Genomic DNA, 111,963 nt, shown 5'->3' with positions numbered 1-111,963 from the left:
TCAGTAATTTCCAACTAATTAAAACAAAGAGAATTCTCAGAAAATCAGAACATAAACATTTACCATGTCACATGCATCCTGTACTATACTGCTTCCCACAGGATGACAGGACCATCTTGGTTGTATAAATGTTGGCTTTTTACCTTGCTCCAAGAGTCCTAGACCACAAGGTGTTTAAGAAAAAGAATCTATCAGCTGTATTTAGTGGTTGGATACTTTGGATGTGTTGGAGCAAGGAATTATATAGTCAAAGTTAGTATTTTTAGTAATTTACTGTAAGAAAGTGACTTTAAATCAGGCTTCTTATGGAAACAAATAAAAGTATAGATTAGCCGCTATCATTAAAGTGATATATTGGTTAAACGTCATGGTATTTGGTATCTTCGCAAGAGATTTTTCATTCAAAATTTTGTAGGTAAATATTATTACAATATTATTCAGGTAAATAATCGTAACTTTTCAGTATTACACCAAGAATTGACCAACAAGCTATGCTGTAGCCACACTGAAGCACCCATTGAGAAAGTCTAAGAAAACCATAGTTAGGTCGTATACATCTTAACCGAATACTTGTCCTCTCAAAATAATTTTTGAACGTGGAAAACTTGCTCCATTTACATGAAAGTAAATGATAGATTGTTGCAGGATAGTTATAAGAATGAGAATGAGATCAACTAGCTATCATGTAGTCTCAACCGGCGTCAACTCCCTTATTGAGTGACATGAAATCAATCAAAATCCTAATACTAAATATATGTCAGGAAAAGTAACCGTAATTCTGTCAAATTGTTCTTTAACTGGTCCTTTTTGTGTCTATTGACGTGATTATAGAAAAATTAGGACAATTAACAATACTTCTATTGTGACGCGCAACTGAAAAGACCATATGGCTTTATATGTTCCACATGATATTCAAAGGTTATCAAAAACAAAGCTACTTCAAGATTGGATCACTTGTACTAACATTCCAAAATTTCCAAATACCTGAAGCTACAACAGGCGAAAATAGATATAGAGAGCCCCCTCATAATATGATCGTCTCATACTCATTGTATCCTATAATCAAATCAATAATATAACTTATATATATATATATATATATATATAAGGGAAGTTTACTCCTGCAAGCCTGAGCTCCATGGATCCTGAAACTCGCTATATGAGAGCCGAATTAGTGAACCAATACCCGAAATAAGTATCCATGTTAGGCTACATGTGCTTACTTTATCGCTGCGATCCAGGACACCTTTCCATTTACTGCTTTTTCCTACTTTCACCAAAAGAACCATTTTTTAGTTGCTGGAGCTTTAACGCTCGCTGTAACGCTGTCCTCTTTTTTCCTATTTTCAAGTCCTTGCTTTAATGCCTCCATTCTTTTCCTGCATATTGTGTGAAAGCAAGAAAAAGTCTATAATGTAGTTGCAGCCATTTAAGAGAAGAAATACATAAAAACGACAACAATACCCAATCCCACCAAGGGTGGGGTATGGAGGAGGGTTAGACGGTAAAATTTTCAACAAAGTTAAAAGAAATGTACTTTCCAAAATTTAAAGAGAAGAAAAATACATGGAGGACAAGTTTTTAGTTTTTTACCCTCTGCTACTAAACCTGCAATGGTAGGTGAATAAAAATAGAGCTACTGCACTACCTAACTATTCAAAAAACATGTGATGCTGCGCTGAATTTAACATTTATTTAGAAACTGGATATAGAACGACTTAACTCTATTAAATTATTATAGGAAAGGACATAGGGCCGTTCCTTTTTGACTACTCAAAGCGTGCATCATTGATAAAGACAGTACTAAGCCTCAAAGCCCAGCCATCCTGTCATTTTGAAACCAACTGGCCCCTAAAATTTGGGACACCGAGAGAAAAAATAGGTCGGGTAAAATCAACAAGTTCACATTATTAGAAAGATCGGATAAAGAAATGTAAAATAAGGAGTATTTAATAGGACCTCAATTTCTAATTTTTGGAGTTTCTAGTAAAAAAAAGATAGTAAAATGTAAGAAGCTATGGTTTTGCGATTCTTGATAGCCAAGACCCAAGATATAAAATTTAGCTAAAAGGAGTATACCAGATGTGGGTCATAAGTTCAGTGTATTAGATTGTTGACCTGCAGTTAATGTCTTGTTGAGCCAATGGTTTGTGTTTAATCAACCAAAATGATTGTAAACACAAGGCTCCTCCATGAAGCTGACAAGAACCCATTTGCCTATGGACGGGTATTGTTTCTAACGGGTCAAACTAACACAATTAGCTAGAAGGAAAACAGATCAAATGGGTACACAACCTATTAAACCACTTAACCAAAAATATGTAATATGTTTTTGTAGTAATTAGTAACAAAAACTATTTAAGAGTATTTTAGAAATTGGTAAGTGTTACAAGTCGACCCGATCCAAAGTCTGTTTAGACATGAACCAAAAAAGTTATCCACAACCTTTAACCAAATCTGCACGACCGCCCTTCTTTCCAATCCTAATGAAATTGTAAGAAAGGGAGCTTAAATATTACTTGGTATCAGTAAGACGGCCATGCAAACTCCATCTTTGGCGAAACCCATCTGCACCCTCGATCCCACTTGCAAGAATCAAGCGCCTGCAGTGCATGTTAAAAGATGAGCATAAACGAGAGTTGATTAACGCAAAATGCATGGGTTATTGCCTATTCTTTGTGCCTACCAGATAAAGTATATTAAGAATGGAACTTGGAAATTAATGCCTTCTCAGGAAGTTCAAAATCATGTCCCAATAACTGATCATAAAGATATCATATACTGCTGCCCACATATTACTATGATTGCACTAGTTATAGATCATTTCAGATTTACTTTTTATTGGAAACTTCAGTGGTTCTATAAACATGATAGCAAGAAAAATTGTGAATAGTCTTCTTGTGCTGGTCTTAATTCAATTCGCATAACCAATTATCTCACAACAATCCATAAAGAATAAGTGGCATTACTAAACAACAGGAGATACTTTATGAGATCCAAAAATGAACGAGAATTAGAGCAAGTTCACTAATACATGTGTATGAGGGCATAATTGACATACCTCTCTAACGTTGTGGTTTCAGACTCGAGCTGAGAAGCTCGTTCTTTAGCTTGATCTAAAGGCATCGATAAACCTAACTTATACTCACTATCTTGAAGTCGTTGTCTAAGTTCCTTGTCCTAAAACATTCAAAATCGTATGTTGCATATCTAAATTACCATCTTTACAAATCAAAAGCACAGTCATAACTCATAAGCAACAATGCAGATTCGTCATAAAGATTACCCGCTTCTCTGCACACTCACGATACAATGCGATCTCTTCTTGACAAAACGGCTCAATATCATTGATTTGCAGGCCTACACCACTAAGTTGTCACAGAAACCACGTCCAAACGAAACGAATTCACTAAACAAGCAAAAATAACAACTTACAAAGAAAAAGGTTCCTCAATATTCCATCACACAAGTTAACGCCTTGGAGAACATGAGAAGCGATTTCTGGTGGAATAATGGGTGATGGAGGTCCCAACATCAAATCATCTCCAACCAGAATCGTTTCCTCCATCGTTGGCTGCGCGTCGACTAAACATTCGCAAATAGAAATAAAAATTAAATAAAATTACTACAAAAATGAAAAAAAAAAATTAGTAGATACAGTACAGCCAAAATGAAGAAAAATACCATCCATAATTGTTTCTTTTGTTTTGATTAATGTTGTCTGCAAATACAGAGTCAAAATAGAATCAGAAAATGCTTATAACTGAAATACACACACATATAGATAATATATATATATATATATTATAAGTGAATATTTTAGCCTCATAATATCATAAACCCTAAACCCTACAAGAAACAGAAGGAGGTACTTTACGGTATTAAATTGGTTGGGGAGCCGAAATGTTTGAAGGCGAATCGGAAACTTTTCGGGTTAATTATGCTCCAATTAATCGGAAATGTTTGAATATTCGTTTTCCGGAAATTTAATTTGTGTTTTGATTGGGGAGATTATGCCATTTCCAGTTCAGGCAAGCAAATTGTTTCTCTTTTTTTGAGTAAACGGCCGAAATCGTCCTTCTGGTTTACCCTAATAATCAAGTTTCGTCCTTAACTATTCGAAAGGACACTGGCAGTTCTTTTGGAGAGGATAAAGATCACATTCAGTCCTGTCTCATAACGTCTGTCATCTTCTATCCGTTAACTCCCCTCACGTGCTTCCTATGTGAGGGCACTTATAACATTTCCCAACTCTACAGGACCATTATCAATATTTTTTAAATCTCTTTTCTTCAACCTAAAGTTCTAAAATCAAACAAAATAAACATTATACTGACATATTACATAAAACACACACAAATAAACATATCTTTCTCCCTACCAATCTACCATAAATCAAAAACCACATGATGGAATAAAAAATCCACCAAACACTAAAACAAAACCTGGATATTCATTAAAGCAAAAGCTTTTTAAAATCAAAATTAACCAATTTTGAAAACCCCATCAACCCATATCTTTCTCACCAACACCACCACTACCTTCGGATCTCCGGCGAAACCCACCACCTCCTCTACAAGGTTATATCTCCCACGAAGTTGGTGCAGGTAGGGTAGAATTATGGCGGCGCAGTGTAACGGTGGTGTGGGGTGGTGGGATATCGAATCTTGGTGGTTGACCGAATGTTGGTTTGTGAGGGGTGGTGGTTCGGTAGATGACTGGAAATTTGTGGTGTGGGGTGGTGGCCAAAGCATATAATGTTGAGCTGCAAGATATTTGTATTTCATCTTGTTTTTTGTGGTTGACCGATTCTTGGTTTTTGTTGTATTTCTTTTTCACCTTTTTTTTTCTTTAGATCTACGTTTTACTTTTATAAAAATTGTATAATGTTGAGCCTTAATGGTTATGATGTTTAATCTTATTGGTTATTTAATCTTATTGGTTATCATGAATATGTGGATTTTTGAATATCTTCATTATCTAAAAATTGTTAATCTTCATATTCTTAAATGGGATTTTTGAATCTGTAGATTTTTTTGTTTAACTGGGTTTTATGAGTTTGGTTGGAAACAAAATTATCCTTTTTTTTAACATGGGGTTTTTGTTTTCAAATGTTTGGATCTTGAATTGGTGAATTTTGGATTTTTCTTTAGTAATAAAGGAAAGAATAATATCCTATATTAATTGCATAAATTTTGTAATTGATTTTGATTATGGGATGAAAGTTTTTTATTGTTGGTCAACATAGATATGTTTAAATTTAAAGTTGTGAGAAATTAGTGGTAGGTGGGTAGAAAACTAAAAATGTAGAACATAGAAGAAGAAGAAAAAGAATGGAAAGAAAATACAAAATCATGGTTCTTTATTGGTGGAAATGACTATACTACCCCCTTGTCGAAATCACGTGAGGAAGAAAACAGAAAAGAGATAACGTTCGTTTGCATAAAGGACGGAATGTGATCCTTATCTCTCCAAAAGGACTGCCAGTGTCATTTCGAATAGTTAAGAACAAAACTTGACTATTAGGGTAAACCACAAAGATGGTTTCGCCCGTTAACTCCTTTTGTTATTTTTTCTTTTTAGGTAGTTACACATTTGGTCCCTATTGTGGTCAAAATCAACAGTTTCATCCATAGTTTTTATAAATCATTTTATTAGTCTGATTGTTTTGCTCTGTCAATGTTTTTGGTCTAATAATGTAATTTATGAAAGCTTGAATTAAAAGCGATAATTTCCTGATCACTACAACCAATGGTAGAACTTACTCCAATGTTATTTAGCGATGAGACTAAAATACTCCGTAAATAGTAAAATACCACACAGTTATACTTTGACTAGCCTTTTATCCGCACGATGCGACGGTGGTGGTGTTGGTAGCGGCGGTGGTTGGTAGTGGTGGTGACGTAACGGGTGGTGGCAGTGTGATTATTATTGTAAATATAGTTAATATAAAAGGGGTAGTGTATTTATTTAAAGAGTTGATATGTCTATGTTGTAAGTTATTTCATTAAGTTATTATAAGCATTTTAAGTGGAGGTGTTTAAATTAATTAGTTTATTAAGGGTAAAATGGTCATTTCATAAGGGGACATTTTTATGAGAGATAATATCAAAATATGTTAGAAGAGAGAGTATAATAATTTTTATAAAGTAGTAGAGATAATCCTTTATACATCATCGTAAACGGAATTACAATGCATAATCCGTTGAAGATGGTATCACTTACTTTATTTATGACATTTTTCGGTGATAATGTATCCGTCTTAGCTAGCTTCCATATTGGGAGCACCAGACCAGCTTCTGTACTTTTACACTGCTGGGTGTTTCTTTTTTCATTCCTAAAAAACTAGGTGGTTCTTTTAGTATTTCTTGGTTACTTTCAAAACTAGTAGAAAGTCGTTTTTCTTTGGTTACTTTACAAGTCTATTTAAACCTAGCCACGCCACGTAGTTGTGGTTAATTCTTATGTAGGGTAAATCGAAAACCCGTTACGACGGTACCTAATACCAACATGCACATTACATGTTCTAGTTAAATAAAATAGTCTTAATATCCGTACGATGTACGATAGCTATATATATTATATCATAAAGAAATTCGAATATGCCTTATACAAGATTCGTGAGTATAAAATAAATTGTTGTTAAAGTAAATCGATGATCAAAACTAAATTATAATAAACAGTAATGATAAATAATATATGTTTAGTTAGAGTTTTGGATTTACCTTAAATTTTTAGAACCACGTCAAAATTGGAACTTGTAAGCATAATGGATGATGACAAATAGCCTTGTGATTTCGGATCGTAAACTCAAAATTTTTAAGCCTTCATATTAAAAACTTATTATAACTAATATAAGTAATAAGAGTTGAAGAATTTAGAAAGAAAAATATACATTCTATTAATGAGAAAACGATCAATCAAATAATGTTATAATGTCTTTTGTATCAATAAGTCAAGAGTTAAAGTTTAATTCTAGGTGACTAGGTCTACTAAGGAATTTGAATTTATATACAAGTAAAAAACCTAATTTAACAAAATAAATAAATTGGAAGAACACGTGTTGATCTAGAATTACGCCACACATTATTTGAAGAACATGTCAATCATATTTTAATTTATGGGAAATGATATCTGTACCATCTCTTGTAATTAATTTACCATACTGTATAATTTTTAAAACATATTGTACAAGTTTTTTAATACATGATATTGATAAATTAATTAAAAAAAAATACAATTATCATTTCCTTAATTTATTGGTGGATATGTAAGCGAATAGAATAATAATTGTTAAAATAAAGGAAATAAAGGTTGCGCAGGAGTGGAGATGGGCTGGGTTGAGTTGTTGGGATAGTGGGCCCCTTGCATGGAAAATTTTGGGCAAGTGATACTTTACAAAGTCAACGTTACTGTCTCAACGGTTCTGATGATTTCATACACATAATCTCTATCCATTAATTTAATATTCGATCATTATGCTATACTGTATGTAATACTGTCTTGCCTTTTTGCCAGCTCGTATACTAGTAAACGACGAAGGCCCCCACCCTATCCTGGCATACAATATACCACACTGACCAGTAGTGACCACACCACAAAATACAGAAGTTTATTTCAGACATAATAAAACCAGTTAAGTAATTAACGCTAAAAAAAGTTACCCACATATAACAATAGTAACGTTTGTTATGGCGTCAAAAATTTTGTGTGTATGTAAATGTGTGTACACACATAGATAATGTTCCTTGGATTCATAAATTAATAACGACGTGATTTTAACACTAAAATAATGATAATTATCCATACACACGTTGTTTTCATTTTAAAAGTGTTCTCATTGAAAATCACCCTAAATATGGTTATGAATAAGTAAAGTACATTAATAAAAATATGCTATTGGCTTAAGTATTTATCATGATATAAAAAATTCATATTTTTTAAAGATAATAAGATATTTATCTTGTACTTTATAAGGAAACATAGGCATATATGTTTTATTAAAACCGTGCATCACATATAAATATATTCAATCTATATATTGCATGGTTATTAAGAGTATTATAGCCAATAGGGTTGGTGACTCATTGGTAAAGTTTTAGATTTTTGAAGGATCCACCTGGATTTGAGTCTCACTTCCCACATATATAGGTGTGAATTAAGAGGGATTTTTCGAAAGTCATGAGTTTCATTCCAGACATGCGTGTAATTAGATTAGAATGCGGTTCTAAAATAAATGAGAGGTAAGTTCGAAACTTTGGTTTTTATATCTTCACACGTCTTTTTAAAGTGAATGAGTAATAATAAATTTAGAACAAATTTTCGTAATAAATATACATATTACATTGTATAGTATATTGTTGTAATAAAATCAACAAACCTTAACAAAAAAAATTTTAAAAACTAGTCTTGTTTATTAACCAAGTGATTTTTGGTTTACAATCAGATAATAAGGTTTCTTAAATCAACCTCACCTCTCCTCCTTTTACAGAGAAGGGAGAATATCTTATAACTAATCCTACTCTAACTATAAACTATTTTAGCTTGTCTTGTACTTCAAACCAAACAGTTTTCTAAGTCTAGTATAAAAACATTACCATATATTAATCTTAATTTACATAAATTATTAAATGTCTAATATTTTTATATACATAACTGTATAAAATATATATTGTTCTGATTAAAATTTGATGTAAAGTTATGACTTCCAAAAATGATTATACGCCCATGGTAGAACTGTAGAAGAGAATACGGGGTATGGGTAACAAATTTACTATTGTTATGTAGGAAAATGATTAATCCTTTTAACTAAATAGCTTAAAAATCTTCTTAATTATAAAATGATGACAAGTGACAAAATCATAGGATAAGATCATTCGAGCGAATGAATGAATTACACATGTCATATTTTAAAATTATTAAGAGTATCATGAAACTAAATTTTAAAAAAATATATCATTTTCTTTTTGTGTAATAGTGATCTGAGTTTGCTTAAATTAATAACAAGTAGATCCTGCCCTTTTTTCAACATATATACTTGGTACTTTGGAATACTGTACAATTATTGTACTTTGATTGTATCAAGTTTCATATTTGCACCGGCAGCCCATTGACTTCATTTATTAGTAACTTCGGGCATGAAGAGAAAATTCGATAGCATATCTACTTATTTTTTCCTTTTGGCAATCGCATTATTATATCCTTTGTATGGATATCAAGTTGAAGATAAGCTAATAATTAATTGTGAAGATAAATGATTAAACATAATAGCGCTAAATGGGAAGCAATTGGAATTACTAAAAGGAACTCAAAAATGATTGAAGATATATTCTCTAAGCTTTATATGTACATGTACTCTCTTAATGATCGAGCTCCCTTATATGCATACTACAAATTACCATTTAGTAGTGCCAAACTATCATATGAGTATTGTAAACAACCTCTTTTTTTATTTATATAATTTAAGCTTAAATATGTCCGTCTAATATTTATCTCTGTAACATCATTTAAATGACATTTGGCACGTCCCTTACACGACACATGTCTCTTTAATCTATATTAACAAAAATTATATTTAACTTTATTTAATTAATTCTATAGATATAGATATAGATTTTTGGTATGACTCAAACTCTTATATTAAACTATTATTATTAATACTATTTACTTATAAAAAGCTATAATAATGATACATCATACATACACATTACGTCCAAACGAAGTTGTATTGATATGATAACTTCGAAAGCTCGAATATTAAGCCGATATATTTATTTTTCAAGGTAGCATATAGTTGTTCTTTAAGAAACATAAAATACATATTTACCAAAAAATCTCTATATGTAAAATATATTTATAAAAACAGTGCATCACGCACCAGTATTGAAACTAGTATATATATATATTTATATATGATAACTCAATGAGATTATTTACAACATAAATTTTCCAATCCTTAAAATAATACACTATCCTAATTTATATCAATTATTTTTACATTATTAACCACGTTGCCACGACACCTCCGCCACCAACCGTCGCCTTCATCGCCGCCACCGGTCAGCACCGCAATTACCGCCGCTGCATTGCGCGAGTACACGTCACTAGAATAATAAATACAAAATATCTAAATCTAAACTACCTTTTAGTGCATCAGGTATGGTTGTGGAACACAGAACTATCCAGAATGTTACCTCAACGACACATCAGCTTTTATCATTTTATCAGTTTTTCACTGTTATGGATGCAAAATGACGCAGGACGCAGAACACTATTTTTTTTATTTTTTTTATATTTACTTCCATAAAATACATTAATTACTTTCTATTCTTCTTATGTCAACCTAAATTATTTTCTAAACTATGTATTACGAGTATTTAATAAGATATAGAAAAATACATTGATATATTCAGTAAATTAAATGGGACATCAAAAACCATCACAGAACATAGTTTTTTAACTAAATGATTAGTTTAATATATCAAATTGTGATGGCAGTTAGGTGCCTATGATTTATACACCTGTTCCACTAAACAGTAAACACAAGGCTATGATATATACGAGAAGGATAAGTATTTTTGTAAAAATCTACCTTTATATATATATAGTATATACACACTCCGGTTATTTTCTTTCTTTTACCTCTCTCTATATATATACACATTTATATATAAGTATCGTCATGGATATTTGGGAGCTAAGATCAAGCTATCACTATTGAAGCTATGCATGACAACAATCAATAACAGCAGGGGTTATACAATTTTATTCGAAGGTTGGAACAAGTTTAGTTTTAATTACCAACCATTATTTACTCTATGATTTTAAGTTGGATATGGAATTTGGTTTAAATGATTTATATGTTTCTTTTAACTTGGAACTTTATACAGCAACAAGACAAAAATATGTATTAAAAATCTAACACCAAAGATCGGCATTTGGATGGAGCACGCCGAACCAAAAACCAAGGAGACGGTATGACAAGAGACACGGCGCCGGTAGTCCATGTAGGATCCAGGGTCGGCATGAAAGCCCCATACCCCATGCTTTTATAACTTATTTAGCCCTCTTATTTTTTTAAAAAAAAACTTGATCTACCCAAACTAGTCATCTCATTTATTCACTAATTTAAATATCTCTACATAATATCCTTAGTATAATTATTTACAACATACATCTCTCAACCTTTAAAATAACTACAATACCTTCTTTTATATTAATTACTTTTATAATAATAACGACGTCACCATCATCCGTCGCCACCATACCGTTGCATCGCGCACACATATGAATATACAATAATAATGCATTCATGAGGAAAAACATAAAGTAAAAGGACCAAAGAGCAAAAAAAAAAAAAAGAGAGAAGGAAACAAGAACAGTATCTGTAAAATGTAAATCAGTTTCGCATAATACATATAGTTTCTCTCATAATTATATGGTTTTATTCGCATCACTCATTTCTCTCTCTCACACACAAATACGTCTGTCTGTTTGTGTAGTAGCGCGTAATCACAATCACTATCACAAATCCATTTACAAAATACAGACACAAATTTCAACCGGTGTGAACTCATCAAGCAAATCAATATCTACATTTTGCCACCGGAATATCCCAGATTCCGGTAACTCACTCACTCCCTCACTCATTTCATTTTATTCTTTTGATCTTATACACACACACACACAACTTTTTCTATTTTAAGATAATCTGATTATCTTTTTTAAGTGTAATACTGAACTGTTTTTAGTTTATCAAAAAAGTAGTATTGTTTAGCTTGAATCTAGACTACTATTTTGCAGAAAAATTACTCTAATATTTGGGCCGGTTAATTTTGATTTGGTATGAATCAAATATGTTTGTGTGAATGTTGATGAGTATGATATGATGGTTTTGATGTATTATCATTAATTATTCTCAGTTTGGTAGTTTATGGTATTAATTACTCGTACTATACTAATTAGCGATATATATGCTGGAATCTTGTTATTTATTCCTTTGATTATTATTCTTTCAGGTTTTTAATTAATTATTCTATATACTTTTGTGTTTCTTTCAATATATTCTAATTATTATTATTATACAATAATAATACATGAAATGAACATAATTATTGATTTATACGAGTATCTTTTAATAATAACTAATCATTTACAAGTTCTGAAATATTTTGGCATTGGCAGGTTGCTTTAAAATGAATAGGAATAATAGAAATATGGATAGACCGATTCCGGGATGCTTAGGAAGGATGGTCAACCTTTTCGATTTCGATGCAAGGCTAGGAGGAAACCTGATGCTTACAGACAAGCCACACTATGAAGGTAATTTTACTATTTTAGCCTTATGGGGATCATTTGAATTTGCTTATGTTTAAGCGCTTGGAAAATATACTGTAATTTGGTACTTACCTGCTTATTTACAAGTGCTTATTCCATATGAAGGTAATTTTTATTTGCTTATTTTCTTTAAAAATCTAACTACTTAGCCGATAAGCATGTGATAAGCAATCCCTTTATTATGCTCTTTGATTACCCATCTGGCCTTTTTTACTCGTGTACTTGTTTTGGACAAGGTTAGTACGAATTTATACATGTCAATAAGTTACATGGAACAGGTTCTCCGGTGTCTAGGAGTCAATCGGATGTGTCATGGACGCGTGTAGCCGATGATCAGATGAGCGATAAAATGGTAATTGTGTTGGCTTCTTGTACCTAAGTGCGTTCTCTGTATGGTTAGTATTGTAGGTTTTGGGGTTGTTATTGACACAACGTTATGATTTTTTGTTGTTGGCCAATGCAGATGATTTCTGAGTTAAGAAAATCTCCATCGAATAGGAAAGCAAATGGGACACCTATAAAGATGCTTATTGCACATGAAATGTCAAAGGAAGAAGGCCCTAAGCAAAGCCCGCCCAATTTGGTTGCTAAGTTAATGGGGCTTGATGATCTTCCACAACGTTCGGCTTCATGCAGGAGCAATATAAGGGGATCGAGGAGCTATTCGGGGTCGTTGGACTTTATGCCAAAAGTGCACGATGAAGTTAGTCAGTACAAAGATGTTTTTGAAATATGGCAGCAGTCCTGCAATACGTATGGTGATTCACCACAAAAGGTGAGATATAAAGATACCAAGATCGATAAAAACATGGCTCTAGTTCGTGAGAAGTTCATGGAAGCAAAACGTTTATCTACTGATGAAAAGCTTCGCCAGTCCAAGCAATTTCAAGATGCGTTGGAAGTTTTAAGTTCGAATAAAGACTTATTTCTCAAGTTTCTGCAAGAACCTAATTCGTTATTCTCTCAACACCACAACTTACAGTCTGTACCTCCAGCTCCAGACTCAAGACGGATAACAGTTCTTAGACCTTCGAAGTTGGTGGATGGTCATAAGTTAAGTGGTTCAGGTAAGAAAAGTGGAAAACAGATTAACAAGACTGCACAACTTGGAGACTGTAATATGTGGGATAAATTTAATGGCAACATTACTCAGCCAACTCGCATTGTTGTACTGAAACCAACCTCTGGAAAGCCTCACGATATGAATGCTGTTACTTCCCCTCCTTCATCGTTAATGGTATCAAATGATGATGGATTTTATGGAGATCTAGAAGATAATGAGGCACCAGAATCAAAAGAAGTACCCGAAGAGATGCCCCCAAGCCGCCACAGAAGAGACGAGACCCTGCCCTCTTCTGTTTTTTCCAATGGTTATATTGGAGATGAGAGTTCATTCAGTAAATCTGAAGTTTATTATGCAGCAGGGAATCTGAGTGATTCAGAAGTGATGTCACCGACCTCTCGACACTCGTGGGACTATGTTAACCGTTTTGGTACCCCTTATTCATCCTCCTCATTCAGCCGTGCATCTTATTCTCCAGAGTCATCTGTATGTAGGGAGGCCAAGAAACGTCTCTCTGAAAGATGGGCAATGATGGCATTAAATGGGACTGTTCAAGAACCAAGACATGTAAGAAGAAGTTCCAGTACATTGGGCGAGATGCTTGCTCTTTCTGACCTAAGTAAATCGCTAGAGTCAGAGGAACAATGTAAAAATTCTGGTGAATTTAATAAGAGTCAAGATGCTGATAGTACTCCTAAAAATCTTTTGAGGTCAAAATCGGTTCCGGTATCTTCTACAGCATCAAGTTCCAGACTTGGCGAAGTTTCAGAGATCTTGAAAGTTAAAAAAGATGATACCAAGGAGTTGACCAAGGAAAAAAGTCTTAAATCATCTTCATTCAAGGGGAAAGTTTCGAGTTTATTTTTCTCTAAGAGTAGAAAGTCTAGCAAGCAAAAATCTCAAAAGTCCAAGGGGGAACAGAAATCTGCAAGAAGCAGTGGTAATGATGAATCTCAATGCATTAATGACATAGTGGTTAAGGATGCAGCAGGACGACATGGTCCTGTTGATGTAGGGCTAGTAGGCGAACATTTACCCGAGGTATCTATTCTGCTCTAAATCAAACTGGAGTATTAGTTTGTATGTATGATTACTATTTTGGAACTTTAATTTCAAATTTTGTTGCAATCATCTGAAGGTGCTTATAATTGGTACTCGTATTCAACAGGGGGGATTTTCTGTCACAAAGATTGAAACTCTTGGAAATGCTGTCGAGAACCAGGACCAGCCAAGTCCTGTCTCGGTCTTGGACTTACAATTTGATGATGACGATCGTAAGTCAGGGTGTTCTCTAAATGCCAAGTTGAATGAGCATGGTAATATTCATTAACAAATGATCTTATCTTCAAGTTCTTTGATTTCCCTTTCTCTAACATTCACATATTTTTAATACTCAATGTTTAGATCCTATGAAGTACAATTTGATCGATAAATCTCCACCAATTGGATCTATTGCACGGACACTATCATGGGACGACTCTCAAGTGGGGTCTGTCACTCCCCTTTCAGTAAAAACCTTCACACCGGAGGAAGAAGAGCAAGAATGTTTCTTGCATGTTCAAACACTACTATCAGCAGCTGAAATCGATAGTAGTGTTCAATTAAATTCATTTTCAACCAGACGGCATTCACCTGAAAGCCCACTGGACCCGTCTTTGAGAGACAAGTATATGAGCCTAACAGATAAAGAGCCACCGGTGCTCGACTCCAAACAAAGACACCAAAGATCATTTCAAAAGCTCGTGTTTGACTGTGTCAATGAGGCCTTAATAAACGTTCCCCAGAAAGACATAATGTTGGTGGACCACGTATGGGGCCAGATGAAGGAATGGATATCTGGGGAACAACGGTGTGTCTGGGATGGTGATGACGAAGATGGCTGCACCACCACTCTGGTTGTGGAGATGGTGGCGAGGAAAGAGGTCGTAGGTGAGGTTTGGGCGGAGCACTTGAGATTTCATGTTGATAATATACGAAAAGAAATAGAAGAGATTTTGTTGAAAGAACTTGTGGAAGAATCTGTGCTTGAGTTAACAGATAGAGTGATTTTGGCTTACACTCCCTAATCTGTCTCACAATTATTCGTATATTATTAACACTATGATGATTTCTTGCAAGTTTCATGGCCTTTTCCTGATATCATCTGTTTAGTAATACAAAATAAGTATCACGTCAGGCCAAATTCAGGGTCCATTCTGTACAGTTTTTGTGATCTAGTTCAAAGTAATTACAATGAAAAACAAATGTTTGTGTATCAATGTTTTTCCCTGCTTTCTTCTTACCTAGCAAATTGATATATAGATATATGCATTTACCTGTCTTTATACACATCCCTTTGGTCGTCAAAATTTGAAAAGCACCAAATCAGAATGCTAGAAGATGGCATTGGAGGTTACTTACGCCCGCCAAACCAAAATGCCATTCAAAGAAGTCATAATTCCCCATACACATTGAAGACGGTATTGGAATCCAAAACTCATGAAGACGACATTAGGGTTACTTACTTTCAACAAATCAGAATGCCATTCAAAGAAGTCGTAATTCCCCATGCACCGTCGAAGATGGTGTTGGAACCCAAAACCCGTGGAAGACGGCATGGGGGGTTAATTACTTTCAATACGATTCAAAGAAGTCTTAATTTTTTTTATTGCAATATCTAAGCATCTTGCATATTTTCGGACGTTGATAATCAAACTAGAAATTGGACAATTTTTTGTTATTTTTATGTACAATGTATTAAGTATTTAATCATTGCTTTTCTGGGCTATCATTAGCGGTATCCAAAATTATAATGGAGTAGCTTTTCAAAGTAGTTGTCTAGTTGATCCAAATATGCACTAGCAAGTACTCAAAAACTCTCCCATGTGAACCATTATCATTGCTCACCTTTCTACTCATTGACAAGCAAATAGAAACTTGATGGAAAAGACAAAATGATAATTATTTTTAAATTTTCAGCTTCCGTTTGTATCATATGTTTCTACCAAATATTATTTAACAAACCCAACAAAGTTGATCAAAAAAAAAAATGACATGGACAGCCGTAATTGGTGGCATCTTGTATTTATAAATTGGCATTTGTTTTATCTCAAATGCAAAAAGAATCAATACATAAAGTGCCAAAATGGAAATTTAAAAGACAAGTTGAAGGTAACAATTGTTGAAAATAATAAGACACATGTGTCTTATTATTAAAACTATAACTGTCATAAGTTTCCAAAAATAAGGGTAATTTGGTATGTAGTGTGTATGTGTTCTTTATCCATTACCAGCTGCTAAATATTGAAAATAAATTACATTCAGAATCCGAAGCTAAAATGGTATGTGGTGATGGATGTGAATTGGGCTTTTCCATCATCATCATCATTAATAGTGTAAGACTGGTTATTGTAAAAAAGTATGGAAATAACAAATAGGATAAGATTTTAACTATTAGATTAAGATAACATATTTTCATGATTCATAACACTTTTTTAGATGATGAGAAATAATTGTTTTATTTGTTTACTCTAACATGTTGCGGCGGAATTTTATAACTACTTTTGTGGATGAACACGTCGGTTATATAATGTGTCAAAAATATAGATTATGAGATTCTTCTGTCTTAATTTAATTAAAATCAAAGAACGGCTTATTTTATATAGATATTTGTTTTACTTGAACTAGAACTTTGATAATGTAGTTCTATTGTAGATGGATTCATATATGTTAAAACAAAAAAAAATACAATAGAATAAACCGTTATGAAAATAATTCGGCGTTGTCACATGAACCACACTGAAGAACTTGTTACGATACCAGCGCAAAGATGGCCAAAGTAAAACACTCTTTACCCTTAAATTGAACCAACAACTAAAGCATTTTTAACCTTAAAAAGGACCACTACTCCACTAGTAGTTGATAGTTAAAAGAAAGGAGAAAAACACACACACGTAGCCAACGTTCCACACCATGATGAAGACCACGATAGCCTCCACCACGGCGTGAGAACTACATCATTGCAAATTCCCATTAACCTTGTTAGTGAACTAAACCCACCATTTCAAAATTCAAACTTGAACCACATTGAACTTTCAAAGTTTTGAACTTAAATTATTGACCCACCGAAGTTACTAAAAGTTGACATGGACAGGCCTAACGGCAGTATCTTCTACGAGTATTTATTTAGAGGTAGGGTCTTGACTCTTGAGAATGATTCTTCACAGATGCAAAAAGAATCAAGACAGAAAGTACCCAAATTTGAAAAGCACAAGTTGGAGGGAACATTAGTTTATGATGAAATGCACATGTGTGATCATGAGGCAGTTTAAAACTTCATAAAGTTAAAACCTTTTCGAGTTCCAAACAGTAAATGGTATTTAGTGATTGTGCTCTTTATTCATTAGCAGCCTGCAAAATTTGAAAAAATCAAGTATGAAGTCAAGATGGTTGTGTTAAAAGTGAATTGGGCTCAGTTAGTCCCTTTGTCAAATTTAAAAGTTAACTAAATATGGGTTCAGTACATTATCAAATAAGCAATTGTGATCCATGAATTTGGTACAAATGTACAATACAAAAAAGAAAAAGAAAAAAAGCTGCATATTAACAGAATAACAGATGAATGGAAATATGGAATAGATGGCAAGAAACACAAGGATCTATTTTACACCATACAAGTCCATGTCTGTAACTCTGTATATGGTACACCACAATATAGTTGTGTATGTAGATACAAATAGTAAAACAGCTTTCATTTCTATATGAAGCAAACACACAAATATGATATGAAAACACTGTACCGTAACACTTCTCAATCAAGTGGGTTAACGGGAACAAAGAATGAAGCTTGAATCTTGTCTATAGATATACACAAGAGCAGGATTTTGCTCTTATATTTTGCCGAGTCGATTGCTTAGTCTTTGCTGTCTAAACATTACTGCTACTCAATCCATACTGCAATGCACAGACCAAAAACAAGCAGCAAGTGAGATATAGCAGAAACAGGTTGCACCAATTTCTAAATACAAGCCATTACATGCCATCTGGTGGTAAAGTTAGGGTTGTTACAGTTTAGCCAAAGCCGGCTAAATTGAAGCAAGTCGGATGGTTTGGCCAAGCTGGATAAGTTTTTAATGGCCAAATGGCTAGAGACATTCGAGACTAATATTTGATACGGTGGACTGGCCAACCGTACTTCAATACCATATCCATACAAGATACTAGTTCAATTGGTAAATACTCAACTTTTTAAGACATAGCCTCAAGTTTCAACCGGGTTGTCATTCCTTTCTTTTTACTTTTATTTGCCTAAAAAAGTTAATCCACAATTCACTTGGTCTATTTATTGATTTTTTGAAGTATTGCTACTGCTCTCAAACGTGTGTTTCAACTAAAACTAGAGACTAGTGAGAATTGCTTCATAACCAAGTCTTCTAAGCCTCCTTATATTCAGGTGTAAGTCTCGTATGTCTCAACAAAAACAGCAGATTTAGATGGTATGCTAGTTAATTGTTATAGTGCTCTGTCATGACTTGTATAAGTGCAGTTTCCTTTATGACAATAAGTGCAACCGTTTCCAAGTCATAAGTCATAACTAATGCCTCTGTTTCTTGCTTGTGAACTGAACTGACCTTCGTGCAGAGTTAGCTCAAACATTCAAATAGGTCAAACCAAACCGTTTCCAATCAGTTTGGTAGGTTTGGGTTGAAAAGTTGTCAAACAAACATTACCACTGCAGGCACCTAATCTCCTCAAACTACATTCAAGATATAGAGGGTATAAGTATTGGTTTAATACCTTTTCTCTCATTCGCGAACCCCACAAATCAGAGCGGAAAGATTTACCATCACCACTTACTGACACTAATGTTTGGTTCGTACTTGGGTTCAGCAAAGGCTCCCAAGTTTTGCCTCTGACGTCACCATCCTTCTCAATGTGATTCTCATCATCCTTTGGACTCATCATTGCTAGCAACACTATCGCAAGCAGCAGACACAGGACCTGAAAATTAGCCATCGACCTTGTACGTTAAAATGTCTAAATACATTTGTATAAGATTATAACAGCAAAAATGCACTTAACCAATGCATTGAAAAAAGTTAACCTGAATTACAACAACCGTAATGCCAATCCAACTAAAAAAATCCATATTTGATTCAACAAACACTCGGAGTTTATCAATTTCTCCAGTTGGGTCTGAGGGCAGATCCTATGAATTGCTGAAACTATTAATTAACTAAATCTTGTCGTGACATATACATAAACTTGTATGCATAATGATCTGAGTATCATACTCTTTCCCAACGACGATCAAGTGCAATGAACAAAATTAAAGCCACTTCCAACAAGATGAATACAGTTTTCAGAAGAGTATACTGCAATGTTTAAGTTCAAGGAAAACACTCTTAGAATTAACTTACTAATTCGATCAAAATTCACAAATATTTTCCATAGGCTAGTTCCTCCATTGTGCATATAATGGCAGACATTTACCAAAATTTTCCAGATAATGAAAACGAGTATATATGACACGAAAAGGATACAAAAGAAAGGCAACACCCATTAATAGATTCCGCTGCAATATGACCGGTGCAAGAGACGCAACACAATGTAACACCAAGTCCCATAAATGCATATATGAACCTGCCATGAAAATCGCAACAGATGATCAGCATTTTAACATTTTTTTTTAGAGAGGATCCATGTTCAGGTTACTTGGGAAAGTTGTATACTACTTTTTCGAAGAGGATCCAAGTTTAGTTTATATCTTTATATAAACTAACCCCTTTTTTAAACAATATATTTCCGCGTCAACTAAAATTTTGTTTTAAGTAAAACAAAATTCCCACTATAAGTATTATCTTTTAAATAATTTGATCATAAAGCAAACTAATCAGGCTACTTAATGAGTCCATAATTTACTGTTGCTAACTTGGATAACAAAAATGCTACATTTATAATTTGAGTAAGTTTTTAAAATCAATTATCATAACTTAACTTCATACAGAACAATGAAATAAAGTATTACTTAAAACTAATAATAAAGGCATGTCATAAGTGCTAATAGATTATGTGAAAAAACAACAGCAGTTTTAACATATATGACATTATTTGGAAATAATGATATCTGACTTAATGATAAATACTCACTAGTCAAGTGATTATTTTTACCCCTCTTAAGGAAACAAAGAACATACAATCGTTATTAATGTAAATATAAGTGATACTAACAGTAAGAAGTAGTAGTAATTAAATAAGGTGAAAATGGAAGTTACCATGGTGAGTTATTACCACTGATTGTCCCATCAGTAAAACTGAGATGATGAATGATTAGTTGATCAGAAACAACAGAAGAATCTGGAAACAGGTGGTTGTTCCAGTGGTGTAGGATATAGACAGAGTAAAGAATGATGGAAAAACCAAGAAATAATTGGAATAAATTCAGGAATTTGAGAATGAATGCAACCCATGTTTGGCAACGAGAGTTACAAGTTTTCATTTATTTGATAAAATAATACTTTTCTAAAGATTTTTTATATTTGTTAGGCACAGTGGGAGCTGGGAAGTACTAAAGTGGGAGCCTGATGCTTTACTTTGTACCAGTCATCAACAATATTTGACTTTTGTTTTAGTCAAAATAAAGTCTTCTAATTTGCGGGTATAAGGAGTTTTCTATTTAGATGTATACAACTTTATCAAACTACTTAACTTGCATTATCTTGTAAAAGGTGTTTTTAATTTTTCGTTTTTAATTTTACAAAAATGGGAATGGGGTTTTTTATATCTTGAATACAAGTAAAAATTATGAAAACACATTCAAAAATAGAAATTTATTTTCATTTTTCATGTTAAAAAATTTAGAATATATGTTCAAATATACTAGTGGAAACTAGATGGCAGGGGAAGGCGCGAGGTGCGGGTCGGGCACAGATGAGGAGGCATAGGTGAGGGGTAACGGCCAAAGTTTTGGGGTCCTTGATATTTAAAATATGAAAAATATTACACTTGAAATATTATTTTTTAATTGAAAAAATGCTACATTGTATTGTATATATTATTATAATCATTAAAGGTGAGGCCAATGAATAGTGTCACGTATTGTTTTATTGGTCCATCTGTACTTCACATTTTTATTTGGTTTCTTGCACATTTTTTTTGCTTTTATGTTCTTTTTTATTGGTTCATTGTATATCCCGCATCACTATTTAGATTCTGTCATATCGTATCCCGTTTGGAGTTTTTCTTTCGGTATTTCTATAGTTTTTTTTGATTTTGTGTTATTAAACGTGAGGCTAATGAACAGTTCTACCGCCACGTGACACTGTTCTATTGGTCCACCTACACCCCGCATTTCTACTCGAGTTTTGTCATATCGGATTTCGTTCGGGTTTTTTTCCCTTTCGGTTTTTCTTGGTTTCCTGCACATTTTTGATAGTTTTTTTGCTTTTGTGTTCTTAACTAATATATGAAAACTTTTACTCGTTTTTCCTTTGTTTGTTTTTTTTTTGGTTTTATTTCATAAACTAATAGTAAGTATTAGATATTGTAAACTTTTTAATTCGGTTTTTTTTGTTTTCTCCACAAACATTACATGTTTTATTCAATTTATTTTTTGGTTTTTCACACTTTTATCTTATGAATTATTAATTAGTTGGTTCAACGCTAGTAAATTAGTATAATGAAACTGCATCAACATAACAACTGGATCATCGCAAAGTGGGGCCCAAATCTTACTAGTTTATTAACAAATGTTTACAAACATGATGTTTTCATTTTCTTTAAAAGATAAAAAAAAAATGATGTTTTTCATTTTCTTAAAAAGTTCTAGAGAACTTTAGTTTCATCACCTTTTTGGTTTTTCATATTTACCTGGAATTTTTTTTGAAAAACACAATAGTGTTCAAACAATTAAAAACGACCTGCAGTACGTATTCGTTTCTGAACATATTTTTGTTTTGGTACTAATAAAATGTTTACTTGATAATAATTTTTCATATATCTTTTCTGAAACACTATACAATATATATCATTTCATTCCAAGTCATTAAAACTTATAAATGTGTTTCACTTTTATCATTCAAAAACGATGGAACTGAAACAAAACTTGATGGACACTATACAATATTAATTTCATTTCAAGTCATTATATAATCTGTTGTTGTCATTCAAAAAAAAAAAAAAAATCCACAACTGACCGCTTGACCTAGACCACGTACGATGTCGAATCATTACCGGAATTGGAAACTACAATTACCACCCAAAAACTGAAACAACACAACTAGAACTTTGCTAACCAATTAAGCTTAAAACGACGCTAACTATATATGGTGTACGTGACTAATTAGTTGGAGAAGTATCTTGAGACAGAATAATATATAAAAGTAAATTAATGGTTGTCCTTACAATTAAATATCGTACGTCCTTCATATCATAGGAATTCGATATCTTGAAATCAAGATTTTTATTATAAGATCACAACCACGTACATTTATGAGATCTCAACTAACTAATTAAAAAGGACCTGCGTACGTACACCCATGCACCCCCATAAACGTCTATATAAAACACGGCTATGAACTACCATTTCTCCTCGCATTCACCCAAAAAAAAAATAATAAAAAAAAAAAAGGCTAATTAAACACTCTTCTTCTATCACCGCCTTTTTGGCAATGTACTTAGTCACGGTCTTAGCATTGTTGCTACTTGTAGCCGTGCCAAAAGCATATGGAGCTCGTGCTTTCTTCGTGTTTGGTGACTCGTTGGTTGACAATGGCAACAACAATTATCTTCTAACAAGTGCTCGAGCCGACGCCCCACCTTATGGCATCGATTACCCCACACATCGTCCCACTGGTCGCTTCTCAAATGGACTTAACCTTCCCGACCTTATTAGTAAGCTATTTTTCGATCTAGTTAATTGTACCTTAATTTTAACTATATATATATCACATTGTTCGTTCGTTTTCTGCATATATATATAATACATTTACTAACGTTAATTATATGATACCCCATATAATGATAAAAGATGCGGACCAATTAAATTTATATAGTTGTAAATATAATATCAGGTCCCATTTTTTAGTCGATCAGTAAAGTGCTTTCATACTACCGATCGATATAATAGATTCGAATTAAGTACATTCATGAGAATTTCTATTAAAAAAACATTGGTAGCTAGGCTGATCATCTTTATTTATATATATACGTACGTTATTCATATTCATAACATGAAACATTTTTGGTCAGGTTAATTAATTAAAAGTGTACGTACTAATTATAACACAATGTAACATGGTACAACCATTAATAATATATATAGGTGAAAAGCTCGGGTCGGAGGCCACATTGCCGTACTTGAGCCCGGAGTTGAACGGAAACAAGCTACTGAACGGAGCAAATTTTGCTTCTGCCGGAATCGGTATACTAAACGACACCGGACTTCAGTTTGTAAGTGGTGCATTATTTGTATATATATTGCATTTAATTTGGGTGTTACTAAATTGTGATATAGTACGTTCTTAGATCATGTGACCAGCAGGATTATTCAATAATTTATACGATTAAACAATATATGTATGCAATAAATTCTTGTAGACAAGATTGAACGTACGTACTAGTGAATATATTTCCAAAACACTACTATATAGTAAGCGAGCCAAATAAACATGATCGAATAATGATCCTATTCGCAAGTAAAGATAAATACAGCAATTTATTACAATTCTATTTTTTAATGAAATCATTATGCATCATGAAAATTTTCGTGCATTAATGTATATATTTCTGCTCTATGCATATTTATGAATCGGTTTCATTATGATTTAATAGTCAAAATTTTTATTCTATTTGTTTTACTTTAAATTCTTTTTTATAACGGACCCCTATCTATTCTATATATTTGGTTATAGTTAAGTAAAATAATCACCAGTAAAGCAGCTTAATAATTAAATGTCTTATGTTCTCGAAAATCAAAATTGTACCTTTTTTTCTTGTCTTTTAGTGATCTATATTGAGAACATGGTGTCCTTGCTTCGACATTGAAGGTTATTTTTCTTGTAACAACCTAGCTTTCTAGGTAAACATTTGGGTGGCCGAGGAAATGGTCAAAAGTTGTCACGTACTCAATATCTTAGTAAAGCAATGTACATTTGAGTCAAAAAGACTCTATCTCCGGAATGACATGACTCATTTATTTGCCGGCCATTTAATGTTTCAAGTAAAATCTACAGGGAGTTGCTCCATCATGCATAGTAAACTGTACATACAATGATACTGAATTGCAATTCAAAGTTTTAAATACTACTTGGGTTCAACTATTTGATACATTTACTTTGACCACTTCATTGGGTATGGCATGGCATGTGACCACAAAGGTTGGCTAGCGTCGTGCGAAAATTTCACAGTTTCATCACTATAGAAGGCCTCAAATAAATGAATAATTAAATGCTACCTAAAATAACATTTGACTCATTAATAAGTTGCACCTAAAGCATATATATTAAGCTATGCACCGAAAATGAAAGGGCCAATTTCTTACTTGTATTATGATAAAGTTTTATGGGGTAAGCCGTTCATACTTAATGATATGATGTCCTTTCTAACTGTTTTGGGCAGGCAACCATTATTAGGATATCTCAACAACTACAGAATTTTCGTGCGTACCAAGCTCGACTAAGCGCATTGATTGGTCCAGATCAGGCCACACGGCTCGTGAACCGGGCTCTTGTCTTAATCACACTAGGAGGAAATGACTATGTCAACAACTACTTTTTAGCACCAGTTACGGCCAGAAGGCTACAATACACCATTCCTCAATTCACCAAATACATTATTGCAGAGTACTACAAAATCCTTATGGTAAATCCCCTAGTTGTATATCGTATTGTATACGATAGTTATGTTGTTAGATAAATAATTAAAATGTACTAATTAATTAATGACATGATTTATGATAGGAATTATATAACTTGGGTGCTAGACGGATCCTAGTGACTGGATCCGGACCCTTAGGTTGTGTTCCATCCCAGTTAGCCTCATCCAGGGGTGCAAATGGTCAATGTGCACGCGAGCCTCAACAGGCGTCGGCTTTATTCAACCCCCAACTCGTGCAAATGATCCAAAGCCTCAACCAAGATCTCGGATCTGACCATTTTGTGGCCGTCAATGCAATGGAAATGCATAATGACTTTATCAATAATCCTCGAGCCTTTGGTGAGTTTCAAATATTGAGACATCTTATATATGTTACATTTTATTTATTTTAGTACTAATATCCTTTGATTAAATTTTGTTGATTTTTTAAATAGGTTTTATAACATCAAAAGTCGCATGTTGTGGACAAGGACCATACAATGGGGTTGGCATTTGCACTGCGGTATCAAATCTTTGCCCTAATCGAGATTTGTATGTATTTTGGGATCCCTTTCATCCAACCGAACGTGCTAACAAGCTCATCGTTGAAACCATCTACACCGGTTCTGAAAAGTACATGTACCCGATGAACTTAAGCACCATCATGGCATTGGATTCCATGACCTAAAATAACATCAAGCTTTATATCTAAAGATTGAGTGTCCTAATTACTATTGATTACATGTTTGGCATAACTTCGAGTTGTAACAAAATGAAATTATCAATTTTATTAGTAATTATATTGCAACTTCCTAGCCGGTGAGCAACATATCTTTCAATGAAAGGAACATCTATCAATCTAGAAAAAATGTTGGGCATGTTATAGTGTAGTCCTTGAATGCCAAATGAAAGGTATATAATTGTCCCCACAAAAAGGTACACACAACATTTCACTTTTCTTTTTTTGAACAAACACAACATATCACATGATTTTACTCTTGACATTGGATAAGGTAATTTTATTCAACTGCAAGGTGAAATGAAATAAAAGCAGATGATGATTAGCCTAAAAAGTTAGTTGAATGAAAGCAAGGGGCCAGAAAATCCAAGTAACATGGGATAGTAAATGCTTGTTATTCATAAATGAATTGTGAGGGATCCAATCAAAATCAAATCACATCAAATCAAATGATCGTATCCATGTTGCTTATACGGTTCTATTCGTTAATGTTGTGTTATCCTAGAGTATTCATATTTGTTACAAATTTAACGAGTATCATGGCAAGAGTGCAGTTGGTTTGTTTCAATCGTTCCCCATCAGCATTTTTTGGCAAATTGGTTTCCTTACATCTTTGGCATTATTGACAGCTATTGGCGTGGAGTCAATCGGCCTAGTGGAGCCGATTGTGGAGTCAAAAGGTGAGTGAAGTTAAAAAGGAGAATGGTTAAATGGTGTAAGTTAAAAAGGTAAATGATGAAAGAAAGGTGAATGCGTTCACCTATGGTAGTGGGATCCATCTCTATGTTTTATATTGTGTTGTTTAATTTGATTGGATATTGTGAGGCATTGTAGGGTATATAATGAGTTATTTAATTTGAAGGTGAATGATTAAGGAGAAAAAAAGAAAGTAATTATGATGCTTATAAGGTGAAACTGACATACCATACAAAATTGTAAGTGAATAGATGAACTATTAAGAATGTATAGGTCAGTCATAGTAAATTAGTAATCTAAGTTGGTAGTGACATAACGTTTAATTCATAGTAAAGACATGCCAACCTTTATGTTCTTTGCGCGTATGCAATCAACATTAATCATTTCCTAGTTTTGGTACGTAGATTAAGGTAAGCTACTGAGCGCTATTGTATGGATATTCGCTATTTAGCGTGCCATTAATTATCATCTCTGTCAAACATTTGTTTCATTTAGATGGATTGAATTGAAGTCTTGAACAAAATCAACATCACATAGCATGCTAAAGTGTAGAAGTGAAATAGCATGGTTCATTTTATACTTGTTTAATCAAGACGTTATCATGAATTCGCGATAACTCAAGATCATGACATATTCATGATTCCATTTTTATTTTCATTTTATAGCACTCCTAAGCGTCAAGGTGAATACATCCATTACACTGACCAACAGTCATATCAACAAAAACCCCTTATAATATATTTATTCTCTTATTCAGACCCAATACCCACACATCAAATACATACCAATACATGTTTAAGACCCACTATTTATGTACGAGTATATCAAACCATGTGAGAGAAGCTAGGGAAAAGAAATTTTAAACCAAACATCTCTCCGTATTCACCACCACGAAAATCCAATACATTTCTCTATAGTAAGGCTATCTCCAATGCTAAGGGCGTCCTTGAGCTGCCACATCATATCCTTACAAATCCTTACACATCCTTATAAATCCTTAAAATCCTATAATCTTATCTCCAACCATACAAACATCCTTACATATCCTTTAACTCCACTAAAAACAAAAAAAAAAATATAAGGGCATGCATCAAAAAATATCTAGTTTTGAACGAGCTTCAACCGCAAATGATATCTAAAGGCACCCAAGGGCGTCTAAAAACATCTCCATTGGAGATAGTCTAACTCAATACGGAACACTCTCAATTAATAATGATATTTACCGTATTGAGTTTCCAATACGTTCCTAATACACTCCCATTGGGAGTCTTTCTAGTAACTCTCTCTCTCTCTTTTACACCACCACTTTTGCCAACCATCTAGAAATCGTCATGTAACACATTTACAATACTATACTAGTAGTCTAGTACAGTGTATAGAAATGCATTATACATGATAAAAATTAATAAAACTATTTTCAAATATGAACATGTCAACATTCTCTTTCACACACAAGTCAATTCATTGACCGAAGCTAAGAAAAGGTTGGATCAAAAAAAGGGGGTGTAGTACTATAATTTGATATTAAAAATGTTGGTTGCTTGATTGATTGAGAAAGGTTGGTTGGATATTCAACACGTAGCAAAATATTTGGAAATACATAAAACAGTAACTGTTTATCAAAAATTGGGAACAGATATATGCTGCTAGCTAGCTAGATACAAATTTACATTTCTGGTCGTTTAGCTATTTTAAACATATTAACATAGTTTATTATAATTTAATATATCTATCTTTGAAAGATTTAGCGCCATTTTACTTTTAATCAACAACGACATCCACGAATTATCAATAATTGGATTGGTATTTGGTGAAACTTAAGATTGCAAGATGTTCATAACCGGGTGTGAGAGAAAAAATGCTTACTGTAGGAGGCATGAATTTTTCTAAACATTACCAGGTTTCTTTTTAAATTATAGATGAATATATGAAAAAATAACTTCACTTAACTCAAATTTATTGTTAGAAAAAGGAATAGAGAATAATTAACAACATCAGCTTACGTACAATATTGTCAACGCCAAATCCACTTATCTAAAAGCCGGTTTGGAGTTTGGACCATGAAGGCTAGATCAAGTGGCTGGAGTCATTCCTGGTTTACCCCAGGTCATAGGTTCGACTCTCTGGAGTGATATGTCATGGGGGTTTTTTCCTTTGAATGACCTGTAACGACTTATGGTTTATATCTCGTAATTTAGTGTACGTGCAAGACTTCACTATTATACAGTGAGGTGTCCCCTGATGTCGAATACCGGCCTGCTGTTAAAAAAAAAAAGCAGCTGGTTTGGGCTTCAAAACTGATAACTTAAATGGGCCTGGTGTTGGTTTCAAGTCATGGGCTTCAGAAACTAACGTTTCTTTTGGTCGGATATCAAAATCAAACCCAAACAAATTCACCTGAAGTCCTGATATTTTTGTTGTATACATTTCTGCAGTTTGTTGCTGCACTCACATGAATCGGAAACAATGTCCGAAGCTCCGTCGTTAATCTCTTTATGCATAAAATCAATCAAAGATGCAATTCTTGACGGTAATTACTTTTAATTTTACTTTTCTTTTTTGTAAAATCATTACACGTTAAAACTTTCATTTCATTGCCGCTTGATATTTTATAGGTTTAAAAGCAGTTAAAATTGATCATTTTTTTTTACTGTTTAATTGTGATTATATGTGTGCAGAAAATGAGAATTTATCATATTTGTATCAACTTCCACCAGAATTATTTGATCAGATTTTACCAAATTTACCTCCTCTCGCATTACAGTTTCTACAAGATGCAATGTATGTTACTTTTATATCTCTGTATCTATCTATATATACCTGTATCTATATCTCATATATGTGTTACAGTATTTGTGTAAATTGACATTATGTAGCTAATTTTTTTGATAATATATAATTGCAGGCCATCTAGTAGTTCTAATGATGATGATTCCGTAAACCCCTTAAAAAAACGTAAAAGGTTTCGTCTTTCTCAGTTTTTCGAAACTCCTTTTTTTAATTTTTGTATGGTTTGAACTGGGAAAATAGTATTTACTAAGTTATTGTATAAATCTTTGCAGATTTGAGGGATTTGATGAAGCTTGGAAAATATTGTATAAATCAAGATGGCCGGAAGATGTTCAACGGGACGATGAATCAAACATCGATTGGCAACAGCTTTACTGGGAAAAACATCTGCAGAAGTATGCAAACGCGCTCGACTTTATAGTTTTATTTTAATTTATGGAATATTTGTATGTTTGATCATTTAATTTGGTATTGGTAACAGTTGCCTTAATGCAACATTGGAATCGGTATCCATCACTTTATTTGGTAGATCTCTTGGTGAAGTCGATATCCCAGGTCATTTCTATTGCCTTTGTACGCATTTCCGGTTCATAATGGTGTGAAATTTATAAGAGGCGTGTGTTTGTTTTGTTTTTTTTAATGATTTTTGTTATGTTTTGCAGATACTTTGTTACAATATATTAGTCATGAAAGATGCGTTAACAGGTCAAGAAGTTACTCAAAGTTAACGTATCACTGTGAGCGTTTTGGTTTGTATGCCAGGTAAAACTCTTTGTTTCTTATGACATGCTCAGATATAAGTTTGTGTGTGCGGTTTTCATAGACATGTTTTTCTAAGCTTTTCTTATTTGGATGTTTAATTGCAGGTGTCTGAGACTTCAAAGTGTTCATTGTGCTGCTGAACTTGTTGTAAGCTGAACTAAAGAATTATATGAAAGTGTTTTATAGTATATGCTGATTGATGTTTACGTTTGTGTAACAGTATTTATTAAGGAATACTCGGTTGGAAAGTTTGGATGTGCATTGGCTCAAGTCAAAGCATCAGGTAATCATTGTTTCTCCATTTATTTGCGGCTACTATTTAATTATGTGAACCTATGACGTGCCTTTATTAATTACGTCATCTGGCTTACCCATGTATCGACTTCTGATATGGAAAGTAAGCTTTTGGGGAAATACCCTAGACATACTATTTCATGAATCAATCACGTGGAGTAAAGCATATACTTTTTCCAGGTAGATGGACTCTGCAAACTTTTGGAGCAAAACAATGAAACTCTGAAATCGATTGAGTTCGTCAGTTGCAAGCTTCTTGCAACTCTTGTGAGTGCGATCTGTGACTCACTTCATGTAAAGGGCTTCAAGCCAAATGTGATTGAAAGTTTCTCAATTAAAAGATCAAGCTTTCTTGACAGCCAATCTGTTCCTTTACCTCTTGGTTTGGAATCATTTTTAATGGCAGCAAGGTGTGAGCTAATTATCCTGTAATGTTATTTTTTTAACCCATAGTATGTGTACTTGCTTATGATGTGTCATACTTATTGACGCGTTAAAATTTCTTTTTGATAGCAGCAATTTGACATCATTGATACTCTCCGACAATCACATGTCGGGGAAAACTGCAAAAATGGTGTTCGATACCTTGCTTGATGCCAAATCTGGTTTACGAGTCCTGGATCTCTCTGAAAACAATGTGAGTGCTTCTATACAACTATGTGAAACCTGCTGGTGATTTCTTTCATTATATTTAAGTTTGGATTTCATTTTCAAAATTTCAGATTTCTGGTTGGCTTTCACATATTAAGTGGGTGTCTAAAGATCGACAAGCTAACAAATACATGAAATCATTACGTGTGCTCAATTTGAGGTACTACCTTCCCTTTTCTGGAGTGTTTTCGTTCTATTGGCTTCAGGCCATGCAGAATGATTATGTTTTGTTAGTATTATGTTCTATTAAGTACTTATATAGTTTCTATAGATTAAGTTAACGTATAGCGACAGTTGACTTTATAACGTGAACTAACCTTTTATTTATACTCCCTACTGTTTGTTGTTTTTGTTCATTTCAATCGCAATCTCATAGGCGGTACTATCAAATTTTGACACATTCTTGTTTGTAGAAGCAACAATTTGCGAAAAGATGATGTGGACTGCCTTAAGTATGCCGCTATGGTTTATATGCCAAACTTAGAAGTCTTGAATTTAAGTGATAATCCTCTACAGTATAACGGGGTTAGGTCAGTACTTTTTACCTTTCTAGTAGATATTGACTTATAGATACCACGTGAACTCTAATCTGACATGTCATCTTATAAATGTAGTATCCTTGTTTCATATTTAAAAGAAAAGTCAAACTCTGATACTCCCCTTGCTGAGTTACACTTGGAAAACTGCCAGCTATATTCGGGGGGTGGACTATTAGATGATCTTGCTGCATTAAATGTTCCACTAAAGGCCCTCTCAATTGGAGATAATCCCCTTTCCAGGTTTACTTCTCATAAATCATATGCTTCCTTCCGATATATCTGTGTTCTGGTGTTAGATGTTTCTGTCTTTGCACAGCTTTCCACACAACCATTTGGGGGCACATCTGGGAAGATTCTTATGTTCGGGTATTCAAGCCATTGATATTAAGAGGACCGGATTAGGTAAATCAGGCTTTTCAGATGCACAAAAAGAAATTACTAAAGAGCTGAATCTTGTCCATATCAATATAAGGTTCACTTTGTTACTAGGTCTTTCTAAAATTTCTTCCTTTAAGATAATATATTGATGCATGGAAAAGAACTCATGTCAATGAATCTTGCACAGTGGTAACGCAGGTTCAGTCAATGTCGTGGAGTTTTTGTCCAAGGTGATTTCACAGGCTCCAAATCTTATTTCAGTCGATGCAAGCTCAAACTGGATTCCCATGGAATCAGTACCTTCGATATGCTCCTTTCTTAATGCTGCAAAGGGTAAGCAATTGAATTTATCTTTCCCAAAAATATACAATACTATTTTCACTGCTTTTAGAAAGAATTTGGCTTATAAAGTGTTATGCACAAAGATCGTGCATAAAAAGGGTGAGTTCCAATAAGTGCTTTGACAAAGTATAGGAGCGAAATATAAACGTGAAATTTAATTCATCTGTAAAGATGGTACTAGCAACCGTTTTACTTATTAATGGATCATTTAGAGTTGTGTTTGATCTCAAATAAGTTAAATCAGGAAGAATTTTTCATGCTAAAAGGGAAACTAGTTGAAAGTTACGCAAAGTCTATTTTAAAGCCTGCAGCCTCCTAACTAGTTGCATTTTAAAGATAGGGAGGTGATATATAAACACACAAAATTTCTCAATCCACAAAAGTTGCAATATATTATGCATGATGCATTTGGGTACAAGTAGATGAGGCATGTACTTTTGCACATGGAGAATGTATTTTGTGCACATATCACCTCCCTTTTAGATATGCTGTAGATTTTTATTGTAACAATAATTATACTTGATGCATTGCTATGTTTATTAAAAAAGGGATAAAAGAGTGTCCACGGTCTAACCCCAGCCCTCACTGAAAATTAGATTCAGCCATAACCCATTTTGACACATTATCCAACTCCTACCTTGCCATCTCTAATCTCCAGTTTCAACTTTTTTTAATTTGTTTAGGGAAACTTGGGCATTTAGACTTGCAGAATAATCCCTTATGCAACAAACCCGGCATTGCTTCCCTGCTGGCTGAATTTCAACTCGATGGAAAACCAAACATCTTAATTTCATCTCCCCAGGCTACTCACCATTATGACAATGATCCATAAGAGCAGAAGAAGTCAAGAAGGATGTAAAGAAGAAGAATACAGCAACGTAGTTTATATATTATATGATGTTAGTAATCAATACTTTATAAAGTGTATGGTAATGTTATATGTAAGGAATAAGTTATTGCAACCAGTCTTAATAAGTACAGTTACATTCTTTTTGTGTGTGTGTGTTTTTGTTGTTGTTTCTAGAAGAATTGTTTGTAGTTGTCACATCAACCTAATTGAATTTAGAAATGAAGGCACACAAAGAAGATATGTAGTGCATCTCATCACAATATATACAGGCTTATATGTTTTACCAAATATAGTTTTTAAGTGTTTCGGTTTTGTGGGTTAGCTATTAATTCTCACATTAAGTAAACCTTACAATTTCATCATAAGGTCATGTCATATAGATACAATTTTCAAATCAAAATGTTCGACGGTAGCGAGTAGTTTGCATTTTGTAAGCTTACTAAATAAGAAGAGGCAATTTTGATGATGTGCAGGATATTCTAGGTTTTTTCATGCAGATAGGGAAATGATTTTACCTTTTATATTATTGTGCTCATCTAGCTTGGCATGGGTGTTTCTTTTGAGAAAAAGTGGTTTCTATAAGTTTGATTTACCTTCAACTAGCCATATTGTAAAGGAAGTAGTCGTCCTTATTAGTTAATCACATATACAATAAAGAATCAATGTGCATCCAAAAGTGAAAGTTTCCTTCTTGTTTACTGAAGAAAGAAGAAAGATTGCTTATGCTTGTCACATCAAACTAATTGCAATTTAGATATGGCAACACAAATGCATAATTGTTTGTAATTGCCTGGAGCTGGTCCATAAAGAATGATTGATCAGGTCTTAAGGATCCACACTTATTTCTTTTTCGGTAGACATATATATGTAATTGTTTGTGTAAATTGTGATTAAATTGTAGTTGTCGATTAAATAAAATTTATGTTAATTATTTTGTTTAGGTATGATTGATTTGTTGACAGTACATGACAAAACTAATCTCATAAAAGGAATGGGTTGGTGGGTTGGCTTGTCATTAAGTTATTCTTATCTCTATGTATATTTGTGTGTCATCTCTTCTATGCAACAATTATATTTCCTAAACACTTTATTTATGAGTTATTTGATGACAAAATCAATAAGGTTATATATAATTACTCCCGAGATTCAATTATGGATAAGAAAACACATTATGTGTTTCATTATAATAATAGGTGTGTCAATAATGTTTTTGTACTTACTCTTATTATCAATGTATATTTAAATAAATAATCATGTAATGATTGTCATTCTAAATAGGATGATATTGATCATGACTTGTTCATTATGTATTGAATAAGCTTAGGGTGTCATTTTCAATATATGTGAGTATGTAACTCGTTTATAATCTGAATCTGAATAGTTTGAGTTTCGGAGACATGCATAATTGAAAACGAGCATAATACCCGCACGTTGCGACGGATTTTGTTTTAGGAGTGACAATTTGTTATAAAGGTAGATACGGTAATTCAGTGTTGTAATGTACGGATGACCATTTTGAAAACCATATATATAGTGAAAGGGATTTTTTAAAAGAAAAAAAAAATATGCTTAATTTTTTATGACATACCATAAATAAAACTTCAAAATGCTTTATAAGGGAGTATAGATAACTAGCAATCTAGAACTAATTTGTATGCACGAGGAATGAAGCAGCTTTTAATCATAATCGATCATGCACAGGATAGAAGCGGTTTCTAATCATAATCATAATCAAGCAGTATATAACGAGGCAATAGAACTTAAATTTACTATTACAAAAAATAAAATAATTCACAATATATTCTTTTGCTCATTTAACTTCAACAAATGGGATCATGGCGATTGGTGGTAGTGATAGTGGTGGCGGTGTCGAATGATGTTGGTTGATTTAAATGTAATCGATGTAAAGGTGATAGTTTAAATATATTAGTAAAAAAAGGGTAAACAGGTAGGACCCCTCTGGCCCCATGTATCATTTTGGTACCAAGAGCGCACACCGCATATAACTCATGTCTGGTAAGTCATCATCATCACACATGGGATCACACGATATAGTTTATCCACTTGCATTTGACAATTTTGATCCTGTGACTTCTAGCTTTTACTTGTGGGTCCATGACGTCACATGATGACGGTACCACACTAGGATATCACCCCATTAGTAAATATATTAATGTAGTAGATTAAAGCTTATAGAATAAATTAGCAAGATAAAGTTTTACAGTGTAAATTACCCCGTAGTTTATTAGGGATAAATTGGGTCATTTCCAATAATTCTTTCCATAAAGAATATTCATTAAAGACAATTCGTATTTTCGCAACTCACTATTGTTTAACACTTTTCAAAATGAGGACCGGGAGAGAGAGAACAATTTTTACCAAGGAGTCGAGGTTTGTTGTATTATGCAACAGATATTTTCACTCATTTGTTTAAATTCCATAACGTTAAGACATATGTCATTTATTAAATATTTTTGATATTTTATTTAACGACAAATACACTACTATACAGCTATACTACTAAATTACACAAAATAATACTAAATTAATAACTTATTACAAAGATTGAACTTTGATATTTATCCAACAAAGATTGAACTTACATTGGCAAAATTTTCTCTTCATCTTATATTTATGTGTCATAATTTTTCTTTTGTAGTATACTAGTGTATGATAGATTTTTGTAAGTCAATATACAAAAATGAAAAACCAATCGAAGGGAAATGAACGGCAAATTACCGTTTTTCATGGGTTTTTTCTGTTAAGTTAATATACAAAAAGGAAAAACCAATATGAAAAATAATTACTACTCATGTTTTATGCTTCCTCTATGTATAAACGGGTCAAAATTAAATACTAGTTTAGTAAAATTTATATGTAGACTTCAAATAACTAAAACTGATATATTCATCACTAAGCTAATATATAATTTTTGAGGTGGATCATGCACGTATGGCAAACTGTTAATCAACAAAATATGAAGGCGACCTCGTACCCGACATGCATCTTAACAAACAATTTCTTTTAGTTTTGGTGAGACTCACTTGTCGACCATTTGTTAGCTTTCCATCAATCATACCATGACTTTTAGTACCATGACGACACTAGGAATTGAAGTTGAGCATTTTTATGAACACTATATAGCTAGATGATAATTTACCTTTTGACTTTTGTCCACTAACAAGCTATTAATTCTTGACACCGGCCATTCTTTTTCCTAACAAGGACCACATATTATAATTAACCAAAATACAAAAATATTGATATCTTACTATATTTTCGTGCTATTTGTTCGTACTATACGTACTTCGTTTAGTTTCATTCATCATTTTGTACATTCATACTTGCATCAATACTACGTAGTATTTAAATAACATGTCTTACGTGGGTAAGAATGTTTTAAAAAAAGTATATGGTTGGAAAAACCATATATATGCATGTTGGGATCGTTTCAAAAATTAATTATTATCCTACTTACAAATATTAGGCCGTTAGGTTTATTTGATTGTGAACCCTTCATCAAGTTATAATTTATAGCTTTTTTTATTAACATGATGGAAAACAACTTAAGAGAATAAACCGAAAAAAACTTTCTTTATGTCAAATTATGCTCGTGAAATTTGACTCGTATAAGATTATATATCAATTTCATTCCCCTCTTTTGTGGCAGATGATGTGATTACATTCAGATCGTTGTTATACTTACACGTGCAGAAAACAGTTATCGTTGTTATATATATGATATGTGAATTGTCAATATATTCCAATCTATACTTCTATATTACAGAGTATATGTTGAAAACACTTTTCATATGTCTAGCTACAATCAGAGGCGATACCAGGAAAAAATTTTAAATGGGGCAAACTTAGAAAACTTATAAAAAATAAATATAAAAAGGGGCAAAATGTTAAACACCTATAGAAAATTTTTAAAATTTTATGAAAAATTTAAAAATACATGACAAAAATTTAAATTTGGAGGGAGGCATTAGACCCCCTTACCCCCTTTAGTACCGCCCCTGGCTACAATGTTTGTTCTTCTCTCTTATATAGTTATATATGTAATGCCTATTTATTAAACAAGATGTATCTTTTAAGTTTTAACATCTTAATTTACCAAATGTGTACGTAAATCAATTTGTTACAAGAGGATGGTTTATGTTCAATGTAACTTCAATTGAGATAAAGTCCTAGCTATATGCATATGAGTGTGTCGGTTGTATATATAGAATAGATTGGAATTGTTCTATACTAATTAACAAGTTGAGTGATGGATCCTCTCTTAATTATATCCTTTCTTGAATAGGTTATTAAACGTTTAAGCTTTGGACCAGTTAGCCTATATGGATGAATAATGTCATTAAGTTTAAATTTGTTGTAAAAACTTTTTTAAAACAGTTTATAATTGCATTTATATATATATATATATATATATATATATTTATATTAAAACAGTAGTAATCATGATGATCCTAGAGATTCATCTATACAAAACTAACTTATAATATTGGCACGTAGGACTTAATCCTATGTGGCATCCTCATACTTATTTTACAATATTTTATCTTATATTTATGTAAATAAATTTATATAAAAAGACCAATATATATTTTTTATTTGTCATGAGATTTGCAAATCTAGGTTTCTTTGTTACTAATCCTTCTTCCATATTTATTCTTTAGCAACCCGATTTTTATTTATTCCTAAATATTCCTCTTAAATCTCATTTTATCTTTGCTATTAATTCATGATCATCATCGTTGGTTTCTTCTCCCCATATCTTTTATGATTTTATTTTTTGCTATACTTCCCATTGCAATATTCCACTAACTAATCTATTTTGGATATGGGTTTTAGCTTTTTGGATGTTATTTATTTAGTTATTTTTATTTCAGTATGAATTAATCAATGTCAACATCTTGATTTCTATTTATTTTGAATCACCGTTTTGTCTTTCAATTATGATGTATTTGATGATTGTTTAATTTAATTATGTTTTGTTCCCACTAATTAGCATTGTTAACTCCTTTTAGTATTTCAACATTAGGTGGTGTATCACATGCATTAGTATATATCATGACTTTGGATGTTGTACGTTGATATTTTTCATATATATGTTCTAATTCTATTATTATATGATGGCGTAGTGTTGAAATTATTGCATAAGATACACTATATTATTTTTTTATTTTTTCTGGTCGTCAATTATTATATCAACTTTTTTTTTTATTTACGTAATTTATTTTTAATTGTCGCCTATCGTGCAATTCAAAAAATTTAAATATAAACCGTAATGCTATAACTTTTAAATGAAATTTTATATTGGTTTTTTTATATAGTTTCATTATTCATCTCTGTTTTTCAAAGTGGGATTTTGATGCAGATGCCAAAGCTTCATTAATTCTACCATGATAGTAATTCTTTTAATTTCTAATTCAAAATATTTCTTTGTATTTATTAGGGGTAAGCAAAAACCGAACCGTAAAATCGAAAACCGAAAAAATCCAATAAAACCGAACCGAAAAAACCGAAAACCGAAGCAAACCGATTGGTTTGGTTTTGATTTTCCAAAAACCGAACGAATCGGTTCGGGTTTCGGTTTCATATATAAAACCGAACTGAACCGAAACTATATATATTTTATATATATATAAATTATTTTGCTTATGGTAGTAAAAGAATAAAATAAATATTGATTATTTTGAAAATCCAAAGTATAAGTTACTGCTTTCTTTTCACAGGAACAATTCGTTTTGTTTGAGGGTCAAAATTGAAACTTGTTTATATGTTGAGGTTATAATGAAACTTGTCTAAAATAAGGGTTGAATATGTAAAACAAAGTTATATTTAAGGGTTTAAGTTGTATAAACTCAAAAAGTTTAGATCTGGACATATGACCACGTCTTCTTCATTGTTGCTGCTAGCTGCAACTCCATATTTCTTCAAATACAAGCTTTCATATTTAGTGTCTTTTTACTTAACAAATTCGTAACTATAGTATTATTTATAAAATACCGAATCAAAACCGAAACCGAACCAAAACCGAGATAAAAACCGAAAAACCAAACCGATAAAAAACCGAACACATTGGTTTCGCGATGTGAAAAACCGAACTAATCGGTTTTGGTTTCGGTTTTGGGCCAAAACTGACCCAAACCGACCCATGCTCAGCCCTAGTATTTATGACTCACTAGAGAATATATCTTAAGCTACCTTTATTGTAGTGTATTTACCCTTTCACTATATGAAATTTTATGCATTCCTCAAACATTTTAACGTCCAAAAAATGTTGGATCTTTATTGTCCTATAAACTTATTATTTAAACTGCTTCAGTAAAAACAACAATCAACTTTTTTTTAAACAGACACGCATCACGTGGGTTAAAGATCTCGTATATATATATATGAGAACACTTTTAAAATAAAAACGATGAGAACACCTTAAAAACATCATTTTGATGCATTAAAAGTCCATAAAACTAACATAGTGCATAACTAATTATCATCATTTAAGTGTTTAACAACACATTCATCCGTCAAAATCGAAATAATCATATTTTTTGTTTTGTACATCCATCTTGGATGCATATTCATCAAAATGATGCATCCAACAAAAAACGTGATTTTTTCGATTTTAATGAATCAATGTGTTGTTAAACACTTAAATAATGATAGTTAGTTATGCACTATGTCAGTTTTATGGACTTTTAATGCATCAAAATGATGATTTTAAGGTGTTCTCACCGTTCTTATTTTAAATTTGTTCTTATTTGATTGTCCCCCTATATATATATATATATATATATATAGGGAAAGATAATTTGAAAGCAACTAAAAAAAGTCCAAAAAAGGACCATTGATTTTCGTAAGTTACACACCACCATCATGATGATGTGTAACTTAACTTACACATGATTTTCTAGTGGGCCCGTCGCCGGAAAGTCTTAGTGTTTTTACAAAAAAGTCTTGTATATCGTAGTAGATGATTATGGTGTACAAAAATCAATGGTCCTAGTTGGTCCTAAAATAAGAAGTGGTCTCAAAATATCTCACCCCTATATATATATATATATATATTCCAGGGTAAAGTTATTTTAAGAACCTTTTTTTTTGCAAGAACCTTTGAGAACTTTTCAAATCAAGCCCAACCGATAATTGTTCTTTACATGAAAATTATTTTTTGATTGTTTTCTGAATAACTTATGTGTAATTTTGAAGTTTATAATTGTGTGTAGGCATGGATTATCATCCGTTATACAATTATGTGAAGATTTGGATTCTTGATCACATGTGCACGAATATTGCTATGATCACATGTATAACTTTTCACATATATTCCATATTAAACCATTTCCTTCCATCCCATTTTTCAAAACATGATCTTTGCGTAACTATTATATACACTATCATTTTCTTTTTCAAGTGAAATAACTCATCACAACACCTCTCATGTCATTGCACAACCACTTATAAAGGAGGGGTAGTCGGAACTACGAGTCTGTTAAATTTTTGCATTATAATTATCTTAAAAAGATGTATTTTTTATTGGTGCTACATGTCAAATAAATATGGAATACCGGTCAACGTAAATAACTTTAAACTTTTAAAAGAGTTTCTTAAAATATAACTTATAAAGATGTATTTGTGCAAATAAGTATCTAAAGAATACGATCAAAAGTGTCAAAAACTCTTAAAATCTATCAAAAATAGACAAAAAAATCTTTTAAAAAAATGTTAAAGATCGTAACAATCTAGACGTTATCATTACTTTACGGCGATAAATTGTGTTGCGGGTCACATTCGATCTGGTTCCGCTACTGTCTCACATTATTTATTGTCATTATCGTATCTCGCATGCATCTATTTTTTAAAAATGTGTAAATTACAATTGTCTAATTATAATAAAATCATATTTTATTGTAATGAGATATGTATTATTTGAAATAAGAGACGACGGTGATTGGTGGAGGTGGTGGTGTTAGAGTTATGGTTATTAATGTAAAATTAATAGATATAAATGGAGTAATATAGTTATATTAAGCGTTGAATTATTAATGTGTTGTAGATAATTTTATTAAGATTACTATAGATATATATTGTGAAGATATTTAAATTAGTAAATAATAGAGATGAATATTTAGATATTTTAAAAACTAAAATCTATATAATTATTAAAACAGTATGAATCCGAATGATTCTAGAGCCTCTAAAAACTTAAACATATTTTATAATATTGCCACATGGGATTATATATTATGTGGCAGCCTTATACATTTTTTACAATATTTTAACTATAAAATATAAAACAAATTATAGAATAAAAAAAAAATATGGTTATTTAGTATAAAAATAAAATCTCTATAATAAATAAAAGACAATTGTCTTTTAAAAGTATTTTTAGAAAAAATGTGATGTGCCAAGTCTATAATTTTACTTAAAAGGTCTATATTTTAATTATGATGTCATAAATAATTTACACTTTTTTAAATTAAAAATAGGTCACTAAATGCTTATTTAAAGTTATTAATCTTTTATTTATAAAAAAAGAAAATTATTTTATATAGTATATAATATTCTTTTATGTTTTGTAAATGCAATATGTACTTTATCAATATATAAATATTGTGTTATTCAATTCACTATCTTCAAAAATTACTTGCATAGTTTTTAACTTTATAATTTTAATTAAAATGTCCGGGTTAAACCCGGATAAATTCGCTAATATATAAGTATTCTTTTATGTTTTGTTAATGCAATAGGTACTTTATCAATATATAAATATTGTGTTATTCAATTCACTATCTCCAAAAATTACTTGCATATTTTTTAGTTTTATAATTTTAATTAATATACCCGGGTTAAACCCGAGTAAATTCACTAGTATAGAAAGTATAGAAAGGTAAAAATGGTGAAACGAATTGTATGGACACAAAAATAAAAAAGTGAAAAAATTGTTAAACATTGTTGGAAATTATATTATTTTTTTTTTTTGGCAATTATCTTTTTTTTTTCTCTAACAATACTAATAATCATATTTTCCGTATATTAAATTAATTCCATAGGTTCCATAAATTTTACACATATATTTCAAATCCAATATAAGTAATACTTATCTTGACGATTATTTACACAATTTTATAATAAAATAATACTAACTATTAAAGTTATAAAGTCATAATTTAATGTGTTGATTGATTTTAGAATTTTTTTTTTATAGAATGTAAGCTCCTTTTATATCCCAAAAAAAGTGATTCATATTTAGTTGATTTCTTTTACATAAAGTTAAGCTAATAAGTCCTTTACTCCTTATAATTTTTTGTAACAACTCGCGTATCGCGCGGACAAAAACTCTATATATATAATATCTAATAAAACAGTAGGAATCCAAACGTTATTAAGTCATCCACCTTAACTTAAGGTCTTTTTTAAACATCATCTTATGTGGCATCTCCGTATTTTTTTCACAATATTTATTTTTTATGAAATAAAAATAAGTAAATATATTGGCACATAACAAAATAATAAAAAAAATTAATTTTCTTTCTTAAAAAACCAACACTAACTTTTGTAAATAGATTACATCTGTATGGACTTTTCAATTTCCTTCTTAATACTTTTTTACTTTCAATATGAAGTGCAATTGGACTGTTAACTTTTATGTGTTTTATGCATCTATCTTTTAAACTTTTCTTAATTGATTGGTTATGGTCAGCTAAACATTAGTTCGATCATGTTTATCTTTACATTTTTGTTTTGCGTAGGCTATTTAAAATAACCGTATATCGTGTGGGTAAAAGACCTAGTTGTTATATAAAAAAATAAAAATAAAAATAATTGTTAATATTGTATCACATGTTGGAGAAAAATACGGAGTAACAAATATTAAATTGATGGCACAGTTATGAATGCTTTAGAAATTGGTGTAATTACGTTATGAATTAACTCATTTATGTTCAAAAATACAAGATATAAATGACATTTTAATAGTTTTCTCCAGTTTGGAATTATATACATTCATTTGTATCCAATACCACAATATAAATTATAACTTGCAAAACCCCTTATATATTTATACCAGCTAATCAACCCGAGTTAACTTATAAACGCTTTGTAAATAAATCAAATAATATCCGGGTAATTTTAAAATATGTTGTCATATTAAAATGTATAATAATAGGTTAAATAAGTTGAAAAGTTGTGATAACTTATGTAAAAAACGAAAGTAAACAGAAACAAAAGTTGTGTAGTTGTGGACACACATATACGGTTTTAAGAGAAAAAAATAAAACCGTTATCCAAAAAGACATTATAGTTTTCGGCTTATATAACGAAAATCTTAAGTGATTAAAATCTTACATAAAAATGTGGGCATATAATAAAAAATTATATTAATGATATATAATTACAAAAGGAAGTATATTTTAAAATTTTAAATTAATAAAATATAATAATGATCTCATAATTAAATTCAATGGATGTGTGAGAGTACCACACAAGACTTTTTTAAAAAATTTAATGTCATCACAAATTTATTTTATTTATGTAATAATAATAGATATCTATATCTATCTATATGACATTATAAATAAAGTATTCTTTTCTTTGTTTTCAAAACACCAATTTATAATCACTAGGAAAGAGTTTTTAAAGTAATCATCTTAACAACAAATTAACTAAGTTTATTTGTACGTAATAACAAGTCAACCTCTGGTATATATTGATTGATATCATTTTATGGGTTATATACTTATATTATGTGCTTTTAGATACGTGATTAGTATGTTGATAATAAGAGGGTGTTTGAGATTGAGTTATAAAGTGATTATCTGATTATTGCGTTCGTAAAACGCAAAAAATATAGAAAAGTGTTTGTATGAAAAAATGATTATCGCCTATGAAAACACAGTTTTGGAGAAACATGTACCTATCTGCTTTTTCAAAACGCAGTTTTAAAAATGCATAATCTATTTTGAAAACGCGGATTCTTTTTTGTAATCGCAATACCAAACACCCTCTAATATGATTTTCAAAACTAATTGTTCTACTTATACGAAGATGCCAAATCAACATAATCTTTTACTTTTACTTAAAATAAAGTATAGCAATATTTTGAGCCATTAAGAGTTATTAAAAGATTATTATGAATTAAATTTTGATAAAATTCGTCTTTAAGAAAAGAATAAATATCGAATTCATTCAAATCAAGCTACATACAGTACATTTTGAATGCAATTTTATTTTATGTATCTAAAAAATAGTAGATAAATTACTATAACTTTTTATTTTTTATTTATATTATGGAGTCATGGATAATACACTAATTTTTTATAAGCACAAGACTCACTAAACTAAATTACTAATTAATTTTCAATTAAAAGCTACATGGAAATAAAAATGAACAATTTAAAAAACTTCATTCATACACAAACACACTCTCTTTCACATACAGTCAGTGACACACACTCTATCTCTCTGTTTTCCATATATTATCTCGTCCGTCGATCTAGCGTCACTTTTCACATTTCTCTCTCTCTCTCACACACACACACATCTGTCTCCACTTCGTCACTCCTAACCACCACCACCGTCGTCTCCGGCAACGGTTTCAACCAAAACCTCATCGTATCGGTCGTCGTGGATCTAACAATCTCAGATCCGCGACTGCAGTCCACGCGCCTTTCGAAAATGGAGGAAGCACTAGAAATGGCACGCTCCAAGGACACCAAGGAACGAATGGCCGGAGTAGAGAGACTTCATGAACTTCTAGAAGCATCTAGAAAGAGCTTGAGTTCATCGGAAGTGACGTCACTAGTGGATTGTTGTTTAGATCTTTTAAAAGATAATAATTTTAGGGTTTCGCAAGGGGGATTGCAAGCTCTGGATTCAGCAGCAGTGCTTTCTGGTGAACATTTGAAACTTCATTTCAATGCTTTGGTTCCTGCTACTGTTGAACGCTTAGGTGATGCTAAACAGCCTGTTCGTGATGCCGCTAGACGCCTTTTGATTACTCTCATGCAGGTAGGTACCTTTAAATTCATTATATTTGTTTATATATATATATATGATATGCAATAGTTGTTGGATTAGAGGTTATTAAAAGGATCTATTAGCTTAGGAGTTGGAAGTTTAAATATTTTGCACAAAATTTGGGGGTTGTAGATGGCTTATCTGTATTGATGTTTGCTGCTAGTGATATATTGAGGTTAACTAAGAATGTAGTTTTGTGATTACGATAGTCTGGTTGAGCGATATATCGATATACTGAACTTTGATGAGGCCTTGTGTCGAAGTGAAACCAATATCACTGCATTGCTCCCGAACAGTGTTGTTTACATTTACGAAGATCTGTTAACCGTAGAATTAGTTGTTTCGGATAGTAACATAGAAGTTGGGGTTTTTGCTTGGTTTGTGACTTGGTGTAGGTTTCGTATGCGTAGAGTGGTAGACATATTGGGGATAGTTAAAAATGTAGTATTGTGATTACCAAAGTTCGGTTGATTGATATACTGATTTCCACCAGGCAACATATTTTTGTTGAGTCAGCATCATTGCGTTGATTTGAATAGTTGAGAGGCCGGGATAGATTTTATATTGGTACCATGTTTTTTTGCTCTGTGTGTATTTTAATTGATTTATACATTTACATATGCTGTTTATAGGTGGATTATTGGTAATTAAAGATTTGTTAGATTTGATGTTTTTAGTTTCGAGGTTTGGCACAAAATCTGGGTGCTTTAATTGGTTGGGGGCTGTCTTCTATCGCTAGATTGTTTGATTTTCGGAGACGTCAGATCTTAGTATTGTGATAACAAGAGGTGGGTTGGTTGATATACCGGAAGGAGTACTTATGTTGGGGCTTTTTATGGTTTTACGGTTACAAAGTGAGGATTTTAAATGCAAGTCTTGAAGTACAGTGAGTTGGTTTGCTGAATAGCTGGAGATATGGGATGTCGTGTGCAATGAATGTAGTTATGATCTAATTCCTGATGATTCGAAGTTCATTGGACAGACATTGTGCATTTTATATTAAAGACTGAGGATTTGATCTTACAAGTTATAAAGGACTATTGGTGAAAAATCTGTTATTATAAAGTATAGAAGTTGTTGGTTTCAAATAGTAGCACAAATTATGGGGATTGTTTGGTGTGTTTGTTATTGATAGATATTTTTAGGTTAAGTGAGAATGTACTGTTGTGATAAGTTGATAACGAGAGCAGATCGAGCGATATACAGACCTTTGACGAGACATGCTATTTTTGAGTCGGAACCAATACCAATGTATTGTGCTCAAACTGTTGAGCTACTGCAAAGGGTTTTATATTGGTATTGTTTAATGTTTTTGTATTTTATAATGGGGGTTAAGTTTTGAAGTACATCGAGTTGATTTGGTGGATAGATGGAGTTTACCTGGTGTTGTGTTCAAAGATTGTACTTTCCATGTGTGTAAAGCTGCGGGTTCGTTTTGAGTTTCTTTTGAGATGTGATTTTTTGGTTTTAGGTGTAGAAATATATAATTTATTTAGACTTGATTGTTTCTTGTTTTTCTTTGTAGATGCATATTCATACTGTAACATTGTCTTACCCTTATGCAGTCACTTGGCCTGGCTTTATAGTATCTATATAGTTTTTGCTTTCTGTGACTCTGTTGTATCTAGACTGGCCGTACAAACACTTTTTATACAGTAAGTAACTGCAAATCAAGTAGTTGAAAAGTTTTCAAGCCTAACTCTTGGTGGTGGTGCAGGTTTCTTCCCCAACTCTTATTGTTGAAAGAGCTGGGTCTAATGCCTGGACGCATAAAAGCTGGAGAGTTCGAGAAGAGTTTGCAAAAACGGTCACATCCGCTATTGGCCTTTTTGCATCTACAGAGCTACCCCTGCAACGTGCTATTCTTCCTCCTGTATGTTGTTTGCCACTGATTCATAAGGCTTCCAATTGATTTTTAGAATGCATAAATTTACTAGTACTTACACACTTTCCCCTCATCTTCATGACATCAGATATTACAGATGTTATACGACCCTAATCCAGGTGTGAGAGAAGCTGCTATTTTATGTATCGAGGTTAGTTAAATGTTTATGTCATACTCTGCTTAAGGGTTATTATAACAGATTACAAAGTTAAACTTATTTGTAGTTTCTGCAATCTAATGTCCTGCTATCTTGGTAATTACTTTATAATATAAAATTTAACAACTTCAGTGATGCAACAGCACCATATTAGTCATGTGTCATCTTCCCTGTGATGCAGGAGATGTATACTCATATTGGGCCTCAATTCCGTGAAGAACTTCAGCGCCATCAGCTTCCATCATCATTGGTGAGTTTCTTTGGACTAGCATTTCAGTTCTTATGATATACTTTTATTATTTTTTCCACACACTGTAAATCTTGCTTTTGTACTCCTTTAAAACCGTAGGTGCATATAGCAGGGCTTATAGTGTTGTAGTCAGCGATCATTGTCTATTTGTATTTGACTTTATAATCATTTATGTTAAATCAATGCGCAATTTAATGAAAGATCTAGACATAGTACTGATAAAGATCGCAACATAGTTGTTTACCAATTTGCCAATCATTATGACACTTTCGATTTTTTTGAAATACTCTTCACACAATCATACTTTCTTGTTTAAGACGTAATAGGGTTGGTGCATATCATAGGCTACTAGGCTAGTGCCTGTGTTCACATATTAATGTACTAAGTAATAAGAAGGGTCAGTTTGGATGTTTTTCACCTACCTATGAGAGTATTAGATCTGCTTTCTCACACATATGTTCTTGCATATTTTGATAAGTCTTTATATTTCATGTGAGCCGATTCCAGGTAAAAGATATTAACGCCAGACTAGAAAGAATTGAACCAAAACAACGTACCACAGATATACGAGTTAATACCTATGCTCCTGCTGGTCCCAAGCTTACTAATCACAATCCTAAAAGAAGCAGTCCCAAGGCCAAGACTTCTTCTCGTGAAGTTTCTCTCTTTGGAGGTTTGATATCTTCCGGGAATTTAGCATATGTTTCCATTCCTGTCCACATTCTCCCACATACAATATTTTCTCCTTTCTCTTTATTCTTTAATCTATTAATTTGCTTGATCTTTGAGTTCATACACACTTGATTGAGCATATGTTATATTAATTTTGACCGAAGGGATCAAAATACTTTCAGTTTGAACGTATTTTTCAGCAACTCCAGGCTGGTGTCAGATTCTTTTCTTTCATCTTAAATTTTGAGCTTCCCATTCTTTGTGGATGGCTTTGCTGTTGTCATTTTGTATATTTGCTTGTAACTGATACATAGATTATTTCAGGGGAAACTGATGTAACTGAGAAGCCCGTAGACCCAATTAAAGTTTACTCAGAAAAGGAGCTGGTTCGTGAGTTTGAAAAGATTGCTTTGCTTCTTGTTCCTGAAAAGGATTGGTCCATTCGGATTGGAGCTATGCAACGAGTTGAGGGCCTTGTCATTGGAGGTGTGTAACACATTCTTTAGTTCTTATTTTCTTCAACTAAAAAATATGACATTTAATCATTATTGTTCTCATTTCTATCATTGTGTCACACCAGGTGCAACTGATTATCCATGTTTCCGTGGACTTTTGAAGCAACTTGTTGGTCCCCTAAGCACTCAGTTAGCTGATAGGAGATCTAGCATAGTTAAGCAGGTATCCTGTTCTTGTCATAATTAGAAAATCCGACTAGAAGAAAGGATTGAGTTGTTGGAATTGATAATGAAAGTTGTGACTTTATGACTGTATGTTAGGCTTGTCACTTACTGAACTTTCTATCCAAAGAGCTGCTGGGAGATTTTGAATCATTGGCCGAGATGTTTATACCTGTGAGTACGGACATTATCTTTGAGTTGAGAGATTTTAACATTCCATTAACACCCATCTGACACATTATTTGACATTCAGGCTCTTTTCAAACTTGTTGTGATAACGGTACTTGTAATTGCAGAGTCTGCAGATAACTGCATTAAAACGGTATATACTTTTATCTATTTTTCATATGACATCTTTTTTCTACTTGCTGTAAAACTCCTTATGCTTCTTTTTTTCCCCTTACAGATGTTGCGTAACTGCAAAGTTTCGCGGATCCTTCCTCGTGTGGCTGAAACTGCAAAGCATGATCGAAGCTCTATACTACGTGCCAGGTGTCAATTCCCTTTTCTAAGCGCAGTTCAGTGAGGATTATTGTCATAAGTTACTGGTGTTAATACCACGTTTTAATCTCACAGATGTTGCGAATATGCCTTGTTGATACTGGAATACTGGGCCGATGCACCTGAGATTCAACGGTCAGCTGACCTTTACGAAGACCTTATTAAGTGTTGTGTGGGAGATGCAATGAGCGAGGTCTATTTCTGTTGTGTTCTGCATGTAAACATTTCTTATTTCATGTAGTTAACATGTAATTCGATACTTCAGGTACGGTCTACTGCTAGAGCATGCTACAGAATGTTTTCCAAAACTTGGCCTGATCGTTCCCGTCGCTTGTTTTCATTGTTCGATCCTGTTATTCAAAGGGTATGTTTTTTCTTGGCAACAGGCTTACACTTATTCTTTCTTGTTTCCTTATCTGATATGATCTGTAAACAATTAAACGATAGAAAAGTCCATAGGAACTACTTAAACTACTTCTAACAGATTGCAATAGAAGCCAAAGGATACAAGCGATGTGGCATAAATGCATATGTCTGACATCACTGTTTTTTGCACAGATAATAAATGAAGAGGATGGGGGAATGCACAGGAGGCATGCATCACCCTCACTTCGCGAGAGAAATCCACAAACGCCACTTAATGCTCAAAGTTCTGCATCAGGTCTAGCTGGATATGGAACGTCAGCAATTGTTGCCATGGATAGAAATGCAAGCTTACCGTCCGCGTCTGCTGCATCTCTCTCATCTGGGCTGTTTTCATCTCAGTCAAAGCCCATAAACAAGACTACGGAACGTAGCCTAGAAAGTGTATTACATGCTAGCAAACAGAAGGTGACGGCCATTGAAAGCATGCTTAGAGGTTTAGATTCTGGGAGAGTTAGGTCATCAAGCCTGGATCTAGGTATAACTTTTGAAATCATCACTTAACAAAAATCTATTACCGCATAATTTTGAATGGCTAACTCCATTTATCATTGCCCCTAGTGCAGGAGTGGACCCACCTTCATCTCGTGATCCGCCATTCCCTCTTGCTGCTCCTGCTTCCAATAGTCTCACCAGCTCTTTATCATTAGATACAACTACCTCTGGCATCTCAAAAGGTAACAATCGTAATGGTGGCTTGGTCTTGTCTGACATCATCACTCAGATTCAGGCTTCTCGGGATTCTGCTAAGCACGCGTATCGTGGTAATGTTGCGAATGAGACTTTGTCATCACTTTCATCCTACTCGCAACGAAGAACTTCAGAAAAGCATCAAGAAAGAAGCTCGTTTGAGGACAACCATGACATCAGAGAGGCCAGGCGGTCAGTGAATTTGCACACAGATAGACAGTACTCGGAGACACCATACAGAGATTCACACTTCAGGGATTCTCATAATAGTCATGTACCCAATTTTCAGAGACCTTTATCAAGAAAAAACGCACCCGGGCGAATGGCTTCAAGCAGGCGTAGGAGTTTTGACGAGAGCCAGTTCTCTCCTGGAGAGATGTCAAGCTATACAGATGGTCCAGCTTCCTTGAATGATGCTCTGAGTGACGGTCTTAGTTCTGGTTCAGATTGGAATGCCAGGGTTTCTGCATTTAACTATCTTCGCTCATTACTCCAGCAAGGCCCTAAAGGAGTCCAAGAAGTTACACAAAGTTTTGAGAAAGTAATGAAGTTATTTTTCCAACACTTGGATGATCCCCATCATAAAGTGGCACAAGCAGCTCTTACAACACTAGCAGATGTCATTCCGGCTTGTAGAAAACTATTTGAAAGTTATATGGAGAGAATATTACCTCATGTGTTCTCTCGGTTAATTGATCCAAAAGAATTAGTAAGACAACCATGCTCGACAACTTTAGAAATTGTTGGTAAAACCTACGGTGTTGATTCACTGCTGCCAGCTTTGCTTCGGTCATTAGATGAACAACGATCCCCAAAGGCAAAATTGGCTGTCATAGAGTTTGCTATCATTTCGTTCAATAAACATGCTATGAACCCTGAGGGTGCTGGGAACATTGGCATCTTGAAATTATGGCTTGCTAAATTAGCACCATTGGTGCATGACAAAAATACAAAGCTAAGAGAAGCAGCGATAACATGCATTATATCTGTCTATTCTCATTTTGATTCAACATCCGTTTTGAATTATATTCTTAGTTTATCTGTCGAAGAGCAAAATTCTTTAAGACGAGCACTTAAGCAACATACACCTCGTATAGAAGTTGACTTGATGAATTATCTGCAACAGAAGAAAGACCGACAACGTTCGAAATCCTCCTATGATCCTTACGATAATGTTGGTACCTCTTCTGAAGAAGGATACATTGCAGTGTCAAAGAAGACTCCCTTATTCGGAAGGTATTCTGGTAGTTCCATCGACAGTGATGGTGGTAAGAAATGGGGATCAGGTTCTGCCCAAGATTCTACCCAAATCAGTAGCCGGGCAGCACCTGATGGAAGTGAGGATAATCTGTATATTGGATCCAATAACGGTGTACATAATATAAACGCTAAGGATGCAAAGTGGTCAGACTATTTAGAAAACAATGCTGACATGGAGGCTCCTTCAACACCTCGTCTCAATGGACTCGCTAGCTCTGATAGCCAGCATGTTGCAGTTAACCGTAATGTTGATATTGAGGGTGCACCTGATTTGGAACTTAGTCTTTCAAAACTTGCAGCTTTAAAGATTAATTCTTCTCCTGAAACTAGACCAAGCATCCCTCAAATTCTTCATCTAGTGAGTTCAAAATTTTAAAATAGACAGTTTACCTTTTTAATACCATCCTAAAACCGTTTATCTCATATTTGTTTATATAGATTTCTAATGGGACAGATGACTGTGATACGACAACCAAGCGTACTTCCCTTCAACAGTTGGTTGATGCTTCTGTTGCCAATGATTCTTCAATTTGGACAAAGGTTTTATATTTTATAGTTAATGCGTTAAATATACTAGCAGCAATTACACTGATCTACTTTTAATGTTTGATGTATTTGCAGTATTTTAACCAAATTTTAATGGTTGTACTCGAGGTGTTGGATGATCCCGATTCATCAATTCGGGAGCTTGCTCTTTCATTAATAGCTGAAATGCTGAAGAATCAGGTATGCTCTTTGTTTTTCATGCTGTGCTGCTATTTTTAAGATGGTTTTGTGGTGTTATTAAGTTTTACTCCACCGATTCCTCCAGAGAGATGCTATGGAAGATTCTGTTGAAATTGTAATTGAAAAGTTACTAAATCTTACGAAGGACACAATTCCAAAAGTAAGTTTAATCAGACTATAAATTTCTTTTAATAAAGATTGTTATTTTTACCGTTTGAATAAACTTCATCAACTATTTTTGGCATCTTATTTTTTTGGCGAAAATGCTTTCTCTTATGCTCGAGTTTTTGTGCAGGTATCAAATGAAGCAGAACATTGTGTAACTGTTGTTCTGTCTCAGTATGATCCTTTTAGATGTTTGAGTGTAAGTTATGCTTTAGTTAAAATTGCATATTGTTATTTTAGATTAAATTCACAGGTATCAGAATATAAATGCTGTCAATTTTATTTTTGTAGGTTATTGTCCCATTATTGGTTACTGAAGATGAGAAAACTCTTGTTACATGTATTAACTGTTTGACTAAGGTAGATTATCATGAAACCAGACATTCTTACTACATACGCTATTTAATCCTATGCAAGTTTTTATGATCTGAAATTTAATGAATACGTCTTTTTCCTTCAGCTTGTGGGCAGGCTTTCCCAAGAGGAACTAACTACCCAGTTACAGTCTTTTTTGCCTGCTCTTTTTGATGCTTTTGGTAACCAAAGTGCCGATGTTCGCAAGGTAAGTTGCTCATTAGGTTTAATGGTATTTACTGGACACTTCGACTTGTTTATGAAATAGTCCGATTGGGTTGTGTTTAATCTCAAAAAGGCTAAATATAAAAAGGTAGCTAAAAGGGTAGTGGTCGAAAAGATTGAAAGCCGTCACGAACTCAAATTATATCATGCAAAAGTTGCCAAATTTTTTTGTCGGCTTACCCATGTGTGGTCTCATCTATTTTACCCATACCGATATTGACCTGTTCCCCTATTCATCATGCAAGCTCAAATATTGATTGATCATTTTGTTTTGTAACTCATGGTATTTTTGTTGGTTGCTACTTGCAGACTGTTGTTTTCTGTCTGGTAGACATCTACATAATGCTTGGAAAAGCTTTCTTGCCACATTTGGAAGGCCTTAACAGTACACAGTTGCGGTTAGTAACGATATATGCGAACCGTATTTCACAAGCAAGAACGGGAACTCCTATCCAAGACTAGTGGTGGAATAGTGATAAAATAGTGGATGAGTACGTTTTGGTTCGTTAATTTGCTTGTGAATCTTGTATATTTGTATGGTGTGTGATGCGTGCATTCGATCAAAGGCCGGGGCTAGTTTTTTTTTTTTTTATTTGTATGGCTTCATTTTTGCCCCTTTTTATTGATTTTTTTAACACTTAGTTTGGTTGGAGTTGAGGGAAGTGTGGTTTTGTGGAAAATGATTTAAACACTAGTTAAATTGTATCTTCATGGTTTTTGTGTCCATAATATATATTTTGGTTCTTGCCAGTTGATACATTTTTAATGGCGTTTTTGAGCTATACTCAAAATGTCTTTTTGGCATATCTATGATTTACGACTTGAATCCCAATTTTGAAAGTTATACTTGATCAGTTTGTATAGGAATATATTATTATTATAAAGTACATAACAACTTTAATTAAAAATAAACATTTTTTCAAAAAAGGTTAGCTCAACATTGTTAACTTTTTTCTTCCTTTGAATAAGAAAATCAACGACATCCTTTTTTGAGAGAATTGCAAATATCCCCAAAAACACTAATCAAATTACAAAAATCCCCAAGCGAAATTTTAAATAATTAATATACCCAATATTATCTCTTAAACAACATATTTACCCATTTATATTAATTTCTTCAAGCATATTTTCTATCATGACCATTATACCCTTCTTCAATCTAAAACTTCAATTAAAAGTTTACTAGGCATTAGTCATTATACTACTGAAAGTTGGTAGATCCATACACTATTATAATATTGGGTAAATTTGTTATTTAGAATTTTAATTGGGGATTTTTGTAATTTTAGCAGTGTATTTGGGGATATTTGCAATTCTTCCTTATTTTTTCATATACTTAATTACAATTTAAAAGCCTATTATTTTATAGAAAACCTTAGGCATCTCCAATGGTAAAAAGTAAATGACTTATTTTGAGAAAAAAAGCTTCTGAAAAAGGTAAATATCATTGGGTACAAAGGGTTATTTAATCAATAGGTTAAGAAATCTCAATCTATTGACTAAAAGCTTTTTTCTACTTATATAGGAATAGATGTTAATTTAAAAAAAAAAAGCTTTACTAATTTATGGGTTAAAGTTAATGGATTTGTGAAGTGGCAAAATAAAAAAAGCTTTTAATGATTAATTGTCATTATAGATGCTCTTAAGTAAGGCACAATTGTTACAAGGAAACTAAAGGTGTGTTTGGCATGAGTTCATCTAAGAGTGCAATTTGGGTTTTGCTATGAAATACATTGTTTAATTGAGATGATTGACTTTTCAAATTGTGTCTTTTCCGACAAGTATTGTCACATCTAGATTTTCTTTTCTTCCTTTTTTTTTTTTGGTATAAGAGGATCTTTGATGACAAAGCTTAATAAAAAGTTCCATACTAGTGTACTATTGATATAATGTGACTATGGAATTGACATATCAAACACTTAGGTGCTCAGTTTGCTTCGGTGAAATTAAAACCATCTCATACACATTTGAATTTTGAACTATGTAATTTTGGTGGTAAGAATGGTGACTCATGAAAACTTTGTTAGAAGTCGACTTCCATGCAATATCCTTCTAACATGTTGGACCAAATTTCATCAATGCAAGAAGCAATTACAAAACATAGCTGGAGGCGACATGCTATGTGTGGCGGTGGTTATGAAAACATCGAAACAATGTGGTTTTTGAAAATGAGGCGGACACGGGGGAAGAATGTCTCTACTTTTTTTTGTCGTTTTATGATTATCATCTTATTGTAAGAAGATTAATTTGACGTGGTCCATATGACGTATAAGTCCGATGTATATGATGTAATCACTTTCTTCAAGATCTTGTAAAACTATATTAATAAAATTGCGTGTTAAAAAAAAAAAAAGAGAGAAACTAGTGCACTGTTAAAAAAAAAACAAAAAAACTAGTGCACTGTTACAAACTTCTAACAATTAGCTGCTTTTACCAATCATAATGTTTTTCCTTTCAATACTCTTAAAATAACAATCGAAATAAAAAAAAATTTAAAGCAAAAAAGATATGAGCGTTTTAAACGCTTCTTCCCCTTACCCGGTCTAGCCGAGCCGAGCCGAGCCGAGCCGAAAAACAAAGAGAATCAAGAGACCAGATAGGTAAGTCGCGAATCACATTTTTATCTTGTCTTTGGCTCCAAGAAAGAAAGAAAGGCGTAAAACCCCCCCACCCCTCAACCCTCTCCTAAAACCCTAAAATACGACATTTCTCTGACCACCCCCTTTCTCTCTCCATTGACCAATTCCCTCTCTCTGCAGTCTGCCCCAACCACCACCGCCGCCGCCATGTATCGCTTCGCCGTGAATCTTGCTTCCAAATCTCGGTCTCTTTTCATCTCTCTCTCCGTATCACATTTACATTTTTTATATTTTTTTTAATTTATATGATAGGTTTACACGGAGTAAAATGTTTAATGTATCAATTAACGTCATGTATTAGACACTTTACTAAACTCCTCCCAATTTATTTATGTTACTTTTTATTTTTCTTTCAGGGTCGTTAGAAACCATTCCCAACAGGTATATATATGTGTGTGTGTGTATAATGATTGTTCTTATTTAATGTGTTGGATGAATATTGGAATTTAATAAGTTGGGGTGTGTGTGTATTGTGGTGAATTTTTCAGTTAAGTAGCAGGATAGGTTGGAGCCGTAACTATGCTGCCAAAGACATTAAATTCGGTGTCGAAGCCAGAGGTTTGATGCTCAGGGGAGTCGAAGACCTCGCCAATGCTGTCCAAGTCACTATGGGTCCTAAAGTAAGCTCCTTTTTACGATTTTAGCCTTTAGTCGTTCCTGTTAGGTGCTTGGAAATGTATCCTGTTATATGTCGCACATAGTTAACTTTCAACTTTACTATTAGTATTATTATTGTGTGTATACAACTTTCAAACATTGTCTTAAGCTACGCGACAATAGAAATATTTTAAAGTTTTATATGAACGATAGAAGTTTGATAAGCTGGATTCATAGATTTGAATTTGGATTGAAGTTGAATACAATCGATAGAGCTTATAGGCTGATAGCTACTTGTTATCTACACACATGTTCATTGATAGTTAACAGTTGTAACTTAAATTTGGAAATTCTGTGCTTGATTGAAATTGAACTTTTGGTATGATCCTAGGCGAAATGTAGGTTACCTACATCAGTTTAATATTGGTTCATCTCGTTGGACTTTTAGCTAATTTGGTTCTATTTTATGAAGGGACGTAATGTGGTGATAGAACAGAGTTATGGAGCCCCTAAGGTGACAAAAGATGGTGTCACAGTAGCAAAGAGTATTGAATTCAAGGACAGGGTTAAGAATGTTGGTGCTAGTCTTGTCAAGCAGGTCGCCAATGCTACCAATGACGTTGCTGGTGATGGTAAGTTTACTGTATATTTTTATGGGAAAAGGTTTTGATATCGTTTCTGTGGAGCTTACATTTGTTATTGTGAACTTTTAGGGACCACTTGTGCAACTGTTCTCACCCGGGCGATATATTCTGAAGGCTGCAAGTCAGTTGCAGCCGGAATAAATGCTATGGATCTTAGACGTGGGATCAACATGGCTGTTGATTCAGTTGTCACGTATTTGAAGAGCAAAGCTAGGATGATTAGTACATCTGAAGAAATTGCACAGGTATGTTTCGTGTGTTGTGTACCCCTTTGGATTGTAGTTAAATGAGATTTGGTTGATGTTATCTATTTATTAACAATGTAGGTTGCACAGGTATTTATTTATGTTACTCATTATTTTTGGTATGCCCTGATGAAAACAGGTTGGGACAATATCAGCAAATGGAGAACGAGAGATAGGTGAGTTGATTGCTAAGGCCATGGAAAAAGTTGGCAAAGAGGGTGTCATTACTATAGCGGTAAGTGTATCTTTAAAGGCATTTGTATATAAATCAAACATCTACGTAATGCAGACTTCTGAAAGCTGTGCCTGATTTTTTTTCCTCATCAAGTTTAAATGGTTTTGTGTGCAATGTTGCTACATGACATCTTGCAGGATGGTAAAACACTTTACAATGAACTAGAAGTGGTTGAGGGAATGAAGTTGGAAAGAGGCTACATCTCACCTTACTTCATCACCAATCCCAAAAACCAAAAATGTGTAAGAATTAACACTCTATTGTTTAGTTCTTTGTCCAGCTCTTCAAATTGCTAAACAACTGACGTTTGATTTGTACAGGAATTAGACAATCCTTTGATCTTAATACACGAGAAGAAAATCTCCAGCTTGAATTCCATTGTCAAGGTTCTGGAGTTGGCCTTGAAAGTAAGTAAATTAAGGGATAATTGATAGTTATGTTTTTGCGTATTTTGAGAACATTGTGGTAATAGCTTCCTTTTTTTTGTTGCCTTTTTCAGAAACAAAGACCATTGCTGATCGTTGCTGAAGATATTGACAGCGAGGCGTTAGCCACCCTCATTCTCAACAAGCTCCGTGCTGGTATCAAGGTATGATCTTGTGCTAGCTATTTCTGTAATTTACTACTTGATGATTGCCAGTCTTTACTAACATCAAAAATTAACTATGTAGGTCTGTGCTATCAAAGCTCCTGGTTTTGGAGATCACCGGAAGTCAAATCTGCAGGACCTTGCAACCCTTACTGGAGGAGAGGTAGTTTTCTTTTTGTTACACATATGTATATTGTACTTTTTCCCAGTTGATGGCATTTTGGTTTGTTATATGATTGTAACACAGTTGTTGCAACGTGTAACCAGGTGATTACAGAAGAGCTTGGTATGAATCTTGAGAAATTGGGACCAGAAATGCTTGGAACTTGCAAAAAGGTTAATCTTGACTTATTACCTATGCATGTTACATACGGGCAAAGAAAATAAAAGCACTCGTTTATATTTATAAGCTTAAAAATGATGGCACCCTGCTAATTTGTGAAATGTTTACTTAGGTCACTGTATCAAAAGATGACACAGTTGTTCTTGACGGAGCTGGTGACAAGAAAGCCATCGAAGAGAGATGCGAGCAGGTTTGTTTTCCAATTGGTAGCTGGTTCATAGTTTTTCATACCTGTATCATAACTAACCTTTGTTATGTTTCAGTTGAGATCTTCGATTGAATTAAGCACCTCTGATTATGATAAAGAGAAGATTCAAGAGAGATTAGCAAAGCTTTCTGGTGGTGTAGCTGTCTTAAAGGTTTACTTTTTCTTTCTAGTTGAACTTGATGGTAGTTGTGTTTGTCATGAAAATAATGTATTGATTTTGTATTAATCAGATTGGAGGAGCCAGCGAAGCAGAGGTTGGCGAGAAGAAAGATAGAGTTGCTGATGCTTTAAATGCTACAAAGGCAGCAGTAGAAGAAGGCATTGTGCCAGGTAATTTCACTATATTTAGCTCTTTCATACGCCACACGGCTCCCTGCATTCTTCCTCAATTTATCTTATTATGTACTTATGCAGGAGGTGGTGTTGCTCTTCTATATGCATCTAAGGAGCTGTCAAATTTGACCACAGCCAATTTCGATCAGAAGATAGGTGTTCAAATTATCCAAAATGCTCTTAAGGTATGGTACCTTTTCAGCTAATGTCTTTATTAATTAGAATTTAGGTCGTTCATTCATTTAAAAGGGTTGTTCTGATGGGCTGCATATTTGTTCTGTTTTGTATGTCAAGTCTCCGGTGCACACAATTGCCTGCAATGCTGGAGTTGAGGGTGCTGTTGTTGTAGGGAAACTGTTGGAGCAGGACAACCATGATCTTGGATATGATGCTGCCAAAGGTTCTCTCTCTCTCTCCCTCTCTCTCTCTTTTTTTTTTTTTTTCTTTTTTCTTTTACATGACACACAACATATATGAGTACATTATGAAGATGACCCAAGAACTAGATTGCTAGGTTGTGTGTGCTATTCGTTTGTGGCTAAATCTAAATCTTGTTTTCATTGAAATTAGGTTTATATGTGGATATGGTGAAGGAAGGAATTATCGACCCTGTCAAGGTTATCAGAACGGCATTAGTGGATGCAGCTAGGTAAATACACAACCTTAACAATTCCCAGGATATCTTGACCGTATGTGCATAGTTATTGACATATTTTTCTTGGTCTTTGTTAGTGTATCATCATTATTGACTACAACGGAAGCTGTGGTCGTTGAACTTCCTAAGGATGAAAATGAAGCACCAGCAATGGCTCCTCCTGGCATGGGTGGCATGGGTGGCTATTGAAGATAGCAGTGACCCAACATTCTCTCCATAACTTAGTTTATTTTTTGGTGAAGAGTATATTAAGGGTTTCCATTGTGAGCTAGAACATAAGTTATCATCGAGAGAATTGGAGTGGAGAAAGGACAAATTTTGATTGGAAATAATTGTTACACACATTGACTGCTTGCATATAGAGAGATTCAACAAGTCTTGATTTAACAAATTTCAATCTAATTATGGTCCTTCCGTGAATCACATTAGTGATTAGTCTATACAAAGTGTTTGTCCATTGCTGAATTAGGCAAATGCTATAAATGCCAATCTCTTCCACTGATTTTTTTTAAAATTATTTTTTACCTGCAAATTGGAATTTTTTTTTATGTAATATTTGCAAAATCAACCGACTAAATAATATACATCGATTTCATTTCCATGTATCATAAGATCATCGGTAGTCGTAACTGTAAAGCTAATGTTGTCATCTATTAAACCCAAAGGGCATGTGGTATGAGGGAAGCCTGGTTCCGACTTGATTGGTGTAAAACCGGCTCTGGCTTGTTACCATAAGGGAGCCTGCGCCAACAAGAAGGCCAATATAGAAACCTTTGGTTGAAGGCTATAACCCCCCTTGTATTAAAGCATATTCACATATACGTTTTAACAACCACAATACTCGATTTCACCATAGACATTGGGTGACAAACGTGGTCTTTGAAGAGAAAAAACCCAAGTACATGCTAAATCATGCTATACATTCTTGATTTGTTTAATACCGTTTCTTATAATTGTGTCCAAAAACTAGGGTAGTGATTTCTCAAAGTTTCGGATATCTACCGGGATCGATATCATATTTCCTTTGTCAGTGGGGTTGGTGGTTTACAGATATCATATTTTCTTTGTCGGTGGGGTTGGTGGTTTACAGGTAAGGTTTTTGACCTTTAACGTATTTCACCAAAGTTCTAGGCTCATTTCGTACATTTTTAGTGAGTTTTGGATTACATCTCACCATTCGTGTACTTTAACTATATAAGTAGAATAGTTTGCGGTTAAATAAAATATTTCTCCAACCATGTTTAAAATAATATGGTTATTTGTACTTGCAGGTATAATGTATATAATATTTAGAGAAAATATAAAATTGTCTATTTATCGGTTTAGCCATTAGGTATGTTTGGGAGGAAGTTTTTTGGAGCTTCAAACTTTAAGCTTTTAAGAAAAAGCTTTTTTCGTTTGGTTATGAATTTACAAAAAGGGCTACAAGCTTTTGAATTGGATGAAAAGCTTCAAGCTTAACGCTTCCACAACAAGCGTTTGAAAGGGCTGTGGCATTTTAATGAGTCAAATTATTTTAATAACGTTCACATCAAGCCTTTCGATTTTTATTTTATTATATTTTTAAGTAATGTAATTATAAAGTACTAGTCGATCATCTCTTTTTATAACTAACTAGCTAATGGGTGCTTTAATTAAAGTTTTGTAAAAAGATGTTTACATATATAATTATGTAAAAGTTTTGTAAATTAAACATGACTACAGGAGTGCAACATGAATATAGGAGCACATGACCCAAAATGCATCATCTTTTAGAAACAACCACAAAATATTATAATAAACATTACAAATGAAGTCATAGTCCCAAATCCAAAACATAAACTACCTGGTCTACTAAAAGTCAGTTTGCTGATAAAGATTTATGACAAGTAAAAGTAATGATAAGCTCCATATATCATTCGCACTTTCGAAATTCAGCATATACATGGGTGAAAGAATGAATACCTCTACAAGAAAAAAAGGGTTTGGTCACGACTAAAGTCGTCCCCAAAAGTTTTGGCCACGACATCGGCCATCACCATATGAACGAATCCCATTTTTCTTGTAGTGTACATTCATAGGAACGTGTCAAGATCCAACTTAAATACCATCATTGGTTTATCATTTACTTGTGTTTCCATACTCTGAAGTAATTCCAAGATGCTGAAATATAATTGCATGGGGAACTTTCAAGCTATTCCATATGAGACTCCGTCACTCATAAGTCAGCCCAGAACAGATCTACTCTCTGTCACTCATATGAACTTGAATATAATATTGTCATTTTACATAAGATTGAGCATATATGTTAGTAAAGTTACTGAATGCTATAAATGAATTCTATGTTTAGATAAAAAAAGAGACATGTTAGACAGTGGTGAAAATAAGATTATCTGCTAACTCAAGTTCCTTTTTATGAATATCCCCATTTCTAACTTTAATCTATATAATGTATTAGGCCCCAAAGTGGTCTCGCCTAAAGCCCCAAAATGGTTTAGACGCTCTGCTTCCTACATCGTCCTTTAGTATATCTATGCATGTTGCGACTTGCAGATGAAGCCACACACACACAAATACCAATTTTCCATGTTTCTGAAACGGCTATATTCATGTCCATTTTGCATTCAAAAAGGTACTTTTGCAGAAAACTTAGATCACTAAAATGTTTTGCATGCATCACAGGAGTTTATGTGGAGTGCATTTTGATACTATAGTACTAAATCATTGGCGTGCAAGATATTCCTTGTCTTTTTCTACAAACTTATTAGCAAGATATTAACATATAGTAAGTGCAGGGTTCACACCTACATCATACACACTCGAACATATCATTTAAGTTGAGCAATTTGGACATACATGCTTGGTTCACATCTATAAACTTACTTATGGGTCAGAAAAGTCTTGTTTGTAACATTTCATTGCTAGCGGAATAGGATAACGCAATGGAAGGTACGTTGAATTGCTGATGACATCTTTCAGTGAACATCTATATATATAGTCCCACCATGAACTATTAATTAACGAACAAAGACATGACAAATGGCACAAAAATATTTCATACTTTGATATTTTCATTCTAAAGTAAATACCAAAACCTGAACCAGTAGATGATATATAGCTAAATCTGCAATATCCCCATTTCTTTTATTTCATTTTAGTTCAGGCCGGTTAATGTAGTTGTGGTTTAAACACAACACCCTTAGGTGGCTTTCTATGTTCGTTAGCAACTGCAATAACACGATGGTTGGTTTCGAACAAACGGAACCCGATAATTTTAGCTTCAAATAGCACTAAGAAAGTTATAATCTAACGAGTTTCAAAGGTAACAAGTTCCGTGAAAGGGTTTCTTTAAGACGTTTCATCACATACGTAGTGTGCAAATACTTGATGGCTTATAAACTAGATTTTAAAGCAAGTTATGTATGAACCCATATACCAAAACCACTACATACATCTGAATTCTTGCAATAAAGTTGTTTAAAACTCTATGAAAACCATAAATATTGCATAACAAATTTCTTGAATTGAAGCCATTTAAATTTAACTATTTAAGGAGAACATAAAGAGAAAAAAAAAAAAAGACATCAGACATGAAAACCATACCTTTTGCTATTTCGTTTGATGCATTCGGTTCAATGTTTGTGTTCATACCCGACATTAGTCTTGGGCTCTACGATATACATGTATGTCACACTCTCTATTCATTGAAGCGAAGCCTTAAAATTTCATATTGAAAGGAACAGTATGCAGCAAATCTTACAAATAGATGGGAAATCAGATGTATGAGTAGATGAGGAAACAGGATGCAGTTATTTTTAGATACTCCTAAAATTTCAATTTCAAATACGTTCATGATATCAAAGATTGAATTAATTAAAAGAAAATATGAATGAGTAGATGAGGAAACAGGATGCAGTGATGATGCATATGGGAAAAAGCCAAAATTTACTTGAATCAAAATAATATAAGAAGAGAAAAGAAAAAATAAAATACATATGACGTCATGGTATTTTAGATACACCGTATGAAAAATTCCCGGCTTGACAAATCAGCTTTTTTATAAAAAGAAAACTTATAGAAACAATATTTTTTTTTATTATATATAAAGATAACGAGATATGTCACCCGGGCGTTGCTCCAGGAGACATTACATTTGTTAATGATTTAATAAAAAATATTATACAAAGAGATAATGTGTCATAAACTTTTTGAAGAAAAACATGTATTATTCAAATTATTAAAAACTGACATTTGTCAGTTAAAAAATTAACTGTAAAAGTTTTGTGTAAAAGTGAATGTCGTTCGCGTAAAAGTTTAGTACTAAAAGTGTAAGAGATTTAAATGTTGTGGTGAAAATAAAAGAAAATCAAAAAGTATAAAAATTTAGTGCTAAAAGTATAAGGGGTTAAAATGTTGTGGTGAAAATAAAATGAATAGAAAGTTTATTATTCTTTACAAGTTTCCCGTACATTTCTTTTTAATATATGTGTTAAAAAGTTTGTTGTTAAAGTGTAAGAGGTTAAAATGTTGTAGTTAAAATAAAAGATTGTCAAAAAGTAGAAAAATTTAGTGTTAAAAGTGTAAGGAGTTAAGATATTGTGGTGAAAATAAAAAGATTAAAAAGTTTACTAAGAATTATAAAAGTTTTGTTCTAAAAGTGTAAAGAGTAAAACTATTGTGGTGAAAATAAAAATAAAATAAAAAGTATATTATTCTATACACGTGTTCCCATACCTTAAAATAAAAGAAAATTAAAAACTATGAAAGTTTAGTGCTAAAACTGCAAAGAGTTAAAATATTGTGTTGAAAATAAAAAGAATACAAAGTTTACTAAAAAATATTATAGTTTAGTGCTAAAAGTGTAAAGATTGAAAGTTTTGTGTTGAAAATAAAAGTTTACTAAAAAGTATTATAGTTTAGTGCTAAAAGTGTAAAGATTAAAACTTCCGTGGTGAAAGTAAAAAGAATAAAAAGTATACTAAAAAGATATTATAATTTAGTGCTAAAAGTGTAAAGATTGGAAGTTTTGTGGTGAAAATAAATAGAACAAAAAGTTACTAAAAAATATTACAAGTATAGTTTAGTGTTAAAAATGTAAAGATTGAAACTTATGTGGTGAAAAATAAAAAAATAAAAAATATACTATTTTTTACATGATTTTCGAAACTTTGTTTTTAATATATATTATATAATATAATAACTTACGAGAGGACGGGGAGGGGCTGAAAGAACAAGTGAGTATATTGGGTAGTGATATCATCATCTCATTTCATTTTTAACTTTCAATTGTTTTTTATTTGGGACAAACATATCTTAGAATATATATATATATATATAACTCTTATAAAAAAGTAGTTAACTAAGCTTTTTAAAGTCTCTTTGCAATCTAAAACTATATTGAAAAAATGTCACATAGGATTTTATCCTATGTGTCAACTCCATATTTTTTTCAAAAATAAACTATATATTTAGAAAAAAAAATGAACTTATATATATATATATATATATATATATATATATATATATTAATTAATAAATAAATATATTGTAGAAATCTAAGATCTTCTCATTAGATAAAATGATATCTTCCCTTCAACTAAAAAATCACGTCTATACCTAATGATATTTCATTATCTTTTTTATTCAACATTACATAAAGTTCTTTTTTTTTTTCTTATGATGATTATATGGAAGTTTTCAAAACTATATGAATATACAAAAAATAAAATAAATAGTTAAAACAAATTAAGTGTAAAAATAGATTTAATTAGTTAAAAGATAACATCGAAACTCGTAAAATCTTAACATTATATTGACTACACCTTGAATATATGTTCCAAATTTAAACTTTTTGTTTTAATAAACAATATCCTCTTTTAAGTATAAAAACTACCTTTGTGTATACCTTTTTCTTTGCCAATAGCCGATAAATACAAATAAGATGAGTTTTATGGTAAACGTACAACTAATAATACACTTTAACAAAAACCCTTAGGGTTTCGTTTAGCAAAACCCAAAAAAAAAAATTGAGTCATATAAATTCAAGTAATTGTAAATCATCCGGAGTCTGAGACCTACCCCACCCTTAAACCAAATTCTACATCCTAATTTTCTTTTTCTTTCTCTTTTGGAACGGCACATTCTACCTCTTCTGGATTAGTCAATTAGATTAAACAAAAGTTAAAACCACCATGGTGTTGATAATCCATTTCTAAAAATCGCAGCAACACCTTCAAATAAATATAAATGTTTTACTTTTTGGATGTTAAGAAGAACATTCAACACATAAGGCATAGTCAAATTATCCTCTTTGAATTATATATCCAGCCAATTGTAATTTTTCATGTGACTTTTAACTTTTTTGGAGAGAAATGTAGTGGATTTGTCACTCTACATTAAGGATCAATCTGTATGTCTTTGAGTTCTGTTGTAACAAGACGACTACATGATAAATGTTCTAGATGTAGATCATTTAGTGCCAACAAAAGGCAAATTACTAGAATTATTAGAAGAAAAACATATAATAAATTCTTAATGATAATTTAAAGTATAACTTAATAGCTTAAGTCCTTCTATCTCTTTAAGCTCATATTTTGTCAAGCTTTTGGTTAATCTATTTCTGTTCAACCATATGTTTATATGTTACTAAACTATTTATATAGTTCACATCATGTAATTCTAATGAAATATGTTCGCTATCGTTTGTTCATATATAAAGTGTATTATATAGTTTTTTATACAGCTCGCGCATCGCGCGGGTCAAAAACCTAGTATATATATATATATAGGGTGCCCATCCAATAAGAACAAAACAAAAATAAGAACATGTAAAAACCAATAGGAGGCTTCCAAATCATCAAACTTTAAAAGGGCAATTAAGACAATTACAAAAAACAATTAATTTATATTTTTTTAAACAGTTATATATTGAATCAGTTAATTACATATTAAAATTCAATTTGATATTGAACGGCTTTTGAAAAACTCAATAAATCATTCTATATATCAATCCCAAATTTATCACATCAACAATTTCGGCAGGCTATATATATTATTATATATACTAAAAAACATGAATCGGTTGTCGTGCACCACATATTTTCAACACTTTTAGTCCTCGTCGTTAAATTTGTTGCAGCAATGGTCCTCATCAGCTAACGGCTGATAATTTTTTTCTGCAATTATAGTCTCTGTCGTTAAATTTGTTACAACAATGGTCCCTATCAGCTAACTCTAACCTTTTAACTTTAGGTTTCTTAATATTTGCCACATAACTTTAACCTTTTAACTTTTGTCACATAACTTTAATTTCTTTTACTTTTAGCACAAAAGTTTGCTTTTATTTAGTTTTTAAACATATGTTTTTCTAACTTTTGTCACGAAAGTTTCATTTGTTTACTTTGAATGACGGAAACTTTTAACTTTATTTCACTTAAATTTAATTTCTTTTATTTTTGGCACGAAAGCTTTGTTTTATTTAGTTTTTAAACTTTTATTTTTCTAATTTCTTCCACGAAAATTCATTCTTTTTACTTTTTATCACAAAAACTTTTAAATTTTTACTTTTTGTCACATAACTTTTATTTCTTTTATTTCTTGCACGAAAATTTTGTGTTATTTACTTTTTATACATGTGTTTTTCTAACTTTTGTCACGAAAGTTTTATTCTCTTTACTTATTATCACATAAATTTACGAAGTTTTCGTCATTTTACTTTTTGCCACATCACTTTTATTTTTTCTACTTTTCACACAAAGTTTTGTTCTATTTACTTTTTATACTTTTATTTTTTTAACTTCAGCCACCAACGTTTCATTTTTCTTTACTTTTTATCACATAACTTTTTACTTTTTAACTTTTGCCACGAAAATTTCATTTTATATAATTTTTCACATGTTTACATGTCACGTAATGTCTCCCGGGGCAACGCCCGGGAACAAAAAACTAGTTTTGTTCTAAGATAGAACTTTTGCAATATAGCGAACTACTTTGATATAGGGTTAAATTGCTGATGGAAAACAAAAGAAAAGTATGACCTATTTAGACATGGGATGATTTACTTAAATTTGAAGAATGGAAAGTTGTGATTGGTTTATAGCTAGGGCTGTCAATGGGTTTGGGTTGGCAGGTTCGGGTTGGTAGGTTGGTGGGTTGAAAAACTCCAACCCTAACCCAACCCACTAAAAGTTTCAGGTCAGAAATTTCAATCCTGACCCACAACCCGCCAACCCATGACCCAACCCATGTGACCTGAGAAGCAAATATATATAAATATAAAATGGAATAAATCAACCAATATAAAGCTTTATCATTGATGGTGTAAGCCAAAAACGAAGGGTACGAAAAAGAAAGAAATACGAGGGTATTGTTAATACTTGGCACAAAGTTAACAAACTTACCATCTCATCCTACATCACTTATCATCTCACAGAATTTTGAATCCCCCTTTTATTTCATATTTGAAGTTACTTTAGGTTAGAAATATAAAAAATGAGAATAAGACGTATGAATTAGTGTAATGTGGAGTATGGACTATTATATATAATTCAATTATTTTAAAGATTTTGGGTTGGCGGGTCGACCTGACAACCCAACAACCCAACCCGGAAAAAATCAGGTTGGTGGGTCGAAAATACTCAACCCTAACCTGATTTTTCGGGTTGGGTCGAAATTAACAGCCCTAGCTACTACATTAGTGTATATATATAGATTAAAATAAAATAAAATTAAGATTAATATAAAGATAACTGGAGTAAGTAGATCGGTTAAAATTCAAACAAACAAGAACAATATCCCTTTATTATAGCTATATATATATATATATATATATATATATTAATTTAATAAATAAACATACACTTATAATAATAACAAAGATTAAACCCAAGCTCCCCAAAAAACCCATGTTGGATCATCATATTGTTTCCACTCTTTTGACAAATAAAATCCATCTTTTTTGAAAGCCCAATATGCAATTGTGTCATTGTCTTCATTCGGGTTGCCACCAATAAAAGCACCAACATATTGGTCAAACAAATTAAAATGTGCCGATTTTGCTCCATAAGAAAAATCTCCCCCAAAAAGAGTGTCAACTAAGATACCACTACAAAAATGAAATTGATAACCAAGTTCATAAGTAATGTTATGAACCCCAAGATCATCATCTTTTGATCTTACGTGAGCTTGTATAGATGACCCTGGAATTGCATTGTATACTTTTACCATCCACTTTTCAGATAAATAACAGTTTGGAACAGGAGTAGATAAATAAGGGGTTATGAGAAAAGAAATAAAATAGATTAACAGGCCAGATACCCCGACCACGGAATGTTCGGTAACCCGACCACCCCTCTTTAGGAGCGACAGTCGCTCCTAAAGGGTCGACCCATTTATTGCTCACGGATACCTATGCATATACCCGTTGAAACCGTTGACCCGTCAACCACTCTTTAGGAGCGACAGTCGCTCCTAAAGGGGTGTCTCGAAAATATTAAAACCGATCCATCCCCTTATTCATTCCTTTCTCCCTTTCTCTTCTCCATTCCAACCGATCCAACCCCCCTCTCCCCCATATTTTCCGGCCAAGATATTCCGGTGAGGCTTTAGGAGCGACCCAGTTTTTCAGTGAGGCTTTAGGAGCGACCCGTCGTTACCCCTTTCGTAAACCCAACGTTGAAGTAAGTTTTTATTTTTTATTTTTATTTCGTATCTATTAATTTGCTATATAGTATATGTATTAGTTTGATGTTATTCTTGTTATGCATAGATGTATTAGGATCGATCTTATATGCCCATAGATTTAACGTATTGTATACGCCCATAGATTTAATGTATTGTTGTTCTTGTGTTCTTGTTGTTGTTCTTGTTTTTGTTATGTAAAAATGTTTGTAAAAAAGTGTAAAAAATATAAAATGTAAAAAAAGTGTATTACATAGTATATAAAAAATATATTTAAAAAAAAGTTTATAAAAGTTTGTACTAGAAAATGTTTGTATTAGAAAATATAAAATGTATAAATAAAAAAGGTATTAAAACATAAGTATAAAAGATATTAAAACATATATTGAAAAAGTAGTAGTACAAAAGTCATATAAAAAATTAAGTTAAAAAAAGTAGTTAAAAAAGTTGATATAAAAAGTATTATAATACGTGTATTATTTATGTAGATATAAGAAAAATGCTAGGAGCTCACGGCGGCGACGGCGATGGAAACGATCCGCACCGATCGTGGTGGAAGAAAATAACAGGCTGCAAAAACAGCGGTAAGAAAATTGACTTTACATTAAATTTAGTTATGCATTGAAATAATTGTATTCTTATCGTTTAAAGTAACTTATTTATGTTATTGTTACTTATTGGTTTTGTAGGGTCGAAGAAAACACCACCACCACCAAGAGGGGCAGCCAAACATCTAAACCTTGAGGCTGCCTTCAAGAAAAATGGAGGCCCGTTACCCATGTACTTCGATTACAAATCAAAGACCTTTCAGTCGATCGGGGACTACGGGGCTATGTACAAATCTTTGTTAGGCTCATTGATCGGAGATGTCCCCCAGTACTACGAGTCATGGGACGATGTGCCTGAGTCTCTGAGGGACAATATCTTGGAGGAAATACAGGTTAGAATATGTTTCTTTTTATATTTTTTACTTAATATGTTTTACAATGATAACCCCGAAAATGCTAACTTGTATTTGTAAACAATGTAGCGCTGGTTTGCGATGGACCAGTACTTAGAGCTTGATGAGGACGACCCCACCCGGAAGGCAGCAAAACAGGCTTTCCGTGCTGATGCAGCTAGCATATATAGGCAGAGAAAGTCAAAATTCAAATCTCAGCATTTTACAGCACGGGGGGGTGTAGGCGCAGCAGATACCCTGAAGACAGCACCGCCAGATGGTATGGACCCGGAAGAGTGGGGAAAACTATTGCGTTTCTATACGAGGGATGACCGGGTCAAGCGGGCCGAGACAAACAAGACAAACCGGTCCAAACAGGCGGTGGGGACTCAGGGTCGGCGATCTATTTCTCTTGCCCACGATCGGGCGTTGGTACGTTTGGTTTTAACAAAAGTATACAATTCTTGTGTTTTTTTTATGCTAATTATTTGACTTGTTTGCAGGCCAAGCACCATAACGAAAAGAAGGAGGGGCCACCGCCCACGTGGGAGTCGACTTGGGCGGCAACCCACAGACTACAACCTCCGGAAGTTGCGGTATATACATAACTTTAAGTTAAATTACTTATAATTACTGCTCCATTTATTAAACTTACCTTACTATTTATATGCAGTCCCGTCTGGAAGCTGCGCAGGTGAGACATTCACAGGATCCTGCACCGACACCTCCAACCCAGTTGTTCCCGGAAGCGTTTGGATCGCGATCGGGACATCAGCGCGGACTAGGGAGGATTCTCAGGGGTTTCGGATCCCATGATTTCCCTGTTGAGTTGCCGCAACCACATTATGGACCTCCGGAAGGCCAATCTGGATCGTATTCTGTCCCGTCTGGATCCTCCTCCGGCCCGTCTAGATCCTATTCTGGCCCCTCTGGATCCCAACCTTCCGGCTACTATGTTGACTTGAACCAGCCTGGTGATGAGTATTTCGACCCCCGCCAGTTATGGGATGGGACATCGGCGCATTATGGACCTCCATCAAGGGAATTTGGTAGCTTGTCGGATATGAGTGGATTTTTTAGTGGAACAGGCTCTGTATCCGGACCAGGTGTGGGTGATGATAATGCCGGTGAGGACGACGACGGTTCCAGTGATTAGACTTTTTTTATTTGTACGAAGTATGGACATTTTTATAAATACAGTTTGTTATGTACATTTTTATTATTTGTATTTGATATGGACATTTTTATTATTTGTATACTGTTTGTTTATAATGATGGTGGACTATCCGGTTTGCAAAAATGTAACACCCCAAATTTCGTAGTATTATTATATTATTAAAATGAATATAACAGGTAAAAAGATGATAAAGTTACGAAGTAACACCCCAAGTTTTCTTTAATAAAAAAAAAGGAAAAAAAAAACGGGCATAACAAAAAACAAAAAACTTTATTACAATCCTAATCAGATGAGTCCACTGTTCCCATATAGATGGGAGGAGGTTTTGTTGCATCTATATATCTATTGTAGGCTAACTGGCGGTGTCGGTACAAATCTTTCCATTTGCTCACGGGAGGCCTTACACGATCCTGTACCCAATATGCGATCTCCGGGGCCATCGGGTAGTCACCTTCCAACTGCACCATGATATAGTGACCGTGACCATGTACTAATGCTATTGATATGGGCTCTGTCCTAGGCATCTCATCAGGACCATAGGTAAATGGGAACGAAGTCCAACTGGCGGCAGTAGATAAACAGTTAATTACTATACCCATCCTGTTGGACAACAACATGGCCCCCATAGTCATGTGCATCCAGTAGCCAGTTGGTCTAAACACCCCTACATAAGACCTTGATAACCCCTCAAAAAACCTCGCTTCAACCTGTCCCCATCTTGTTAGTTCATCGTAGAATTGTTTGTTGTTTTCATACTCGGCCAACATATGTAGTCGGATCCACTCGTAACCTTCGTTTTCATCGTACCCCAATGCAACAGCAAGTGCCCGGAATCCACAGTTGCCATCACCACTGACATTAATAATCCCCTTGACGTATGGTCTAAATACATTCGGTATGTCATCAAGGTAACCCTTTATACCCGTCGTCTGCAGTGGGCGAGTGTTAGGTGGTGGTACTGGTAGAGCAGCCAATTGCTGCTCAGCTGATATGGGAGATATTGGTGATGGTGCTGGTGCTGGTGGCATCGGAGGTGATGGTGCTGGTGGCATCGAAGGTTGTGTGGGCGTAGTGAAAAAATCAAAGTACGATGATGGTGCAGCTGGCATCGGAGTGCTAGGACCTGCAGGAAAATAAGTATCGGCACTGAATAACTGATCCACTACGCCTGTTGGTGCTGTTGGTGGCACAGGATAGTACGCGGGTTCGGCTGCGCCGAACAACTGATCTAAGAATGAGGGTTCGGTTGTAGGCTCATTACTCGGCCCTGCTGCTGAAAATTGTGACGATCGGATCAACTCATCAATATATCCACGGGTGTCCTCCCGTAATTCGGTGTCAGGCTCCGCGAAACGTGACTGCGTGGGCACATGGTCACTGTGTCTCGCCGCCTGAAAGTCTCTATAGCATGAGCCTGAGTCTGGTGCGGTATCCGGATACTTAGGTGTTGTCACGTGCACGGACCTCGACTTTTTCATCTTTGGTGGTGGTGGCATCGGAGGTGATACGTTCAAGTCTGACATCTGCAATGAATGAATGAATAATTAAGTTAGATGTATACCCGTATAGTATTTAACAATTAATAAGTTGCTAGACTATAATAATATACCTTTTTCTTTGACCCAACAGGTCTACCACGTGTTTTCTTTTGGACCTTCGGATCCTTGATTTTGGACCGACCCGGATAGATGAGGTCCTTTATTTTTGACATTAAGCTTTTCCTTTGTTTTATGGGTTGTCGTTCCAAGGCAGTAGTAACCTCGCCACAAAAGTCCTCAACAGGCTCGTCATCATCTGAGTCTTTCTTCACATTTCCAGGCAGGCAGGTGGACGGGTTTATATCGAGCCTGCACCAAAATGCATCTATCTCATATTCTTGAACACGCCTTCCTGCAGGAATAAAAATATTACATTAAGTATTTTTAAGTAAAATGGACCATTTGTATTTGAATGAACTGTACTTACGTTCCTGCATGTATGTTAGAAGTCGACAACTACATGGCAAGCCACAGCTAGCCCATACTGTACACCCGCACTTTGACACGTCCCCTTTTAGTGTATTTTTCAATCGATCAATTTCGTCAACCATAATTTGCAAGGCTACATGGGAGGCTTTACCGAGCAAATCCTTTAAACAGGGATAGTTGTGTTTATTTTGATTGTACTGCCTGCAATGTTCCAGTGACCCCTTTATTTCGGTGTATTGCCCGCTGACAACAGAGTTAACACATTCAACGATTCTGTGGAACGTAAGCCGCTTTTGATGCATAACTGACTTCAGCAAAGAATGCTCGCTCTCAACCCTGTTGGTAGTGTAGTTACGATAGTTGCGGTGTTGGTCGACCCAACATGACACAAATAAGTCCTTGTACGAGGCAAGCCACTGTATTTGTAGATACTTATAAAGATCTGCAGGAAAATAAAAAGTGATTTAGCTACATGGTTACATCGTAAGCGTTATCATAAAAACAGTATGGGGACGGGATGTATATACTTGGTTTATCTGCCAAGAATACTTTTAGCCGCTGCTCATTCTCTGCGTATTCTTTAACCGTGATTGACTTTACGAGTTTATCCCACCGGTGTCTAAACGAACCATAATCTTTTTTTGACCCAAACGATGGGTTGACATGTAACTCAATATTCCTCCAAATGTGTATTCTACACAGTATCAGCTTCGTTTCCGGCATCACATCCTTAACCGCTTTCATGAGGGCCAGATCCCGATCAGTGAGTGCCACACGCACGACGAACCCTTCTTCGAGCGTCGACCTCAAGCACTGTAACACCCATGTGTATGCCGCATGTTGCTCATTTTCAATAAGTGCGTGCGCAATGCTGAATGTCTTGCCAGTTGGAGTGACACCCACAATCTCAACAAGCGGCATGTTGTAAACGTTGGTTTTATACGTGACGTCTATTTCAATGATCCAAGGAAATGCACGCCATATGTCAAGTGATGTAGGATGTACGAAAAAGAGATTGGTCAAACATCCGGTTTTGCTATCCGTCGTGTACTGATACGTGTACTGATGGTCAGATAGTAATTGGAGCACGATCTGCAACGGGTAAACAACCAAAGTATAAGGAAGTCGTATTTTTTTAAAAAATAAACATATAGTTATACGATCCACATGCAGGTATGTTTCTTATTTCACCTGCATTCGAGTTTCCCCTCGTTGTTGGGCGTGCTTTAGCCGGTGTTGCCGCAGGTAGTTAGAAATGTCTTGTGAACGGGTCAAGATGCCGGGAAATGCATCCTTCAATTGGTCCCTTATGCTATTTGGCCCAAAACCTAGCAACGCCTTTTCGTCCACAAATTCTTTTTGAACATCGGTTAGTCGTCTTGCGTACGCAATACCTTCCAAATTACGAGCTGATGGATGGTTATGTCGGTGATCTATAACTTCAACCCACCAACTATGGTCCTTTGTCAGACGGCCTACCAATTTGAATGGACAGTCAATTTTGGTACTCTCTTTGGGTGCCCCGGTTGACCGCTTATCTTTTTTTCCACCACGGTTGCAAATAAGGACCACCTTTTTAACTTCTCCGCCTTTTGTGGCATTTGATCTTCGTGTTACTAACACATAACCAAGCTCCTTTGCCGTTCTTTGAGCCCAGTCTACCAAATCTATGTGTGTGTCAAACACCTGAAATATTTTATACACTTTTTTTTAATACACTTTTTATACACTTTTAATTTTACTTTTTTATATACTTTTTTATAATTAGATTTTATATGCACTTTTTTATAATACATTTTTTTAATACACTATTTTATATACTTTTTTATAATCCACTTTCTTATACACTTTTTATATACTTTTTTATAAAACACTTTTTTATACACTTTTTTTTTTTAACAATTTTTCAATAGCTTTTGTTAATCTACATTTTTACGTACATTTTTTAATATGTTTTTATAAACAATTTTTTATCCGTAGTTTTAATAATTAGTTTTCTTACATACTTTTATAGCAACAAATCTAATGAATAATAACAAAATACAATTACTCACAAAATAACAACACAAAAAATGAAAAGGTTGGATTATATACATACCTCCTTGGTATAAAAAACATCGTGATCGTAATCAAATTCAGCACGGACATCTGGGGATTCAAATACGTCATCGGGCTCTTCGTACACAAACTCGTCATTTACACCTTCCGGCGCATTTGGATTTAAGAAAATTTCCTCCAAGCAATCCATCTAAAATGAAGGGTTTGAATGAGTTTGAATGAAAATGAATGAGTTTGAATGAGTGACAGAAAACGATCGAACTTTTAAAGGGTGGTTTGAATGAATGAAAATGAAAACGATCGAACTTTTAAAGGGTGAATCGTCACGGGGAAACAGAAACATTATACGGGCAAATAGTTAGATTCGAACCTACTACCCCTTTAGGAGCGACAGTCGCTTCTAAAGGGGTGGTAGGTTCGAATCGTACATTATATTTGTCGTATGCTGTCGCCCGTTGTCGTATCCTACTACCCCTTTAGGAGCGACAGTCGCTCCAAAAGGGGTGATCGGATTACATATGGGGTGGTCGGCCTACACGTCCCCTAGATTAATAATATGAAACGATAACAAAGCGTCTTTGCAACAAATAGACACATTTTTCAAAACAATTGTATTTGAGTGTGAGTGTGAGTGTGAGTGTGAGTGTTTATCTCATTTCACCGTGATTTATATACGAAGTATTTATGTATAGCGACAGTAAATTGTTATTATTATTCTTCTATAATATATGGTGATCTTCGTATTTATATTCGCTAAATATGGTAATAATCTCATGTATTTATTGTGTAGGGATTATTTCCTAGCTATTCAAAAAGGTTATTTTGAGTGTGTAATTACTGCGAGGTTTATTTAAACGATTTAAATGTATTTGCTTTATAAGGGTTTTTAGAATATGTATATTTAATTTTAAACTATTTATCAAAAGTCAAAACCAATCGATAATTAAAATACTTTTGACTATTATATGGGGATTTTAATGTCATTGTCAATATAAGTCAATCACGTCATAAATATGATGTCACAATCTTACTATACATGTGTCCACATAACTCAATCCAACCATAATGCGTCAAAGCAAACATGGTATGCGTATTTTTGTGTGGGAGGATACAGTGAACGTCGTTCATCTTAAACAAAAATTTGGCGTATAAGAAGAAAAAAGATATTGGGAATATGGGTATGACTACTTGACTAGTGGGTTTCAGGTTTGGTAATTATCAGAACTGTTTGATTTAACATTAATAGGTTTGATTAGAAAAGAGGTTTTTAAAATATAAAAAATGATTAATCAACCTAATTCATATGCCTAAAACCTTAATAATTTGACATGTGTATTACACTAATTTTCTTTCCTAATTTTGCCCCCTGATGTCATCATCTTATTATTAAGCATATCTTTAGACACACCAATTATATTGATTTATCATTATCCTTAAAATATTAGCTATTATGATATGATGGGTTTTGTGACTTTTAATTTATTTCCATATTTAAATAAGGTTTTATTTTTTTGTAATTTATCTTTGCTACCGACAATTATCATACGCCTGCTCTTAAATCAACCCGAATACTTAGAATAAAACTCAATACTTTACGGAAAAAACTCGTTATATACATATTGCCTTCAGATGCATACAACTATTTTTTAGAAATTAATACGATGCACAAATAAATTAATAGGATGCACAAATACCCTAATGTATTGGTTGGACAACAATTTTTAAATTGGATGCACATAATTTATATGGATGTAAATTTGATAAAAGGATGCAAATTTTAGATCAGGTACTTATATGGATGCACCAACTCTTTCACAATAATGCATCCCCTTGTTTTTTATATAGAAGAAGTGCATCCTTTTTTAAAAAAGTAGAATTGCATCCACATTTATACTAGAGAAATGCATCCAATTATTCACCTAATTTTTCCTTTTTTTAATATATCGAAATTCATCAAACTTTATGAAACTAACCATTCTGGTAACTGCTTCTTTTTTCTTAACTCCCATAAACGTGTTATGCATTTTTTTTTATATATTATTCATTCCTTTATTTGATTCCATTTATCCTTTAATATACATGTAAAAAACCATCTTTGCTACTAATTAAAAAAATAATTTCAAATATGCCATTAATCATCATGACTTTTAATTATTTTTATCCAAAGGCTAGAAACTATTCTTACTGTTTTTATTCTAAACCTGTTCTCATTGGATAGTTACTATATATATATATACATATCTATATATATATATATATATATATATTAAAACAGTAGTTATTCGAGTTTTTTTAGCCCTCCTACACAATTCAAAGATATCTTTAAACATTGACAAATTGGATTTAACCTACGTGTCATCTCCATATTTTTTGCACAATATTTATTTTTATTTATTTGTATGAATATCTAAAGAAATCTTTCAAATCTCATAAATACAATATAATAATTCAACAAAATCCCGTACAAAATATATGAAAATTTATGAATTATATGTATTTCACCAATTACATCCAATTTTATAGGAAAATATAAATCTTCCACCATATTAAAAAAAAATTGCCATACACATTTATCGTTTTCCATCGGGCAACGACCACAAAATTGATTTGTCATTAATACATGAAGAAAATCTAAACAAAATAGCTAATCGTTAATTTTTATTGATTGCCATTCCAATTGATTTTTTCAAAAACGCTGATCAAAGTTCTACGATATATGTTACAAATTGTCGACACATATAAATGTCTTTTCTAATTATATTTTATTGTTAGTTCATTATTCCTTCAAACTTTTTTGACGTATGGATGTCTTATAATTGCCTCAACTATTGTTTTGAAAGTTTTTTAGATTCTTTTTTATTTGTTTTAATTATTCATTTTATTTGTTTTAATTATTCATTGGTCCATACAAAATTTTTAAAGATTCAATTATTAAATACATTACCATGAGCCATTACAAGTATTCAGAGGGAAAAACCCCAAGGTTTTGTCATCCCTAAAGATCGAACTCAAGACCTTGCGTAAAACCGAGAGTGCCTCTGACCAGTTAGACTGAACTTAATATACTCCCTTCGTCTCACTAATTTTGTCCACTTTTAATTTTTCAAAGTCAAATTTTATAAACTTTGACCATATATATTTTTATTTGTGTTATATAATAGTTGATCAAAGTTATACCAATGAAACATACATTTAAAACAAAATCAATTCATATAATTTTCAAGGAATAATCTATAACACAAACAAAAATATTTATGGTCAAATTTCGTAAAATTTGACTTTGAAAATTTAAAAGTGGACAAGATTAGTGGGACGGGGGGAGTAGTACTTTTATAATTCATAAAAAAAAGCGCAACTATAGGATTGTTTTCTATAATGTAACTAGCAAATTTATCCGGGTTTAACCCAGGCGTTTATAAATTATAAAACTATAAAATATGCATGTAATTTTTGTTATTAGTTATAAATCTATATGGAGATGATGAATTGAATAACATAATAATTATTAAAAAAATTTCTTTGTTTGTAATAAAAGATTAGTAACTTTAAATAAGTATTTAGTGAGTTATTTTTAATGAAAAGTATTGTAAATTATTTATGACATCATAATTAAAATAAAGAGCTTTTAAGAAAAAATGTAGAATGCACATCACAATTTTTTTAAAAATACCTTTGAAAAATAATTATCTTTTATTTAGTATAAAGATTAATTATTAATTATATGTTTATATAACTCTACTTATGCTAAAAGTTTTGTTTAGATACAACCAACTTTAGTTTTTATTTTAAAAAAAAAACTTCAAAATGAAACGACATTTGAAGTAATGGTAAAGAAGTTTTTAGTTAAAACCACATATTAGCATATATACCTCTAAAGTTGTAGTTAAAACTATCGTACCAAAGACCTCTAAAAGTTGTAGTTAAAACTATCGTACCAAAGACCTCTAAAAAATAAAGTTTATAGCTAACAACTTTGCTTAAAAGCTACAACTTAAAGCTAAAATAAAAATTATAAATACAAGCTATAACTATTTTTATCAAACATACCTTAGATATATAATTTTTATTCATATATTAACAAATAAACAATATATTAGCATTATACTATTAAGTTAAAGAAAAACAATATAACCAATACATTAGCATTATACTACTAAATCTAAAAAAAAGAAAGAAAAAAAAACAAATAATTAATCATGATTGACGTCTACATTGTAAGCTTTACCAATATCGAATTCAATTATATTTTTTAATAGCCGCACATCGTGCGGATAAAAGACCTAGTATATATATATGTTTATTAGATGATATCATTATAGTATATATGTTTTTTTCCCAACAATATAGTATATATGTATTTAGTAGAATATGTAAATAGCATGTATTAGATATGGCGGGTATCAACATGCTTTGACCTCCTTGCATTTAACTGTTTTGGTATGCATCTCTTTCTTCTTTTTCAACGAGTACATTTTATTTAATTGATGTTTATAACTTTATATTAAATGTTATTTTAAACATGTCTATTTTTGTCATTTTATACATTTTATTAAAAGCTTCGACTACTTGCCAAACACCTAAATATATCTAAAAAGTTCCAGCTTTCAGCTAACAGTCACCAGCTATTTTTGCCAAACATAAACAAATATGATAATATATACTGTCATCAGCTACTCATTTACCACCCCCACCCCTAAAAAAAAAAAAAAAAAACTACTTAGAACATTTTGGACGTAAAATATTAGATATTAGAATGATTTCAACAAGATACGAGTTCAAGCAAAAACGAGAAAAAGGACACGGAAAGCTTAACACGGAAAGCTTAACGAGAAAAAAGTAGAGTCTAATTAAAGGGAAAAATTAGTGGTTAGACAAATTGACATGAGTAGTTTTTGGTTTGGACAACTTCAATAAAAATGCCGAATTTGGACATTTCCAAGGAGTTGCTCTCAATAAGAAACATACACGTGTGTTTCTTTCTCCTTCATATCCTACACCAATATGTGGGTCTCTTCCCTTCTTCTTCCTTGAATCCCTGCACCCAACCTCTTCTTTCTTTCCCCTAAAACTAACATCTTCTCAACCTTTGAAAACTTAGTTTATCATCTCAAACATAAATCTTTTGTAGACGTCACAGCTAGATACTTGCATATGCACTTTTTTATGATCAAATTTTGTGATTCAGTGAATTAAAAGTCCATTACACCTTTAAAATGACATTATTTTAACTTGAATTTAGAACAACGGTCTCTCTTAATAAAATTTGGACTATCCACTTTTCATATCAAAACATGTAGTTAATTCAACATAGTATGAGAATTAGAGATTCCATGTACCAAGTGCTTGTTTCATTCATTCATTCATTGTTTGTATTAAAGTATTGTGGTATTTGTTAGTTGACCCTTTAAAAAACCCATTATAAATAATGAAGACAAGCAATCACATATTTCATCTATTTATGCTTGTTAATATCATCGCTATTGGCATGCAATTTGTAACACTTAAATTATCCAATTGATATGTGATTGTTGCCAAAATTGTCAGCAACTGATTTCGGAAGGTTGTGGTTTCACTCAATGGCCCATGGAAAGACATTCTTAATTTTTCTAACTTCAGTTACCTCGCACTATATATGTTTACTAAAGTTTAAGTTGGTACTTTAAGTATTTTGTGTTGGAGTGTGATCATTTTATTATAAATCGCATGTCCGGAAATAATTTAAGCCTACGGGGTCACACGAAATGACACGGTAACTCTATATTAATAATTAGTATATTAAAGTAATATATTAATTAATTAGATCACGAAATGATTAATTTAAATATATTAAGGGGTTAATTATATTTAATTAATTAAATGAATGATTAAATAAGGAAATTGGTGATGGATCCTAAGGGGCCGGTTTTGATAAGGCTTTGTAAGCCTTAATCTAGCTTGTTCACCAAGTAAATTAAACCTAATTAAACCCTATAAATAGATGGCTTATTCAAGGGTTTTCTCATTCCTTCACACAAGCAATTCTCTCCCCTCTTCTTTGAATTCAACCGAACCATCTAAGGTTGTTTGGTTTTGTGCTTTTTGAACATATCATGGAACATATATATGTTTTAATTAATGGTCATCATTAATTAAGGCTAGTCTTGGTCGACACATATATATGACATTTATATGTTGTTTTCGGTTCATGAGGAGTTCGAATAAAAGGGTATAAACAAAGGGTTGTTTGGTTCGTGATCGGGGTACTAGCATACGGTATAAGAGGTGTCTAGTGTGCGATCGTAGAGGGGTTTTGCTTTAAACCCTAACTAATAATACTAATCTTATTATTAATATTATTGGAAGCTTTGTGCAAAGGTACACGTTTCGATTCTCTCTTTGTTAATTAATAGTATTGCATATACATTTCTTTTCCGCTGCGTACTCGTGAATTGTTATATGTTTATGTGCTTATATTCTAACAGTGGTATCACGAGCCACATATGTGATCTATTAATTACAAAGATCAAAACTTGAAGGGGGTTTAAGGGTTGGTTGATTTTAATTAATTGTTAAATAATTAAAAGGTTGTTTTTTTTTTAATTAATTAAATCGGATCTTGATTAAATAAAAATTAGTTTTTTGTTTAATTAAAGTTTTAACCTTGTTCAATGGAGATTGAAACCCTCAAGCAAGTTTTGAATTGTGAATTGATATAAATTATGTGATGAATTGCATGATTATGTGTATCGTTTTATTTAAATTTATTAAATAAATAGTAAAATCACAAGAAATTCATGCAAAATTTATTGTGATTTTACTGGATATATAAAGAGTTATATTATGCAAAGCATGTTGATCCAATAATTAGGGTTAATTATTAGATAATTATGTGACAATGTGATTTTTGCGTGTAAATTTTCTGATGTGCGACAGTTTACTAGAAAAATCATATAAATTAATCTGTAATGAGTTAGAAGTCGTTCTTTGGACTGTAGAAGCCCAACACATAGGGCTACAACTTTGTATTTTTAGTCGAAAGCTGAATCGGACCAGAAACAGGCTTAAACTGGTCGTCAAGCTACTGGAAATTTCCAGTCAGCATGTTTATGTGTTTATATGCAACTTGTTAAGTTAATTTGTTTAAAGGCTTACGCAATCAAGGTAACTTGATGCATGTGGTCCTCTTCTTCGGAAGGGGGAGCCGGGATTGAACATTTGCATGAACCATAGTGACCATGTTTAGGTGGCCTACCTTAACTTGTTACTTGATTAAGCAGTTCGGAAATTAGTAAGTTTATTAATTTTTGTGTTGTTTATAAGTTGTATAAAGGTGATGCAAAAATTGGTTTTTGAAATAAACTTGACTAAGAACTATCGAAATAGAGATTTCATTAAAAAAATTGGAGTCTTGCAACCTTGAGATACACCGGCTCACCCATTTAAACAAACTCTAAGAGAGGTATAAGTCGGAGTGCGCTAGCCTTCTAAAAGGGCGGGTTTTTAAATCGCGTTCTTCGCATACCTTTGCTCTTGCGCTTCTTTGTGCATTCAAATGGAGCTACCGAGCTCTCTTGTGTTGTTAAGTCTATACAAATAATTTTATTAAATATTATGTTTCGAATATTATGCATGAGTCTTCAAACATAAACTTTTGATTCACATCAAATGCATTACCCATTTAAAGTTAAGTCAATGCCACCCACTTTGCTAAGAACACTTGCCAGTGCTTTTTGCTCTACGTGAGACGTAGGTGAATTGTATCTCTTCAAGGTGGATTACCACTCGTTGTGAGACAGCGGTGGACTATCTACATGTTCTTAACTGGGCGACTTAAAACGAGTTAAGAGGTGAGACCTTAACTGTAACAACCGCCTTAGAAATAATTTAAATAAATCCATGATATGTTCTAGTTTCGAATATGTGCTCACATGAAGGTCTATTCAATCTTAAATCTTGAATTATAAGACGAGTCTATGGTCTATTGTGATAAGAATATTAGGTTTCAAGACGTAAGCGATTGTATTCAAGAAATTCTAGTCCGAAAATGTTTCATTTAGACCCTACATTTATTAGAATCATTAATTAAGGGAAAACTATAAAAGGGTTAGAAAACCCCATTTTTCCACTTCTTCACCATTTTCTTCCCATCTCACCTCTCTCTCTCTCTCTAAAAACACACACATACATTCACCATCTTCACCCACAAAAATTCATCATTTGATTTTGAGTTGTTAAACCAAGATTTCTTGCATTTTTAGCTTCCTTGTGATAATCAAAACATATTTCTAGCATCGATTTTCAGGTAACCACAACAAATTTTGAGATTTTCATCAAAATAAAAGTTTACTTTTCAAGTGTATGTTCTTGATGATTTGGTCCATTTTTGGTGTAAAAATCGTGTTAAAAGTTTGTGGGGTTTGTGTCTAAAAATGGTTAGTAACCTTTTCGTGATCAAATTTGGGTCGTAAACATGTCTTAATCTTCAAAACCATCGTTTTTGTTTGAACAGTCCCAAATTCGTCCTAAAAACACTTAAAACGAATTTAGTATCCTAGAAACGAATTTAAGTCTTCCAAAACGAAGTTAAGCTTCAAAACGAACTTAGCAAACGAACTTAAGCTCCAAACAAACTTAAGTCCTCAAACGAATTTAAGGTCTATCTTCGTTCAGATACACCTTACGAATTTAAGGTCTATCTTCGTTCAGATACACCTTACGAATTTAAGGTCTATCTTCGTTCAGATACACCTTACGAATTTAAGGTCTATCTTCGTTCAGATACACCTTACGAATTTAAGGTCTATCTTCGTTCAGATACACCTTACGAATTTAAAGTCTAATTTCGTTCAGATACACCTTACGAATTTAAAGTCTATCTTTGTTCAGATACACCTTACGAATTTAAAGTCTATTTTCGTTAGTTGTAGAAATCAGATTTTATACTTAGTTGTAATCCAAGTCTATCATGTACAAGGAAACCCTAATTAAGGTATAATCAAGACATATTCGATCTTGTTTATCAAAGTGCGAGTTCAAAGACGTTCATTACGAATCTAGTGTATGAAAAACACTGTTGAGTCAAATGTTTAAAGATCTTTAGTGAACCAAATCATCAGTACATCAAGGACACTTAGTGAATAAATAATCACGAGAACTAATACATGTATCCATCTATGCTCAATGGTTTGTGATTAGGTTGACATCAAGACATACTTGGATTCGAGTAGATATATTTTACTATATCTGTGCTTATACTCTGTGCTCGCAGAACTACGTTGTAGCAGATCACTGTGAGTCTTCGTAGCCCCTTTTTCTTTACTTATTTCGGGGTGAAAGGAATACTACTCATGCTTTTATACATGCCGTAACTACTTTTACTACTCTTCGGCTATTTGACTACTTGATACTACTAGCCGGTCCTATTGAGGATTGTGTGTGCTCTATTGATATTATTAGCCGGTCCTATTGAGGATTGTGTGTGCTCTATTGATACTATTAGCCGGTCCTATTGAGGATTGTGTGTGCTCTATTGATACTATTAGCCGGTCCTATTGAGGATTGTGTGTGCTCTATTGGTACTATTAGCCGGTCCTATCGAGGATTGTGTGTGTTCGCTTACTTATGTGCAAGTTGGTCACTAGCCACTACATACTACTTTACACTTGAGATCTATTGACGGCATAAAATGCTTTTATACTACTTGTTTATACTCAAACCTACGAACTCACCAACCTTTGTGTTGACTCTTTTAAGTATTCCTTTCAAGTAATCAGGCTAATCGTGGCTAGGAGTGGTAGCATGGGACTATTAGCAGACTTCAGGATTTAGGGTTGGAGTTTGCATGCTTGTACTTTGTGGTTGGAGGCAATATGCCCAATCGTATCCCCTGCGTGGGACTTTTCATACTTGATTTGATCATCTTTGTTGAACTTGTGTGTAATAACTACTACTATGCTTGTTTGGTTATGAAATTGACTATTATGTTTATTCTAAGCACTCATTTAGTATTCCTATGTAACATCCATGTGCACGTGTGCTTTATCTAACATTCCGAGTTTTCCGCCGCTGTTGGGGTGTTACATTAACCCGTGGCATAAGATGGGACAAAACATGTTTACAAAACACTTAATACCCCTTTACAGTGTTGTTGTAAGTCCCATAATTCTAGGAGTTGCATGAATGCAATTATCGATTCTCGATTACCTTTTGAATACCGTCATTTCTAGCAGATCAACTGATGAAATGATTGTATGTCAAGTTGAATCCTAGCCTTAGTGAAAGTAATTTGTTAGATGAATTTAACAAGGGTAAATTACATTTATTAAGGATTAATTATTGAAAATACCGATAATTGAACTTTTGTCTGTTTTGAAGATGGCAACAACAAATCCTTCTCAAAACATACAACAATCGGCTTTCAGGTCGATGCTAGAAAGGAAAAGACTTTCTGGAGCCAAACTTCAATGACTGGGTTCAAGTCATTGATGAGTGGACACCGTTGTTCAGGGAGCGAATGCTTCAACTTGAAAGTTGGTTGCATACAATGCTCGGTATGATAGACACAATGAGGTTGCTTGTTTAATGTTGGAAAGCATGAATGCCGACCTTCAAAAGCAATTTGAGCATTCATTTCCATATGATATGCTCACTGAACTCAAGTCTTTGTACTAAAAGCAAGCCGGAATGGAGTTGTTCGACCTAGTTGATCAACTTCATGACTTGCGACACGAGCATGGAACATCGGTTAGTCCTCAAGTACTCTAGTTGAAGAGGTACTCATGGGCAATTGGAAAGGTTAAACTATGCATAGCATTAGTAAAACCACAGCTAAACTTCATGTCATGTTAATTGAGTATGAGAAAGAGCTTCCAAGAAAATCTGCTACATCCCGAGTTCTTATGATCAAGGGGGAAAGGTTCGGAAAGCAAAACAACCGTAAGCTAAGGGCAAGATTTTTGGTAAGAGAAAACAAGTTGTGTTTGTCTCAAAACCTTAAAAGACCCTTTTGGCAAAAGGAGCATACGGCTAAAGTATCTAGCTGAGTTGAAGCGAAGAAGAAGCAAGCTGGTTCGGCAAGTGCTTCAAGTATCTTCAAAATTGAATTATATGCGTTGTTATACAAATAATAGTTCAATAGCAAAGAGTCAAGTTTAACTTGGACTCTAATTATCTTTGACATAGTCATCTTGTTTAATTTTGTCAAGAGATGCATTTAAAGACTTCAAAGGGACGGTGTCTTACAATCAAATGATGAATCATTTGATAAATGCATGGTTTTGACATTATCATTAGCAAGAAACGCATTGGAAATCTTCGTTATGAAGAGATCTTGCAATCAAATGATGAATCATTTGATAAATTGCGTGTTTTTTGGGATTGTCGTTAGCAAGAAACACATTTGAAATCTTCATAATCAAGGGATCTTGAAATCAAATGATGAATCATTTGATAAATGTGTTGTCATTAGCAAGAAATGCATACTTCAAATTGAAGGGATCTTAAAATCAAATGATGAATCATTTGACAAGAGATCGTTAAATCAAATGATGAATCATTTGACAAATGCATGCCTTGTGGTTTCGGCAAGATGACAAGAATACCTTTTCCGCATAAAACCGGAGAGGGCTAAGGAATTACTTGGACTAATACATTCAGATGTATGTAGCCCATTTAGGCATGTGTCAAGGAAAGACTAGCTACTTAATCATTTTTATGAATGATTTCAGTCATTATGGTTATGTTTAATTGCTTAAACATAAACATGAAGTCTTTGAAACATTCAAAGTATTTAAAAATGAAGTAGAGAATCAACTCAAAAGAACCATCAAGATTCTTCGTTCGGATTGAGATGAAGAGTACTTAAGCCAAAAGTTTAAGGATCATCTAAAAGCTTGTGGATTTATCCTACAGCTTACTCCTATATAAGGGTATATGTGAAAGGAGAAATCGAACCTTGTTGAACATGGTGAGATAAAACGATGAACCTTAAGACTTTCTCATTTTATTTTGGGAATATGCTTTAAAGATTGCTGCATGCATTCTCAATATGGTTCCAACCAACAAGGTTGACAAGACACCGCATGAATTGTGGTATTAAGTGTATCTTTGTAGGATACCCAAAGGAAACGATGGGTTACTACTTCTACTTTCCTACCGGAAATATTGTCAAAAACCTTTTGATTTGCTGAGTTCCTTGAAAGGAGACTCATATCTCAAGAAGACAGTGGGAGGATTGTTGAACTTGATGAGCATCAAGAAGATGTGTCAACTTCTAAAGATACTAGCAATCTTCAACTTGGGGGGGAAATGTTCAAAGAGATGAATCTCTAGGTGAACTACAAGTTGAAGATAAAGCGATTCCAGTTCGTAGGTCCTCAAGGACAATACATGTTCGTGAAAGATTAAATCTTATGATTGAATTTGAAGAACATGTAATGGGAGATTTGAATGAACCTCCTAATTTCAATGCTGCATTATCAGATCCGGAATCTGACAAATGGCTTGAAGCTGCGAATGTGGAAATGAAATCCATGAAAGATAATCAAGTCTGGAGCTTGGTTGACCTTCCACCAAATGGTAGAACCGTTGGATGCAAGTGGATCTTCAAGAAGAAGACCGACATGGATGGAAATATACACGCCTATAAATCTCGTCTTGTGGCGAAAGGTTATACTCAACTCTTTGGAGTTGATTATGAGGAAACCTTTCTCTGGTTGCGGACATTAGAGCTATTAGGTTCATCTTAGCCATAGCGGCGTCTATGACTATGAGATATGGCAAATGGATGTCAAAACCGCTTTCTTAAATGGTTTTATAGACAAAGAAGTCTAAATGGTATAACCGGAAGGTTTTGTCGATCCTAAATATCCCAACAAAGTATGCAAATTTCAAAGGTCCATTCATGGACTAAAGCAAACATCAAGAAGTTGGAATAAAAGGTTTGATGAAGAAATCAAAAAGTTTGATTTTGTTCAGAATCCTGATGAGCCATGTGTATATCGCAAAGCTAGTGGGAGTAATGTTATTTTCCTTGTCTTGTATGTCGATGACATATGGATAATAGGAAATCACATTCCAATGTTGAAAGACGTTAAATCTTGTCTTGGAAAGTGTTTCGCTATGAAAGACTTGGGTGAAGCAACATTCATACTTGGAATCAAAATCTATAGAGATAGAAGTAAACGGTTGATCGGATTAAGTCAAAGTGCGTATATAGATAAGATCTTGAGGAGATTCAAGATGAAAAATTCTAAGTGCGGAAATTTGCTTATGCAAGAAGGACTTAATTTATCTAGCAAGAACGGTGCTTCTACACCTGAAAAGGTAGAGCGTGTGCAAAGAGTTCCTTATGCTTCGGCGGTGGGATCTATCATGTACGCGGAAAGATGCACTAGACCTGAAGTTGTGTTCCGCTCAAAATAATGTTAGCCGATATCAGCAAAATCCCGGAGTGGATCAGTGAACTGCTGTGAAAAATATTCTTAAGTACACGTGGGCTACTAAAGAATTATTCTTGGTGTATGGTTGAAATCCTGATCAAATTTCAAATGGTAATAGAATTTGTGATGTTGGATTTCATGACTGATGAAGATGTTTCAAGAATATCAGTCGGGATACGTCTTCATTTTAAATGAAGACACGATGGAATGCTTTAAGCTAAAAGTTGCTATGGATGTGACAGAGTCTGGGTATATTGTCGTCTCAGAGAAGACGACATAAAGGTTGTCTGGATTAGAAAGTTTATTTTTGGATTTTAATATGATAATCCTCAAATAACACACCTATGGAACTGTACTGTGATAATTCGGGAGCAATTATCATTGCCAATGAACCTGGGGTTCAGAAAGGTGTCAGACATTACCTGATAAGATATCACTACGTTCGTGAGCAAAGCGAATTGCGTGAAATCAAATTACTAAAAGTTCACACAGATTATTACTCAGTGAATCCTTTTACAAAGGTATTGTCAAAAGGAAAGGTTAATAAGTATGCCGTAGGCATAGGTTATTGCTAAGTTATATCATGTAAATCTGTGATTGGTATTTGGATAATGGGATGTTAAACAATTGTTATTTTCAATAAATGAATTTTTATACGCGGTATAAGTGGTTTCATTTTTATAATAATTGTGTCCTATGTTTACATGTTTAAATCCATGAATATTAGTTGAATATTCTAATTGTCTATTGTCAATTAATTATATGGGAATATAATTAAAGTAAGACAATTGTGAGAGATTGGTGAAAATATTTAAGGGAATATTTTGAAGATGGTGGATCGTACCAAACTCACATGATATTCAAAAGGTGAATATTGGACTTACCCCACAGAACGAATATCTTGAATCGGGATCTTTTGGCTCAACTTTATCCCAGTTTTGCTGAGGGAGCAACCCCATTTTTCACTTTGAATTGGTCAAAATATGCGGACTTTCTTACTTTTCGTGGAGGATTAGACCCAATTATCATTTTATGGATCGGTGTCATTAACTGAAATTCGTGAAATGGTTACTTTATTTATCCTTTGACTTGAGATACAAGTGAGTTATGCATGCGTGGATTGCATTTCTTGATATAGTTCCTATCTGTCCTGAACAAGGCAGTAATAAAGGGCTATTTTCAGAAATGTTAAGAAACGACATGGCCAGACACTTGTAGTCAATACAAGATTTGTTCCTTCAATTTGCAACTGAAGTATGATACCATTTGGCGCCCTCATTAATTAATTGAAGATGTTTGTGTGGCCACACCCAAATGAACTCAAGAAGTTGTCTTGACTAATTTGGTAATCTTAATTAATTGTAGAAATGAGAAACATAATCGTTAAATTATGAAATGACATTGATCCATATTCATAATTAACAAGGGTATCTGAACAAAGGGATATTAAAGACTAAATCATTTCAACTTGGCGATTTAAGAATCTATTCTTAAATATTTCCGAGAGCATTGGAGTGTTGCTAGACGCCAACCAATGTTATTGCCTTTATAATAACATGCTCAAGTGGGAGCTGTTGGAGTGTGATCATTTTATTATAAATCGCATGTCCAGAAATAATTTAAGCCTACGGGGTCACACGAAATGACACGGTAACTCTATATTAATAATTAGTATATTAAAGTAATATATTAATTAATTAGATCACGAAATGATTAATTTAAATATATTAAGGGGTTAATTATATTTAATTAATTAAATGAATGATTAAATAAGGAAATTGGTGATGGATCCTAAGGGGCCGGTTTTGATAAGGCTTTGTAAGCCTTAATCTAGCTTGTTCACCAAGTAAATTAAACCCTAATTAAACCCTATAAATAGATGGCTTAATTCAAGGGTTTTCTCATTCCTTCACACAAGCAATTCTCTCCCCTCTTCTTTGAATTCAACCGAACCATCTAAGGTTGTTTTGGTTTTGTGCTTTTTGAACATATCATGGAACATATATATGTTTTAATTAATGGTCATCATTAATTAAGGCTAGTCTTGGTCGACACATATATATGACATTTATATGTTGTTTTCGGTTCATGAGGAGTTCGAATAAAAGGGTATAAACAAAGGGTTGTTTGGTTCGTGATCGGGGTACTAGCATACGGTATAAGAGGTGTCTAGTGTGCGATCGTAGAGGGGTTTTGCTTTAAACCCTAACTAATAATACTAATCTTATTATTAATATTATTGGAAGCTTTGTGCAAAGGTACACGTTTCGATTCTCTCTTTGTTAATTAATAGTATTGCATATACATTTCTTTTCCGCTGCGTACTCGTGAATTGTTATATGTTTATGTGCTTATATTCTAACATTTTGTTGAGAAGATGTTAGTTTTTGGGGAAAGAAAGACCTCAAAGAAGAAAGAGGTTTGGTGCAGTGAAGAAGTAGAGGGCATATTGGGATAGGATATGAAGGACAGAGAAGCATACGTGTATACTTTGTATTATTGGTTGCAATTCATCCTTGGAGAAAAATTTACTATGTCATGGAACTTTCGACCAAATTGGGCATTTTTATTAAAGTTGTCCATTTTTATTAAAGTTGTCCAAACCAAGACCCTTCGGTCCTACCCCTCCCAATTTGTCTAATCCATGTAATTTTATCTTTTGATAGTGACCGGGGTGTTTTTCTGATAGTAGTGGGACCATATATATATATATATATATATGCAAAATTTAAAGAATATAGAGTGAGAGAGTGCCTATATTATTGATACCAGCCTACGGTGGGATCATATATGCAAATTTGACAAGAATATAATATACAGTCAGAGTATTTTTGATACCAAGTTGTTGAAGTGTTATTGACTTGTTGAAGTATTATTGATAGTAGGACTCTAAATGCTCTGACCCACAGTCCTTTGCTGACGCTGGAACCAAGTTCTTTGATTGGCGTCATCAACCAAGTTATTTCTAAAATATTGACTTGTAGATTACAAAGGGTGGTTGGGTCAGTCGTTTCTGATAACCAGTCTGCATACATTGAGGGAAGGTAAATATTGGACGGGCCGTTGATTTTGGCAGAGGTTTTAGCTTGGATAAAAACCTCTAAGAAACCCGCTTTCTTATTAAAAATAGACATGGAGAAGGCGTTTAACTGTGTTTGCTGGAAATACTTGATAGAAACTATGAATCAGATGAATTTTCCAGTACGTTGGTGTAAATGGATTGCAGAGTGTTTAAAGTCTTCTCGAGCCTCAATTCTTATTAATGGTTCCCCGAGAGCGGAGTTCCAGTGCTCACTTGGACTTAGGCAAGGGACCCCCTATCCCCTTTTCTATTCACGATTGCTATGGAATCTTTGTCATGTTTCTTAAACCAAGCTATCACTGAGGGTCTCATCCAAGCGATCTAACTGCCTAATAGTGGCCCAAATATTAATCATCTTTTATATGCCGACGACGTCTTAATGCTGGGTAAATGGTCGACTCACGACCTCATGAATATTGTTAGAATTATGAGATGTTATGGCCTTATTTCTGGACTCAAGATAAATGTCCAAAAATCTTTGTTGTTTGGGATTGGTATTACTCACTCAGAGGTGGATCTCGTTGCCAACCATATGGGCATAAATCAGGGTACGTTTCCACTCACTTATTTAGGTTTTCCTCTTGGTGTAAATATGAATATATGCAGATATTGGCAACCGATTATTGATAAATTTCAGAAGCGCCTCACAAAATAGAAATCAAAATGCTTATCCATTGGTGGCAGGCTCACTTTAGTTCAATTAGTTTTATCCGGTCTTCCATTATACTTCTTTTCCTTGTTCAAAGCACCTGAGAAAATTATTGAGCAATTGGAGCGGTTGAGAAGACGTTTTTTTTGGGCTGGTAAAAGTGATGGAAACTGCATCAGTTGGGTTGCCTGGGCTGATATTTTGACTCCTAAATCTTTGGGTGGCCTCGGTTTGGGATCTCTAAAAGGTGCTAATGTTGCATTACTCTTGAAGTGGTGGTGGCGTTTAAAGCACGAAACAGATAGACTATGGAGAAATGTGATAATTGCAATTCATGGAAATCCGAATGTGGAGAATGAAATCCCAGTTAATGGTAAACCAGGAGGTTTATGGAAATCAATCGCAAAAGTCAAAGATGTGCTTTCCAAAAGAGGCATGGAGTTACAATCAATCCTAAGTGCAAACGAATTTGTAGTGGCGGACGTGAGGCTAAAGTTCGACACAAGTACGGTTCTTAATCCACATCATAATTTCCTTTGGAATAATTGGGTTCCTAAAAAGGTGAATGTTAGAAACTGGTGAGCAAGCCGTGATAGGCTGCCTACTCTCACTCAACTCTATAAGAGGGGTATTACACCTTGTTCGTTGTTATGTTCCTGGTGTAATTCAAACGAAGAAACTATTGACCATATTCTCACAGCTTGTCCACTTGCTTTGGAGGTCTGGGAACAAATTAGCTCTTGGTGTAAAGTTCAGATATTTGCTTTTCATGTGAGTGACCTTCAGAATGTACACTTCTCATTTGCTGGTGATAAAAATCGGAGGAAAATGATTAATGCTATCATTCTTGCAACTATTTGGAGCCTTTGGAAAGCAAAAAATGATGCATTTCATAGGAAGCTTTATGCGTCGCCCAAAATGATCTTTGAAGAGGTCCAGTCCTTGGCACTCTTATGGATCGTGAATAGAGCTAATAAGTTGAAGATTGATTGGGATGGTTGGTGTAATAAGCCGAGTGTTACTTAATTTTGTTTCTTATTCTCTTTCGAAGCATTCTGTTATGTATTTGCTAGCTTCTTGCTAGTCTGGTGTTATTATTAAGATACCAGGTTTTGTAGCCGGGAGTGGGACCAGATCATATGCAAAGAAATTTTATAGAGGTGATCAGTGGGACCGGCACGATAATTAAATGTATATATATAGCTTATTGTTTGCATCCTCTTTGACCATTATTATATTGCTTCAATATATAATTAAGTTGTTTTCCTTTCAAAAAAACGTATGGTGGGACTGGTGGTGTGGCAACACTACTGTAACAAATCGATCAGTAGTCTGCGTAACTTAATTAATTACGAGTACTAGACAAACATTCTATTGCATTTGCATTTCCATTCCATATGGAGGAGATCAATTTAGACTACGATCCAAGTATCCTAACCGGGAGATCACCTCAAGTTCGAGATCATCAGCCTCCCGTTTTCGTTACACACCAACAACGTCCAACTAGGTACGTAAATATCTAGTCATTTTAATACATGCAGTAGTAAGTTTTAGCTTATTATCCAATAATATATATATATATATATAATCATATCATTTGCTCATCTGCACTACGTACGTATACGTACTACATATGTCGCATTCAAATGCTTCAATATTTAACAAACATTCGTTTTTATATACCTCTTCAAGCTCGATCGGTTTGTTCTCCGCATTTATGGGAGCCACTAGTCTTAATTGTTTGTGGAATTACTAAGGGCAATTTGCTAATCAAATGTATTTGAGCATACGTTTCCGATCCCCATATATTTTGAACTTAACGTTTCTTTCTTTTCTAAGAAATAAATGCATGTGTACTATATATATATATATATATATGAAAATTCAAAAATATAAAATGAATCTTTCATTCTGAAACGGAAATTTTAGTTCAATAAACATCCCTACATTATATAAATCACACTTCAAAATTTGTTAGTTATTGCCTATGTGGCATGCTTAAAAATACAAGAAAGCCCAAAAAAATCATTACAATATTGCTCATTGGAAGGTCTACGGATTAGTTACTTTTATAAGAAGTTTAAATTTTCAAAAACGGATTAGTTATGCTTTCAAGAAGTTCAAATTTTCAAAAATTTGAATATGTAACCGTTCGTGTATTATTGCTTGTGGCGGTTACTTCCTTGCATGTCTATGTCTATATAAGACCACTTCCATTCAGTTTTAAGGCATTTCAAAACGTAAACACATAACAAATCAATTTTAGCATGGCTTCACTAAACCATGTTTCAATTAGAAACTTGCGTCCAAATAATAAGCCATGTACGATAACGGTTAGAATTTGCGGCTATGGAAGCAACCTTTATATGGAGATGTTAATAACATAGGTAGTATTGAGATGATCATGATGGACGAACATGTAAGTATTCATTGTTTGTGAATTTTTCTTTTTTGATTAGATTACTTTTTAACATAACTTTCTTTCGAATTTATAACTAGCTTTTTAACATTCTAATGTATAAACATTTTCATTTTGACAGTTTGATAAAGTGGTTGTTGTTGCAACAATCGATTTTATTTCAACCGACCAGTTATGGTATTCAATGAAATGTGTGAACTGTTCTCAAGAAGTTAAGTTGACCGATCTCTACATGGATGCAGTCGACATTATTGATGCTTTAAGGGACAACAAAATGTGGATTTGTTGTTCATGTAACAAGAAAGGAGTTCTCATCAATCCTAGGTATATGTTTATATTTCATATTAAAACTCTATAATCATTAAGTTGTGTGGTAAAATTGTGGTAAAACTCTATAATCATGTAACAAGGTAGGTTTAATGTGCAAGTTAGGATTGTAGATGCCACTAATGCTATTGGAGTTAAAATAAATGATCAACAAATTTCAAATCTTATACAAAGACAGCCTATCAAATTTGTGATAAAAATTATGAGGTATATTTGGTTTATTTTAGTGCTAAATAAGACTTTTATATGCATTTTAAGTCATTAATTTTTTTTAAAATGGTCATTAGTTGTAATAGGAGTACATTTACTTCACTACATGCATGCTTGAACTGGTGTTAAAGAAATTATTTAAGGTTATAGCGCATCCACGTGGGTCTATATATCAAAGTGGGGGAAAATTCATAATACCTATCACATCCATGTAACCAACATAATCCTTCTTATATGTGCCTACTATGGGCAATCAATTTTATAGGTTCCCTCCGGCGTGCAATGTACGCGTTTTATGCCCTCGTGTATCATTAATAAATCCCAAGGTATATCTAGCATTCTTTTTCTTTAAATTAATCAACTCATAAGAATATTTTTATTATGTCCAACTCAGTTATATTTATTCATTGATACAATCTTAAAATAAAGTTTAAGAAAAATTATTTAGGGTTGTCCGTGCATCGCACGAGGTCTAAGCACTAGTTGATTTATACGTGTGTGTGTCCCAAAACAGGACCCAATATATAATTGGCTCATATATTCACACTCATATCTTCTTTTCTGTCATATTTACAAACCATCGTATTTGAAGAATTTGAAAACCTAAAAATCTTTAGTTCAAAAAACAAAGACCTTCAAAAATAAAAAGAGATTTTTTAGAATTGGTTTAATTTCTGGATTTGGAATGTTATATACAAAAATACATACCGTTGAGTCAAAGTTTACTACTCGTATTAACAATAATAAAAACTAAATTCATGACAGTAGGCCACTATTATTAATTGTTGCTCTATTCATTTATTCAACATAAAAGTGAATATAAAGTTGGTTATCTAAGTTGGGAGTGTTAAGTCAGTTATCCTATTTGCTTTTCAGAAAAAATAATAACATTATTATAAGTACTTATCTAATAATAGTTGTGTAGACGCAATTGAATTTCTATTTTCTTTTTATCTAGGTAGCCAAGCGTCATTTTAGCTATATACTATCTAATAATACAAATCATCCCTTTTTTCCTTTACTCCTCTCCTTTTCACTAATTTAATTATTTTCATTTAATATACCTATAATATCTTTAATGAAATAATTTATAATATAGATCCATCAACTTTAAAATAACTACACTACCACTTTTAACATCAATTTTCTTTTACATTGACCACCATCGCCGGCCCCACCACCATCACTGCCACCGTTGCCAACACTACCACCGCTAGGGATGAGCAAAAGACCCAGAAACCCGCATTCGACCCCGATCCCGAAGCCCTAACGGGCGGGTCACTGGTCACGGTTTTAGTGCATTCGCGGGTCACGGGTTGGCCGAGTTGAGTTGGGTGAAGCCAAAAACCGAAAAATTATGAAGAAAACCCGTGACCCTCCCGAACCCAACCCGACCCGAACCTTCACAGGCCGGGCAACGGTTCCATTTTTCATGCTTTTGCGGGTCTTGGGTCATCTCGGTTCGAGCCGGGTTTCGACCCGTGCACATCCCTAACCACCGCCACTACCTTCGCCACCTGTTGCCGCCATTATTACCTTTACCACCGCCACATTACGCGGGCATAAGTCTAGTATGTAATAAACTATACTTGAATGTTTATAGTTGTGTAATGAACTATTCGGGTATTTACTGTAGAGAATGAACTTTGAGATCTCGATTATTGAATGTATCTGATCAATTAAAAACTTGCAAACGTGCCATTGGACATTACAACTTATACTGTATATAGTTCCCACGTATACCCGAATCCCGATGCCGATACATCAAATACCCGGGATTCGAAAATTCATTATATTTTGAGATTTCAAACCATATTTTTATCGTGTTGCTTATATTTTGTCAGATTTGACAAGAGTTCAAGAATGTTACAACATGTGTATGGTGCGACCTTATCCGTCATGTATGTATCATTGATAGGATTCATTCAAGTGAAGTCTCAAAAGCAAAACTACTCTCCCTTTGAAACTCATGGTTTCTTTATACTTATCTCACTGATTGCATTGCCATTTGCAATCATGACTTCAGGGTTTCTATTTCATACAAAAGATCCACTGAAAACTACAAACAGGGGAAACATCTATCCCGTAAACTACAGATTCCTTAAATCTGTTTGTTTATTTTCAACCATTCTTGCACCGCTCTCCCTTATCCAGGTCTTATTCATTCCTTCCGAGCTTAACTGGATTGGATATTTGATCATATGTACATTTTTTGGCGTCGTGATTGCACATACCTTTTGTGCAAGTTTACTTGAGAAGATACACAAATCCAAATTTGAAGCTCATCAAATGGTCTAGAGAGATTTGACAGTACTTGCCTTTGTAAAATATAATTATATTGTAGTATGATTTGTACAATTGTAATTTTAATTTATGCACTTTTTTTATACTTATGTAGTCACAGTTCTGTATCTATAATGAATTAGCATACACCAATAATTGAGATTGATTAGATTTTGTAGATCTCCAATTAGATGTTTTTTGTTTTTCAGTTTGTTTCTTGGAAGGGTCTTTGGAGTCATGAAATAGGTCTCTCGGAAAAACAATCATATCTTTATTGGAGAATGCCTAATGCAGCCAACAAATTATACTTTGCATATCAAAAGCCTACCTCTTGAATTTTATGAGGGTTTTGTTTAGCAAAATCCCATCTTTATTAGATTGTGAAGATTTTTGGTATAGGAAGGGTAGGGCATTGTAAACTGTATAAAGAGAAACAGAGATTCATTCAAATCTTTGTTGTTTTTTTTTTACCCCAATTTTCTGTTATTGCTGTAAATTTCTTAAGACTACTACCATTTGTTTATTCAAAAAGTTGGAGATCAGGTTATTCTTGCAAGTTGGTTCAATACTCGATAGTAATTACTATATAAAGACACGAGATATCGATCATTAACTATCACTTGGTAGTAAAAAAGGTTCCGCGTACAAGAGTTGTGTTATATCATTACTCTCTCAAGTACAAGCTTGCATCTTTATAGATTCATGTGATTCTTGATGTATTCATTGGACTGAAATCTAGGGGGTGGAAATTTCACTTGGCGGGTTTGGGTCGAGAGTAAATGGAATGGGCCATAAACAGGTCAGCATATCTAACACCTTTTGATAAATGGGGTTTGGGTTACTTTCCAAAATCGTTTACAATCAGCCAACATGACTTTCCAAAATCGTTTACAATCAGCCGACAAGTTTAAAACTGTCCATAAGCAAGTTAAACATGAGTTTGGGTTTTGCAATTGTTCTTACACATGTGATATAATCCAGAAGACTGCGAGTCAGTTGCAGCCGGAATATAATCTATAGATGTGTGGTCAACATGGCTGTTTATTTATGTTGAAATTGGTAAAGAACATAATGATGTTGAAGCCGAATACTTTTTCATATATTTGGAATTAGGCATTTAGATGAATGTATTAGAAAACAATGCATCTGGATGGAACTAGCCACAAGATAATTGAAGAAAGATCCTAGCAGGTGTATTCTGCAACCTGAAATTCAATACCTGCTTCATAATAACTTGTTTTCTCCTATATATAAATTACCTGGTGGTGAGGTCTTGAGGTTTTGCTAAGCCTAATTTGTAGAATTTGTATCTAAGTAATCTGATTCGAGGTATAGAGGACAGAAAGAAGAAACATAGTGTTGCTGATGTAGAAAAAAAATATAAGTCGCTGATACTTTAGATGTTACAAATTAAGGTTGCAAAAGAGGAATAGAGTGTGACACTTTCATTTGCATAAGACTTTCTCCATTTAATTATGTGGTGGTGTTACTCTTCTATATATGCTTCAAAGAAGCTAAAAAATGTGGCTGCTGTCAGATTTGATCAGAACATAGTATTCAAATTTTTGTTCTTTACTGTTTAGGATTATATGTTGGGTTTTGTTAAACGAAGCCCTAAGGGCTTTCGTTAAGGTGCATTAAATAATTGTACATTTACCATAAAAATCAGGGGTGAACTTTTGATATGGAAACGTACAACCTTTTTATGCGCGTTAAGTGAAGCCTAAGGGCTTTATTTAGCATTTTCCATATATTTTTAGGTGAAAAGTGTTTTACTTTTAAAAACTCAATTATATTTGGAAATTATACTCCGTATTTAAAGGATTTTCTAATGACACTGGGTTGTCAATAATCTGAATAAAAAACTTGTATTTTCCATATTAAAAACACACTCATTGAATTGGTGAGTTTCATTGAAGACTTTTACAGTTTGTTTTCATGCAATCATTGGGATTCTTTTTCCATCTAAGTACCCCGGTTTTGGGTATTAAGACAAGGGCTAAGGTTAATCTTGAATTCTATCAAGTATTGAACCGGGAATATGAATTCTTGCTTTCGTTAGTTCTCCAGACTTGTATTTTTGATCAAATCTGAAATTTAGCTTCTCAAAACGTTGCCATAGATTTCAAAATGGTCATCCCTCGAGCTGTTTTCTAATTCAATTACACTTAAGTTAATGTTTTAAATTACAAGAGCCGGCCCTTTTGCTTACAGTAATTAAAATTGTCTTAAACCTTCCTTGTATTGATGGGTCTAAAACTAGTTATAAGCTAAACTATAACAAACTAATCAAAGTTTTAAATACCAGTATATACCGACCGATATATTCGGTATCGGAAGGTACTTTGGTATTTTAAGCTCGGTATTTTTTCGGTATTTTCCAAAATAAAAAAAAAAAGTTTGAAGTTTTTAAAATTATTTTTATGATACTTTAATGTTATTATTTGTTATTTGTGAACTTTAAAACTTATATTTTTGTTATAAAATACCTATTTGGTATTATTTTTGAGTAGATTATAATTGTAGTTTAACTATTTTCGTGAAATTGTAACAAATTTTATAAGAACAATAAATTACATTAAAGTAGTCGTACCAGTCGGTATTTCCAATAATACCAATAATACTAGAAAAATTTTCCATACCGGTATGACTAAAATATCGATTTTTAAAACATTGAAACTAATATATTAAAATTATAAAAATTTTTATTTAGTATCAAGTAAATATATCACCAATATAAACACAACAGCAATAGAATAACAATGCAATATATCACCAATATAAACAAATTGTCATTAATATTAACGAACTCAAAGTAGACAAAGTGTTATTAGAAACCTAAACAACCTTAATTATTGAACTCTAAACCAAATTAAAAACCAGCTCCATGTGATGGCTCAATTGGTGACTCGAATGGTCGAATTTAAGTCCAAACGGTTGCAAAAGTACATACAAAAGAGATTGGCAAGTTTTATGAGATGTCTTGAGAATTTCCGCCTCAAAACCGGCATTATAGTATAAAACGTTGGAATCATTACCACGCGGTCTAAACAAAAAGATAACTTAAGTAATAAAAACCTATATAACCCAATTAAAAAAAAAGTCTCATGTCTTCAAGTAGATACTAATTTAATTAACTTTGGGACTATCGTTGCGCGCTTTCTGTTTCTTTAATTACTTGATGATCATCTTCCAAATTGGACGACACATCTTTCTTTTTAGCCAAAAAGTTAGGCACGTCTAATAATTTCTTGTTAGCAAACCCCTTGAAGCAGCCAATGAAGTTATACGCGACTACGATCACAAAGAGTAGACATATGACTAAATACGCGACCCAATTGAGGTTGTGAGGGATGCATAATACAGACACAAGCGAAAGAGGTGCAAGAATTCCGGAGAAGAAACAAACGGATTTTAGGATGGTGTAAAAGATTTTGTGATCTCTCAACTTGTAGTTTATAATCAAAACGAGGTAAGTGAGTCCAGCCACAACTAATGCGACAAGGGACGTGCTTACAAAGAAAGCATCGGTTTTTAAAGGAGATGGCTTTTTGTGTCGAAACTTGGAATTAAGGAGGAACATTAGCACTAGGAACAGAACCAAAGACATAGCTGCCAAGCAATGCAACCTGCAGATAAATCAGCACAAAATTAAAATTCAATTAACTAACTTAAGAAAAATCAAATAAAGAACCCAAATTAATTAATTAATTAATTAACCTTTATAACGAACACTTACGGGGCATTTGATGGATTGGAGGTGGGATGTGGTGTTGCGGGTTCTTCATCTTTTACGGATATCACGACCTGTTCAGTTCTATTTGATGAATTGCCGATGGAACGTGGCGTTGGGGGTTCTTCATCTTTTATGGCTATCGCGACCGGTTTAGCTTTATCGTTAGCAATACTTGATTCAAGGTCTTTTTCCGCCATGCTTAATTAATTACGGGGTTTCACTGTAACGATATATAATTGGTGTTGGAAGGTTTCATTGACATTAATTAAAGCCTAGCTACATTTATAGAATTGATCTTCAAACGTATCTTTTTTTAATGGTTATGGAAGATTTTACTTCCCTTTTTAGATGATTTTTTTAAGGAATTGCTCGCTTATAACTTCCATTACATAAATATTACATAGATTTTTATTCGATGGGTTTGCCTAAATTGTAACATATGGTGATGGTCTTTCAATATATTTTTATTTTATGGTTCAATTAGTCCGTACAATTTCTATTATCAACTGAACTTTTTTGTTTTTGTAAAACTCCGAGTTAACTAGATTATTCACATGTATTGAACGCCAAATTAAAGATCAATATAGTCTCAAAGTTTTCCGTTTTGCATTTTCTTTCTCTTGTACGTACGAGTATTTTGTATCTTAATTCTTAAACGTTTGCAAAATTGTGAACTATTTGTATTATTATTTATCTCAAAGTAACTTTGACATACAAAATTGTGAACTATTTGTGAACTATATATTTTTGTATCTCAAACTAACTTTGACATACAAAAATATATAATCTGTATATCATTGCAAAGATATCGATGAAAAATAACTTGAAATGATAAATGTAATAAGATCCAGCTATGACTTGTATACAATTTTTCAAACTATTATATTATACTAGATTATTACTCGCGTAATACGCGAAAAACATATATAGTTAATGACATTTAAAATTTTTATCATAAGGTGACAAATATTTAATCAGGTAAGAATTAAATCAACAAAAAAAACATGAAGTTACATTAGTGGTCGTTGAGATTCTGGTTAACAGTGATCAGACATTTGAAAAATAGATACATCATATATTAGAGGTCTCGCTAAGTAAGATTTTTGTTTGTTTGGATGTCTTTCATTCATCAGAATATGTCTGCATTTTCATTGTACTTATTCTTTAACGTTTTGCTCAAATAATTTAGTTATCCACTTAAATTACTAAGCAATTTAATTATCAATCTATGTATAAAACTAACATTTAGTTTCCACTAAAATTATTAATTAATGATATAAATAACCAAATTTTATTACGTTATACGATAAAAATCCTATACAAAAACCAAATTTAATAAGCGTATTAAATTAAAAAGAAAAAATTATTTTAAAAAATCAAAAAACGATTTTGATATGAAAAATGATGTAAAATATAAAAATATTAGTTTCCATGATTATGTCATTACAAACATTAATTAGTAATGTCTATAATTTTAAATAAGGAAATAATAATCATTTAAATTTTATAAATTAAATTAAATGTAAGAAAGTTAAAAAAAAAAAAATATATGACATCATTATTTGATCTAATAACTCTAATTAAAAGTTGAACTTCATCCAAAGATCCATATTTATCTAATTATAAATTAAGGTTCTCTTTTATATATATTTTTTATATATATTTAGAGATTGAGATTTACTATTGGAAGACATCGTCTAATTTTAATTAATTAGCTGATAACTTCCATACTATGTATTTACATATTCTCCCCAAATACTAAAGAGCAAAATGCAAGTTTATTGATGTACACCCTTTCTAATTTCTGTCGTTACACTTTTGTCCCTAAAATTTATATATGTTAACTTTTCTCCCATCACAACTTCATGTGCATCAAGTCCAACACCTTTGACTTTTTTCTCTTTCCAATTTACCCTAAAGTTTTATATCTTAACTTTTAAGTTTTCTTTTTCAATATTTTGACACCATATTTTTATGTTCTCATGTTCATGTCAAACAACTTTTACACTTTACGTTTTTACCTTTGAACATTTGGTTTTTATTATATTCTTCTGTTTTGCTATATATAACGTTATATAAATATAAATATATATAAGGAAAATGGAATATAAGGTTGTTCAGCACCTAAGCTTAGGTGTGGAACCCCTCACATACAAGTTTTTTAATATTTTTTGTTTAATGATTAAATGTTTGGGCCCCCATGATATTTATGGATTAAAAAAACAATACGTGCGTGTTCCACACCTAAGCTTAGTTACCTAACAACCTTATATTCCCATCCCCCATATATATATACATATAAATTTTCATTATCATTACGTGTTACGCTCATATAACATTTGAAGCAAGACATTATATGACATCACGATCGTCAAAATGTCATTATTTGCATTAATATAGTTATCGTTTTGTTATCAGTTTTTATACATCTTATTATTCATATCGTTCTTATATGTCATTTTTATCATTGTTAAATATTTTGTTGCCTTCTTCTAAATTTTAGTTTAAAAATTGGACATAAATATATTTGTACACTAATACGATTATATATTATTTATATTCAAAACTTTAACGTATTAATAATATGTTCACAGCGCGGATACGATAACTAGTTTGTAACTATAACTAAGATGGCGGTCATTAAAATAAGAATTCGGTACACTGGATTCATTTTTTTACCAGAAAACCCACAGGCCGGTACTTGTCAACAGGTTTCAAAATATTTTATATGTATCATGTGGGATTTTACAAAGTATTCAAAAGACTTCATTATCAAAAAAAGATAATTAATTTATCATCAAAATTAATGTTCAAAGGGGTCGAGCCACTAACAAATCTAACAATTGTCGAAACTTTAAACAAACAGTGGTCGCTATATATGAGTGATCTTCAAGGCGATTCTTTTCCTTAATTAATCCTTGAAGGTTTTTGATGCTAGCTAATTGGTTTTATAAGTAAGAAAACTTACTCTGTAAGCCTTAGATCAATGCCCTGATCTTGATCTCCAATGGAAACTGCAATGGTTGTTTCTCCTCTTTTGGTAGTAATACTTGAATCATGGTCTCAATGTTGGATGCTTAAGGTCGTCATCGTCACAGGCTGCTCAGTTTGGCTGTCAGAAGATTCAAACCTTCAGAAAGGAAAAAAAAAAAAAGAAGTTTTTACAACTATATATGTCGGTCAGTTAGTCGTTAAAAGCATCTCAAACTCAAACGGGCCGGGTATTTCCAATAACAGGGGATATAGATAACTAAAATCAACAAAAGATCTAAGGCAGTAGTTAGCAGTTTGACGCGTTTTTGTAAACAACTTGTATATAACGGAGTGGTCTTGTTCATTTTTAGTTACGGGAACGACAAGTGCTGCCTTGTATATAATGGCGTCCACCCGCTCGTGTGCGTGGGACGCGGGAAGGACGTCTCTATAAGCAGCGGCGTTAGTGACATTGCAACTTTTATCTTATGGCATTTCACCAAAAAAATTAGTTACACGTATTACTAGCCATTTATACATGATTTCCGTTCATGAATAAGTGTAGATGTCACTATTCATATAGATATATTTATATGGGTAGGTAACTAGCATGGTGTCAACGTAATGCGGAGGCAGGGCCGGTCCTGAGGATTTGGATATTCAGGGCTTGATAGTTGAAAATATGCCAATTTCAAAAGCTTCAAATAATATAACATAACTTTTTTAAAGGGTTTGAAACGGCTTATCCCACGTTGATTTTATTAAATAAATAAAAATCTTAACTACTAAATTTCTACAAAATTACAAAATTTATAGCGATTATTAAAAAGATAGATACTATATGTCCTAATCCTAAACACCTAATAATATAGCTTATATTATACTATAGGCATAAACAAAAATATCAAAAGAATAATCATAATTCAAAAGTTTTAGATATATACCCCCTAAGAAAACTCTGTGTTTTACTTCTTTTCTATTATTTGGTGACTCATTTCTTCTTTAACTTCCGGAAAAAAAAAACAAAAAGTATATAAATTGGGAATTAATATTTGTATCAACCTTTTTAATTATTTCAACACAACTATACATTAAATAGTTACACCACATGTTATTATGTTTGTACATTGTGATAAAAATATAAAAAAAGTGTGTGGTTACAAAGTGACAAACACAAAGATTTTTTCAACAAGTGAATATAAATAAACTTATAATATATATACAGTGGGAAAAAAAGCATACCTTTCTAACTTTCTTAAGTTTTAGAGCTTACTACCACTACTCTCTCTTTATATGACTTCATAATTTAAATATGTTTGTTAACTTATGGGTGAACGCGGATGGGGAAGAATGAATAATAAGAATAATTCACAAAGAGAATTATATATCTAGTTAAGAATATGAAAACGATGATGGTTGGAATTTTAATGATTTATTAATTGGAAAATATGAAAATAATTATTATGTTTCTGAATTGACGTTTGCATATCCAAGGTAAGAGAAATTTACTCTTAAATTTTTGTGGTTTCCTTTAACGTATTACATACTATTACTCCTAATGATAAATGGGCCAGACTTATATGAACTCAAAATTGGACGTACTTTAAACTATATGAATTTAAAGCCCGTTGCCCCCTAGACAATTGCTACTAGAGGTGCAAATACCAGTTCACCGGTTCCGGTTATTTTTTTTAGTAACCGATTCCGGTTATTTTAAAAAAAAAACGATTACGGTTAACCGGTACCGGTTAATAACCGTTGGGTTTTAAAAAACTATAACCGGTGTAATCGGTTTCGGTTAAAAATAACCGGTTAACCGATACCGGTTAACCTAATAGGTTATTGTTTTAACCGCCCACTATCAATAATATATAAGCGAAAAGGGGTTTTCTTTTTCAACATAAAACAAGTTGTTCCGTTCGGATCTACCCACAAACACCACTGATAACACCACTTCTCTTCATCATCATCTACCCCTCATGGCCGCCACATATATCGATGTATATATATATATATATATATTACTGGGCGGTTAGTGGAACACACATACACACACAGGCACACAGTACGTAATATTTTTGATGATCTTGAAGAGGTGATTCAGTGGAGGATCTTGAAGAGGTGATCAGTTGGTTCCTTCTCCGGTCTCCGATGCTTTTTTCTTTCTTTCCAGATGTACGTGACTTCATTTTTCTTTTTATATCTCGATGTATATATATATATATATATATATCACCCAGTAAGTGGTGAATGGTAAGTATAAAATAGAAAACAATCCCAATTATATATAATTAATCGATTAACCGGTTAAAACTAAAAATAAAAACCGATTATCGGTTAACCGATTAAGAATCGGTTTTTGGTTTTGAAAGTGCAAATCGATTACTAACCGGCGGTTTTTCCTAACCTATAATCGGTTTGTATTGTATCGGTTACTAACCGGTTACGATTATAAGTTAACTTTCGAATCGGTTCGATTAACCAGTTTTTTTGTGCACCTCTAATTGATGCTCAAGGCTCAAGCCCTTTTTGCCCAGCAGCAAGGCCCGCGCTGTGCAGAGGCAACGGATGCTGATGATGTTGGCGGCGTCAAATGGTGTAGGTAATTGATTAAAAAGGGGTTATAGAGATATTGTATAATATAAGAGACAGACTGAGTAATTTGATATTAAAGGTTGGTGATAATTTAACTAATTAATGATAATTTGGTTAATTTGTGTGTTTTATTTATTTATTTTTTTATAACTTTCAACGTAAAGTTATAAATTTTGTATAATATTACAAAAGTATTGAAACAACCCCGCCAAAAAGTTCTTACTGGACCAAATATACCATGGTCTAATTAGAGGCCTAGGGTAAAAGAAAAAGGCCCAATTTGGTTGCCCGCTGCCATTAAATTAAAATGCAGAGTATTAGAATTCGCAAAAATGATAGTTTTGCAGAAAACAAACATAGCAAAAGACGGGAAGCGGCATGACGATTAAGAAAGTGGATGAACGAATAATAACACTGATTCAAAACGGAATCAGAAGTAAACACCGTTCCATGTTCGTTATTATTGGTGACAAGTCCTTCGACCAGGTCATCAAAACTAAACACAATAACTCTACTGCTAGCTAGCTAGTTCATACAAGCTCAAATATATATACAAAGTGTACGTAATAATAATAATTAATTATGGTTATGTGTGTTTTAACTATGATGTGTACGTACAGGTTGTGAACCTCCACTACATGCTTCGCAATGAATCAGCTGGAAAGTATAGTACCAATTTTAAGGTTTTATGGTGTTACAGGGATAAACTTGAGCTTAGCAGGTCGGTATAATTCTTATTCTAACCTTGATATTGATATTATTTTCTCTTTTTTTTTTTTTAGAATCATTTGGATTGTTTTCTAATGGAATTTATTTAATTTCTTGAAAATGTTGCAGTCATAAGAAAAAACAGGCCAAGCAGGTGAAGGCGCTTGTGTGCAAAGGACTCTTAGATAGGGAAAAGGCTGGAACCTTTTCTCTATCTCTTGAAACCGCAAGAATTGAGTATTGCCGCTACAAGGATTCTCACAGAATTCTTGGGAATACATATGCCATGTGTATATTGCAGGTACATATCCTTTTTACCCAAAAAAAGAAAAAATGTTTGATCATATGCGCTGCAACGTAATGTAATGTAAGTACTTGTTTTATTCAGGATTTTGAGGCTTTGACACCAAATCTCCTAGCAAGAACTTTAGAAACAGTGGAAGGTGGTGGATTGATTGTTCTATTGCTTCATACCTTGCGTTCACTGACTAGTCTATACACCATGGTCATGGTATATATGGCTAAATCTCCATACATATGTTTCTTTTTTTAGCTTGTCTATTAGTATCTAAATCAAAAGGTTAACTTATTAGACTCTAAATTGAGCTAAAAAAACGAGTGGCCCATTTTCAAAGAAAGTTTATGAAAAACTACAAAATCAATAAAAAAAAAAAAAAAAGTGGTAGGCTTTGTTGATCAAAATCTGTTGAACTTGGGGGTTAGCTGTATTATGGGTTTGTAAAACTTTTAGACGTAAAAATCTTGAAGCTTGCAGACATTTTGGTAGTTGATTTGATATTTAAACTAAAAATGGAAAAGAAGAGTATGAAAAGAGTTTTCTTCTTTTACTTTAAATCTAAAGAAAAGGATGTTTATGATGTCGTTGAGATGCTTCAGTAACAGATTATAAACATGTAAATAAACAAGGTTTCGATTCTTGCTGAAGAAGAAAAGTATGTATGTGTGTTTCGTGATATGTGAGTTTGGGTGAGAGGGAGAGTAGTTTTGTAAGTGCGAAATGGTGTTTGTGAGTGTTATAAGGGGGCTCTCCATACCTTTTTTTTTGTGTGTGTGTGCGCGCTTGAAATTAATGCTATTCTACTAGCTTTTTTAACTCAAATTTTCAAAATAGATAGTGTCAACCACCTTCAACTGATATTTACGTAACATTGTCAGATCGATCAATCATGTTTTGTAACTAACTAGACACTAAGTGGTGCTTCTTGTAGGATGTTCATGCTAGATTCCGTACAGAATCTCATCCAGGAGAGGCCACTGGACGCTTCAATGAGCGTTTCATACTTTCTCTTGCATCGTGCGTATCTTGTATTTTCATGGATGATGAGTTGAATATATTACCCATCTCATCTCATATAAAGTCGGTCATGCCAGTCCCAATACAAGAGGTACATTTTATGAATCTGTTTGCTTGCTGCTCAATGTCAGGCTTCTTTTAAAAAAAAGTCCTTTTTGGATCCGTAATCGTATGTTTGCTTCTTGTTGCTACTCAAAGGATCTCCCGGAAGCAAAATGTAAACTGGAAGACCTGAAGGAGGAGTTAAAAGATTGCTTCCCTAGCGGCCCATTGATGAAAAAGTGTTGCACATTGGATCAGGTGCTTGCACTTTCTCACCTCTTTGTTCCTTTTTACTAATAATAATGGTACTGTTTTCTAGTTTTTAATTACTGGCATTCATCAATAGCTGCATTTTCAATTTCCTTGAATCTTTTACTTATTTAGGGCAAAGCTGTTATGAAATTTCTTGACGTGATTTTGGACAAGACACTTTGTCACACCGTGGCTTTGCTTGCTGGTCGTGGGCGTGGGAAGTCGGCTGCTCTTGGTCTTGCAATCGCTGGAGCTGTTGCTGCAGGGTAACAACTCCACCCTTGACATGCAACTCGATCATCGATTTCTGTTGAATCTTTTGATCTAACCAACTTGTGAATACGTAGGTATTCAAATATTTTTGTCACTGCCCCTAGCCCAGAAAATCTCAAAACTCTGTTTCAGTTTGTATCAAAGGGATTTGATATGCTCAATTACAAGGTGAAAGTTGTTTCTACCTTTTTATATCTATGTCTGTGTATAGGATATATTATATCAAACATATTTTAAAGTTAAGGAGCTCCATATATTAGAATTGGGCCACATCATCCTATCTTCCCTCCTCAGTAAGAGTGTGACACATAACCTTCTCTCCTTTCTCATACCCCACCCTGCCCCCCTGCCTCCCTTACCATTGGTTTCCGTATATAGCCTAACCGTCAAAAGAGAATAGAAAATATTTTGGACTAGTTGCAGAAGGAGATAGCATGCCAGTTCATACTGTAACTAGTTAATCGCCTCTCTTTTGCTTATCTTTTTTCGAAGCTCTTTAAACTTTGAAAGGAATTTTTGTGCGTGATTTCTTCCACCTCATATAATCATGATGATATATCTTAATGGCTTGCTTCAATGACACCAATTTTCAGGAGCACTTGGATTATGATATTGTGAGAAGTTCGGATTCAGAACTCAAAAACGTGGTTAATAGAATAAATATCTACAAACAACATAGACAAACAATCCAGGTCTGTATCCAAGTTATTATAAATGTGTCATAAAAAACTTTGTTTTGTGATAAGTTGCTGTTTCACACTTTTATGCCATCTCTTATTGTGGGTGCTTCATTCTTGCACGATTTGATTTTGCTTATTGGTTGGTTACTGAACTGGATCAGTTCCATCTCGATATTTACGACTATTTCTGTGCTTGTAGTATATACAACCTCATGAACATGGAAAACTGTCGCAAGTTGAACTTTTGGTTGTTGATGAAGCTGCGGCTATTCCACTGCCAGTTGTCAAGTCTTTGATCGGGCCTTATTTGGTTTTTCTTTCTTCCACAGTTAATGGGTATGAATATAACACATGCACACACATTTTTATTACTCGTACTTACAAAATACTTGTACACACGGTGGGTAGAGATGACCTCGGTACCAATCCCGTACAGAAACTGAATCTGTGAATTGAAGACCGAACTGGACTAGAAAGGCGGTACCAGAACCTGTTTTACAATATGGTACTGTATGGAACTGAATTTATACATCTTATCAAAAGTATCAAAATGTCAAACACATGTGGTGATAAAAAAAACCTTTATATTCTTAACTTTTGGTACCAAGTTCGGTTTCTCCGGTACTGAACCAGTACCAAACTGGTCTGTACCGAAACCATTTACATCCAAATTTTACTACTGAAACGCATATTGGATACCATCTATGTCGTGGCTTTCCCTCATGAGTCATGCATACAGTGGGGGTGGTGGCAATATGTTTTATATACCTCACATATTTTTTTGCATAATCTTGAACTCGTGTGTATCTTTTATCCCTTGAAGCTATGAAGGTACGGGGCGATCTCTATCGTTAAAGCTTTTGCAGCCACTGGAACAGCAAAGTGAAACATCTACAGATACGAGTGATGTTCGTTCTGGTATGAAAGTGTCGTGATTTAGAAAATTTAGCATGCATTAGTTTTCGATAGCATATAACTATTAGCAATGAGAGTTTTCTAGACTTGATTTGTTTAAGAGGTTTAATATGAAAGAGGCTGAAATAACTAGTTGAATTTTGATCAAATAGTGTTTATGATCCAATACTAACTTTTATCACATCGGGTTTATGATCCAACAATAATCTTATCTGGTTTGATTCGTGCCTTTGCAGTCTGACGTTTCAGTGAGATAGAGTTGAGTGAAGCTATCAGATATGCACCTGGTGATCCAGTTGAATCATGGCTTAACAATTTACTTTGTCTTGACATAAAAAATTCCATCCCTGAAATCAAAAGGTGGGAAAAGTTTTTAAAACATTTGAGATAACTTAAGCTGCTTATATTCACCAATATTCTGTTGTTTGTTCTAATAGGTTGCCTCTCCCCAGTGAGTGTGATCTTTATTATGTTAACTGAGATACGCTTTTCTCATATCATGAATCGACCGAGTT

The 111,963-nt window shown here is 33.3% G+C and overlaps 7 protein-coding genes, 2 long non-coding RNA genes and 1 pseudogene across 12 annotated transcripts; 7 read left to right on the top strand and 3 right to left on the bottom strand.

Annotated features, from left to right (window-relative positions):
• Nucleotides 1-887: 887 nt before the first annotated feature.
• On the bottom strand, nt 888-4,038 carry LOC122593405. 3 transcript variants are annotated; one of them, XR_006322832.1, is made up of 8 exons: nt 3,878-4,038; nt 3,685-3,721; nt 3,436-3,585; nt 3,287-3,360; nt 3,062-3,180; nt 2,520-2,603; nt 1,224-1,379; nt 888-1,155 (listed from the first exon to the last, which is right to left on the bottom strand). XR_006322832.1 is itself a non-coding variant. In XM_043765812.1 (7 exons), exons 2-7 carry the CDS (start codon nt 3,689-3,691, stop codon nt 1,274-1,276), a joined length of 540 nt encoding a protein of 179 aa, XP_043621747.1. In that variant the 5' UTR covers nt 3,692-3,721; nt 3,878-4,038; the 3' UTR covers nt 888-1,273. The 3 variants fall into 3 exon arrangements, 1 of the variants encoding a protein (XP_043621747.1); XR_006322833.1 differs by having other exon boundaries at nt 888-1,145; XM_043765812.1 differs by having other exon boundaries at nt 888-1,379.
• Nucleotides 4,039-11,451: 7,413 nt separating this feature from the next.
• Nucleotides 11,452-15,653, top strand: LOC122592665. The gene is made up of 6 exons (XM_043764949.1): nt 11,452-11,624; nt 12,184-12,321; nt 12,615-12,688; nt 12,800-14,440; nt 14,568-14,715; nt 14,804-15,653. The coding sequence occupies exons 2-6, from the start codon at nt 12,195-12,197 to the stop codon at nt 15,463-15,465; spliced, it is 2,652 nt and encodes an 883-aa protein (XP_043620884.1). The 5' UTR covers nt 11,452-11,624; nt 12,184-12,194; the 3' UTR covers nt 15,466-15,653.
• A 2,343-nt stretch (nt 15,654-17,996) lies between these two features.
• On the bottom strand, nt 17,997-20,916 carry LOC122593842 (tetraspanin-18). The gene is made up of 6 exons (XM_043766289.1): nt 20,653-20,916; nt 19,921-20,020; nt 19,672-19,752; nt 19,482-19,586; nt 19,175-19,378; nt 17,997-18,331 (listed from the first exon to the last, which is right to left on the bottom strand). Exons 1-6 carry the CDS (start codon nt 20,874-20,876, stop codon nt 18,305-18,307), a joined length of 741 nt encoding a protein of 246 aa, XP_043622224.1. The 5' UTR covers nt 20,877-20,916; the 3' UTR covers nt 17,997-18,304.
• Nucleotides 20,917-22,987: 2,071 nt separating this feature from the next.
• Nucleotides 22,988-26,039, top strand: LOC122593474 (GDSL esterase/lipase At5g33370-like). Its single transcript, XM_043765888.1, has 5 exons — nt 22,988-23,269; nt 23,700-23,827; nt 24,995-25,237; nt 25,336-25,591; nt 25,687-26,039. Exons 1-5 carry the CDS (start codon nt 23,047-23,049, stop codon nt 25,917-25,919), a joined length of 1,083 nt encoding a protein of 360 aa, XP_043621823.1. The 5' UTR covers nt 22,988-23,046; the 3' UTR covers nt 25,920-26,039.
• Nucleotides 26,040-29,087: 3,048 nt separating this feature from the next.
• LOC122593159 lies at nt 29,088-33,411 on the top strand. 2 transcript variants are annotated; one of them, XM_043765528.1, is made up of 16 exons: nt 29,088-29,196; nt 29,345-29,447; nt 29,572-29,628; nt 29,729-29,851; nt 29,938-30,011; nt 30,119-30,218; nt 30,323-30,365; nt 30,439-30,501; nt 30,693-30,922; nt 31,029-31,149; nt 31,235-31,323; nt 31,577-31,693; nt 31,778-31,942; nt 32,019-32,174; nt 32,268-32,413; nt 33,106-33,411. In XM_043765528.1, exons 1-16 carry the CDS (start codon nt 29,133-29,135, stop codon nt 33,252-33,254), a joined length of 1,800 nt encoding a protein of 599 aa, XP_043621463.1. In that variant the 5' UTR covers nt 29,088-29,132; the 3' UTR covers nt 33,255-33,411. The 2 variants fall into 2 exon arrangements, with proteins under 2 accessions (XP_043621463.1, XP_043621462.1); XM_043765527.1 differs by having other exon boundaries at nt 31,026-31,149.
• Nucleotides 33,412-44,720: 11,309 nt separating this feature from the next.
• Nucleotides 44,721-54,034, top strand: LOC122590989 (CLIP-associated protein). Its single transcript, XM_043763169.1, has 21 exons — nt 44,721-45,290; nt 47,017-47,172; nt 47,273-47,335; nt 47,523-47,591; nt 48,099-48,264; nt 48,588-48,749; nt 48,844-48,941; nt 49,040-49,114; nt 49,194-49,262; nt 49,347-49,432; nt 49,517-49,634; nt 49,707-49,805; nt 50,000-50,342; nt 50,431-52,172; nt 52,253-52,354; nt 52,436-52,540; nt 52,626-52,700; nt 52,836-52,904; nt 52,997-53,065; nt 53,166-53,267; nt 53,594-54,034. The coding sequence occupies exons 1-21, from the start codon at nt 44,958-44,960 to the stop codon at nt 53,744-53,746; spliced, it is 4,254 nt and encodes a 1,417-aa protein (XP_043619104.1). The 5' UTR covers nt 44,721-44,957; the 3' UTR covers nt 53,747-54,034.
• A 1,910-nt stretch (nt 54,035-55,944) lies between these two features.
• On the top strand, nt 55,945-60,192 carry LOC122591084 (chaperonin CPN60-2, mitochondrial-like). The gene is made up of 18 exons (XM_043763285.1): nt 55,945-56,108; nt 56,280-56,304; nt 56,412-56,543; nt 56,993-57,152; nt 57,234-57,409; nt 57,549-57,644; nt 57,782-57,886; nt 57,965-58,051; nt 58,144-58,233; nt 58,316-58,396; nt 58,501-58,569; nt 58,689-58,766; nt 58,840-58,935; nt 59,015-59,114; nt 59,199-59,302; nt 59,412-59,517; nt 59,688-59,766; nt 59,850-60,192. The coding sequence occupies exons 1-18, from the start codon at nt 56,071-56,073 to the stop codon at nt 59,959-59,961; spliced, it is 1,734 nt and encodes a 577-aa protein (XP_043619220.1). The 5' UTR covers nt 55,945-56,070; the 3' UTR covers nt 59,962-60,192.
• A 1,438-nt stretch (nt 60,193-61,630) lies between these two features.
• Nucleotides 61,631-63,619, bottom strand: LOC122594191. The gene is made up of 2 exons (XR_006322949.1): nt 63,355-63,619; nt 61,631-62,015 (listed from the first exon to the last, which is right to left on the bottom strand). It is a non-coding gene; the product is annotated as an uncharacterized LOC122594191 (long non-coding RNA).
• Nucleotides 63,620-70,654: 7,035 nt separating this feature from the next.
• On the top strand, nt 70,655-71,282 carry LOC122594206. The gene is made up of 3 exons (XR_006322950.1): nt 70,655-70,801; nt 70,873-70,965; nt 71,043-71,282. It is a non-coding gene; the product is annotated as an uncharacterized LOC122594206 (long non-coding RNA).
• Nucleotides 71,283-107,641: 36,359 nt separating this feature from the next.
• The window catches only part of LOC122592073, a 7,012-nt pseudogene continuing 2,690 nt past the window's right edge, over nt 107,642-111,963 (top strand).

This window comes from Erigeron canadensis, chromosome 3 (genome assembly GCF_010389155.1).
Source record: "Erigeron canadensis isolate Cc75 chromosome 3, C_canadensis_v1, whole genome shotgun sequence".
NCBI lineage: Eukaryota > Viridiplantae > Streptophyta > Magnoliopsida > Asterales > Asteraceae > Erigeron > Erigeron canadensis.
This window is presented reverse-complemented; position numbering and strand designations above follow the sequence as displayed.

Excerpts from the sequence above, each read along its gene's own strand:
- LOC122593405 (XM_043765812.1), bottom strand. Across the intron at positions 3,361-3,435 it reads ATTGAGGAACCTTTTTCTTT|GCCTGCAAATCAATGATATT; the intron begins GTAAGTTGTTAT and ends TTAGTGGTGTAG. Across the intron at positions 3,181-3,286 it reads GTGAGTGTGCAGAGAAGCGG|GACAAGGAACTTAGACAACG; the intron begins GTAATCTTTATG and ends TGAATGTTTTAG.
- LOC122592665 (XM_043764949.1), top strand. The coding sequence starts at position 12,195 with ATGAATAGGAATAATAGAAATATGGATAGACCGATTCCGGGATGCTTA. Across the intron at positions 12,689-12,799 it reads ATCAGATGAGCGATAAAATG|ATGATTTCTGAGTTAAGAAA; the intron begins GTAATTGTGTTG and ends TGGCCAATGCAG. Across the intron at positions 14,716-14,803 it reads TGCCAAGTTGAATGAGCATG|ATCCTATGAAGTACAATTTG; the intron begins GTAATATTCATT and ends CTCAATGTTTAG.
- LOC122593842 (XM_043766289.1), bottom strand. The coding sequence starts at position 20,876 with ATGAAAACTTGTAACTCTCGTTGCCAAACATGGGTTGCATTCATTCTC. Across the intron at positions 20,021-20,652 it reads AGTGGTAATAACTCACCATG|GTTCATATATGCATTTATGG; the intron begins GTAACTTCCATT and ends TTTTCATGGCAG. Across the intron at positions 18,332-19,174 it reads GTTCGCGAATGAGAGAAAAG|TATGGATTGAGTAGCAGTAA; the intron begins GTATTAAACCAA and ends TGTGCATTGCAG.
- LOC122593474 (XM_043765888.1), top strand. The coding sequence starts at position 23,047 with ATGTACTTAGTCACGGTCTTAGCATTGTTGCTACTTGTAGCCGTGCCA. Across the intron at positions 23,270-23,699 it reads TAACCTTCCCGACCTTATTA|GTGAAAAGCTCGGGTCGGAG; the intron begins GTAAGCTATTTT and ends TAATATATATAG. Across the intron at positions 25,238-25,335 it reads AGTACTACAAAATCCTTATG|GAATTATATAACTTGGGTGC; the intron begins GTAAATCCCCTA and ends GATTTATGATAG.
- LOC122593159 (XM_043765527.1), top strand. The coding sequence starts at position 29,133 with ATGTCCGAAGCTCCGTCGTTAATCTCTTTATGCATAAAATCAATCAAA. Across the intron at positions 29,197-29,344 it reads CAAAGATGCAATTCTTGACG|AAAATGAGAATTTATCATAT; the intron begins GTAATTACTTTT and ends ATATGTGTGCAG. Across the intron at positions 32,414-33,105 it reads CTTTCTTAATGCTGCAAAGG|GGAAACTTGGGCATTTAGAC; the intron begins GTAAGCAATTGA and ends TAATTTGTTTAG.
- LOC122590989 (XM_043763169.1), top strand. The coding sequence starts at position 44,958 with ATGGAGGAAGCACTAGAAATGGCACGCTCCAAGGACACCAAGGAACGA. Across the intron at positions 52,173-52,252 it reads TCCCTCAAATTCTTCATCTA|ATTTCTAATGGGACAGATGA; the intron begins GTGAGTTCAAAA and ends TTGTTTATATAG. Across the intron at positions 53,268-53,593 it reads AAAGTGCCGATGTTCGCAAG|ACTGTTGTTTTCTGTCTGGT; the intron begins GTAAGTTGCTCA and ends TGCTACTTGCAG.
- LOC122591084 (XM_043763285.1), top strand. The coding sequence starts at position 56,071 with ATGTATCGCTTCGCCGTGAATCTTGCTTCCAAATCTCG. Across the intron at positions 56,305-56,411 it reads TTAGAAACCATTCCCAACAG|TTAAGTAGCAGGATAGGTTG; the intron begins GTATATATATGT and ends TGAATTTTTCAG. Across the intron at positions 58,570-58,688 it reads TGCTTGGAACTTGCAAAAAG|GTCACTGTATCAAAAGATGA; the intron begins GTTAATCTTGAC and ends ATGTTTACTTAG.